Here is a 144,179-nt window from a genome sequence, read left to right on the forward strand (position 1 = left end):
GAGCCCTGATTGGTGCATTTACAATCCTTTAGCTAGACGGAAAAGTTCTCCAAGTCCCCACCTGACCCAGAAGCCCAGCGGGCTTCACCTCTCACTGCTAGAGAGGCTGAGGCAGGAGAATCACTTGAACCCAGGAGGCAGAGGTTGCAGTGAGCTGCGATCGCACCATTGCACTCTAGCCTGGGCTATAAGAGCAAAACTCCATCTCAAAAAAAAAAAAAAAAAAGAAGAAAGAAAAAGTAGATCATGTTTTAAATATTTGCCTCGTGTAATGCAGAATTACTATTTACCTTTTGAGATTTTATTTTATTTATAGACCTTTTCTTAAGCTCAAAGAAGATGGTGTGACCCTATAACCATAGGCCAGAGGAATGAGAATGCCAACAGTGAAAGGAGGCTAAGGTGGTAAATCAGACAGGAGCTCGATGCAGAATGCAGCAGGCTGAAGTGCCGCTGACATGGCTTTCTTATTTGCCATGCAAGCTCAAAAAAGGAGAAATAAGGGGCATGCTCTTCACGGGGCCAGCTCTTATCTGGTGGGATGAAGAGTTACACAGCTCCGTGTTATCCTAACTGGGCAGCCTTCCCTGGCACCTCTCAGGCTAGCTGAATGCCTTTTCTCCTTCTTTGTCATCCTAGTATGACACTGTATTATGATGGCCTGTTTGTGTGTCCAGCCCTCTAATAGGTGAGCTCTTTTAAGTCAGTGATTTTTATTAATAACTTTAATAATCCTGATGCCTGGCACGCTGCACAAAATTTAATAATGTAACTGTGGGACCAGAACAAACTGGGCCTACTCTCATGACAACAACATGTCAAGTTACCTTGTAGGTATAACAGAGCGAAATAACTGCATGTCATGTAGCCCAAGGATGCTCAAGGGAAAAAGCTTTGACCTCTGATAATGTCCGTAACCAGCCAATTTTCTCAGAACCAAGACTAGGATATGACCAGAACCTGAATACTGGAACTCTTTCAGAAGCAAAAGGTTCATTGGCCTGGAAGATCCTGTGCTAAGATCTGTCTCAGCATACTTCCAATCAGACCCTGTCAAGTCAGCATTCCTAAAATCTATCCCTAGCCTCTGATCCCTTAAAACTTTCCCCAGATCCCAAGTCAGGGAGCCAGATTTGAACCTACTTCCTGTCTTCCTGCTTGATGATTTTGCAATAAAGCCTTCCTTTTCTCAAAAGCTGGTGCCATGGTTCTTGGCTTCTGTCTACATCAGGCAGAGAGCCCATTTGCTCAAAAACAGTAAAAGCTCATTAATTGAGAACTGAGTAGAAGGAAAATAGGGAGGGAGAAGAAAGAGAAAAGAAGGGAGGAAAAAAGGAAGGAAGGAAAGAAAGAAGGGAGGAGGAAAAGGGAGAACAAAAGAAGAGAAAATAAGTAAACGGGAAAGAGTGGGAACTTCAGGGCATTGTGCCAAACCTCTGATCCCAAGGCATCATCCTGGCCTGACGTGAACTTGAAATTCTCTGGACACGGGAAGCCAGGACCTCTGTGCACTAACCTTGCTAAAATGCTCTCCTGCCTCTGCACTTTGCCAAAGTTGAATTGAATAGCATCCATTCTTTTCAGTTTCCACCCTAGAGCAACATTTTCAGTAGTAGAGTTATTCTGGGTTCTACAGGCAACAGAAATCAATGTCTGCCTCGTCTCTTTGACCTTGCATGTGAAGGGGAGCTTTTTTAGGTGATGCAAGTACAAAGGGAGAGTGAAGCCATAGGCAATTTGGACTGCTAAATATAGAGTGGCGCTTTTAAAAATGCTGTCTTGGCCGCTCTGAGTGTCTGGAAAGACCTGCCAGTCACTGGCAAGGACAAAGGATCAGCTTTGACTGGACTATCTGAGGATTCAAGGACCTATATGGAATTGAGAAAGATTATTTGTAGCATATCTTTGGAAATTGCCATGGCCAATTATGTGCATCTTGCCTCCTGGCATAATTTCCCTGCAGGTGACCAATATAACTGTTTTTATCCCTGTTTCACAGCAGCCCTGAAAGCAGCCTGGAGTGACTAATCTGGTTTTATAAAAAAGTGTTGGGGCTCAGGAAATGACTTCCCAAAATATGGAACTAAACAAAAAGTCTCAAGATCCCTCTGACCTTTCCCCGACCCCCATCTCTCACACCTTTGTCTCTCCCCAAGCAGATGACGAGGCTATTCTCTGAAGTTTCCTTATCTACCCAGAAACCGGACTTCCAAAGAGAAATCCAATTGCCTGCGATCCCTTCCTTGAAATTTCATTAAGCAGGGAAGATTAAAACTCATCACAGAGAAAAAGACTAAAAATTAAACACCAAACCTAGAGCTCAGACAAACTTTGAACTGTGTTTGTTCTCCAGTCCCATTCAATTCCCTAAGAGAATTATTTAGTTATCCCTATCTGAATATTGGGTGCATTCATTCTCCCTAAAATTTATTTACTCCTGCATTCCCCTCACCCCTTCTCCTATGAAGAAAGGTTTATAAGCACCTGGACCCCACTGGATTATTGAATAATCATTCTCCTGCAATTCTCCCATGCTATACATGTTAAAATAGATGTGTATGCCTTTTTCTCCTATTAATCTGCCTTTTTTTAGTTCATTTTCAATGAACCTTCAGAGGATGAAGGGGAAAGCTGTCCTTGCTCACCCCTGCACAAGGTAAACAACAACTGTGAGCTAGTGTCATTGCCCTGGGCATAGCTGCCATATAAGGGCATCCTGGGGAAGAGCACGTTGCTATGAGAAGAGAAAGTGTTACGAAATGATAGAGCATGACAAAAAAAGAGCAGATTGTTCATAATGGTAATAAATTGCCTAGAAGCCAGTAAAGTGAACTCTTCAGCTAAAGTCACTCTAGGCCACACACAGTGTCACTCAGTCAGGTCCCTTTTAGGTAATGGCAGAAACTGGAAATTGACAAGGAGTTATTTCTCTGTGATACAGCTTTTACCTCCTAGCCTGTCATGTGACTCCTACTCCAAAGTCAGGAAAACTGGTTGCTGAATCAAAGCCAATGAGCTGAGCTTCCTCGGAGGTCTCCACAGGTGAGTTGGTCATATGAATAAAGAGAACAGCCTGATTTGGAATTGCATCATATCCAAACGCCTTTAACAAGATAGACAAAGCTTGCTTTTCATCAAAATAAAAATCTGCCACATGCTTCTATCCTTGTGTCATTGTACTAAATTGTGTACAAAGAAATATGCACAGGCATATTCTTTCTTTCTTTCTTTCTTTCTTTTTTTTCTGTTTTTGAGACAGAGTCTTACTCTGTCGCCCATGTTGGAGTGCAGTGTCATGATCTTGGCTCACTGCAACCTCCGCCTCCCAGGTTCAGGTGATTCTCCTGCCTCAGCCTCCCAAGTAGCTGGGATTACAGGCGTCCGCCACCACGCCCAGCTAATTTTTGTATTTTTAGTAGAGATGGGGTTTCACCACATTGGCCAGGCTGGTCTCGAGCTCCTGACCTCAGGTGATCCGCCCACCTCGGCCTCCCAAAGTGCTGGGATTACAGGCATAAGCCACTGTGCCTGGCCCATATTTTTGCTTTCTAAGATAACTGAATCAGATACGAAATATGAGAGGCAAGATTTTATTATGGCACGAGTTCTGGTGCCTGAATAGGTTCAAATTCATTTCCATTTCTCATTTTCAAGGTGGCATTGGGCAAGTTGCTTAAGTTCTATGACTCATCTGAAAAAGGGAGGCAAAAAGAATGCTCATTCATATATAGGGTTGCGCTGAAGATTCAGTCAGTTAATAATGTGCAAAGTGTTCAGAAATGTATCTGGCATGTGGTAAATCATGGATAAACAGCTGATATTCTAAATGCACAGAGCATAGGGCAATTTGAAGACCTTAATTGTGCAGAGTTGTACAGACAGGGACAGGCACAGAAAGAATTCACCCATGATCTGCATTCACTCATGAATTCCAGCACTCACTCGTGACTGGAAGCCAGGGCCAGCTGTCCAGGAGAGCCTGTCATCCCTCAGGCAAGCACAACCAGATTCTGTGGGGTGCAGGTGTACTGCGTGTACTTGGCAAAATGTTGCTCTTATTTGTATGAATGGAACAGGCTGTCTCATATACTGAACCATAACTTGCTATTGTCTGGTTCCTCTCTCCTAGAGAACTTCAAGGAGATTGTGGTGGGCAAATCAGATGATGCCAAAACTCAGATATTTAGGGCCTAATGAATGCCCAGAAGGAATAGGGGTTGGCACTTGCCAGGTTTCTGTCTTTGAACCAAGTGCCAAATGTTTGAACAGTTTTCATGAGTATGTCCCAAGTCCTTCCCTTGATGTGTTAGACACTTTAGTGACAGCAGTGATGGGAGTCAGAGGAGCCCTCAGGAGGTGCAGTGTGGCTGTGCAGTTGAGTCCTTGGATTGAGCACAGTGTGGCTGACATGTGACTGTAGGCACTTCGGGGCAGACAGAATTAAAGGTATCCAAGTCTTATGCAGAGGGAGCTGTAGGTTTTGTCCTTAGCTCTGGGCCTTCCAGAACAAAGATCAGATCAAATAAGGTAGTTAATGATCCTTCCTGGCAGGAGGTTCCTTTAACTCATTGAAACAGTGTCTGGAAAGGTAGGATAAGGAACCTAGATACAGTATCCTGAATAGGATTACAATTGCATGAACCCATAGGACATCCATTCATTCGGCCAACAAATACTTATTCAGTGCTGACTATTCAAAAGGCACTGAGGTAGATACTCAGGTGGTTCAAATTTTCTTTGGCAAGATATTGGGCCTCTAAAAACAGTCACCAATAAAGGCACAGCCAGCAGCCAAGCAGTCCTGGAGTAGTGACTCCTATCCCCTAATGGAAGGGACCACCCACATTCTATGGTGATTGGTATCTCTGGAGCTGCTTGAAAGTGGTTCTTAGGGACACAAAATCTCCATTTAATAGTCTTATTTACTTGAAATAAATATATACACTGAAGCACAGCAGGCATCCCAGCCAGTATTGAGAGATCCACAGAAAGAACTCCAAAGTTTAAGCTGTTAATACTGTTGATCAGGTGATTTCTCTTGCCATACCTCTAAAGTTAGCTGAGATTCTCTTTGGAAGAGGATCACAAATAAGAGGATGGGATTGTTAACGTTGTTTAGGAGCTGAATTATCATCAATTATCATTAAGAAGCTTGACTCTTCAGAGGGCTCAAGGATTAAGGCAAATTAAAATGCTTTCTTCTTCATCCCACCAAGAAGTTGAGTGTTCTTTCTTTATTCCTTTAATTGGTAAGAGAGTTTTATTTTGGCTTTATTTTATTTTATTTAACCTCTAAAAAGCTGGAAATGTCATTTTAAAGCCTTGACATCAAAAGGTGACAGAGTCTCAGTGATGGGATGTGAGAAATAAACTCTGCTGAGATCTACACAGAACTTTGCTCAAATCTTTATGCATGTAAATCCTTCAGTGCTCCATACTTCATATTTTTTTAAAAGTACTAGAGGTAGAAATCTGTAAATTTAGTTCCTTGGAAATTGGAAAGAATTGTCTCTAAAAACTGATAATCAAGTTCTTAGTCCTCAAAAGTATATTTAAAGAAAACAGAATCATTCTAAAAAACCTAATCCCTATTTTTGAGATAATAATAGGGGAAGAGGCTGGGCGCAGTGGCTCACACCTGTAATCCCAACACTTTTGGAGGCCGAGGCAGGTGGATCACCTGAGGTTGGGAGTTCAAGACCAGCCTGACCAACATGGGGAAACCCCTCTACCAAAAATACAAAATTCGCCTGGCGTGGTGGCACATGCCTGTAATCACAGCTACTCAGGAGGCCGAGTCAGGAGAATAGCTTGAACCTGGGAAGCAGAGGTTGCAGTGAGCCAAGATTGCGCCATTGCTCTCCAGCCTGGACAACAAGAGTGAAACTCCATCTCAAAAAAATAAAATAAAATAAAATAAAAATAAATAAAAATAATGTAAAAATGTAGGGGAAGAGATCAATGGTTATCATGATAGAGAGCCTCTAAAAGGACTCCCAGTTATCCCTGGCTCTGGACATTTATGCCTTTAAGCAAGACCCTCTCCTTGAGTGTGGGCAGGAGCCTAGGGACTCACTTGTAATAAACAGAATATGACAAGAGTGCTGACTATTCAAAAGGCACAGGGGATGTCCTTTCTCACATTAGGTTACAAAAAGACTGTGTAACCTAATGTGTAAACTGCCACCTCCCCACTTGCCTCAGATATCCCTCTGATCCTCACTCTATGGAAACCAAGCTGCTATGTTGTGAGTAGTTCCACTGAGAGACCTGCATATCAAGGAATTGATGTCACCAGCCAATAGCCAGTGAGGAACTGAAGCCTACCTGCTGGCTATTTGGCTGGTGACATCAATTCCTTGATATGCAGGTCTCTCAGTAGAACTACTCACAATATAATGTGTGAGTTAGAAGCACATCTTTCCCCAGGCAAGCTTTCAGATGAGACCACAGCTTCAGCCAACAGCCTTGTGAGAAACCTGGACCAGAGGACCCAGCTAAGCTGCACTCAAATATCCAACCCACAAAAACTGTGAGATAATAAATGTTTTTGTTGTTTTAAGCCACTAAGTTTTCGGATAATTTGTGACACAGCAATAGATAATGAATGCAATTATCAAGCCCTTAGAAATGTTTTTAGCAGCATACTGGTGGTTTCTTGATACAGTATTTTGGTTAAGAATATAGTTTCTGAAGCCTATTTGTCTGGAATTAATTTTCACCCCTAAATCTTGTCATTTGTACAACCCTGGAAAACTTACTTAGCTTTTCAGTGTCTTAATTTTTAAAACTTTAATGAAGATAATAACTGATAGGGTTATTGTGAGAATGAAATGAGTCACTACATGTGAAATATTCTAAGAACTCAAACTCAGTAACTATGAGCTACAATTATTTTGATCCTCACAATAATTTTGTAAGGTAGTTAATGTTATTCTTCTTTAGTAGACAAGAAAATTGAGACCTAACCAGAAACTTGTATGCAAAATAGAACCTTCTCACTTACCTGAATATGCAAAAATCAACTTGAAATTGATCACAGACCAAAATGTAAGAGCTAAGACAATAAAACTTACAGAAAAAACTTAGGAGAAAATCTTTGTGACCTTGTATTAGGCAAAGATATCTAGGTGTTTTTCTGCCTACTGGCTATTCTGAATAAGGCTGCTATGAGGATGGATGTACAAGTATCTCTTTGAGATGCTGCTTTTAGTTCTCTGGGGTAACATATCCAGACCTGAGATTGCTGGACCATGAGGTAGTTCTGTGTTTAGTTTTTTGAGGAACCTCCATACTGTTTTCCACTGTTTTACATTCCCCAAGAGCACAAGGGTTCCGATTCCCCAAAAGTGCACAAGCTTTCTGATTTCTCTCCATCCTTGCCAACAAGGCAACATAGCAAGACCTTGTCTCTACAAACACTTTGTTTTTTAGTTAGCTTGGTGAAACAGTGTGCACCTGTAGTCCAAGCTGCTCAGGAGGCTTGAGCCCAGGAGATCAAGGCTGTAGTGAGCTATGATCATGCCACTGTACTCCAACCCAGGCAATAAACTCTGTCTCAAAAAAAAAAAAAAAGGGTACAGCAAAAATATGGTATTATAATCTTATGAGACCACCATTATATATGCTATCTGTCATTAGCCAAAAATCATTATGTCATTCATGACTGTAGTTGATAAAAAATATTTGTCCTATAAATGAGTGAAAGCAATGATCACCTATTAATATTCATTATTGTCAGCACATTTCTAACAATTTACTAGTGAGGGGGGCTTCTGGCTGATGAGATGGGGGGATATGGGGTTTGGGACAGAAGATCCAGACAGTCTGGGACTCACATAGACCCAGAGCCTAGGGGTTATTGCTAAGTCCTTGCATAGAGGAACCCATTATTTTACTTGTAGTGGATGTTGCTATTCCTTTGGGGGCCTTCTCTTGGGCTACACTTTGGTTAAGCTTCAGTTCATTTTCAGTGTGACTTTGTTGCTGCTCAGTTTGTGTGTGTCCTATTAAAATATAATAAAATAAGTGGCTCTGGAACATTGGAGTAGTGAGACTAGCTTTTCAGCTGCAAGTGGAAAGATGGAGCCCTTGGTAGAGAAACATTCTTTGATAGACACCCAGAGTAATTGCCAGCAGCAGAAGGTGGAGAAAAGCAAATATGTGTGATAAGCATACCCCACCTTTATTCTCCCCAGGTGATTTTGAAGAGTTTTTTTTTTGTACAAGCACAGGATATAAGGAATAAAGTGCATTTGTATTAAAAATAGGTGCAGAATCAAACTTTCTAGCAACTAACAATGGTGAAAGTGATAGTTATCGGCCATCTGCTGAATGTGAACACACATGGATAATGGAGAGCTGAAGTGATTAATTGGGGTGGGCAGAGGTATTCTTAGAATCTGAAGAGTACTTAAAGGAACTGTGTACAGTTATTATATGAAGTATTATTAAAGGGTATCCATTTAGTTGTTAAACTATTAAAATGTATCCATATAGAGTTGGTGAACGATATCAGACATTCAATACATAAATAAAATTATAATACTTGTGCAAATTCACAGAGCTTTCTCTCTCACCTCCAGTATCATTTCCCTACCTAATTATGTTGTGGCCATTCCCCAATAGTGCTCCTGTTACATTGTCAGTATGGTAACTTACTTTTAAAATTCTTTAGAATAAACATGTGATGTGTGTGCTAATTAGTTTTAATATGAACATGAAAGGTGCTTAGTTAGCATGCAAAGTTTCTTAACCATCCATTGACATGTACTTGTTCATTCATTCAACTGTCAAATATGTACAAACTGCTTAAAGTTGTTGAGGCACTATTCTAGGAGACAAAACAGGTTAAAGCACCTGCCTCAGTAAAGCTCATGGTCTGGTCACAACTGATCATGACTTGAGGTGCTTACTTAGGACCTCCCAATATGGCTATCATATCCAGGGATTTGATAATTTGAAGGGATTTTAGAAATAATTTTTATATTGATAAATAGGTGGTGCTGAAAATATTTGGTGGACCAAAAAGATTCTCCAGCCCCTGCTTATACATGAAGACCAAGGTCTAAACAAGGGACAGACCCAGCAGCCTTATATGTTCAAAGCAGGCTTGAAGTGTAAGTTCCTGGTGCTCCCATTGGTCACAGCCCTCCACTTCTTGGAGGACTCTGTCACCTGATCTGATTCTATGGCTGGCTGACCTTGCCCTCAGAGTATTATTGCCTCGACTTTGGAACAAACAATTTATGCCAGGTGCCTGTTTGAGTGCCTGAAAACAGAGTAGAGCTTTGCTGAGCTTCCAAGAAAGGTTGTCTGAGGTTTCTGCAACTGCTTGCTGAAAGTGTTTGTACACTTGGCATAATTTGATCAAATATTTGCTTTCATTGTAATCTACTGTCTGAAAACAACATTATCAGGGAAGGGATATTTAAACCCTACCTTCCTCTCATTGCTAGAGGATACCCACATTTACCAGAAACACATGCCAACTCAATTAGCCAAATGAACTGGATCAGTTCCCGAAAGCCCTGTGCTTTCTTCCTCACCAGACCTTTAGTCTTCAAAATGGTCATGCCTGTGATCTCAGTTCCTTTTTTCTGCTGGACTCTAAGGGGTTAGTTAGATCTGCCAATTATTATTAACTATGCAGAACACTCACACTTCAATAGTTTAGGTCAGTTAGAGCTGAGCTCAATAGGGTAGATTTCAGGCACTGAGAGTTGCTTAATCAGAGCTTGAAGTGATTAGGCAGCTGGGTCTTTTGATTTCTCCCAAAATATTCAACTCAGGAAGCTGTTCACTCTCCCAGGGTCATCCCAAAACATCGTCCAATGCAATGGCACTAACTTCATGGAAAATGACTCTTAATTCAGCCATTTTCCACAGAACTGCTTAATTTCCCATTAGTAGCATTTATAGAGTATTTTTTTTCTTGGGCATAGAATACCTTATTAAATGTTGCAATAAATCATCATTAATGATGACAACAAATAATTACTGAAAGTCACCTGTAGTCTCTTGAGAGTAGGGGTGAGAGTGGGCAACAGTGAGGTGCCTAAAGTACTTAGAAATAAACCCTTTGTATCACAGCAGGGATACATAAGCTCCTGTTAAGGAGACAGAGCTCTGAGATCTATGGCTGATGAACCTATTGAAAGTGAAATGCACATCCTGACATAATCACTGAGAAGTGGGAATGTGGTCCTGGAAATAGAAAACTTAATGACCCAGTGCTAAACAGACTCGTGATACACATTAATAAATCTTGTGAATCTACAATATTTACAGCATTTTATTATATGGTATATACAATATAAATGCCATTAAAGGTTTATTGGCTGATTTCTATATCTTCTCTGCATTCTTTAGAATTGTTTTAGTGATTCTCTTAATCTGGGCAGGGTGCTATAACAAAGCACCATAGACTGGGTGGCTCACAAATAAGGGAAATTTATATCTCACAGTTCTGGAGGTGGGGAAGTCCAAGATCTAGGTACCAGCAGATTCAGTGTCTGGTGATGGCCTTTTCCTGGTTCATAGATGACTATCTTCTCACTGTGTCATCACATGGTGGAAGGGATGAGGGAGTCTCCAGGGTCCATTTTATTAGGACACTAATCCCAGGGACTGAATCAACTACAAGAGGTTCCACCTCCTAATGCCATCACCTAGAGGGTTATAATTTCAACATATTAATTTTGAAGGACACAAGCATTCAGTCCATAGCTGTGATGGATCTACTTAATTCTAGAACATGACCCATATCCCCCTAACTACTTAATGTGAGCACAGTGTGTCGGGGGGGTCCTTGCCAAGGAGGAAGAGATGGGCATGGAACTAGTGCTTGCTTTAGAGTGATGCCGATGACCTCTATCCTTTATCAATGCTGCATGCAGCCTACTAAACATGGCAGGCCTGTGTTAACAAACACCAAAAAAAAAAAAAAAAAAAAAAAGACTGGGTCAGAAGGAGTTGGGTAGCAAGGATGCAGAGAAAAAGGAGAGTCTCAAAGTTGGCAGTATCCATCTGTATTAGTCCGTTTTCATGTTGCTGATAAAAGACATACCCAAGACTGGGTAATTGATAAAGAAAAAGAGGCATGGCAGCAGGGAAGACAGAATGAGAGCCAAATGAAAGGGGAAGCCCCTTATAAAAACATCAGATCTCGTGAGACTTATTCACTACCACGAGAACAGTATGGAGGGAACTGCCCCCATGATTCAGTTGTCTCCCACCGGGTCCCTCCCACAACATGTAGGAATTATGGGAGCTACAATTCCTAATGAGATTTGGGTGGGGACACAGCCAAACCATATCACCATCCAACTAATGTCTGCTTATTAGTCAGAGAAACAGAAACCAATAGGATATGTCTAGATACATAAGAGGAGATTATAAGAATTGGCTCACATGACTGTGGAGACTGAAAAGTCCCACAACATGCTGTCTGTAAGCTGGAGAACAAGGAAAGCCAGGAAGTCATTCGGTTTGAGTGCAGGAGAAGATGGATAGCCCAGATAAGAAAAGAGAGAATTTACCCTTTCTCCACCTTTTTGTTTATCTGGGCACTCAGTGGATTGTGCTCACTGACTCTGGGCAGTGAGGAGGATCTTCTTTATTCAGTCTATTGATTCAAATACTTATTTTGAAACACCTTCCAGAAATACCCTTGCAGACACACCCAGAAATAATGTTTCACTAGCTATCTGGGCATCCTTTAATTCCATCAAGTTGACACATAAAATTAACCATCACAGTCAGAAAGAAGATTCACTCTACCTTTATACATCCCTGCTGTGGAGGTGAACATAACAGGCTTTCAGAGCCTGATGACATTGAATATTCATATTACATAAATAACATCCCTTGTTTTCCTTCTTTTCTCCCTAAGCCATCCACTGATTATTCAAGTTCTATTGACATTAAGACAAATTTTAATATTCTTTAAAATACTATTGTGTTCTGTTGGATATGAAACACTCTACAGCCTTACATGAAAGTGGAGTCACAAAATTGAATGAGCCTAGATCTTGAATCACTATGTGAAAAGCCACCCACTCAACACACATTGGACCGCTGCATCTTAAACTTCTACTGTATAAACCTCTGAATTTTTAGATTTATTTGCACAGAAGCTTTCATTACCTTAACTAATACAGGGCCCTAGCAAATCCCTCATCTTCTTAAACTTAATGACTTTTTACTTCTCTTTTCTGCTTCTGATAATTGTGGTGGGAAGATTTATAATCCAAGAAGAATAGAAAAGAATTATATTATTTCAAATGACATTGTTACAATGCAAATACTATGAATGTGGATCTACTGAGTGTACCACAGCACCTCTCTCCAGCATACTGTATGCTCAGCCAGCATCTGGAAACTAATGCTCTCTCAAAATTGGCCTATTACGTTTGAAAGTGCATTGACATATACAAGCCAAAAAATGTTTATGATGGAAAATTTCATCCTATATAATTTCCTTCACAAATCAAGGGTAATTTCTAAGATCACATAGGTATAGGATTTATAGATTTTATTTTGCTGGTAGCATAGGAATTACTAAGTAAATGATAGACTTTCTGTTTAATACAGTCCATTCCATGAAAATAACAGAGCGTAGCCTCTGCAGAGGAATTTAGATATAATAGGAGATAATGAACTATTATGTAATCTGTGCAATGAATTAAAATGAGTGCAATCAAGTATAATTTTGATGCCTTGAGAAAAAAGGTATTTGGTAACCAAAACGGTTAATAATGCTTCTTAAGGAAAAGCTCCTTAAAAATAAGCTTCCAAGTGCTTCAACAAAGCAAAATGACAACATATTGTGAATAATAGATTATTGCTGGGACAAATATGAAAATGAAGAACATCAGGATAGCATGATTGGCAACCAGCTTGTTTTTCTCTGTCTTCCTTGAACATTTACAAGAGCAGAGATCTGGTGTGTTGGAACATCAGCTGGAAGGTGTAGAGGACTGTGTCCAAGGACAAGGGCTCTGGAGGCAGACAACCTTGGTTTCCATCACTCCCTGGTTACATATCATTGAGAAATTGACTTTTCTCTGTGCTAAACTTCGTTTTTTCTCTCTATAAAATGAGAACATAAGGGTGTCTATTTTTTAGATCTGTTGTGAAATGTAAGACAAAATTACAAAAGAAATTCCACAGCAAATTACCTACCCAAAACTAAGCACTCACTAACCTTAGCTAGATGTACATTCAGAAAAAGATTAATACAAATACAAATAATAGAGAGTTGTCATGTTCTGAGATCCATCACAATGAGCCAACACTAGGTTAATCTGAGTACTGAAGATGATGGAGACTTTTTAATATTTCAAAGCACTTTTCACACTCTTTCATTTTGTTCCTCAGTTTTCACTGTACAACCCCCCCTTTATTATGAATGACAAAACTAAGGCATAGGCAAATTAAGTAAATTATATAGATTACATGCCTTGTTAATAGCAAAAGACTAGAATCTAGGTCTACTAGTTCCCATTATACTTTTTAACACTAACAGGAAGCATAATTTTGTGTAGTTAGCCTCACAGAGATTGTGTTATTGCAGAAATGTAATAAAGCACCCATAGTAAATACCCCAGAAATAAGAGAGTTTACATACACAGGATTTGGGGTCTGTGCTGGAGATGGAATGTAGGTAAATGGCCCCAATGTCCAGAGTTTTTACTGGGGTTTCATTACTGAGGTAGGAATGATTAAATCAATCAAGCTGGTCCAAAGTGTCAATCTTCTAATAACGTGGCTGATCTTCCTGGGGACCAGCCCCCATCCTGAAGCAATGTAGGGGGCCCATCAGGAGTTTCTTCCATAGCATAGTAAGAGCACTCCTGTCAGTCGGGAAAGCTCAAGGGTTTTTGAAGCTCAAGTTGATAACCAGCCACAAAGACCAGATATATTTTTTGTTATACCACATGGTATTTCTTTGAAAAACCCAAGCCACCACCTCAAGTACTTGGGAGGGAATTTATTACTGATTAAACCAAAGAAATACCCAATCCCCTGATATGGCTTTTAACAATTTCTTTTGACATTTGTCACTCATACAGTTTGTACTGATTTCAGAGGTGGAATGGTATTTTAGAGGCCCATCTGAGCCCCTGAGATAAGCTCTCATCAACAACTCTCTCTCTCGAGGGCTGGACAATGGGTCTTCTTAGAGACAGCTTTCCACTGGGCAGCCTTATCAAGTAGTCCCAAAGTGTAATACACCATCATGGACACATTTTACTCTATAATTCTTGCCTATGTTTACCAGGTTTTCAATGATGAACATAAGTGATTTGTTAACAGGAAATTTTTTTTTAAAAAAAGGAATAGCAGCCTAATTATGGTATATCCATACAATGACACTATGCAGCAATTATGAAGAATGGAAAGAAGTCCAAAATATAGCTTTAGATAAAAACATCAATGCTATATAGAATCATTATTAAATTTAAAATATGTATCTACCCTTACATATACATACACATATATATCTAACCATAATATAGCTTTAGATAAAAACATCAGTGCTATATAATAATCATTAACTTTAAAATATATATCTACCCTTATATGTACACACACATACATAAACGTATCCTTACATATACATATAAACACACAAATATGTATCTCTATCCTTACATTATACATATATGTACATATACATACATACATATTTAACATATACATATTAAAAGTATGTATATGTATACATATATTCTTATGTATACATATACACATATGTATATATATGTAATAGGTATATATACACACATATATGTATAATATGTTAGGATATATATATATTTTAAAGTTAATAATGATTATCTCTGGTAAGTGATATTGGGAGAGTCAGGAAACATGGAGGAAAAATGGCTTCTTCCCACTGGATACTCTTCTATAGGTTTAGTTTTTAATATATAGGTTAATGCAAATATGCCTTATTGTCATATTTTCTTCTTTATCTTTTTTTTGAGATAGGGTCTTATTCTGTCACCCACACTAGTGTGCAGTGGCTCGATCATGGCTCACTGCATCCTTGAACTCCTGGCCTCAAGCAATCCTCCCACCTCAGCCTCCCAAAGAACTGGGATTACAGATGTGAGCCACTGTGAACAGCCTGTGCCAAGTTTTCCCTTTGTCAATGGCAGGGGGTAGCCACAATTATGAAGTGGAAAAAAGGTATCTTCCCTACTTAGAGGAACTTACAAGCACTTAGTAAAGTCATATTTTGTAATAAAAAGTAAGATAGAAAAAAGAAGCAAGGAAGAGAGGACAGGAAAAGGAGAGGAATGGAGGGAAGGAGAAAGAGAAGGGGCAGGCATGAGTTCCATGACTGTGTACCGCATGTTGTGTAGAATGTGACAAATAACAACTATAACTAGTTCCTTTATAGAAACATAGCAAACTCAGTCATCATCCCTGATGTTATCATTATGTAGGTATCTAAGGTAAGTTTTTGCAAAAACTGTTCTTTTCTCTCTCTCTCTCTCTCTTTTTTTTAAATACAGGATCTTCCTTTGTTGCCCAGGCTGGAATGCAGTGGCATGAACTCAGTTAGTGGAAGCTTCTACCTCCCAGGCTTAAGTGATCCTCCTTCCACAGCCTCCCAAATAGCTGAGACTACAGGCGTATGCCACCATGCCTGATTAATTTTGTTTATTTTTTGTAGAGACAGGGTCTCCCCATGTTGTCCAGGCTGATCTGAAACTGCTGGGCTCAAGTGATCCTCCTGACTCAGCCTCCCAAAATACTGGGATTACAGGCATGAGCCAACATGCCCGGCCAGCCACTGTTTTTGTAGTCAGGAGATTACCACCATAAATTGTGTAGCCAAGGTGACAAAGAAGTTATTAATAATTTTATGACACATTTCCCTTTTTTTCTATGCCCCTTCTAAGATGTTTAAATTTATTAGCATAGTAATATGGATTTAATGACAACACAATGGAGAAATCTGGAATTGCAGAATGAATGGTGATGTTACACTGCTTTCTGTACAGATAATTTTATCTTCATTAAAAGCTAGTGATTTAGTGGTACTCTTAAGATTATAAGCCTCCTTTTATAGAGCTTTGGAACAAACAAATGTTCTTAATAAAGAGCAGGAAGTGAGGAGGGGCTGGACTCAGAGGGGTGACCTGTTAGGAGGCATTGTCTAGTCTTGGGACAGCAGGCAGAGTAATTGCTAACTGAAGGAAGCTTCCAAGGACAACTCTGGGAGTCCTCATCTGGGCTGAAGACAGGACTACTACCAGAGGGGCAGTGGGATCAATGGGACTCCAAGTGAGTGCATGTCACAGAAGCCCTGGCCCTGGTCTCCCAAGGCAGGGATGCCTGAGTTCTACTTGTCATGTGTCTCTCTGGCTGACCACAGCTGGCTGTCAGGCCCAGCAAACATCTCTGCAGCTCTTTCCGGGGCAAAACGTCTCCCCTTCCAGACATCCAACTTCTTAATTCTCCTGACCTTAGAGCCCATCTTAAAACAAAATGAAAAACAAACCAGGGGATCAAGTTGCTGGATGACTCATTGCAGAGTTTCTCCTTCTTTCCCAATTACACAGGGTATCTAAGATTAGATTAGCCAAGGCCAACAGTGCAGACTATTGTGCACCTGGCTAGCAGAGTCTTCCTTAGGCATTAAAGTAAAAACACTTGATCACATAACACCACCTGCCAACATTCAGCCTCCTCTGCCCATCAGCCTTGCTGACACAGGGAGTGGAGATTTGTGTAGAGAAATGACTCATTCAAATATGACTTAATCTAAACCGTAAGTGTATGATTTATTAATGTGCCACCAGGCCTTACACCACGAGAGCCATTCCAGAGAAAAGTCCTTTTTCTCCTGAGAACAGTGCCAGCAGCTGGCTTCGTGACATTCTGGAAGCCCCGTGCAATGCTGTCAGGAGCATAGGGATTTTACTTTATCTCCCTTGCTTATGCTCCACATAACTGAAATATCTCACTGGAAGCTGCAGCAGTGCTGGCCCCTTGCACAGCAATATGTGACCACTGCAGAACAATCAGTTGGAGAGACAGTTTAGACTACATGGAGGGTGGAGATAAGGACAAAGTGAAGAATACACAGGAACCAGTGCCTCCTCCTGGAACTATGCAACTCCAAGCTGCTTCCATCAGCTGCTAGGTCCACTAGGGAGGGACCTACTGAGAGGTGATTGGATTATGGGGGCGGTTTCCCCCATGCTGTTCTCATGATCGTGAGTGAGTTCTCATTTGATCTGATGGTTTCATGAAAGGCTCTTTCTCCTTTGCTTTCTCTTCTCTCTCCTGCTGCTATGTGAAGAAGGTGCCTGCTTCCCTTTCTGCTGTGATTGTAAGTTTCCTGAGGCCTCCTCAGCCATGTGGAACTGTGAGTCAATGAAACCTGTTTCCTTTATAAATTACTCAGTCTCTGGTATTCCTTTATAGCAGTATGAAAATGGACTAATATACTTGCCCTTCATCCCAACGATGGATTTAAGACTAGAGACATTTCAAATAGTAGGTTTTTTGCCAAATGCCTTTCGCTGTAGAAATTCTATACATGGCCTTTGTCTGTTACACTGGAAGTCCTGCCACTTCTCAGATGGTGGAGATTAAAACAGCGATTGCTTGTGGTGGTGGCGGGGCTGGGGTTGGGAACATTGAGGATAAGGTGGGAGCTGCCCATCTCAGACACTACCGAGATAGTGGGATGGGCCACATAAATGTCTATGGAAGAGATGCCTTTGCCATACAATTCCTTCAACAAATACTCATTGATCACGCACCATATCTGGGGGTGTAGCTGAGAACAAAACAAAGCTCCTGTTTTGAGGAGCTTTAGGCTGTAGAGAAAATAGAAAATAAACAAGCAAGCAAATGGATGTTTTTAAGTGGCAAAAGTGCTATAAAGGAAACAAGTAGTGGGATGAGATGAGGGGAGGAGAACTTCAGGTAAGGTGGCATCAGAGCAGGAAGCTGAACTGAGGGTGAGTGAGCTGAGCTCAACAGAAAGGACTGTTGGACTGAGCCAGCCACACGGAGATCTGGAGAGGGGAAGAGGGCACTACCATTTTGTTTTTGTTTTTTATTGGATTTAAGACACCACTATTGTACCTCTAAAAGAAAAAAAAACTGTAATTATAATTGTAAATTACAAAATTGATTGTAAAACACATTTTGATAACAATGATATTAAAATATGTTAAAATACATGCCTTAGCATCAATATATTAGTTCAAAAGCCCAGAAGTGTTAAACAAGCTTAGTGCTTATCTAAGCAACTGAAAAGAATCTGATATGTTTATAGTTGGTGAATGACAGAGAAAAAGATATGAGGTTTCAGGGGGGCAAAAGGATAAATCTTGAGGTCTTAGTTTAATTAAAAACGGGTGATGATACCATTTACTGAGATAGGAGAGATTTCAGGTTGCCAAGATGTCAATTTCAGACATATTTTATATACGTTAAGTGACAATTAAGAGAAGGAGGGTTAAAAGGAGACTTAAGATTCAGTGAAAACTCAAGGTTTATGAAGACTTTTGCTCCATATCCATGAGGAAACCAGAAATCCCTGAAATTAATAGCTGAATAAATAGAATAAGGTCAACATTATTTTTAACACATATTTTTATGTCATACGCATACTATGTCACCATAATCAGTAAACTGTTAAAGTGCCAGAAAATGCTTCTACATCATTTTCATTCTGACAGGAAGTAGATAGAAATGGCATGTATCTACGAAGCCAAGTTCTTTCAAAATTTACAGCTTAATTTCTCCAATTGTTTAGAGTGATAAATTTTTCACTGAGGCCATTGACCAGCACAATAATTGTGTCTACACAGCATGTTTATATCAAATACCATTGCATCTGTTATGTCCTGTTCATGCTGTGACCTTCCCAGAAGACAGTTAGGGATTGAAACTAGTACCCACAATAGTGTAGATCAGAAAACTGATGTCAGGCTCTAGTGGCATGTGTAGGTAGTGGCAGAACTGGCATTAGAACCAGATTTCTACAGTTGCACCCCTGGTTCTTTGCTCCAAATGCTAAAGCCCTTGGTTATTTGATTTTCCTGTTGTCTTTATCCTATCCCCAGGCTCTATTTGGGTTTCTGTAGTGAAATTAAGGATAACCTCATCTGCATGCTGTACTTTCTTAAATAGATTTTTCTAATCTCCCATACTCCCACAACCATAAATGACAAAATACAAGCATGCTTAGGATCATCGTGCCCCACAATAAAAAAAGCTGTTGCTATGTTTTGGAAACAGATCGATCTTGGTATTTAAGTGTTGTTTGAACAAAGATTAACTGAGCCTGTTCTCCTCCCCCAGGTACTCAGACCCAGAACATACTGTTTTCACTCCAAGAGTCTGAATGTCTCTTTTCTGAGAAAGATGAAGAAAAAGTACTTTTTTCATGAATTTAATGCTCATTAAAGTCAATAGTCGGAAAGCCTGGCTAATTAGCAGACTTCTTCAGAGGACTTTAAATAATATAGTTACTGTATTTTTATTATACTGAAATCTCCAAGTATATAAAGTTAGAATCTTCAAGGTGCGAGGAAGAGGAGAAATTGGATTTCTCTAAGCTCCCTAGTGATTCTGATGATGACTCATTTGGGGAAGTGCAGCACTGAATGGCCCTTCTAAAATGAGGACAGCTATTTTTTGGACTAAGCACCCCTCCCGACTCTCCCCATTCCTCATCCTCTCAGAGACTTCTCTCTCTCAGATTGCCCCATCTGTCTCATGTATTATAATCACTTCCCCTCTACTGGTTTCTTCTCATACGTTTAACTTGTTCAAGTGCCTTCCATCTTTAAAGACAGTCAAGGCACAGCCCTTGATTTAACCATAGGAAGCCCGCTCCCCACCACCCTGCCCTCAGCTCTTTTCTTCCTGTGTAGTGAGCACTGCTTCTTTGAGCTTCTGAAAGCTGTAGTCACTGCCTCTTGCTGGTAACTGAAAGCACATTTCTAAGTTTGCATATTCCCTGACTTCTCGACAGCACTCATGACTCGCCATCTCCTTTTCTGGAACACTGTTTGCTTGGCTTTCACAATATCATGCTTTTCTTGTTCTTTTTCCTGTTTTGGACACTGCTTTACAGAGAATTAACATTCCTCTTTTTCCCGCTGACCCTGAATCAAGAAAGAATTATGTTTCTTTCTTTATTTTTTATATCTTAACTTTTGAGGGGTAGATTTTCAAGCATACATAAAAGTGAAGAGAACAGTGTAATGAACTAGGTGTACACATGACTGCATCTTATCAGTGCAATACACACTCATATTACTTTTTCTATACTTCATCCCTGTATCCCTGACTTGGATCAAATCCCAGACATTACATTATTTAACCTGCAAATATTTCATCATATATATGTGGGAATATATAGATCTCTATCACTATATATAGTGAGAATTTCTTTCAAAGAAAAGATAACCACAATATTATAATCTCATCAAATGTAGTTGTTATAATTCCTTAATGTCAGTCTAATAACAATCCTGTTTTCACAATTTCTTCTCTTGTAGATTTTTAAAAATTAATTTTGTTGAATTGAAATCTAAATAAGATACAGAGATAAAGATTCAATGACATGTCCCTTAAGTATTTTAGTTTATAGGCTGTCCTACTATACTCCCTGCCTCTTCTTGCATTTTTATCTTGATTCAGTTGAAAACTCTGGGTCATTTGTCTTATAAAGTTCATGGGGTCTGCAATTTGGTGAAGGTGTCCTTTTGGCATTATTTAACATGCATCTCTGTTCCCTGTATTTTCTAGAAATTATTGGTTATATCTAGAGGTTTGATCAGATTTAGGTGGAATTATAAAAAGATTCCTTCATAGGTGATTTTGTGAAGTTCCATCAGAAGGTACCTATCTGGTTTTCTCTCCTTTTGTGATGCTAGCAGCCACTGAATATGGTAATCTACTCCAATCATTAACTAAATTTCTTTTCTGGAATTATTCCAAAAGAGAAACTTTTTTCATCATGTATTTGGTTGTCCTGAGTTATGATTGTATAGGAAAAACAGGATAACCTACTGATACTTTCTGTTTAAACTAGTATTCAAAATAATAAAAGTAGTCCCCTAGTATTATCTAAAGATTTCAAAAGACTTTTAAAAAAATTATTGATGATTTTATGAGCTCAGGGATTAAACATAGTCAATCTGTTTCAATCCCTTGCAGTTATTCCAATTAATAATCAAATTTTCCTGCCTTTGGCTTGCGGCAGCGTATTCATGTTGAATTCTGGGTCACTTTGACATGACTCCAGTTGTCTTTGATGGTATCCTTTTTGTGACAAAATGTTCCAGGATTATAATTTCCTGTCCCATACTGGGAAACAGCCAGTTCTCCAAAGAGCTCTGGAACCATTCAGTGAGAAATGTATTTAGATGCAACATTCTGGGTGCTAAGCATGCCCATTAACCTGATCAATCTCACGTCTTTCCTTTCTTTCAGCATTGCCAGAAAACTCATTTCTCAGTGACACCATTGTAATTACTCATTTGATTATCCCGCAATACACATATAAGAGTCTCAGGAAAACAGTACCATCAGCATTATATGGTAATATCTACAAGCACTTTAATATTTTCTTATTGGGGGTACACTTTTTTCCATAGAGAATATTTTACTAGGTAAGAACAATAATATTGATATGTTTTAAATTTTCTTGAAGTGCTTCTTCTGTATGAGGTTATATCACCAAGTAGATATACAGTTATAATGTTTGATTATTACACATTGCTTTTCTTAAAATTTAATTTTGTTTTAAAGCTATTAAAATCAGGTTTCTTAAAGAAAGATCCTCATTCTATCTGGATCAAAATCACTTTCAGGGCTAATTAAAAATGTGGTGTCCTGGACTCACGAAGCCAGAATTGCTGAGGAGATAGCCCGAGAATCTGAATTTTTAGCAGACATTTTTTTAGGTAAGAACTTCCCAATGATTTTGCCGCAAATGAATTAAAGAAGAATAGACACCCTCAGCTTTCTAGTGGCTTGTGGCAAAGAAAGGCACAAGCCCTGGGCTGATTGTCTTCCTGCATGAACGGCCTCATTCATTTCTCTCAGGTACCTTACCCGCAGGATCATTTCTGTGAATATCCATGAGGTGAAAAAGTCTGGGAAACACCATCCTAGGTAACTTTTTTAAAAAATTTATTTCATTTTAATTTTTTTTTTTTAGAAATGTAATCTCGCTCTGTCACCCAGGCTGGAGTGCACTGACACGATCACAGCACACTGCAGCCTCAAACTCCTGGGCCTCAAGCAATCCTTCTGTCTCAGCCTCTTGAGTTGCTGGGACTACAGGCATGAGCCACTGTGCCAGGCTCTAGGCAACTGCTATGCACAGTGAAATTTGAGGACCACTGCCTTAAATATTGGTGTCCTTGGGTTCTTCTGTCTGGGCTAGATTCCTTACTCACTATTCTGCAACCCCGTCTGGGACAATTCCATCACTCCATAGCTTCATTTCCGATAACCACAGATTTGCTGGGTCTCATACCTGGAATCTACAGCCATGCCCCTCATTGTCTTTTGGCCATCAACTTTTAAATGTGTCCCAAAGGCTCCAAACCAATATGCATCAGCCCCAAGGTGGAAGACAAATCTCCATGTGTCCTAAATCAACTCACCTGGACTGTATCCCACCTTTCTGCAGTCTAGCAAATCATTTTAATTATAAATGAAACATTTCACCCCCACAAGACTATATTGTTATTAATGGCAAGAACTTTATCTTCTTCAGTGTAAATATTTCTCAGTAGTGTTATATTACATTTTACATGAAGGATACTCAACAAACAATAACTTCCACCTGAACTCATTTCTGAGCTAGCAGCAGAATTGGAAAGGAGTGAGTTTAAATTCACCCCTGCTGCTTAGTAGCTATGTGACTTTAAACAAGTTATTCTACTATTCTGATAATTAGGGTTTTCACCTGAAAACTGAGAGAAGCCAATTCATTTCATAGGGCTGATGAGGAAAAGCTTAAAAAACACCTGGAAAAAACCGCCAGGCTATGGTAGGTGCTCAACAATTATCAATGTCTTCCCCTGACATTTATCTTATGAGGGAGGCATTGGCCGCCAGTCACAGATGACAAAGTGAAGACTCAAACAGGCAACAAAAGAGGTTCTCAGTGTTATTTGGGGGTGGCACCCACCTTATAGGGTTCATGTGAGGATTTAATTAGATAACTCATGTACATTATCTAAGCTGAGCCTAGCTTGTAGTATGTATCCCCTTAAATGTAAGCTTCCTAAGAACAAGAATTTTGTCTCTTCTCTTCATTACTGGGTCCCAAGCACCTAAAACTGTGTATGCTGCATTGTAGGAACTCAATACATATTTGTTGATAACACGAATACTAATTCCCAATCCCCATTTTCAATATTTCATTCATTGTGAACCTAACATTGAGACGCTTCTGCTCACCATGTATCCTGCCTGTGTTGGTGTATATTCAGCTCACCTTTGCTGGACACAAGAAATAAGGAGAAAGGGCTCCTGTTTAGTGGCTTGACAAATCAGCTAATAGAAAAATATTAAAATCCACCTGGGCAAAACAAAAAAGAAAGACATAGTGTGAGATGCAGCCAATCCCTGTGGGAGAAGGGGTTAAGAGAGAATATTGGAGTTGAACAGCACGACTCAAGGGAGCAGCTTTGAAACAATGAAAGAATCTAGAAATGATTATGATGTGGGTGCATAGCAGGTGGTGGGGTAGAAAGGAGGCGGGAGGAAGAGAAAATTAGAAACAGCAGGGACAGGGCTGGCACTAGCACAGACAGCGAGGTGAAAGCTGGCACTGGAATAGGATTAGGCTATTAGAACAGCAGCTGATTGCAGTCAGGACAAATGGGCACTGAGCTGGTGCCAATAATGGCAGAAAATAAAGAAGAAAGCAGATAGAACCTGAAGTGGCAGTAAATTTAAAATTAGACAGATGAACATGTAGTCTAAGACCCATTTATTAATCCCTGCATTCACTCTTCCGTAGTAATATATACAGTCTTTACAGGGCAGGTTTCTTTCCCCTCCAATAACATGCTTGTATTTCCCCCAAATACCTTGAAGGAATAAACAAAAGAATATAAATTATGGCTTTTTTGAGCACTAAGCAATTTCTAAAGGAGTGCAAGGATCCCCTAATCAAGTAGCTGTGTATCAATAATTGGACTTTTTGAAGGAGCAGATCTGTTGTGTGGGATAAGTCAGAGATTAGTGTGCCAGTGCTCCAGAGAAATGAGAGGAAGGTAGAAGAAGGTCTGCAGTAAGTAGATTTCAGTTTGTGCGTAATCAATGAGAACCTGCAACCTGGTAGAGAAGTTTAACATGCACTCTCAACCTTTGAAATGTTAAAAAATAGGATTGCTGTCAGAAAGTAAGACTCGTCTTACAAGATAAGTTTTTATCTCTATCTTTATTCAGACAGGAAACACGAAGTGTCTGGATCAAAGAACAGACTATTGCTCACAGAGCACCTTCATAGCATTGTTCCTCATGCCCCAGTTGCCCAAGGGGATGGCAGGTTGAGGACCAGATGTACTTGCATGTTCAGGGGATGCAGCACAGAAGAGGAACTCCAAAATTATTATTATTATTGTTATTATTATTATTATTATTTTTGAGATGGAGTCTCGCTCTGTCGCCCAGCCTGGAGTGCAGTGGCGTGATCTCGGCTCACTGCAAGCTCCGCCTCCCGGGTTCACGCCATTCTCCTGCCTCAGCCTCCCGAGTAGCTGGGACTACAGGCGCCCGCCACCATGCCCGGCTAATTTTTTTTGTATTTTTTTTAGTAGAGACAGGGTTTCACCGTGTTAGCCAGGATGGTCTTGATCTCCTGACCTCGTGATCCACCCGCCTCGGCCTCCCAAAGTGCTGGGATTACAGGTGTGAGCCACCGCGCCCGGCCGAACTCCAAAATTATTAAACTCTGAGCGTCTGCAGGTGACTGACACATCTGCCCTTCCTTTCCTCCAGGGTGTGGGGAAGAGCGAGAAAAAGATTTCCGCTCTGGAAGGTAAACAAATACTCTCTGGAGAGAGAAGAGGAATGTCCCTAGCAGATGTCTCCAGAGAAGACAAGACTTTAAATTCCGCCAGGGAAATATACAATGTCTAACTTCTAAGGCACATTTGCCATTCAATCATGCTTTAACCCACGTTGCCAGAAATTTTTGCTCACTAGGTTTTGACTGTACAGGAATGTGAAAATATTCATGAAGAGTTGTTTTCCAATGCTAAAGAATTGATGTGTTTTAACAGTTGAATTAATTGTATTGATTATGATCACACCTACTTTTTATATATCTTCATTTCTAATGTTTCTGTACAATCCTGCCTTTCCACCTGATATGGTTAGGCCTTGTGTCACCATCCAAATCTCATCTTGAATTGTAATCGCCATAATCCCCACGTATTTAGGAAGAGACCTGGAGGGAGGTGTTTGGATCATGGGGGCGGTTTCCCGCATGCTGTTCTCATGACCATGAGAGTAAGTTCTCAAGAGATCTGATGGTTTTATAAGCGTCTGTCATTTCCACTGCTTGCACTTCTGTGTCCTGCCACCTTGTGAAGAAGGACGTGGTTGCTTCCCCTTCCACCATGATTGTGTTTCCTGAGGCCTCCCCAGCCATGCAGAGCTGTGAGTCAATTAAACCTCTTTCCTTTATTAATTACTCAGTCTCTGTATTCTTCTGCAGCAGTGTGAGAACAGACTAATACATCACCACTTTATTTACTTTACTCTCTCCCCATACCGAGGTTTTCTACATTTTCTTTCTAGGGCTCTAGAGTTTCTGCAAAGATCCTTTATGGAAGTCTTAGGGAAGCTGGGATGTATAATAAACAAAGGGCTCTTTTCTTTGAGTCCCACACCCATTTTCTGTGTATAAAAATCTTCAACTCCACTTTTGTCTGTTCTATTTAAATGTGTGCACATTTCCTTCTAATGTTGTATATGAAAAAGAGACACCTCTTAGCAGTCTTTCATAGAGCAAAATTTTTTACTTTGATAAAATCTAATTTATCAGTATTTTTAAATTTTATGGATCAATCATGCTTTTGAGGTTGAATTTAAGAATGCTTTGCCTAGCCCTAGATCCCAAGTATCTTTTAAAAATTATTTTTCTAAATGCATAATTTATGTTTTACACTTAAGTCTATAATCCATTTTGAGTCCATGTGTAAGATTTAGGTTAAGGTCAAGATTTATCTGTTTTTGTTGTTTTCTCTATAAATGTCAATTGCTCCAGCACTATTTGTTTAAAAGCCAATCTTTCCTCCGCTGAGTTCTTCCTATAAGTTTGTCAAAAGTCAATTTGGCATCTTTGTATGCGTTTATTTCTGGATTCTCTATTCTGTTTTATTGATCACTGCATCTATCCCTCTTGATTAGCTAGATAATAAATCCTACAATAAGGTAGAATTCTTCCCACTTTATTCATATTCAAAATATTTTAAAGCTATTCTAGTTTCTTTTTATTTCCATATATATTTTAGGATAATCTTATCTATATTTACAAAATATGTTGCTAGGATTTTGATAGAATTTGTTTTAAATTTGTGTATCAATGTAGGGAAGACCTGACATCTTTACTATTATGTTGATCTTCCAATCAATGAATATGGTATATCTCTCAGTTTATAGCTATTGTCTTTATTTCATCATGGTTTTTAGTTTTCAGCAGAGAAGCCTTATACATGTTTTGTTATACATGTATAACAAAAGAAGCCTTATACACTTACATTTTATATTTTGAACAATTGTAAATGGTATTGTTTAAAAATTTTGTTGTCTATGTGTTCACTCCTAATGTATAGAAATAAAATTGATTTTTGTATGTTTATCTTGTAACCTATGACTTTGCTGAGCTCGCTCATTAGTTTTTTCATTGTGATAAAATATACATGAGATAAATTTCATCATTATAATCATTAAGTTTACACATCAGTTGCATTAAGTACATAAATACCTTATGCAACCATCATCTCTATCCATCTCCAGACCCTTTGCATCACCCTAAAATGAAACCGTGTGCCCATTAAACAATAACTCCCCATTCTGCCCTCACCCCAGCCCTTGGTAATTACCATCCTACCTTTTATCTCTATAAATTTAACCATCCCAGGTAACTCATATAAGTGGAATCATGCCATGTTTGTCCTTTTGTAACTGGTTTATTTCACTTAGCATGATGTCTTCAAGGTTTGCCTATGTCATAGCATGTGTCAGAATTTCATCCCTTTTTAAACTTAAATAATATTCCACTGTAGGCATATGCCACATTTTGTTTATTTGTTCATCTGTTGATGGGCATTTGGGTTGTTTCCACCTTTTGGCTACTGTGAATAATGCTGCTATGATCATGGGTATGCAACTGTCTCCTGGAGTCCCTGCTATCAATTCTTGTGGGTATATACCCAGAAGTGGAATTGTTGCAACATATAGTAATTCTATGTTTAATTTTTTGAGGACCTGCCATAATGTTTTCCACTGTAGCTACATTGTCTTATATTCCCATTAAGAGTTCCAATTTCCTCACATCTTCACCAATACTTATTGTTTTCTGTTTTTTTAAATAATAGCCATCATAATAAAAGTAACATGGTATCTCATTGTGGTTTTAACTGCATTTCCCTTTTTACTGGATTGTTTGTAATATTGCTGTAATTGAGTTGTAGGAGTTTTTAAATATGTTCTGAATAATTAATTTCTTATCAGATATGTCATTTGCAAATATTTTCTGCCATTCTCTGGGTTGTCATTTCACTCTCTTGATAGTGTCCTTTGATGCACAGAAGTTTTGAAATTTGATAAAGTTTAATTTGCGTATGTATTTATTTTATTGCTTATGCGTTTGGTGTCATATCCAAGAAATTATTGCCAAATTCAGTGTCATAAAGATTTTCCCCTGTGTTTTCCTCTAAGAGTATTATAGTTTTAACTCTTGCACTTAGATTGACCCGCTTTGAGTTAATTTTAGTATATGGGGTAAGACAAGGGCTCAAATTTGTTCTTTTGTTTGAAGATTCTAGGTCATTTGTGATCTTTAGGATTTTCTATGTAGACATTCATGTCATCTTCAAATATGAACAGTTTATTTCTTCCTTTTATATATGTATGAATTTACTTTCCTTTTCTTGCCTTATTGCACTGGCTAGAGTTTTCAGTACTATGATGAATAAAATCAGTGAGAGCAGGCACCCTTGCTTTGTTTCTAATCTTAGGAGGAAAGCTTTCAGTCTTTCATCATTAGGTATACTGTTAGTTGTAGGCTTATTATAGATGCTCTTTATCAGGTTGAGGCAGTTTCCTCCTTGGTTAAGACTTTCTGTTTTTCATTTTCAGTTATGACCAGGCATGTTCATAACTGCTCATCAAAACTTTGAATTAGTGGCTGCTTTAACATCCTTCTCAGACAATTCTAACATCTGTTTTGTTGGTGTTGGCATCTATCAATTGTCTTTTTCATTCTGTTTGAGATCTTCCTTGCGTTTTGTATGATTTTTAAAAATATTATGTCATGAAACTGCATCTTATTTAAATCTTCTGTTTTAGTTGGCTATGTCTGACATCACTTCCCCAGGGGAAGGTGTTGTTACTGCTAGTGGAGGGTGAGAATTATGGCTCTCCACTGACATTGCGGTGCGATTGGTCCCATTACCACTGGGCAGGGTTGAAAGTCCTGACTTTCTGCTAGGCCTTCTCTGACTTCATCGCAGCAGGAGGAAAAGATGCCTCTGGAGTTGAAGTCAGGTTGCACTGACACTGTGTGTGTATGGAGGTAGGCTGGGGTGAAAGTGGAGACTCATTACCACATGGTGAGTAGTTTCCAGCTCTCTATTTGGCCTTCTCTGATACCACCCAGACAGGGACATTGGGGATACCTCATTACAGCCTAGTGAGGGTCAAACTCTAGGCTCCCCACTCAGTCTTTGCTATCATGGACACTGTAGGACCATAGTTTTTTCTGTGCTGTTTGCTTGATGTGTCATCCTTGGACCCTGAGTTCCATAGCTGGTCTGCATTCCTCTCTCCACCTTTAAGACGTCTTCTTATGTTTATTTCATATTTAACATCCAGGGTGGTAATTAGAGGGAAGAATAGAGGGAAAAGTACAGTTGCACTTTGTTGTTCAAAGAGCAGTTTTGAACTGCACAGACCCATTTCTCTGAGCACACCCAGGGATGATTGTACTTGTATAAAATTTTTTTCCTGGATGCAGAATTCTCAATTGACTGTGAAAGTTCATAACAAAGAAAACAGTGGGGAAGACAAATCTGGAAATGAGGAAAATAAAAATTAAATAGTGAGACCACCCATGGAGCTTGTGGCAAAGCCTGAATTGAATCCGCTGTATCTTAAGATTGTGCCTCATTCTAAATTTAAGTCACCCTTCTCATTATGAAAGTGTCACAACTTCTCAGTAGGTGAGGAGACAGTCTAAATTTGAGAAAAGAAAGTTACAACAAAGGTTTTGAGGAAGCAAGCTGCTAAGTGGATTTATTCATGTTTGAGAAATCAAATATATGGTTAATGAGCTCTTTAACTAGAAGCCAACACTAGGGAGGAGTAGACAGAAGTCACGGGGAGGGAGCCCCCGGACATTTCAAAAGACTTTGCCCTGCAACATCTCCTCCACATTTAAGCTTTTAGGTTATTGTAGCCACATCACAAGCATGTTCCCTACCCAGATATTGTCTGCGCATCATTCCCAAAAGCTTCCCTGGGTCTTCACAATATTAATGAGATTCTCCCCCAGGTTAGACCCCTTTGGCTTGAGTCAGAAACAGAATTAATCCGGGGGACAATCCAGCAGCACCCATCTCTGGGTTGCAGAAATATCTGAGGTGACCAGGCAGTGTTTGGAGTCCCCTCAGTTAGCTAACAAAGAGAGTTCACAGCTTCCAAGACCCCAGGCTTTCCAGGCTAATAAAGAGCTGAGGTTATAGGCTCTCCTTATCAAACGCTCTTTGGCAGCTGCCATAACCATTCCAAGTCTAGTCCTAGAATAGAAATGACGCGGTTTCAGGAGCTGACAGATGGAACTTTAAGCCTTCCTTCCTGCCACATCTGAAGTTCTTTTTTAAAAAAATAGAAAACCATGACAATAAACACTCCTTGAATGCCCTGTGGAAAAGTGTACTCCTCAGAATTCACTAAAGTGGGGTGAAGCAGTGGGTTGTGGTGCTGAGAAAACATCTCTTCCCCTCGGCAGTATATTGGAATCTCATAGAAACTTCTGTGGCTGGGAAGCAAACATGCTCTCTGCCCCATTGCTCTTATTCATCTTTAGACCTGATAATACAGTTTGAACTTCAAGTTGCACTTTAAATGGCATGCATTTTTAGCCAGGCGCAGTGGCTCATGCCTATAATCCCAGCACTTTGGGAGGCCGAGGCAGGCAGATCACTAGGTCAGGAGATCGAGACCATCTTGGCCAACATGGTAAAACCCCGTCTCTACTAAAATACAAAAAATTAGCTGGGCTTGGTGGCACATGCCTGTAATCCCAGCTACTTGGGAGGCTGAGGCAGGGGAATTGCTTGAACTCGGGAGGCAGAGTTTGCAGTGAGCTGAGATCACACCACTGCACTCCAGCCTGGTGACAAAGCAAGACTCCGTCTCAAAAAAAAAAAAAATTAATTAATAAAAGGCACGCATTTTTTAATTTTACCTAAGGAAAGCATCCATTTAAAGAGGCTGAGAGACCTAGTGTAGGAGCACTCAAATGATGTTTTAATTGTATTTTATTGCAATGTATATTGTTGTAAAGAAGTATGAAAGGTAACGAGGTGAGAGAGCTGCTCAGAGAAATAAAATAATGCCTCACTTGAAGAGAACAAAAGGAGACAGCTTTTTCATGCAGTTGGTTGGAAGTAGCCGAATGGAGGATCTAAAAAGTCAGATTCTGTTTCTTCAGCCTGGAGACGGCCACATGGTCAAGGATGCCGAAGGAAAGCAGCTCTCAAGAAAAATGTTGCTTACTCTAAACACGTCGGAACAAGCCAGTATCACACAAGCATTTATCTCTATGGATAAAACTAAATACATATTATGTTTTTTGGAACATTTTTGCCTTTACCCCTGAGATAATGACAATGACTTAGCTCATGGGAAGATTGTGGGCATTAATTAATTAATCTTGAGGCAGAGTCTCACTCTGTCACCCAGGCGGGAGTGCAGTGGCAAGATCTCGGCTCACTGTAACCTCTGCCTCCCGGGTTCCAGCGATTCTTCTACCTCAGCCTCCTGAGTAGCTGGGATTACAGGCATGTGCCACTATGCCCAGCTAATTTTTGTATTTTTAGTAGAGACAGGGTTTCACCATGTTGGCCAGGCTGATCTCAAACTCCTGACCTCAGGTGATCCGCCTGTCTCGGCCTCCCAAAGTGCTAGGATTACAGGAGTGAACCACCGCGCCCAGCCTGTGGGCATTAATTTAAATAAAGTGTATGTGAAGTACTTACTTACCATCCACAAGGAGACCTAGACCTGAGGTTGTTTTTCTTATTCTCATGTAATAAAAGTTGCATTCTGTGATGTAATATGGCTTCAATTTTAATTGTGATTTAGGCAACAAATAATTCTTCATCTGCACATGATTTTTATCAGCCAGGTGACAAGTCAAGTGCTATATAGAGGACGACCAGATGTCAGTCAGAAAACTTGGTTCTGCTTATTGATGTCACTAATTGTATTTTGGACAACATATTTTCTTGCTTTATTGTTTGTTTCTTTTTGTCTTGGTTTCCTAAGTTACAATTGTTTCATACCTGAAAATCGAATACTCGTGAGTTGCTTTGAGATCTCCTGGTGATGGCTAGAAAAAAAATCACAGAAACAAATGCAATATCAGGATGAGAACAATTAAATACTGACAGGGTTGGTCCAGAAAAACATTCCTACTTATTTTTTAACCACACCATCCTTTGCTCCTGCATTTCTTTCTACAATTTTGTCTCTCTGACATCTACATGCCCCAATCTGACAATACCTCTCTTCTCTCAGGAGGACTAAGATCTTTCCAGACCCAAAAGGGTAAAAGTTCCCAGCTCTTTCCCTTCAGAAACAGAAAGTCAGATTCACTCATCTCTGTGGAAAGTACTCTTAGCAAAACGTTCAATGACAAACTCACTTTACCTTTCTTCTCACTTAATAGCCCTCTCGACCAGGCGCGGTGGCTCACGCCTATAATCCCAGCACTTTAGGAGGCTGAGAGGGGTGGACCACCTGAGGTCAGGAGTTTGAGACCAGCCTGGCCAACATGGTGAAACCCCCTCTCTATTAAAAATACAAAAATTAGCCAGGCGTGGGGGCAGAAGCCTGTAATTCCAGCTACTTGGGAGGGTGAGGCACGAGAATTGTTTGAACCTGGGAGGCGGAGGTTGCAGTGAGCAGAGATTGTGCTACTGCGCTCCGGCCCGGGAGACAGAGCAAGACTGTGTCACACACACACACACACAATAGCCCTCTCTTGACAGCAAGGCTTTCTGCTTTCCTGGATAAGGGATCTCAGCACGGTTTTTTGACACAGAGAGGGTTTGGAAAAGGTCCCAAACATCTATGTGCCTGCAAAGTGATGGGCTCTAGAGGCAATGTCTCAGGGATCACATTATGAGTTTTCAAGCTCAAGATGATTTAACAGGCCTTGTACCCACCCTCAGTGCACTCGGCTCCCTTTCTCATTCAACATTTACTGGAACCAGTAGTGATGTCCACTCAGACTGCACGTGCCTGGGCACCATCCAGAAGAGGAAAATGTTTTGTGAGGCTCCCAGCCCTGAGGCTGCAGAGAAACCATGGAAGACCTGCTCATGAGCTCTGCAGTGGCCCTACATGGGGGTGTCAGGGGAATAGGCAAAGCAGCTTCACGCCACGAAGGGTAGGACCTCAGAGGCTCATCACCCCATAATTGGCATATAACATTCAGAAAATAAATATTAATTGAAGAAATGGAGGGTGAGAGGGAATAGCAAAGCAAAAGAGACAGGTGACAAGAGAAGGGCTATTGGAGGTGTCAATTGATGTCAAAGAATAGAGAATTCCCCTACCCCCATCTCTTTTCTTTACCTTAAAAACAAAACACATTCTTTGGATATGACTGTATAAAATGTAAAATCCTGTTTTCCTGTAATTATCATGCTGACTCTTTCCTTCCAGGCTTTAATTGATTTGGCAGAAGCTCTTTGACACCCTGCTTATAGGCTTAGCCATGTTCCAAACTAGGCTGATACTGGCCCTAGGTGTTGGGGGAGTGGCCAGGGGAGGGGGTTGGTGCATAAGACCTGGGCCAGTGTCCAGCCTTCTATTATCCTTGCTTGCTACTGGCTGTAAGGTAACTGTGGCATCTTGCAAATTTCATCCCCTACACTTGGGGATCTGTAGGGTCCTGTTACTCCCCTGCCTAAAACCCTTCACTGGCCTCTCATTGCTCTTAGGATATAGACAATCCTCCATCCCTTGACCTGGCGGGCTGCCTCTGTGGCCTTAGCTTTTAGCCTGCCTGCTCCTATTACTGTCAATGCTTGGGTCACATTCGGTCCCTCCTCATCACCATAATGGTCTTCTCCACTACAGGGCCATTGTTCATGCCATTGGCTGTGCCTAGAACACGTTGCCTTTCTTGTTTGCCTAGTTAATTCCTGTTCACTCATGATGTGCTGATTAGGTCAGATCTCTTTCTCTCTCAGGTTCCCACAGTGCTAGGCACCTTTCCCTCTGAGCACCTGGCACAATTGCAATTTTAGATGTTGGTCACAGGTTGGCTTCCCTGGGGACTGACTCTGGGACTCTGAAGTTTGTTTAAAAGAGGTATGTTGGTGAGGAATCCTAGGAACAATCAACGTGTGTGAGAGAGGCACAAGGAGGAGTTGAACTGTGATGCAGTTGAAGCAGGCATCTCATGAGCCAATAGGGTGCACTGGAGCTAGAATGGCCCTTGAAGTTGCCTGGAATGGAACAGGAGGGCTGGACCTTTGTAACTCACATTGGCCATCACTGCATCAAGACTCTCCAGGTAGGAGATACAACCTTGAGCAGGAAAGCTTTCTTCAGTAGAGGGTGATTACTAGAACAGACTCAGCAGTGAGCCATTAGTAGGCAACACTCCCACCAGCTAGGGAAGGAAGGGCCTCATTCCTGAAGGGGTCCACTGCAGGGTGCGCTACAGCATTTGTGTTATTTAGTCAATGCCTTACTCAATCACCATATTGCAAGCTTCTCGAGGAACTTTTTGTTTTATAAAGGCTTAGTGTAGTACTTGGCACAGTGCAGGATCTCAGTAAGTGTTCGTCCAAAAAAAAAAAAAAAAAAAAATGAATCCAGTCTTGCTGTGACCCCTAATTAGGGCAACCGACTATTCAGGTTTGCCCAGAACTATCCTGGTTTTAGCACTGAAAGTCCTACATTTCAGGAAACCTTCAGTTCAGGGAAAACTGGGGCAGTTGGTCGGTCACTCTACCTTTAATATTCTTAAGTACTGTTTACTGACCCAGAACAGAACTCACCAAAACTGTTGGCATGCTCTGCTAATAATCCGTTTTCCAGGGATTGGCTGGAATTACTTCACTACTCTGCTTACCCTTAAATGGGCCAGTATCAACCCAGTTTGGAACATGGCTAAGCCTATGAAGAAGGAGTCAGATACTGACTTTAGTTTGGCTTTTCTACTTTCTATAAATAGGTCCTATCTTCCCTTTCTTTCAACATCAAGCCTCTGGTTTCTGACCTACTTAGCCCTTTCTGCTAACCCTGCAAGTCTGTTCAGATTCCTGATCTCAGGGCTCTCTATTGGGCCTATCCTGTTATCGCCAGCATACCTCTTATTCTCTTCCCACTCTTTTCCCATTCACTTGAAAACATGGACATGGTGTGATTTGTGGACTCCTGTTAGGTGTTGGAATGACTGTCTATCTTTTCAAGACTGTAGACTCAGTGGGAATTGCAGGCTTTCTGGATCAGAAGCAAGGTCAACAGTATAGAGTGGACACTGTGATCTGTGTCTCCATTGTGAGTCTGATCCATTCAGAGACAGGAAGATAGAAAACCTTGGGAATTCTGATACTGATGGCAAATCAGTCTTCCTAATTTGCTTTTGATGAAGTGCTGGGAGATCACTTACTCATTCAACAAATATTTCTGATCTTGGTAATTGTCAGGCCTTTGAGCCCAAGCCAAGCCATTGCATCCCCTGTGACTTGCACATATACGCCCAGATGGCCTGAAGTAACTGAAGAATCACAAAAGAAGTGAAAAGGCCCTGCCCGCCTTAACTGATGACATTCCACCATTGTGATTTGTTTCTGCCCCACCTTAACTGAGTGATTAACCCTGTGAATTTCCTTCTCCCGGCTCAAAAGCTCCCCCACTGAGCACCTTGTGACCCCCGCCCCTGCCCACCAGAGAACAACCTCCTTTGACTGTAATTTTCCATTACCTTCCCAAATCCTATAAAACGGCCCCACCCCTATCTCCCTTCGCTGACTCTCTTTTCAGACTCAGCCCAACTGCATCCAGGTGAAATAAACAGCTTTATTGTTCACACAAAGCCTGTTTGGTGGTCTCTTCACACGGACGTACATGAAATTTGGTGCCGTGACTTGGATTTGAAATTGGTGAGATGTTTCTTGGGCTGGTCGGTCTGAGGACCTGAGGTCATAGGTGGATCTTTCTCATGGAGCAAAGAGCAGGAGGACAGGGGATTGATCTCGCAAGGGAGAGTACCCCAACCCCTTCTCTCCATGTCTCTACCCCTTCTCTGCTTTCTGGGGGAGGGGCAAGTACCCCAACCCCTTCTCTGTGTGTCTCTACCCCTTCTCTGCTTTTCTGGGGCAGGGGCAAGAACCCCTCAACCCCTTCTCCTTCACCCTTAGTGGCAAGTCCCGCTTTTCTGGGGGAGGGGCAAGTACCCCTCAACCCCTTCTCCTTCACCCTTAGTGGCAAGTCCCGCTTTTCTGGGGGAGGGGCAAGTACCCTAACCCCTTCTCTCCATGTCTCTATCCCTTCTCCTTCACCCTTAGCGGCAAGTCCTGTTTTTCTGGGGGAGGGGCAAGTACCCCAACCCCTTCTCTCATTGTCTCTACCCTTTCTCCTTCACCGTTAGCAGCAAATCCCGCTTTTCTAGGAGTGGGGCAAGTGCCCCAACCTCTTATATCTCTGTGCCCTGATCCCTTATTTCCGCACCCCGACCTCTTATATCTCTGTGCCCCGATCCCTTATTTCCGTGCCCCAACCTCTTATATCTCTGTGCTCCGATCCCTTATTTCCGTGCCACGACCTCGTATCTCTGTGCCCCGACCCCTTCTCTGCTTTTCTGGAGGGCAAGAACCCCCCACCCCTTCTCCGTGTCTCTACTCTTTTCTCTGGGCTTGCCTCCTTCACTATGGGCAAGCTTCCATCTTCTATTTCTCCTTCTCCCTTAGCCTGTGTTCTTAAGAACTTAAAACCTCTTCAACTCTCACCTGACCTAAAACCTAAATGCCTTATTTTCTTCTGCAATGCCGCTTGACCCCAATACAAACTCGACAGTAGTTCCAAATAGCCAGAAAATGGCACTTTGAATTTTTCCATTCTGCAAGATCTAAATAATTCTTGTCGTAAAATAGGCAAACGGTCTGAGGTGCCTGACGTCCAGGCATTCTTTTACACATCAGTCCCTTCCTAGTCTCTGTGCCCAGTGCAACTCCTCCCAAATCTTCCTTCTTTCCCTCCCGCCTGTCCCCTCAGTCCCAACCCCAAGCGTTGCTGAGTCTTTCTAATCTTCCTTTTCTACAGACCTATCTGACCTCTCTCCTCCTCGCCAGGCCAAGCTAGGTCCCAATTCTTCCTCAGCCTCTGCTCCTCCACCCTATGATCCTTTTATCACCTCCCCTCCTCACACCCGGTCTGGCTTACAGTTCATTCCGTGACTAGCCCTTCCGCACCTGCCCAGCAATTGATTCTTAAAAATGTGGCTGGAGCTAAAGGCATAGTCAAGGTTAATGCTCCTTTTTCTTTATCCCAAATTAGATAGCATTTAGGCTCTTTTTCATCAAATATAAAAATCCAGCCCAGTTCATGGCTCATTTGGCAGCAACCCTGAGATGCTTTACAGCCCTAGACCCTAAAAGGTCAAAAGGCCGTCTTATTCTCAATATACATTTTATTACCCAATCTGCTCCCAACATTAAATAAAACTCCAAAAATTAGAATCTGGCCCTCAAACCCCACAACAGGACTTAATTAACCTCACCTTCAAGGTGTACAATAATAGAAAATGTTGCAATTCCTTGCCTCCACTGTGAGACAAACCCCAGCCACATCTCCAGCACACAAGAACTTCCAAACTCCTGAACCGCAGCTGCCAGGCGTTCCTCCAGAACCTCCTCCCACAGGAGCTTGCTACAAGTGCCAGAAATCTGGCCACCAGGCCAAGGAATGCCCGCAGCCTGGGATTCCTCCTAAGCCGCGTCCCATCTTTGTGGGACCCCACTGAAAATCGGACTGTTCAACTCACCTGGCAGCCACTCCCAGAGCCCCTGGAACTCTGGCCCAAGGCTCTCTGACTGATTCCTTCCCAGATCTTCTCGGCTTAGCAGCTGAAGACTGACACTGCCCGATCGCCTCGGAAGCCCCCTAAACCATCACGGATGCCGAGCTTCAGGTAACTCTCACAGTGGAAGGTAAGCCCGTCCCCTTCTTAATCAATATGGAGGCTACCCACTCCACATTACCTTCTTTTCAAGGGCCTGTTTCCCTTGCCTCCATAACTGTTGTAGATATTGACGGCCAGGCTTCTAAACCTCTTGAAACTCCCCAACTCTGGTGCCAACTTAGACAATACTCTTTTAAGCACTCCTTTTTAGTTATCCCCACCTGCCCAGTTCCCTTATTAGGCTGAGACACTTTAACTAAATTATCTGCTTCCCTGACTATTCCTGGACTACAGCTGCATCTCATTGCCGCCCTTCTTCCCAATCCAAAGCCTCCTTTGCATCCTCCTCTTGTATACCCCTACCTTAACCCACAAGTATAAGATACCTCTACTCCCTCCTTGGCGACCGATCATGCACCCCTTACCATCTCATTAAAACCTAATCACCCTTACCCCACTCAATGCCAAGATCCCATCCCACAGCATGCTTTAAAAGGATTAAAGCCTGTTATCACTGGCCTGCTATAGCATGGCCTTTTAAAGCCTATAAACTCTCCTTACCATTCCCCCATTTTACCTGTCCTAAAACCAGACAAGGTTTACAAGTTAGTTCAGAATCTGCGCCTTATCAACCAAATTGTTTTGCCTATCCACCCCGTGGTGCCAAGCCCATATACTCTCCTATCCTCAGTACCTCCCTCTACTACCCATTATTCTGTTCTGGATCTCAAACATGCTTTCTTTACTATTCCTTTGCACCCTTCCTCCCAGCCTCTCTTTGCTTTCACTTAGACTGACCCTGACACCCATTAGGCTCAGCAAATTACCTGGGCTGTATTGCGGCAAGGCTTCACAGACAGCCCCCATTACTTCAGTCAAGTCCAAATTTCATCCTCATCTGTTACCTATCCTGGCATAATTCTCATAAAAACACACGTGCTCTCCCTGCTGATCATGTCCGATTAATCTCCCAAACCTCAATCCCTTACAAAACAACAACTCTTTTCCTTCCTAGGCATAGTTAGTGCGCTCAGAATTCTTACACAAGAGCCAGGACCGCACCCTGTAGCCTTTCTGTCCAAACAACTTGACCTTACTGTTTTAGCCTAGCCCTCATGTCTGCGTGCAGCAGCTGCCACTGCTTTAATACTTTCGGAGGCCCTAAAAATCACAATCTATGCTCAACTCATGCTCTACATTTCGCATAACTTCCAAAATCTATTTTCTTCCTCATATCTGACGCATATACTTTCTGCTCCCCGGCTTCTTCAGCTGTGCTCACTCTTTGTTAAGTCCCACAATTACCATTGTTCCTGGCCCAGACTTCAATCTGGCCTCCCACATTATTCCTGATATCACACCTGACCCTCATGACTGTATCTCTCTGATCCACCTGATATTCACCCCATTTCCCCATATTTCCTTCTTTCCTGTTCCTCACCCTGATCACGCTTGATTTATTGATGGCAGTTCCATCCGGCCTAATCACCACACACCAGCAAAGGCAGGTTATGCTATAGTACAAGCCACTAGCCCGCCTCTTAGAACCTCTCATTTCCTTTCCATCGTGGAAATCTATCTTCAAGGAAATAACTTCTCAGTGTTCCATCCGCTATTCTACTACTCCTCAGGGATTATTCAGGCCCCCTCCCTTCCCTACACATCAAGCTCGAGGATTTGCCCCCACCCAGGACTGACAAATTAGCTTTACTCAACATGCCCCGAGTCAGGAAACTAAAATACCTCTTAGTCTAAATAGACACTTTCACTGAATAAGTAAAGGCCTTTCCTGCAGGGTCTGAGAAGGCCACCGCAGTCATTTCTTCCCTTCTGTCAGACATAATTCCTCAGTTTAGCCTTCCCACCTCTATACAGTCTGATAACAGACCAGCCTTTATTAGTCAAATCGGCCAAGCAGTTTTTCAGGCTCTTGGTATTCATTGAAACCTTTATATCCCTTACAGTCTTCCGTCTTCAAGAAAAGTAGAATGGACTAAAGGTCTTTTAAAAACACACCTCACCAAGCTCAGCCACCAACTTAAAAAGGACTGGACAATACTTTTACCACTTTCCCTTCTCAGAATTCAGGCCTGTCCTCGGAATGCTACAGGGTACAGCCCATTTGAGCTCCTTTTTATTAGGCCCCAGTCTCATTCCAGACACCAGACGAACTTAAACTGTGCCCCCAAATAACTTGTCATCCCTACTATCTTCTGTCTAGTCATACTCCTATTCACCATTCTCAACTACTCATACAAGCCCTGCTCTTGTTTACACTGCCGGTTTACACTGTTTCTCCAAGCCATCACAGCTGATATCTCCTCGTGCTATCCCCAAACTGCCACTCTTAACTCTTGAAGTAAATAAATAATCTTTGCTGGCAGGACTATGCTGAACCTCCTTAGGCACTCTCTAATTAGATGTCCTAGGTCCTCCCAATTCTTAGTCCTTTTATATCTGTTTTTCTCCTTCTCTTATTCCATTTAGTTTTTCAATTCATACAAAACCGTATCCAGGCCATCATCAATCATTCTATACGACAAATGTTTCTTCTAACATCCCCACAATATCACCCCTTACCACAAGATCTCCCTGCAGCTTAATCTCTCCCACTCTAGGTTCCCACACCACCCCTAATCCCGCTTGAAGCAGCCCTGAGAAACATCGCCCATTCTCTCTCCATACCACGCCCCAAAAATTTTCGCCGCCCCAACACTTCAACACTATTTTGTTTTATTTTTCTTATTAATATAAGAAGGCAGGAATGTCAGGCCTCTGAGCCCAAGCCAAGCCATCGCATCCCCTGTGACTTGCACATATATGCCCAGATGGCCTGAAGTAACTGAAGAATCACAAAAGAAGTGAAAAGGCCCTGCCCCGCCTTAACTGATGACATTCCACCATTGTGATTTGTTCCTGCCCCACCTTAACTGAGTGATTAACCCTGTGAATTTCCTTCTCCTGGCTCAAAAGCTCCCCCACTGAGCACCTTGTGACCCCCCGCCCCTGCCCACCAGAGAACAACCCCCTTTGACTGTAATTTTCCATTACCTTCCCAAATCCTATAAAACGGCCCCACCTCTATCTCCCTTCGCTGACTCTCTTTTCAGACTCAGCCCACCTGCACCCAGGTGAAATAAACAGCTTTATTGCTCACACAAAGCCTGTTTGGTGGTCGCTTCACACGGACGCACATGAAAGTAATCACTCCCAATATAAGATTCTAAGACAAAATATGAAACACAGAGAACTTGGTTTTCCTGGCAACTATGATTTTTTACTTCATTGGCACATTTCATTCTTACACTAAAAATCAAAACAATGAAAATAAAAATAGCCCCTTTTTCCCTCCACGTAGCTGATTGCATGCTGTACTTCTGTACTTCCTAAATGCAGTAGCCCTTCAATAATCTCCTTCATCTCTCCTTCACCAAAAAAAATTGTTTTTCTATCCCTTCTCAATCTTTATGAATATGTCTAAAATGGTTACTTAATTAATTTTGTTCAATGTTGTCCCGATGAATTCAGAGATTATTGGTATTTGTTCCATTCTAAGGAAGAATAAATTAAACTAATGAAGACATAGGCAGCCAATCTGGCATCACTGAGCACACAGACCTAGTATTATTGAGACAGCAGGTGGAAATCTCCTGAGTTCTGGGCATATCTGCAGATGAAAACACACTGCCTTCATTTTAGAGAGGTGCAAGACAGAAGGGCTATTGGAGACGTAAATTTATGTTAAAGAACAGAGAATGTCCCCTCTCTTTTTTCCTTACCTTAAAAACAAAACAAATTCTTTGGATATGATAGTATAAAAATACAAAACCCTCTGCTTTCCTGTAATTATAATGCTGGCTCTTTCCTCCCAGGCTCTCATAGCAATGTTCCCACAGATAACCAATAAAAGAAAGAAAAATCAGAGACATTGCAGTTCTTAAGTGCTATTAGGCAACTTTAAGGAATGTTCACGAGTACATATTTGTACATTATTTTATGTAGACGTGGCTAAGGAATAGTGTATGCAATTAGCAGAGTAACCCAAACTATTCATTATCAAAGAATCAGTGTGCACTGAGGTCCCTGCAAGACTATAACTCCACTGGATATCTTTCTTTGATGCTTCGGAAGGTACTGCCATCTTCTGCGTGGTCCCAGGATCACTTGTGAGCACTAATTATCAGTATGCAGCAAGAGCCAGTTCAAATAAATTCCGAGTTGGCGGCTTGTTTGTTATTACCTGGAAATACAGCTCATAAACTACAGCATTTAAATCCTGATGGGGCATAAAGAAATGTTTTAGAATTATGTGGGGAAATCTTTCCCTTGGGATAACTGATTTTTAAAGTGATCTTCACTCTGATCAGGTTTCACCTCAAGGACTGAAGAGCTAGCTCTCACTGCAGGCCCTGGGGGTGACTTCTATAGTCTGAACTCATATCAAGGGCATCTCGTGTCAAATGCTCAGTCTGCAGGGTGTCTTGGATAGACAAATAATTTTGGAAATGGATACATTTGACAAATCACCTTCACTGGTTAAATGAGGTGAAATAAAAATAAAATATGTTGCATAATGCATTGTTATAAAATATCTGTAGATGCAATTGGTTCTGTAAGTAGCTGAGAACATTTTACCAAATAAGCCTTCTGAAATTAACACCATAACCACATAAGAATAAAATAGAATGGTATTAGATGTTACATTTGTGTGTGTGTGTGTGTGTGTGTTGGGTAAACCGGAATTTTATGCAGGACAAAAACACAATGTTTGAATTATTGCTAAAAATTTCAGAAAGTACAGGTAAGCATTAAATTATACTATTTGAAATGTTTATCAGAACTATTATCTTGTAGGCAATTATTACGGTCACTATCCCTTCAATTTGGGTATCTACACAGACTCTCCTAGTCTTTTCATTCAAATTCTGCTATCAGAAGTCACCAAGTCCACCTTGTAGTTAAATCCAATGTCCTTTGCATCAACCTATTTGGACATTTTTCAGCAGTTGACACTTTGACCATTTTCTGAGTCTTAATATCTTCCTTCCAAATGTCAGACATTGTAGCCAGGCCTAGCGGTGCATGCCTGTGCTTCCACTACTTGGGAGGCTGAAGCAGGAGGATCCCTTGAGCCCAGGAGTTCAAAGCCAGCCTGGGCAACATAGCAAGATCCCATCACTAAAAAAAAGAAAAAAGTCAGGTCAGGCATTGTGATAGGTATTCAGCCCAGGTAATCTAATTTAATCTGTGTGAAAGTTTCCATTATACCAAACCCAACATTACCATGAAACAAACTTCCCTTCCCTTCCCTACATTTTTTGTTAAAGCACCATTATCTTAGTTTCAGGTTGGAAACTTCAGTATGTTTCTGCATCATAATCATTACGGGTTAGGAAGACATGTTAATTATGTGTTAAAACTGCCCTCAGCATTATTTCCCCCTTCTATCCGCTCTTCTTTGCTTCCCTTTCGGACTTTCATTACTAAAACTGGGTCCCAGCTGTATTTGCCAGCTCCAGTACCCTGCTCAATGATCCAGCCTGTGCATCACTGGGTGGGCCAGCCTTCCTAACACCATGCCTTCCATATTCATTTTCTACACACTAATGACAGTCTCACTTGACTGCACTCCGGACTCAGGTCAATCCTCAGGTCAAAGTACTCAGGAACTTCCATCAAGTCTTCAAAAGCCCCCATCTCTCACTCTCCTGAACTGATGCGATCTGTCACTACTCCTCAACATACTTTAGTTGCCAATATTATTATTTAATAAACAGGCTGAATGAAAAAATTCAGAATGTTCATTCGATAACACTGGCAATTAAATGGTATTATGATACATAATGGACCAGGCACTGTGCTAAGCGCTTTCCAAGAAGTCACTATGATCTTTATATCCCCCAAGGGGGTGGCTTGTAGATGAGGAAGCTGAGGTTGAGAAGCTTGCCCAGGGTGCCACATCTGGAGACTGGCACAGGTGTGCCTGGTGGTGGCATCTCCACCTTGAGCCACTATGCTGTATCCCAAGTGACCATTCTACTGCTGCCTGGCTGGGGCCTTCACTTTGGCTTGTACTGGCTTCCTCAAATGCCCTCACTCTCAATCTCCAAGGACCAGGTGTCCCACAAAACCTTTCCTAATGTTGGAATCAGAAAACAATACCCCAAATGAAGGCCTCAGAAGCAAAAGTTATTCTCTGACCTTCTTCTACCCTCCTGTCTCTCAATCCCAACTCCCCCAAGGCTAGCCATAGAAACGAGAATCCCTCTTCTCCAAGGCAGGTCATAGAAACCAGAACTCCTTTTCCCCACAGCCAGCCATAAAACTGAAAAATATGACTTAGTGTCCCCCTCCAGTCTTTCTGTGTAAAAATTGGACATAAATAAATTTCCTGACCTATCTTATTTAATTGTAGGTCATAAGACCCCCATTCCAGGGAGGGCGCTGCCTCACACCCACAAGGAAGGAATGCGTGCTCAGAGAGGCTGAGAAGAATCTAAACAGACAGGTCTTGCTGGGTTTCCCCTCTTAGTCTACTAGCATTCGATCATTCCCTTTTGGTCCAATTATATTTCTATACAGCCATCCATACTTCGTTGAACTAAAGCATAAAAGCTGACAATTTTACCTGTCTCTTTGGGTCCCCGTTCTGAAGGCTCCTGTGTCACATAAAACTATGATCAAATAATTGTGTATGCTTTTCTCCTATTAAGCTGCTTTTATCAGCTGATTTTCCACAAACCTTCGGAAAGAGAAGAAGTTTTCCTTTGGCCTTGACATTATCCACCGGAACCCCCAGGGGCCTCCCCCCCCTTGAGTTTATTGTTTCGCTGACTCCTTGCAGGACACCAACTAGCACTGGAATTTCATGACCCTATGTTGCTAATTGGTGTGTGTTTATACTCCAAATAAAAAACGGGCAATTTCCTTGAAGATCTGTGCCACATTTCACTTCCACAGCGGCGGGTATCATTTTGTGTTTTAGAAAAATGACTAAAATTGGTTTTAATAGTAGCAGCTAACAATTGTGAAAAGTGTTTGCTAAGCACCAGTTAGCAAACTGATTGCTTCGCATTCATTATTACAATCTGCCCCTAGAAAAGCTCCCTTCTTTTAACACTTGAGCTCTAACACATTTAGACAACGCTTGGATTTACCTGTTTCCAGAAGAACTAAGCTCCCTTTAGAAACCATTTAATTCCATTGTCGTAGAACAGATGGGGGTATAGCTCTTAACGCGGACCCCTTCACGGCCTCCACCAGCTGACTAGGGGCTCCATGGCTGATCTGAGGGGTCTGGAAATATATAGCCACATGCAAAGGAACTGGGAGCGACAGCCCATAACTTAAGCGTGCAAATGGTGTAATATTACATTGAATTGTTTGCACAGAGATTCTATTTACCCATAAAGATAATGATTCACTGTTATTTATAGTTGTCTCAGAATACTGATTTTTAGTCATTGCTTAGAATTAAAAAAATTTAATAAGCCCAGGCTTTTAAATGAATGTAGTAGCTTAAATTGAATTTTTTAGAATGTTCCTTAAAAAGTGTTCACTTATTCAATGAACTCTACATTCTTTCTCTAGCCTCATTGATTGCATCTTTTTCTTTTTCCTTGGTTCACAGGTATAATTGTCAGGAAAATCATATTCACATCCATCTCTTCTCAGTGGGTTGTTTGTTTTAATTATTTTTTTTTCAGAGACGGGGTCTTGCTTTGTTGTCCAGGCTGGAGTGCAATGGCATGATCATAGCTCATTTCCACCTTGAATTCCTGGGCTTACGCGATCTTCCTGCCTCAGCCTCCCAATTAGTTGGGACTACCTGTACATGTAACTATGCTGGGTCAATTTTTTTTAATTTATGGGGTTATTTTATTGTTGTTTGAGACAAAGTCTTGCCCTGTTGCTCAGGCTAGAGTGCAGGAGCACCATTACGGCTCACTGTAGACTTGACCTTCTGGGTTCAAGTGGTCCTCCCACCTCAGCCTCCTGAGTGTGCACCACCACAGCCAGCTATTTTTAATATTGTTCGTAAAGATGGGGTCTTGCCATTCTCAGTGGATTTCACTGGGTCTGAGTGGCATCTTGCAACTGGACTTTTTACATATTATGTATGAAGGGAAATAAATACACAGGATGCTCTCATTTTACAACTTGGTGAAAAGCTATTTCATAATCACTCGGCCAGATATTCTGCGTAACACTCATAAAATACTTCTCCTCTTTTTACCTTAGATATAGCCATGGAACCTTGAAATCTACAGACGTAAGTAACACAGATGATCAGCTGGAAAGAAAACAAATGTGAGTGCAGTGATTAGGCTCTTTAAGACCCTCCATAGTGACCCGAGAAGTGTTCCAGGTGGCACAGCTAGGTTTCCACATTGACCCACTGTGCTTGTCGTCCTTCTCCAGCCAGTGCCCCTTTTGGAGGGAGTCACCAACAGAAATGTGTGCTGTCAATGTCTGGCTGTGCCCATGCCCTGGGCTCTGCTTCACTCTCCCAAGACAGGGGTCCCTGGGGCAGCCTGATCTCCTTTTCAGTTCCCCAAAATCTGAGGGAAAAATGATAGACTGTGACAAAAAGGCAATCTATTATTTTACTTTTTAATAGAGTTCTGCCAGCTATAGCATGTGCCATAAATTACAGTGACCTTTAAAATCTCGCTTGGTCACTGCTGAATGGGTGAGAATAGGCTTGGTTCCAGTTTTTAAGGTCACACTGTCCTAATTTGCAATGCATCACACCATGTACTAAGTTGGTAACAACCGCTTAGAGGAAAGCTTTCGTTATGCAAGGGAGAACATAAAAAGGGGCACTTATCCCAAATGAATGCAGCAATTTAAACCAAAGATGTTTACGCAGGGCAAGAACAAAGTAAGGCAGGAGTTTGGGGTCAACTAGGCTGATGTCTTTGAACACCCATGAGCTCACTGGAAGGTCTGAACATCTGGTGGCCGATGGGCTCGGGGTGTCTCGTTGTTGCTTAGAAGCGAAAATTAAATGCTGAGTTATGTGGGTGAAAATATGTATGTTTGCATTTACACATGGAATGTAAACCAAAGATACAATTCTAAGCCCCTCAACCACTAAATGGATCCCTCCTCTCAGCCAAGGGCCTTCCAAAGTTAACCTGAAACACTAGTTCAGGCTGTGATGGAAATGAGTGGGTGGACATGCCTCCATGGAAGGAATTCAGACACAACTGACCAGCATGAACATTCAAACAGAGACCTTAAGTCTAACAAAACAGACTCTTTGTAGCAATAAGATGCTGATATGACAGCAGGCCCTGAAAGCAATAGAAATACTTTACCCCAAAATATATTTCTTTGATATATTTTGAAATGGCCCTGCAAAGCTGTCTCTTGTGGGAAAAATCTACATTTTATAGAGAATCCTCTTCTCTTTCTGGGTATTTTTTCTGATCTAGGAGAGAATTAACTAAGTCTGGCACCTTTTTAAGTCTAATAGGAAACCATTTACAAGCTATTCTCTCGGAAGCCTGCTACCTGGAGACTTTATCTGCAAAATAAGAACCTTGGTCTCCTTCACCCCTTATTTTAAACCAAACACACCCTCCTATTGACTCTGGGTCTTTAGATAAACTCTTTCAACTCATTACCAATCAGAAAATCTTTGAATTCACCTATGACCTGGGAGCCCGCCCATCTTGAGTTGTCCTCCCTTTCCAGACCAAACGAATGTATATCTTACATGTATTGGTTGATGTCTTATGTCTCCCTAAAACATATAAAAGCAAGCTGCAGCCCAACCACCTTGGACACATGTCATCAGGACCTCCTGAGGCTGTGTCACAGGCATGTCCTTAACCTTGACAAAATAAACTTCTGCATTGATTGAACCTGTGTCAGATACTTTTTGGCTTACAGTCATTTATATAAATAATAAAACCAAGAGGATGAAAAAGACTCTCAAAACTAAGCTAAATTCTTCACCTAAAATAAATAATATAGACATTTATTTATGCAAGATTTTAGCAGTAGTGTCATCTTCATATGTAGACAGCAAGTTACTTCATGGTGGAAGATAAGATGTTTAGCCTGAGGGAATTTTCTAAGCAAAGAGAATTACCACTTAAAAAGGAAACATCTTAAAGCAAATTTTAACCATTTTGCGTGGAAATACTATTCACTTACTTTATGTCTGTAAACATCGTTTAATGTTGTCATGAAAATTGTGTTAATAACATTTCATTATGAAAATAATGAAAATCTTATCGCAGTAGTGAAATCATTATGAAAATAATGAAAATCCATTTTTTTCCCGCAAGTTAAGTATTCATACTTTGTAATCATATTGACCCGAGTACGTTCTGTCATTGGCTTAAAATGTGGGTTTTCCACATTGGTAAAAATTTGCTAGGCCACCTGTGTGTGGTTTGTGGCTCTGAGTACACTGTGGCGCCCCCTTTGAGAGCAGCATGTTAGCTGCCATGAGGCTCCAGACTTAGTCAAAAGTTGCTTTCAGTAAGACAGGTGGTCATGTCTCTAGAGGGTGTGACCATTTCTCCTTCTCAGTATAAAATAGAGTGGTCAGACTGTTCTACGCAGATGCTGAGTGCCACAGGATGCTAAGGGAATGGTGCAAGTACTGTGGATGCTTTTACAGAAACTGAGAGACTGCTTACTATTTTAAGGCCGCCGAAGTGATTGCACGGTACTTATTGCCAAGTTGCATATGGAGACTTTTAAATTCTTTAATTGTGTCACCAAAAATTGTAACATCATTTATGTTGACACAAAATTTGGGTAGCAATTGTTAAAATCTGGGGCCATTAGGCTGAGATGGCCCCAGAGCCCTTTGTTTCCTAGGTGAACAAATCCAGCCAAGCCCAATTCAACATAAACAGTTAAACAAACAAACAAACAAAAAAAACCTTTACCAGTCAGAAACCACCAACAAGCCCAGGGATTTTCCAGTAGATCATATTCAATTAAGACAAATACGTAGCTGTAGCCAATCAAGCAATTGCTTTGCTTTGCTTGCATGTTCAGCCTATAAAACCCCACACCTCTTGCTGCTACAGTGAAATTCTCTGAACCTCTTCAGGCTTTGAATGCTGTCCAATTCATGAATCCTTTAATTTCAAATAAACTCTGTTGAATTAATTTGTCTTAAATTTGCCTTTTAATACAACTCTCTCCTTTATTTTCTGTGGGTTGGAAAAACAGAGTAATAATTTTGTTAGAACTGTGTGCAAAGTAAGTATGTGTATGCCATTAGTGAAGCAAAGAGAGGGCTTACTTCTTTTTAAATGTGCTTTCCTACCAGGGCATGAGAAATCCTTTAAAAGCATTTTTATTTACTTCTGGGTCCTTTACTGCACTCCAAAAAGCTGAGTTTGCCTGACAGTACATATTAGATAAGAGAGATGTTAGGAAAATTGACTTCAGCAATTTTACATCTTGCCTCAAACAAAAGGCTTGGATGCACCAAATTTCCACAATGTAAGACCCTTGCAAAATAAAAAAAAAAGTCACAATAGGAAAATCTTAAACATGCTACAGAGACAGATTTAAAAAGTTACTTGGCATAGTCAAACAAAGTAAATGGTATACTGTCTCATTTCAATTTCAACTATAAGTTGCTAAGAAACTTTTGTTTCTAAATTTGCCATATCTACATTGCTGAAACTACATCCTAAAGGGACTGCCTTCCTAAATTGAGGATATCAGTATTTATCACAGCTCTTCCCAGCATGGAGGCTTTAACAACAACAAATACCAAAATAAATGTATTATGCCAGACAATCAGGAGGCTCTGCTCTCACTGAATTCTGAATAAGAGACAGATAATACTGTTCTAATTCTCCAACATGTGCTTCTGCCAATTTAAAACTTTTCTTCTTTGAAACAAATAGCTGTTTTTAGTAAGAGGTCAGTGTACTTTAAACAGTTAAGAAGGTTTTGCATTGCCTATTTCCGTTATCTTGAGGTCTCCAGATTTGTAAATATCTCCTCATTCATTTTCCAAAAGGCCCATAAAGCTGGTTTGGAGAAAGTATGAGTGTGATTTTTTCCTCAGGTAAAAAAAAAAGTGACCCCATGTCAGTAATCTAAACATTACTCGATTTTTTTTGAAGTCAGACCAAATTTCTATCTTCAGAAAATGTTTCTTTTTTCTCCCACTTATCTTCTTCAACTTTTGAACAAATACTTTCAAAATATCTTGGTGGCATGATTACTATAGAAAGAAACCAGTGTCATAAATGGAGTGATCTGGGCTAAACTTTATCTGTCCTGGGAATCTTTTACATGATTCATTTAGAGACTACTCCCACCCCTTGCTCTCTCTTCCCTTGGATTTCTGAGAGCTTAGGAACTCCCACTCAGAGATACTCTGTGTTCTCTCCTCACATGGAGTGTATCTGCTACTTTGAAATCAACATCCCTACCAGACACGTGTCACATTTAAGTTCACACACAGGACCATGTCCTGGAATGATAAGGCTTTCTGCTGCTGTTCTACCCTGAGGGCATTCCGCAGGCATCTTAGGAACTCAACCTTGAAGGCTCAAGCTAAGCAAGTGAGTTCAGCCTGTACTCATCACCCAGAATTCTCTAGCAGTCACTTTTACCTCCAACTTCCCACTCTCTCGCCTCCAACTAAAGGGTTCCCAAGGTCAGTTCTGGCTTAGCTACACTGTTCATCTTCCACCTCCTTGTCATGCCTGCAGCAAGCCGAATTTCTGTTCTCTGAGAGGCTGACGCAGAGCTCCTCCTGGGTGACCAAGCTCGCTTCTCCCTGGGGACCAAAGGGCAGCATCATCGGCCAGAGACAAAAAGAAACCCTGGGGAAGACATTCTCCCTTACTTTCCTGCCTGCTAGGGTGGCGGCCGAGGCAAAACTTGCTCCCACTTTTCTACTTTGCCCTTCACATTAACAACAACAATTTGAAGGGTATTAAGGTTTAATGTGTTCTCTGCGGATTCAAACGAGTTCCTAAAATTAAGTACTACACTCTATTACTTATTAATCACATCTGATTCAGAAGTTTTTCTTCATGTACTTCCCTCATTTTCTGGACTTTGAACTTCCCTCTCATGTTAGAGCCAAGCCGCTGTAGCAAACTAGCCATTATTTTTTCCTGCATTGCATAAAATAGAATAACACTCTCCAAGTGTAATCCAGCTTCTGTGATTTATATTGATCAGCATCTCAGGACTCTGCTCCACACCAAGCCTTGTGACCATCGGAAATGTTGCAGATCCAGTTATGGCAGGATGCATGCCTCTATTCTCCAAGGATTCTCTATTCTACCCTTAACCAATGATCTGGCCTCATGACAGCAGTCTTCTATTGCAGGGACATGGTCAGCAGGAAGGAAATATGCTTACAGGGCAGCACACTTGGATTCCCCTAAAAATCATATACTATCCCTCTAAAATCACCTATATTTTTCCATCTCCCTGTCCTCTAATCAGTAAGATATTTAAGCATGTGAACCCCCATTGAGATATTGGCCAATCCCTCTGTAATTCTTTCTGTGTGCATGGTAGTTGATAAATGTGTATGCCTTTTCTCATTAATCTGCCTTTTTGTGAGTTGATTTTTCAGCAAATCTTCCGAAGGGTAAGGGGACGCTTTCCCTTTGCCCTGCAGCTGGTAATAATTTGCTCATGGCAGCACATGGTACAGAAGATAGAAGGTTACTGAGCGAGTGACCCACTGTCAGGAGACTGGCCCATGATCAAAGTGCTTGGCTGGCTCATCAGAGGGCGCTGATTTTGCACTGATTTTTACCAGCCCCTCAACCACCAACTCCTGGGCAGCCACCCATGGGAGGTAAGGCTCCATTGCGGGGGTCAATGGACATTCATTATCACACAGGGGCTTTCTCATTTTCTTTCCTAAAATCCTTAATATAATAGTATCCTGTGTACGTCATCTAAATGTGACCTTTATGTTTTCTATGAAGGAGTATATATATATATATATATATAATATATATATATGTATATACACACACACATGTATATATATTCTACATAGAGGCACACTTCTGATATATGAAAGCATAGGATTACAACCAGCTGTGATTTTTATTTATTTTAGCTTCTAAATTTAAAATTCTCAGATTAATGTAACATAATCTGTTCATTTAGGGATTTGTGTTTAAGTTCTGTGCTTTAGTGCTAGGTGGCTGCAAATCACAATGTACTTTCAAAACAAAGTATCTTAACCTTTTAATAAATCCTTTTCATAACTTGTTCAATTCAAAAAAATGTTTATAAACATGTTAGACATCTGACACCATTCTATCCCAAGAGGGTAGAAACATTTATTGCAGCAGAATACTATGGTTATTCACTCTCAAGTTTATTATTCCCCTTATTTTATTGTAGCAACTCTGGATTCTTTAGTATAAAGAGAAATCAAAAGAAACAAAATATCTATAGACTTGGTTTAAGAACTGCACTGGGATCTGGTGACCTAAACCATATGTACAGAATATAAACATATTTATACTTTATATGTACATAGTTAATGGTTACCTATGCATTATAAATAGTAAGTTTAACTTAGATTCTACAAAAATAATCATTTTGGGTGGGTACATGCAAACCAGTACACATAAACCTATTTATAAAACACATCTCTATGTTTTTTTTTTTTTGCTTCTAAATATAAATGTTGCTATTTAGCCATCAGCTAAATGATTTAAATGCAAACCCCAAAGTTTCCAGTTAAAAGTATAAAATCTGCTTCTAACCACAGCAGGATACTGCTTCAAGTATTCTCCTCCTATGTAAGGTCTAGATAATTTTGTCACATATGAATTTTAGGTGGACATCTCATTTCCTCACATATTAGACATCCTGCTGGGGTCACAGCTTCTTTGTTCCATTTGTCTTTTTTTGTTGTTTTTTAATAAGACATTGCAAACAGTAGCTATTTCTTAAAGTGACATAATTTTCGCTTTTGCATTCTGATAAAAATGAACATACTTAAGCCTCTTCCTTGCACCCTGACCCTGGTGCTCTAGGATAATGCAACAAATCCTACGCTCAATGGTTTGCAGGGCCATCCACGCAGGCAGATGACTGGGTGGCCACAAAGGGCTCATTTTGCTTCTGGTCCTCTTTCATGCCAGCTGCCTGGTCTGTGATCGAGGAGAAGGACAGCTGGTCATGCTCTATGATGTGCACTTGATCCTCGTCCTTGTCCTTCTTCACATAGAACATTTTTCTGAATTTTTTCAGCTCATGGAGTTCACAGAAGGTTTCCAGAACAACCAACATGGCAATAAGGCCAAGTAGCAGGTAACCTGTGTGAGAAACAGGACACTGTCTTAGTGTGATCTCAACATGGATAAATCAAGTAGTGAGTGATTTATCTCCCCACCTCATGCCAACACAGTGTTTGTTAAGGAATAAACTCATTGCCAGTTTCTTAATTTTTAGAAATGTTTTTAAGTTCATGGTTCAAAGAGGAACTACCCATTATTAAACAGTGAAAGACAATGAAGAATGATTTAACCTCCTATGAACTTGGATTAGTTAGAATCACAGGCTGCAATTTTTGAGAAAAAAAAAATACTTGGGGCTGATGTGGCATTATTAAAGACACATAACATACTGCACTTACCCAAGTGTGATATTTTATGCAAGGAGGGTTTGCCACCTCTGCTTTATAATCAGTGGCTCACAAAAAGCCAGTGATGTTTTAGAAAAGTTTTTGTTTTATCATGGGGTGCTCGGAAGAAAGCTTCATATCTTTATAAGCACTCAATACTCTTACAATTTCTATTACAGAATAAGAGTTTATAATAGAAATTGCAGTCTAAATGCTATGGTTTGGCTGTGTCCCCATCCAAATCTCATCTTGAATTCCCATGTGTTGTTGGAGGGACCTGGTGGGAGGTAGTTGAATCATGGGAGTAAGTCTTTCCCCTGCTGTTCTCATGATAGTGAATAAGTCTCACGAGATCTGATGGTTTTAAAAAGAGGACTTCCTCTGAACACATTCTCTCTCTCTTTGCCTGCTGCCATCCATGTAAGACATGACTTTCTGCTCCTTGCCTTCCACCATGATTGTGAGGCTTCCCTAGCCACATGGAACTGTAAGTCCAATTAAACCTCTTTCTTTTGTAAATTGTCCAGTCTCGGGTATGTCTTTATCAGCAGTGTGAAAACAGACTAATACACTAAACTAAATCAAAAATTTAAGAATGTATGTTGATATTAAATAGGTCCTTGTGCATGGCTATCTACACTTGCACCTAAATCCAGCAACAAAGCCAAGCTCTTCATTATCTCTCAGTTGTTTTTGGACATGTGGACTACTCACTGGCCAACATTACCAGTTTCTTACTGGGAAAATAAAGGATAACTGTTGACTCAAGTAAAATGTATTGCTTGGAATCTGTGATGGGAAATGGTGATTTAAAATTCCTTCCATCATTTTAAAAATGAGTTTTCAGAAAAAAAAATCATAAAAAGGAACAGAAATGTGAAGATGAAAACTCCAAGATAACAAAAATTCTGATTTTATGTCCCAGTGGTAAAACATTTGAGAAGGATTTTCGAAAATGTATGAAGTAGGGAAGCTAAAATTGGCAGCATAACAGGAATAAGGAAACTAATTAACCCAAGAATACAAAGTTTTAGTATCTTCAGAATCTGACTATAGGTTTTGAAAACAATATCGTGCATTCAATGTGCTCTCCTGTACTTTAAAAATAGTAATGACATTGTTAGACTAATTGATGGATCTCTGTCTTTTCCTTTATTATTCTTATTACTATTTTTTGAGACAGAGCCTCATTCTGTCACCTAAGCTGAAGTACAGTGGCATGATCTTGGCTTACTGCAACCTCCGCCTCCCAGGTTCAAGTGATTTCTGGCTAATTTTTGTATTTTTAGTAGAGATGGTGTTTCACCATATTGGCCAGGTTGGTCTCGAACTCCTGGCCTCAAGTGATCTGCCTGCCTTCATCTCCCAAAGTACTATGATTACAGGCATGAGCCACCGTGCCCAGCTTCCTTTATAATTATTTTGCCAAACTCTTGAATGCTCACAAAAATATCCATGGGGTTTCAGACAAAAACAGGGGTATTTTATCCTGCCCACATCTAATATATCTTTGGAACATTCATTTGTTAGATACTCAGGTTCTTGACGCTCAAAACATAAACTAATTCTATGTAGATTGCTTTTTAAAAAATGATTCACATTGTAAGAAGTGATAAAATGTTATGTAAGGATTTAGTATTATATGAAACACTGAAGAAGTTAAGTGGTTGGGCAAAATTTATGAGAAGACAATTTATATAAGAGAAAATTATTGTAGCTAGCAAACATAATTACAGAAACATTCTACTTTCCAAGTCACAGAATAAAATAAAATAAAACAAAACAATCACCTATTATATGAAAAGAAAGTTAAGATAATGTTTATTTGGCTATTAAACTCACATACACAAAAAACATCTCTAATGCTACTGGCCATCACCACCCCAGGAGTGCTGAAACTGTCACACTCAGATAATGCTGGTGACGTGTCAACTCATAACAACATTTGGAAAGCACCAGGTCATTATGTTCTATGAGTCACAAAAAGGCGTATTCATTTTGCACCAGCAATCTCATTTCTTGGAAGAATATCAGGGGAGGAAATGTGTATATATACAAAAATATTCTTGGCCAGGTGGGGTGGTTCACGCCTGTAATCCCAGCACTTTGGTAGGCTGAGGCGGGCAGATCACGAAGTCAGGAGTTCGTGACTGGCCTGGCCAACATGGTGAAACCCTGTCTCTACTAAAAATACAAAAAAATTAGCCAGGTGTGGTGGCAGGTGCCTATAATCCCAGCTATTTGGGAGGCTGAGGCAGGAGAATGGCTTGAACCTGGGAGGCGGAGGTTGCAGTGAGCTGTGATCGTGCCATTGCACTCCAGCCTAGGCAACAAGAATGAAACTCCATCTCAAAAAAAAAAAAAAAAAAAAGGAAGTTCTCTACAGTGTCATTTATAATACCCCTGAATTAGAAGAAAGCTAAATAATGAGCAATAGAGGCATGATTGGATTATGGTTTTGCCACCTGGTGAATACCATATGGGCTCTAAAAATAATACCTATGGTAGCTACAGGAAATATAAAATTATCCTAAGTAACCATTTGGCAAAAAAATAGTCTATTTAACTTGTATGGTAGCCAGGCACTGTTCAAAGCATTAGGGATTTATGAGTAAAGTCTGTTTTGGCTGAGCCCATGGTTTAAAGGAAATGTCAAAATACATACAATTCAACTAAGCATTTTGTAGGGTTAAGAATTACAAGACAGGGCCAAGACAGAGCATCTGGCTGTTTGAGTATCTATTATGATTTCCTAGAAAACGTGACCTGAGCCAAGTCATAAATTGAAAAATTCTTAAGAAGGCAAGACAGAAATGAAAACAGTAGGTACATTATAACTGCAACTGTGTGCATGCTGAAAAGGACAGGAGGGCTCACACAGAAATGAACAGTTTCTTGAAAATGGATGGTTAAGTTTTCTATGATATTGCATTGAATTTAAAATGAAAACTGTTAAAAAATTATAAATCCCTGAGCATCTGAATTTGAATGCCCATTTTATTTTCCACACACAAAATTCTGGAAACAGTTAATAGAGGCGAACTTCTAAAAAGAACCAGATGGACAAGTGAGGTAAGCAGCTCTTTTAAGACTTTTCTGGTAAATTAAAGAGAGTGATTGATAACACGCTCTATCCGAGGCCTAGTTTTCTTGGCCTTAAATATTTAATAAAGTAGAGCAATCTTTTTTTTTAATTAACAGTTGGTTATCAAGTACATTCTGTATGATGTATTTTTACACTGTCATTTATAACGCCTACATTATTAGTAAGAAATTCATCTGTAATTTTAAGGTGTTGTGAAAAATATCTCAGTAATAAGATTTTTGCATAAAGAGTTTTGAAGGAAATCATAAAATGAAATGGTTGAGAAGGTGGTAAATTCGGAAAACTTCTCAATGAGAAGAAAGCAATCAGTGCTTTTATGAATGACCCCTCATTGGGAGGTGAAGTGGAGCTTGCAATGGCAAAATAGAGACAGAAGCCTGTAAGCCCAGCTACTTGGAAGGCTGATGCAGAGAATCCCCTGAACCCGGAAGGCGGAGGTTGCAGTGAGCCAAGATCGCGCCACTGCACTCCAGCCTGGGCAACAGAGTGAGAGCTGGGCTCAAAATAAATAAATAAATAAATAAAATAAAGGAGACAGAAGGAGCAGCCAGGGAGCTGTAATACTCACACGTGATCCCAATCTTATAGAGCTCTCTGAATTTTTGATTGTAGCCTTCCCCAGGCACATAATCCCCCAGGCCAATGGTGCTCAGGGAAATAAAACAAAAATAAAAGGATTCCAGGAAGTTCCAGTCATCCTCCAGGACTGAGAAGACAGCGGCCGGGATGAAGAAGAAGCAGGACACAGTGACAAACCCAAGGAGCACAGCGTGGACGATGGCCACCACCTGCTTGGAGAAGCCCCAGCGGATGTGGAAGTAGAGGACCGGCCTGCGGGTGACGTGCACGGTGATGCGCTGGACCACAGCCGTCAGGAACAGGAGGGTGAAGGGAATGCCAATGACGGAGTAGATGATGCAGAAGGCCTTACCCCCATCTGACAAGGGCACGGTGTGGCCATAACCTGCAAGGAGAACAAGGTCACTGAGGCGAAGAGGAAGAGACAAAGTGGCAAACACGTTTTTAAACAATATATGCCTATCATCTGCCCTTATTCCCCTCAAACCAAAGAGAACAGCGAGACTTCAGGTCTGCCACTTTAGGGGCTCTAGTATAATTGTCATGTCCCAGTAAAATTCAACAGTGGTCACCGTAAGTTTGAAAGTCCACCATTCTTTGTAAAATCCAACGAGCAATTCCAACACATCAGGGTCTCTGGTCTTGAATTCACTATCAGGCTCAAACACAAGTTCTGTGTGCTAAGAAGCTAAGGCCCACACCCATCTTAGACCATCAGGAAAAACTCATCCGAGGCTACCCACTTCACCAGGGCCAGTCTATCCCCTCCACCCCTTCAGTTCACTTTCCCCAAGGATCCTCATTAGTGTGTAAACCTCAGTCTACACTCACCTCCCAAACTACTCAGAATGTTCTAACAGGAATGACTGACAAATAAAGGTGTGTGAATAGAACCAAGATAATATGAGTCCAGTAAGAGGGTGGAGTAGAATCAATGAAGATAGAGATATCAAAAAGCGGAAGAAAAATGAAGATTAAACCATGCCATGTCACAGGATCAAGCACTTGTATACAGCACCCATGACATGAGTAACTCCATCTTAGGAAAAGACTCCATCTTACATTTCATAGGGCACTTTGCCAACATGGACAAGATGTTATGCTTAATAAATAAAGTCTGCATCCTACCAGATAAGGGCAAAAACAAGCACATTCTGTCACTATCAGTCCTCGCCAGAGGACTCTGTGGCCATAAAAAGAGCAGGACATCGGTAGCTCAAAACGGCCATCTCAACTGACACTGCCTTGCTGTCAATTGTGATTAGCACTTGGCATTTGCTGGGAAGGCTCTGCCCCCACTGAAGACTCTTCGTTGCAAAACCTGTGGACCACTTGCCTGGCCCCGACCAGGGGATTCTTTGGGTCTTTGTTGCTCTCCCAGTCTCCCTTGACTGGTTTGTTAACCCTTCTTCTTGTCCCTTTTCTCTTGATGTTATATGTTACTTTGTTTGTTGTGAAATGTTTGATCTGTAACACTTATCTATTGATTAAGTATACTATTATGTATGGTTTGCAATACAATTGACTTGTGAAGTGGCTTGTGTGACTGCAGCTCTGACTACCGAGTGAACAGAAGGTACTAGGGAGAATTCCCTCCTTGGAATTCCATGCAGCTCCTGGCTTTTGTGACTGAAATAGCATCAGTAAAAGTGTGACACTATGGAAAGGCACAAATGTGCATGGACGTGGTTATCTCTTACTCTGTACTGCTCATGAGAATACTTCTTGTAAAATATTTTGCCCAGTTATCTGGTTAAATGGCACATTCATAAACTGACACATTTCCCCCACCCCCCCGGTCATTTCTGTATTTTCAAAGATGTCATAAATTCCACAAACATTGAAAAAATTACATTAGGACCAGTGGTTGAAACACATGTCTGTTTTACTTTCTACCTGGTTGAAGTTTTTCCCAAATCTAGCTAATGAGGGGACACTTCATCCAACCAACGCCAACAGAGAACCCAGCTGGGCATGGGGCCTGGTGGCTATTTTTAAAATCTCATGAGCACTTCATCTTAAAGAACTAACATGTCTGAACAAGTCAATTCAGGAAAAAGCCAGCTAAATACATTTTTTTTTAAATGAAATTGGATTCTGAGAAAAATCCACATAGGTGATTATAATTGAAAAGTAGTTTCAAAATCTGATCTCTAAAATACACTCAGCTTAAAAATAAACAAACTCCTTAGTTGCAAATCCCCCAAATTCTCTGCCTTATACTTAAGGCTTATACAAGAGTATGTGGTTATTAAAAAGCTTCCTTGATTATTCCCATGTACGGCCTCACCACGGCAGAGGCAGGGTTCTTGACCCACTGTCCCAGAAGGTACACAGTTTATGAATGAACTACAGCAAGGCCCAGGAATCCTCTGAGATTGTACATCCACTTTCCCATGGAGAGATTCCAGGGCTTTGATTCTCACAAGGGGTACGTGTCCTCAAATGGTTAAGAACTACTCTTGTTCTGAGTGTTGGCTCCTGAATCCATCTGGTCCCTGCACACCCAACTGCTCCTGGAATGCAGTGACTAATTTTGGGCATCATATTGAAAGAGGGAAATGGGCAAGTTGGAGAGTGCCTTGAGAATAACATGAAGGATGGTGCCAAATAATGTTCATGCTACATATGGAAGCAGGAGCCTTTGAATGTTTCATTTTGAGAAAAAAAAAATATGTGAAGGAAGAATGAGACTCGTTCTGAGGAAAGCAGCTGATATCACAGAACCACCTGAACTAATGGGAGCTACAACTTCAGCGAGGCACCAAGGAGGGATGATCCGATGATTGCAGAGATCTGGAAATAGAATCTGAAAAATGGAACTTTATTTAACCATAAAAAAGCCAACTGAAGGCCGGGCACGGTGGCTCACCCCTGTAATCCCAGGACTTTGGGAGGGCGAGGCGGGCGGATCACGAGGTCAGGAGTTTGAGACTAGCCTGGCCAACATGGTGAAACCCCATCTGTACTAAAAATACAAAAATTAGCCGGGCATGGTAGCGGGCACCTGTAATCCCAGCTACTTGGGAGGCTGAGACAGGAGAATTGTTTGAACCCATGAGGCGGAGCTTGCAGTGAGCTGAGATCGCGCCATTGCACTCCAGCCTGGGTGACACAGTGAGACTCTGTCCCCACCCCCCCCCACCCAAAAAAAGCCAACTGGAAAGCGATTCGCAAATGTAGTTACCAGCTTGTGACTGAAAGTGTTAGGAGATATTAATAATAGTGCTCACATGACCAGAAGGTCAAACAGAAACTGCAAGAGATGAATTTAGCTTTGGCACTGATTTTGTCGAGAAAACATAAGATCAGCTGAGTCAGTTGGACTCCACGAAGGCCTTTAAGTCTATGATTTTATTACTTTTTTTGGTAGCCTTTTTATAAATTTTTGTAAATCAGCTTTACTAAAACTGTAACACACAATCCAAATTTTCCATACCATCTGTTGCAATAAATTACATAATTTAGGTTCTAGTAGAGAAAAAAAAGTAAACAAACTTCTAGTTTAAAAATATTTTAGCTTAGGAATTTTCTCTCAAATTATGATAGCTCTTTTCATTAGAATGTTAACTAAATCTCATTTACTAAAATGTTATCTCCAAGCAATAAAGATAATCATTATAAGACTCTAAGACCTCTCTCTGCAGTAATGGCATTTTTATGCTAGTACTGTAAAAATATTATATATTCCCACTAAGAGATTAAAAATCACCACCACGCAGATCCTTACTGAAAGTAATTTTCCTCTCCTGATGTGTACATAAATAATTTTTTGGTAATGGAAAGTAAAATATAAAATTTACATCTCATTTGCATTCCATACACTTAGCACAGGCCACATTGAGTAAACCACCCTCTGCACCAACTACAACACAGCGCTTCGTTTGCAGTAGACGGCTTAATGCATCTGACGGAAACTTTCAGTCCTATTGAATTTTAATGAAGTCGTGAATAATTTACTCAAGTCCAGTCAATTGAACCTTCAGATAGATCATGAAGCAAAATTCATATTTTTAAATCTTATAATCATATTTAACTCCATTACAAACCACGAAGAATTTAGCAAAATGTTAATAGACCAGGCTTACTTGGGTTACATTTTTCTAAGGCCAGTCATCACATAATTTTTGGAACCAAAAGATTGAACATAACAAAGACTGCTGAAAAAACTGACCTCAAAATTAGTTATAATCCTGAGGCAAAGCTCTCACTCACTAATGTTCTTGTATTCTAGCCTTCTACTCCACAACTGCTGGGTTTCCTGTTATGAGCTTGCATCTGTGAGGCATGTATGAGTATACGTATAATGGGTGGTTGCAATGATGACAGTCCCCTACTAAATTTGCCTTCCCATCTGGCTACTCTAATTACAACAGCCCTGACACTATGCTGGCTAATATCCAATCAGGGGCTATGCTTCGCTAGATTTTTCTGGTATTTAAATGCTCCTTAATGAGGGCCAAGACAGAGAACCTTTGTGGGCTCCTATTGAGAACATCAGAGCAAGTCACTGATATGCAACTTCTTCACATACACCAGATGCTTTTGAGAAAGGTGTAGCTTACAATGGCCCCACGTTGTGACCCTGAGTCTGTAACAGTATCACTTATTTGCATTATTTAGTATGATATGGAACAATGTATACATTCTCCATTAAGTTAGCTTGATACATGCAAAAAGAAGAGGAAGAGGAGGAGGAGGAGAAGAAGAAGAAGAAGAAGAAGAAGGAGAAGGAGAAGGAGAAGAAGAAGAAGCAGCAGCAGCAGCAGCAGCAGCTACGAAAGAAGAACCTCAGCCTCTCCACCTCAGCAGAGATACTGAAATCAGTCGCAATGTTTCCCCTTCTGTAAAACAGAATTTACTTTGCAGTCCTCGACTTCAGCTTATTAATTATCTCTTTGCCGCTGGACTGTGTGGCCCTGGAGGTAGACCACATCCTCTCCTACTTTAAATTTCTCCAGGATCCCCAAACACAGTGCTGTCCAATCTGCAGTGAACCGTAACACTGGTGCTGTTAGTGACTTCAGTGTCACATGGGTCAGAAACTCACTGTATGGGGAAACTCATTGCACGGTGATGAATAAGCTTCAGGTCAGGTTGACTTTTTCTGTGATTTTCATTTTGCACTTTGCTGGAAATAAGTTGTTTCATATTTTTTAAGAGTTAATTTCAAGATATCTTGCATACAACAGGTCTTCATAATTCCCTTTTTTGATAGCCATACTTTTCATGGATAAACTCTGTTCATCCTTCCCATCCATGCCATGCACACAACAAGGAATGTACATCTTCCGTTATTTTGCTTATGTTATAAAAAGAAATTTGCCAGAGAGAGAAGGCTCAAGGGAGCTCTAAATAGACTGAAGAGAAATGCTGACAGAATGAAAGTGGGCTACAGTCAATACACGTGACCAAGGAGGCACAGATGGTAAGAGGTCACAGAGGTAACAAGTCATGGCAGGTGCAAGTGGTCTAGGATTTTCTTGGGATCACTTTTTACTGCCTCATTCATTTAATACTTTTCTAAACACTTATTGTTGTTTCTACTCATTCATGAATGGTTTCTTGCTAACAAGCAAAGACAGAGAGGCAATGGCATTCCTAGTTGGGACATGGCATCAATTCTTTACCTTACAGTGGACATCTGAGAGAGGGACTAAATTAATACACCACACTTAAAAGCTAGGGGAGCCAGCAAACAACTCAAGTGCCACAGATGAGAACCTTGCACTTTTTGCAATGAAGTTTCCACTAAAAATGGCAGCGCAGTGAAAGAACAATTAGAAATAATAACTTAGTCAAGGGGAACTCATCATACATCCCTCAGTCTGAGGAGGTAGGTTCTGGAAAGGAGGAAAATGGGCTCAAAACACTCAATAAAAACAGCCACACCTTGCCATATGTGTATAAGCTGTAGTGTATGCCATATGTGTATACTTGCCATATGTGTATAAGCTGTAGTGTATGCAGAATAATTGTGAATCTTCATAACAATTTCCAAATCCTAGAGTTGTTATTTCTACTCTATAAATTAAAAGACTGAGTATTTGAGCGTTTAGACAATTTGCTCAAAGTCATACAAATAACAAGTTGAGACCATAATCTTTGCACTCTACCACTCTAGATATATTATATGATACAAAGAACATGGATGCATCAAAAGTCAACTCAAGTCCTAACATTATTTCTTAGGTGCGCTCAGTGAGAGGGTGGTGTTACTCGCTACCTGCAAAAGAAGAACAATGATGTCTTTCCTGTGGTTCCATGAAGCTGATTCTAAGATAGTGAGACTGAAATGAGAGGACAGGAGAGCGCAAAAACAACGTTTAGTAATGAACAAAGGACCGTGCAACTCACACACAGAACTGGTTGGTGGAAGGTGGAGCCTAGGGTAACTCTACAGATATCAGGAGGTGGGTCAGCAAAACATCTATCAAGGGTCCGAGAACGTAGGCATAACCTACATGCCTTTCATATTCTTGAAATAGAGTTCGGAGCCACATAGATGAACTTCTGTGGTAAATAGTAAGGTCATCAATGAAGACTGTCCCTAAATTGTGACAAACAAACATGAAACATAACAAATTAGTGGTGATCTTCAAAAGTAGAGTTTCTGTGGCAATAATTAATATCAGTGATATAAGCATAAACTAAATTCCAATAAAATACTTATCTTCCTATTTAACTATTTAATGTAAACGATAACTCTCAAGGAATCCCTGTTTATAAATAAATATCTAATTGCAGAGATACCAGCTAAGTAAGATAGGATGTTCAACAGCCCAAAGAATGAGTTATATTCTAAAGACATTAACGTAAATATCAGGTAAAAGTAGAAATCAAAATTGTACATTATGATTATAAATTACTCAATACATAAGTATATTTTCATTGTAAAATATTCAAACAACACTGATGCAGCAAATGTCCCCTTGACTACTCATGTCCTCTTCAATTCTAGTTCTCTCCAGAAGTTACTGTTAGGAGTTTTCTTTTAACAGTATATCCTGGAGATGGCTCCATTCTGAAACATGAAAATGGCACTCCTCTGGCTGCAGTGTGCAGTACTGTGTCTTCCAGGTGAGAACTGGCCCCTTGCCCTGATGTAGCTTCCTTTTCCTAAGAAGGTTCTCTTATCATCCTTGGCCTTTCTTCTGGACTTCTCATGTTTGTTTGTGTTTCTTGTGTTTGTTTACTTAAATAGGAGCTTGCCGGCAGTAGAGTCAATGTACCACATAACGACGTTTCAGTCAATAATGGGCCACATATATGACAGCGGTCCCATCAGACTATACCAGACCTGAAAAACTCCCATCCCCTAGCAATGTCGTAGCCATGGTAACATCATAAGGCAATGCATTACCCAAGTGTCTGTGGTGATGCTCGTGTAAACAAACCTCCTGCGCTGCTATTTGCATAAAAGTATAGCACATACGATTATAGTGTATGTATATATATTGACAATGATAATAAATGACTGTTACTGGTTTATATAGTTACAATTTTTTACTAATTTTTATCATTATTTTAGATTGTATTCCTTCTACAGGACTTGCCTGAAGCTGGTTTACATTTGACATTTTTTTAATAAAAAATATTTAAAATAAAAAAAATGTCAAATGTAAACCAGCTTCAGGAAAGTCCTTCAGGAGGAATTCAGAAGAAAGCATTGTTATCATAGGAAATGACAGCTCCATGCGTGTTACTGCCCCTGAAGACCTTCCAGTGGGACAGATGTGCGGGTGGAAGATCCTGACCCTGTGTAGGCCTAGGCTAGTGTGTGTGTTCGTGTCTTAGTTTTTAACAAAAAAATCTAAAAAGTAAAAAAAACTGAAAATTTTATAAATAAAGCTTACCAAATAAGAATATAAAGGAAATATTTTTTCAGCAGTATAACATGTTCGTGTTTTAAGTTAAACGTTATCACGAAAGAATCAAAATTAAAAACATTAAAAAGTTTATAAAGTAAACAAGTGACAAAAGCTAAGATTAATATAATAAATTAAAGAAAGAAAATAAATTGAAGAAAGAAAACAATTTTAAATAACTGAACTTAGCCTAAATGTCCAGTGTCTAGAAAGTCTACAGCAGTGAACAGTAATCTCCGAGGCCATCACATTCATTCACCACTTACTCACCCAGAGCAACTTCAATTCCTGCAAGCCCCATTCATGCTAAGTGTCTCATACAGGTGTCCCATTTTAAAAAATCTTTTATACTGTATTTTTACTGTATCATTTCTAGGTTTGGATATATTTAGATCCCCAAATACCATGTGTTACACTTGCCTACAGTCTTCAGTACAGTAACATGATATACAAGTTTGTAACCTAGAGCAATATGCTATAGCATTCAGGTTTGTGCACTCTGTGTTGTTCACACAATGACAAAAACACCTAAGGATGCATTTCTCAGAACGTATCCCTGTCGTTAGGTGACGCTTGACTGTAGTCTCATGTAGTCTCATTTTCTCTCTTGGCATCTAGGAGTTAGCATACAGTCTTTTATATAAGGAACTGTTTTTGTTAGATGATTCTTGCTTAATATGTAGTTTTTCCTTTTAATCTACCTGCTTATTAATTATGTGTCCAAAATTATGCAATCAAAAAAATCGAATTTTCTAATTTTAAAGTAAGCAATTGGGCCAAATTAAAATTTCTATTATACATGCTTTCTTTTCTAAGCATTAAACATTTTCAGGGTTTATTCTCTATGATTTAAAAACACATATAATTATTTATTTTGCCCCTCAAACTAGTAAATGAATGATATCCAACTCTAATGGATCCCTGTTGTCCCATTTCTATATGGTTTCTTTTCCCTAACACTGTTTACAATTTAACTTTGAAATGTGTTGAACCTTTCTTAGCTTGAGAATTTAAATTATGATTATTTGTCCTTATTTTTTCATATTTTTAGAACTGTTTTTCCATCCATTTTAAAAATATGGATCCCTGCCATGTCTTTTCACACCACCCTCTGCATACTCTCACAAATGAAGATCATCTCATCAGGCCTTGCTTCCTAAAACTGAAATTTCAAAAGAAACATGTATGTTACATACAATTATTCAAATTCTTTATACTCCTTTTCTCCATTCTCTCTAAGCTGGTGAGTACCTGGTTGACAGTCCAGCTTTTGATCAGTCACCTTCTGCTGTAGGAGGCTAAGTTTGTCAAAGGGATAAAAAAAAAAAAAATTTAACACTTTTAAGTTATAACTTAGTAAAATTTGCAGTAAGATATTAAATGTTATAGTAGGACAGCATAGGTAACAGACCAGGCTGTCTTTCTCTCTCTCTCTTTCTTTCTCTCTCTCTCTTTCTTTCTCTTTCTTTTCTTTCTCTTTCTTTTTCTTTCTTCTTTCCTTTTTCTTTCTTTTCTTTTCTTTCTTTTTCTCCCTTCCTTCCTTCCTTCCTTCCTTTCTTTCTGTCTTTCTTTCTTTCTTTGGCTAATCATCGTCATTACACAGTTCCTTATGAAAATAAATTCTGTAACAATCTCTTTATCATCTCAGATCCCTGCAGACAATACGGCTTGGCTTGTTCAACAGTACCATCTACTGCACACTGCTGTTTGATGTCTTGCTAGGTTACTGCGGGCAGATCATGGTAGCACAGGAACATGACCCACTACTGGATATGGGTAATAACCACATTGCTTCACAGTTTTAATACAGCTTTCCCCCAATTCCAAGCAGTCACATTTCAAAAACATAAGAATCCTACCTAAGGCTTTTCCATCCCAAAATTTACTGACACTGCCTTGGTTGCGGGGGTTGTGGATGAAGGGGGACAAAAAGCGATGAGAAAGCAGCTCTCGTGAAAAGGTGGATTTGTCCCCCTCTCACCAAAGCTAAATTAAACTCATCCTCACTCATCCTCACTGCCCATCCTCCCAGGCACAAACCAAATGGGCTTCTTACTCAGTACTGGCCATCTCTCGGGCAAGATTCCCCTTTAATATTTTCTTACTAAATTACATGAACAGATTAATTAGAAAAGACTTAAAAAACAACATGCTATCTAATTCTCTAACAGCATATACTTACAATGTATTATGACTAGGACCAAAAAAAGTAAATAAAAGAGACTTAAAACAAAGCTTTGGGCTGGGCATGGTGACTCACACCTGTAATCCCAGCACTTTGGGAGACTGAGGTGAGAAGATTGCTTGAGGCCAGGAGCTCAAGATCACCCTAGTCAACATAGTGAGCTCTGTCTATACAAAAACTAAATAAATTAGCTGGGCATGGTGGCATGTGCCAGTAGTCCCAGCTATTCGGGAGGCTGAGGTGGGAGGATCACTTGAGGCTGGGAGATTGAGGCTGCAGTGAACCATGATCATGCACCACTGCACTCCAGCCTAGACGACAAGAGAGACTCTGTCCCAAATTAAATAAATAAATAATAAAGAAATAAATAATTGAAGCTTTGTCACCCTTGTGTGAAAGCTGATCACATGAAATGAGTCATTCTTGTCATACCCAACAAAGACAGAATCAATAAGCCAAGGGGAAAAAGCACTCAGGGTAAAGAACATTGCTCCAAAAAACATAATTTTCTGCAGGCCTGGCAGCTGACACTGCCTGCAGTAACCTGAAACCAGTTTTGTCTAACGACTACTGAGACGACCTGCTGCAACTCTCAGACTGGGTTTACGCACCACCCTCACTTATCAGTTGAAGCCTGCCAGCTCCTCAAAACCTTACTGGTGCCAATGAAACTTCTCAAAGAGCAATATGCAACATTTCTCCTTTTTATAAAACCTCTAACCTTCTCTTTGTTCTTCAGAGAGAGCATTTTCAGTTCACACCGGAGACTCTCTCTTCCAGGTTTGTAAACCAGTATTGCCAGTGAAACTCTCTTTTCTGTTATCTAGCCATCCTGATGGTCCTTTGGATGACACTTGTTTAATCCTGTAACCCATTTGAATGCAGAGATGTCAATATTACAATTACTGATGGTCTCACAAAACTGTTGTTTCCTTCAGCATCCTTTCCTAGGGACTTGAAATCCACAAAAGTAGAATGCTTTACGATTAACTGAAAATGATGAGAAGCAACCACCAAGCATAAGTTAAAGAGCTGTCTAGTATGCCCTTGGCATTGGAGCAGTTTTTTTTTTTCCCCACGTTACCTCAGTTGCTCCTCATCCAAGGGTATCTTAGTCTGTTCAAGCTGCTACAAAAGAATACCACAGGCTTATAAACAACAGAAATGTATTTCTCACAGTTTTAGTGGCTGGGAAGTCTCTGATCAAGGCACCAGCAGATTCAGTGTCTGGTGAGGGCTGCTTCCTCATAGACTTCTCACTCTAATCTCACAAGGCAGAAGGAGGAAGGAGTCCCTCTTATGTCTCTTTTATAAAGGCACGAGTCTCATTCACGAGGCCTCCACCCTCATAACCTAATCACCTCCCAAAGGCTCTACCTCCTGATACCATCACCTTGAGAGGGTGGGGGTTAGGATTTCAACATATAAATTTGGGAGAGACACAAACACTCAGACCATAACATTCTACCCCTGGCATCCCAAAATTTCATGTCCTTCTCACACGCAAAATGCATTCAGTCCATTCCAATGGTTCCAAAAATCTTAACTCATTCCAGTATCTACTTGAAGGTCTGTAGTCCAAAGTCTCATTTAAACAGCACCTACATCATATACGGGTGAGACGCAAGGTATGATTCATTCTGAGGCAATTTCCCCTCCAGCTGTGAGCCTGTGAAATTAAACAAGTCAAGGGGCTTTCAAAATACAATGGTGGGACAGGCATAGAATAGACATTTCCATTTCAAAAGAAAGAAAAGAATAGAAAGAAAGAAAAGAAGAAAGGATAGGTCCCAAGCAAAGTCCAAAATTTTGTCTGGAGAATAATCTTCTTTGGCTCAATGCTCTCTCCCCCAGGCCCACTAGGGCTGTGGTCCTGCTTTCCCAACCCACGGGGGTGGTGGCCCTCCCCAAAGGTTGCTCTGTGCCCCTGTGGCTCCAAGAGCTAGAATCGTGTCTATGACTCTACAGGTCTGGGGCTGCTGGGGTGGTCCTACCACTCGGCTATCCTGGATGTTGCTCTATTAAGGGCTCTCTGTGGAGGTCCCATGCTTGCCTGCTCAAGCTTTTGCACATTGGAGCTGTGATGGAGGTGGCAGCCCCAATTACTTCTGAATCACCTTGAGCAACAGGTTCCACTTGGTTGACTAATCTCCTTATCAGATGGTCATTTGGCCGCACCCTTGGTGTTCTTTCCCAATGTGCCTTCTCATTTATTTATTTATTCTTTTTTAAGAGATGGACTCTCACTATGTTACTCAGACAAGTCTCAAACTCCTGGGTTTAAGGGATCCTCCTGCCTCCACTTCTCTAACAGTTAGGACTACAGGCATGAACCACTGTACCCGTTATCTCATTCTTCATAATATGGCTAGGGTGAGAATTTTCCAAATCTTTAAGTGCTGCTTCTCTTTGATTAACAATTCTGTCTTTAAATCTTTTCTCTCTTTTCACATTTTAATGTAGGCTGTCAAGAGAAGCCAAGCCACAACTTTCACACTTTGCTTAGAAATTTCCTTATCCAAATATGTAATTTCAGTGTTCACCACTCTACCTTCTGCAAAACACTAGAATACAGGCACAATTCAGCCAAGTTCTCTGACACTTTTTAAAAAAATTTTTTTTCTTTTACTTTAAGTTCTGGGATATATGTGCTGAACGTGCAGGTTTGTTACACAGGTATACATGTGGTTTACTGCATCTATCAACCCGTCATCTAGGTTTTAAGCCCTGCAATGCATTAGGTATTTGTCCTGATGCTCTCCCTTCCCTTTCCCCCCCACCCCGATGGCCTTTTCTCCATTGTCCAATAACATGGTCCTCATTTCCCTCTGAGACCTTATCAGACTGGCCTTTATTACCCATATTTCTGCCAACGTTCTGTTCATGATCACTTAGGTATTTTCTAGGAGGATTAAGGCTTTCTTTATAGCTCTCCCCTTTTCTTTCTGAGCCTTCACCAGAATCACCTTTAAAGGTCAATTCACAGCAATGTAGGCTTTTTCTAGTGTGCACCTCAGAACTCTTTCCAGTTTCTACCAATTACCCATTTCCAAAGCCACTTCCACATTTTTTGGTATTCATTAGAAGCACTCCCACTTCTTGGTATCAATCTTTATATTTGTCAGGACTCTCTGAAGAAACAGAAGCAATAGGATATATATAGATATATAAGAAGAGATTTATTATGGGAATTGGCTTATCCAATTACGGAAGCCAGCAAGTCCCTTGGCATGCCACCTGCAAGCAGAAAAACCAGCAAAGCCAGTGGTGCAATTCTGCCCAAGTTTGAAGGCCTGAGAACCATGGAGGCCAATGGCATAACTCCCAGTCCAAGGTCAGGAGAAGAGAGAAGTCTCAACTCAACAAAAGACAAATAGCCCTTTCTCTCCCTTTTTGTTCTATTCAGGCCCTTCATGAATTAGATAACGCCTACCCACCTTGGTGAGGATGGATCTTCTCTACTCAGTCTACTGATTCAAATGCTAATCTCTTCCAGAAACACCCTCACAGATGCACCCAGATGTAATGTTTTACCAGCTACCTGGGCATCCTCTAGCCCAGTCAAGTTGACACAACAATTAACCATCAGTCAGGGAAGAGGTTTCGAAATGTAAGTTTTATTATTATTCGGGTATAGTGAGGCCAACAGACCAGGGGATATCTGCAATTGAAAAGACAGCTTGTTCAGGTTTCAAAAGTGGGGCATGCCATGCCATGCTGTGGGGGCACCTAGGGAAACATCAGTTGGTCAGGACACAAAGGAATCAAGGGGGGAGCTTTACTGTGGTTTCTGCAGGAATAAATGGGTGAAGCAGCATAAGCAGGTTTAGGGTTAGCTAGTTTGAATCATTTCAGCAAGCTTTGGAATAGGAGTTGTCCCAGTTGTCTGGTACCAGGCTCTGGGGTGACTGAGGCAGAGCATTAGTGGCTCAGAAGGTGAAAGCCTGATAAAGAAGGTGGCTGGGGGATGGGGCTCCAGAGTGTTCAGTTTGCATAGGAAAGGCATGCTCACAGGTGAGTCCTTTACTATCCTTAGGAATTGGCCAGCCCTGGGAAGGGCAGTTCCTTCAGGGTCAGCAAAGCCCAAGATGTCAAAACATCAGAATAAAAAGATAATACGGAAGGAGCTTGTGACCAGAGCCAAGCTCTGCAAAGGCATGTCCACCAGCATGGCCTAGAAACAGTCCCAACCCAACCCTGAGGAGCTTGTTCTAGTAACCAAACCAGGAAGCATCCAGTGTACTGGATAGCTATAGGGTAGACATGCTTGAAAGCATTCAGGAAAAAGTCAGGGAATGTGGTCTATGGATAGTTATGGCATGAACAGCATGAGCTCCTGAAACCTTTAAATCACCCCCATGTTTGTTACTTGTTAACTCTTGTTCCCCCTCACTCCAGACCTGTGAAGAGCATTCCAATGAGAAAATGAAAGTAAAGCATTTGGTATGTTATGCTTTAAAGGCATGACCTCCTTTAATCTTCACATCAACTCTTTCAGATAAGCATGCATATCCCTATTTTACAAATAAAGAGACTAGGGGGTTAAATAGTTTTCCAAAGATCTGAAAGCAGATGCATGATGGGGGCAGGATTTGAACCATGGGTTTATCAATCTATTATGTCTGGCCTCAGGGGTAGCGGTAAGGAAGAACAAGGAAAAATCAAAGAGGGGTGATGGCCAATGTAGAAAATAAAAGCTGGAGAAAGAAATCCCTGGATGTTTCCAGAATAAAGGGTTACTCTGAGATAGAATGGACCTAAGACAACAACCAAAGATCTAACCCACCCAAGCAGGAGCTCCCAGGAAAAACAGGTCTCAGCCCCCATGATCCCATGGCCTTCAGTAAGAATTAGGCTACAGCTTCAGAACACTTGTCCAGTCCTTCCTGGATCTGAGCCTGATTGTTGCTTGGCCCTGTTTGCTTTTAACTCATGGTGGCCTCTGCCTTGGGGTTACTCTCAGGTAAAGGCTACCTTTGTTGCCTCATCACCTTTGTTCACCTTTGGTCTAATCTAGATGAAATGTCCAGGTCATCCCTTGTCTTTCTGTTCCCAATTCCATGAGAATAGGAATAAGAGGGATTATACAACCTCATGTGAATGTAATCCACATAAACGTCTTGTAGGAGACAGCAGCCTGCCAGAGATGAGGCAATGCCATCAACGTGCCCTGGCGTTCTCACACCAGCTCCTGCTGCCATCCATTTGACAGCACCTACCTCCACTTCTGTGTAGGAGTCAGCACACTGCACACGTCCTGCTCCCATCTGCCTGTCTATCAAACACAGACCCACCTTTCTATCTGGGACATTTGAAGAGAGAGTTAGAAACCTGACCCTGATTATTGCATAAAACAGAATAGCAAAGGGAGAATCATATACTATGTTCTAGTATGCCCCTTTTTCTTTCTTTTTGATATTTTCCCCTCTCACTTTCTTTACCATTTCTTAGAAATTTTAACAACAGGACAACAGAGTGAAGATAAGATAAAGAAGCTAACAGAGAGGATAAATCTAGTTTTTCCTAAAGCCTCAATATTTTAAACGAGGTTGCAAATCTATTAACCAAAGTGGTATTTCTTCCACATGCCACCTCCTCTGGGTTTGCTTTCAGGTTTGACATAATTATCCTGCAGCCATCACTACCCTTAGGTTTAAAAGTTATTATACTGTAAAGCCTTTTCAGTAATGCACTTTTAGAATGAGGTTTTTAAATTCGTGCTGTAGGCATTTTTCCCTGGGGCGTAGATGCTGTGCAGGCAACTCAGGATTTAGATTTCTTTTCCTTCAAGAACAGTTGGGCACTTTGCCCAATGGAAGACAGATTGCAAAGGTAATGGGGGCAAATGCTGGATGACAAGAAGACACACCATTTACTTGATGCTGAATTTCCACACTCCAAACCTGCAGGTAATCAATATAGCTCTTGCTTGGTCCCAAAGCTTAACTGAGACTAGAAAGCAAAGTAGTTCTAAATTCTCATATTATGTAAAGGGATGCGGGAACCCTAGATGCTCTGTAGAATCAAACCAAACCTCTGCGCCTGCATTCACAGGAACTCAGAACAGCCACTTGCTAAGGCTTCTGGTGCCCCCGGGAGGAAAACATGGTGTCCATTTTGCCTTGGTGGGAATCTCTATATCTTTTGGAGGAAGACATTCTTGAAATGAAGTCAACAGTTTTTGTTTTTTTTTTTCTATTGTTCGAAAGACTTTATTTAGGGGAACAGGCTGAGGAATCACATTTGCTAAATTTGAATCCTGGTTCTGCTTCTTATTAGCTATGTCTCCCTGAAAAATTTGATGCCTTAGTTTCCTCATCTGTCAAATGTGAAGACTATTTCCTATCTCATGCAGGTGTTATGAGGATTAAATGAAACAATCCATGTAAAACATTTAGTACAGATGCTGCACATAGGAAGTACCATGAAGGTAAACTCTTCTATGGCTGTGGAAAGAAAAAACTAATTGAATTATCTCCACAATAGGCACACCCTTTCATATTGGCCACACTCTTCCTAGCTATACTAGTTACAAATGAACTATATGCTCCCCTCTGTTCTCTGCACACATTTTAATATTCCCCAAGTCCTTCAAGAGACCTTCTTCCACACTAACAGATGTTATTAAAGTGGTCCCTGACAGTAATTAAAGACTTAACAACAGTGCTTGGGAACCAATCTGATATAGAGGAACTGTGTGGCCACTCTGTAGTTTAGAATGACTACAATGACTCCCCAACAGAAAAATCCAAATGCGCTCTCTCAAATTCTTACTCCCCTCATTGCAAACTGACCCACTATGATAGCTGCTCACCAAGATCACATTCTTATCAGTAGATGCTGGTAAATTCTAATGATTAAAGGTTGGTGAGAACTGTAGGTCTCCTCTCCTAAAAGTTCTCTTCTAGGAGGCATATTACAAGGACAAGAAAGTGTCACATCACCTGGTGTACACTCAGGGAAGTTCAAGCTCTCTCCTTTAGGCACTTGAAAGGCTCTCACAGACAGATTCAACAATCTTCTAACCAAATCAGGAGATAAAACCCTCAGGACCCATCATTTAGTGGCAGAACACAGAAGAGGATGGTGTTCTAGACCTAGAATCCTGTTCTTAAAGATATCCATTTGCTGGGTGCCCAAAGATTTCATTCCCTGCTACAGTCTGAATGTTTGTGTTCCCCCAACTTCCAAATTCATATGTTAAAGCCTAATCCCCAACGCAATAGTATTAAAAGGTAGGGCCTTTTGGAGGTGATTAGGTCATAAGGATTCTGCCCTCATGAATGAGATTAGTGCCCTTATATCAGAGGGCAGAGGGAGCCTATTTGCCCCTTCCACCACATGAGGATGCAACAAGGCACCAGCAGAGAGCAAGCCCTTATCAGACACCAAAGCTTCTAGTACCTTGATCTTGGACTTCCCAGCCTCCAGAACCAGAAGAAACAAATGTATTCTTTATAAATTACTCAGTCTAAGATAATTTGTTATAGCAATCCAAAGGGATTAAGACATATTTCTTCATGCAAGAGTAGAGGAAAAATATCTCCAGTCTATCTACATTAAGACATATTTCTTCATGCAAGAGTAGAGGAAAAATATCTCCAGTCCATCTACATAACTTGAAAACCACCCATTTCACCAATGAAAAATCACTTCCAGCACTCCTCATGCTTATGAAGGGAATTTCTAGTCTAGATACTTAAGCACTTGCTGAGACAGCCTCTGGAAAGTGGATTTCTAGTTAGAGTCTTTCAAATGCTAACTTTCCCTGAGGAGTAGATTCTTACTTAGAAAAATTCAAATGTTAACTCTTTGTCCCTAGGGTGCAGATTAATTGATAAAAATGTGATCACACCATCTATGCAGAAAAATACACCTTTTTACTCCTCCTAAGTGTCTGACTATGCTGACAGGACTTTCTCCTAGCAAATCTGGCTTCTCTTGGCTCTAGGTTATGGCTCAATCCATGTGAGATCCCTTTCAGAACAACCCTGAGTGGGGTCTTCCAAGGTCTTCCACAGATAGAGACTCATCTCTCCAGCTTGGTCCCAGAATAAAGAAGGTACGGAGCAAGGGCCCCTGTACCCACAAAGGACATGTGACTTGAGCAAGAAATAGACCTTTGTTGGCCAGGCATGGTGGTTCACGCCTGTAATCCCAGCACTTTGGGGGGCCAAGGCAGGTGGATCACCTGAGGTTAGGAGTTTGAGACCCGCCTGGCCAACATGGTGAAACCCCATCTCTACTAAAAATACAAAAATCAGCCGGGTGTGGTGGTGCGCATCTGTAATCCCAGCTACTCAAGAGGCTGAGGCAGGAGAATGGCTTGAAACTAGGAGGTGGAGGTTGCCCAGTGAACCAAGATCACACCACTGCACTCCAGCCTGGGTGACAGAGTGAGACTCTGTCTCAAGGGAAAAAAAAAAGCAAGCAAGCAAGCAAGCAAGAAAGAGACCTTTGTTATTATAACCCACGGAGAGTTTGGGACCATGTTACTACAGCATCTCATGGTTAAAAAAAAAATGTACTGACATGCCAGAAAAAAATAAAAAGAAAGTGGGTGAGGTATGTGGGATGGATGAAACAAGGATGGCAGGATTCAGACAGTTGACAGCTGGCTTGTGTATGCACTGTGTATTTGTTATCTAATTCTCTCTTATTTTGCATATGTTTGAAAGTAACCATAATAAAAAGTTAAAAAGTTGAGGCTTGGAAATATGGACATAGGAACACAGTTTTTCATTTGGACAACCTCAGTAGGAAGTTCTAGATTTTCTTTACTCCTTAAAATTCTGCTTTTATAGAGACAGTACTACAAGTATACCTTACCACATAAACAGAAAATGAATTCGAATACAGAGGTATGGCACTTACAAAACATTAAAGTATAGTCAAATGTGATTTGTTAATTTGAAACCCTCCAAATCTGTGATGATTCCATAATATCTTCAGATGGAAGAATTAAATTTTTGGAATGTTCTTTGAGAGCACAGACTCCCAGGCTATAAGCAATTCAAAAGCACAGGGGCCAAAAGGATGGAGGAGAATATACTTGGGGTTTTTTCCTCAGTACAGTTTGCAGAGATTTAAAGTAAATCAGCTGTCAGCTCTTGTGCACCATGGAACAGAATTCTTGGAAGAGCCCAGGCTCATCTGCCAGGCTGGAGGGGTGCAGACCAGGGAGCACCTCCTGGTCTTACCAACATGTTCCTGGTGTGCAGTGCTCCAGAAAACGCAATTTCACTAAGGCTACAGGAGCTCACCCACACATGTGAATCCGACTTCCAACATCCTGTTAACTACCATGGATGCACCAGGATCCTTCCAGAGCAGACGGCCAGAGTGGAGCAGAGAATTCATAGCCAAAACTTAAATGACAAGGCAGCCCTCCCTCCCTGTTGAGCATCGTGAGGCCCTAAGGAGAGCACCGAGGACTGAACAGACGATGAGCAGGTAACAAGGACAGGAGTTGGTAAAGGGCGGAAACTCTCCAATCCACAGCCATGGCTCCTGTGCCCTCCTCTGAAGGAACCTCAAAACGTTCACCTCACCCTCCCCAAGGCAGCTGCAGTGTCCACCACAGGGTTACTTTCACCCTAAGTTTCTTCAACTCATGTTTCCTGAGCCCCAACTACATACTAGGCAATGAGGTTTGACAGCACCACTGACATTCATGTCTGAAGCAGCTGTGATTCATTAAACCAGAACAGCCTCTCTCAAGATGAATGGCTAGCAACGCTAAACCATCACACATACCCAGGAAAATACCAAGAGGATTTCATCTGGAACAAAGTCAAAAGAAAACGATTTAGAGGAAAGAAACAGAAGCACAGATGACATGCCGTTTATAAAACTGACACATTAATAAGTGGATCCATGTACTACATTCCAGAAGATTAAATATCTGGTTCAATAAAGTCACTTTGAATAAAATTTTCTAACTCTCAGAAATGCCAGATTTTAAGGGGAAATAGCAGAAGCAATGGGCCAATAAAAGGCGTCACTCACTGCCTCGAGTTTGGTGGGAAGATCTATGGGCTCAAAATGCACTCGCTTCCCCTCAGCTGGTTCAATGTGAGCTTCCATCCAAGCCACTCTTCTCAAACAGGTCTGTCGTCTCAAGGCCACCAGTGGCTTCTATCTTCACAAATCCCTGAATTAATTCTATCTTCATCTTTCTCAACTTCTAAGGACCACTTGACTAAACTGAGTCCCCTGTTCTGCCTGAAACACTTTCTTCCTCTGGCTTCACACATGCCACATTCTCACTGCTACCTCCCAGTTCAAGAATTTCTGTCTGTTTCCCATGTTGGTTCTTTCTTCTTGGTGACCCCACCACATTAGAACCCTCCAGGACTCGGCCTTCAGACCTTCCATCTGCTCTCACTCCCTGCACTCGGCTTTTCCTATCTCTTTCACCTCATGGCCTACCAAAATAATAATAATAATAATAATAATGGTGCCAACACCAAAACTGCGGCCACCTTGAGAGCTGAGGAGGATCAGTCTGGTCTACCTGTGACATATTAGCAGCATCTTATCCTCTAGGCAGCTCTCCCTGCGTGATTCCGTCCAGACCCATGCCTTTAAATACTGTGCTTACATCTGTGGTTTTTCCACCCTGGCTGCCCCTAGCCTCACCTGGAGAGTTCTTAAATAATTTAGAGATTTCATCTTAATCAGTCCAGGATGGAGCACAAGTATGGGTATCTTTTTTTGGAAAGCTCTTCAAGAGACTCCATTATAGAGCTAAGGTTGAGATTCATGGATCGACACACAAATGACTCCTAACTTACTGACCGTCATCTCTTTTCTGAGCTCCAAATTCATACCTGACATCCTATTCAAACTTCCACCTTGAATGTGACGTAGGCATCTGAAAATCAATACGTCCATGAAAGAAGTCTTCACCATGTTACACCCTAGGCAACCTCCATCCCCACCATCACCTCTCACCTCTCACCCTGAAAACCTCAGCCCAAATTGTCCCTCCCCTAGTCTTCCTCATTTCAGGTAACAGTATTAGGCAATCTGTTTAGTTCTTCAGACCAAATACCAAGAAGCTTTTTTTTCTTTCCCTTGTCTCCAACATCTAATCTATCAGCACATCCTGTTGGTTCTACTTTCAGAATGTTCTAAATAGAGCACTTCTCGCTATTCCCACTGCTGTTGATGCAAGCCACGTGATTTTTCTCTTGGATTAATTTATCAGCTTCTGTTATTTCCCCCATGATTCCAATCCTCCACCCCCTAATGTACGCCAAGCCTATGAGACACTGGTATTCGTTTCCTGTGGCTGCTGTACAAATTACCATAAACTTAGTGGCTTAAAGCAACAGAAATGTATTGTCTCAAAATTTCTGCAGGGCAAAAATCTGAAATCAAGGTATTAGCAGTGCCTCGAAGCAGTCCCTCCGAAGGCTGTAGGGGAAAAGGCTTTCTTGCCTCTTCCAGTTTCTAGGGGCTCCAGGCTTCCTTAGCTTGTGACTGCATAACTCCAATCTCTGCCTCTGTCTCCACATGCCTTCCCCCTCTGTCTCTTCCCCTTTTCTGTCTTTTATAAGAATACTTCCCATTGGATTTAGGGCCCATCTGGATAATCCAGGGTGACCCTATCTGGAGATCCTTAACTTAATTATTTCCACAAGGACGCTTTTTCCAAAGAAGGCCACATTCACAGTTTCCAGAGGTTAGGGTATGCACCCATCTTTTTAGAGTCACCATTAAACCCATTACAACACTATAGGCTTATCTTTTAACAATAAAAATGATGTCATATCTCTTTTTTTTTTTTTTGAGACAAAGTCTCACTCTGTCACCCAGGCTGGAGTGCAGTGGCATGATCTCCGCTCACTGCAACCTCTGCCTCCTGAGTTCAAGCAATTCTCCTGCCTCAGCCTTCCAAGTAGCTGGGACTACAGGCGCCCGCCACCACACCCAGCTAATTTTTTTGTATTTTTAGTAGAGATGGGGTTTCACCATGTTGGCCAGGATGGTCTTAATCTCCTGACCTCGTGATCCACCCGCCTTGGCCTCCCAAAGTGCTAGGATTACAGATGTGAGCCACCTCACCCAGTCTACTTTTGAAATTAAAATCCTCCAATGATTTCCCATTGCAAATACTGGAAATAGAATGTAATCTTAAATTTCTTGAAATGATTTACAGAACTCTACAAGATCTGGCCCCTGACGACCTCTTTGACCAAATATCTTACCATTGTTCTTACCACATCCCTCTGGATAGAAGGGCCTTCTGTCTACTCTTCAAAAAGCTTGAGATCCTAGCTCAGGGCCTTTGCATTCACTGTTCCCCTGGTTTGATGCCTTCTGCACTCAGTCTCACATGACTGGCACCTTCTCCTCACTCAGACCTCAGACTAATATCACTGTCCCAAGAGAAGGCTTTCTGGTCACCCTTCCTATAATAGCCTCACTCCCTCCCCAGTCATGCTCAAGCTCAGTATCCTGTTTTAATTTGTTGTAGCCCCCACTACTATCTAATTGAATTGTGTACTGATTGCCTTCCCAACTAAAATGGGGACAGGGAACTTGTTTGTCTTGTTTATCATTGTATGCCTAAGTGCTAAGAGCTGTTTAGTCAGAAGTATATGCTTAACGAATATTTGTTGAATATATGCATTAGTAGGTACTATGGTCTGACCGTGTCCCCCACAATTCATGTCCTGGAAACTGAATCCCCAGTGCAACAGTGTTGGGAGTTGGGGCCTTCTGGGTGGTGTGTAAGCCATGAGGGCTCTTTCCTCATTAATAGGTTAAAGCTGCTATAAAAAGGGCTTGTGGGAGTGGGTTTATTCTAGCGCTCTTCTGCTCTTCTGCCATGTGAGGATGTAGGAAGAAGGCCTTCATCAGAGGTTGGTACCTCGATCTTGGACTTCCCAGCCTCCAGAACATTGAGAAATAAATTTCTGTTCTTTATAAATCACCCAGTGGTATTCTCTTACAGCAACCTCAAACGGACCAGGACAGTAAGCGGTCTGTTTAAGAAGCACCATGAACCCTCCTGAAATGGGTGGCAGTTTTATTGCAAAGAAATGTGAACTGCAACAGTTGTCTGAGAATTGTGGGACCCCGGGTAATGTTTGTCTTGTTATACCATTTTTGTTTTTGTTTCTGTTTTCATATTCTAAATATTATTTGTTGACTATGACCAGGAGGCTGGGTTTGGCGTCGGGTAGAGGGGTGGACAGGAATTAGGTGAATTTAAATGCTGCCGTGTCTGGAGATGCTGCCAGCGGTGGTATAAGTGAAGCCAGCCCTACCACATTCATGCACTAAGTGAGAAGTGAAGCAGTTTTGGCTCCTCCTGCCAATCTGGTCTAAGACCTGGTGGGCAGCCCACACCCATTTATGAGGTCCAAGTCTCCATCTCTCTTCTTCTAACTTCTGTAAACAGGAAACAACAGGAAACACAGCCTGAGGATAAGATAAAGAGAAGCACTGCCTGGGAGGAGGTACAGTATTTAAAGAGAACTGACCATAGGGAAAGTGCTGCACTCACAATAGAAGCTCACCACAGAAAATGTTTTACTTTGAAAGAAAATGCAAAACCGTGAGCTCATACATAGACATGGATACCAATTAGAGTGTAGTGAGTAGACCAGCTCACCCTAAACATGCCCATGGCCATTTTATTTCAACTAGTACCCACAGCCTCCCCACTCTCTGCTCAAAGTCCCTTAGCTATACTCTAAGTCCCCACTTCTCTCACCAAATCCAGTCCTCTACTCCTAACCACTGTGGATGTGCCATAGCCACCTATAACCCCACATATGCATGACTGAACTAGCAAGCTCCCCTCAAACCTGCTGTGGCTCAGAGATCAGCTCTACTTCCCTGACTCCTCCTTCCTCACCACTGACATTAAAATGGCACCAAGAGGCTGGGCGTGGCAGCTCACGCCTGTAATACCAGCACTTTGGGAGGCCAAGGCAGGTGGATCACCTGAGGTCAAAAGTTCGAGACCAGCCTGGCCACCATGGTGAAACCCCATCTCTACTAAAAATGCAAAAAAAAAAAAAAAAAAAAAAAAAATTAGCCGGGTGCGGTGGCACATGCCTGTAGTCCCAGCTACTCAGGAGGCTGAGGCAGAAGAATCGTTCAAGCCCAGGAGGCAGTGGTTGCAGTGAGCCGAGATCATGCCACTGCACTCCAGCCTGGGTGACAGAGTGAGACTCTGTCTCAAAAGAAAAAAAAAATGGCACCAAGAGCCACTGACTTTGGAATGATTTCCCGAATTCATTGCTTTTACTCTATCACCGCTGCTGTGTCTTAGTTTGGGTTGTTCTACCCGTCCATCCCCCACAGCATCACTTCCCATGGCCACAGGCTAAAGGGCAGATCCTGCAGGTCCTCTCAGTGTCCCTCACAAACAAGCCCTGCCCATCTGTCCAGCCTCAATGCTTGCCTGCGCCTGCATCAGAGAACCAGGACATGGTCTCAGAACACCCCCTGCCCTTTCACACTTGCATGATTTTGTACATGCTGCTCCCTTTCATCTTTCTGACCTGTCTTCAAGCCCCTCAGGGCCAGTATCTGCTCACCTGCCCTTGTCCGCTGTCTGTCCCTACCATGGAGCAGAGGAAAGCTACACAGTTCCTTTTCTCACCTCCCGGGAAGGTTGCAGTGATCACATGACAGAGCTCTGGCTGATGAGATAGAAGTGGAAACCTGGAGGGAAGTTGGTTTAGGGGAATCTTTGTTTCTTCTTGCCTTTAACACAAACAACACATCTGCAGCTGAGCAGGCATCTCATGAGGTAGAGTGACTAGCATGAGGTCAAACCTAGAGTGAGAGACCAGAACATGACTCCCCAAAAGCAGGAAAAATTGCTGAGCTGAAGACAATGAAGAAGAAGACGCAGGGGAGCTCTCTGCCCTCCCTCTGTTTGCCTAAAAACAGGAGACAGATGATTGACAAACACATAAGGTATCCTGCCCACCTCTCCACCAAAAGCTAACCACTGAAGACAGCTTTGACCCTCATCAAACTTGAGATGACACCAGAGGAACTGATATCAACAAATTTTATTCACTAATTTTTATCTGCCCTGCCATTTGTTCATCTTCTGCCCAAGCTGCTCCCTGCAGACACTCAAAATCCTTTTCCTTTGTCTTGTCACTTGCCTTGAATTTGTTCTTTGTTGAAGATGCTATCTAAGCCACTGCTTTGAGTTACCATTCATGAGGTTTCTCTCATGGGACATGCACTGCTTGTGTTAATAAACTTGCTTGTTTTTCTCTTGTTAATCTATCTTTTGTTACAGGGATCTGTCTCATCAACTTATGAACTTATGAGGGTTGAGGAGAAATTCCATTTCCTCCCTGACCCCAGCACAGGAAGAAGGAATGGCAAGCCAGGAAGTGCCAACAGGACCCTGCCGTGTTAAGTGGGGATATAACACCCCATCTGCTTACCGCCAGACCTTACAGCGTGAGGACATTTACGTGTCCCTCCTATAAATTTAAGCCATTATAAATTGGGATTTTTGTTTACTGCAGCTGCAAGCAATCTTAATTGTACATCACTTGTATTACAATAATCAGTTTAGATGTTTCTCTAAGATACGAGCTGCTTGATTACTGAGTCTATTTGTATCTCTAACCCTGAAACCCTGGCATAGGGCTCTGCATGGAGCAAGCTTGTAGAAGCCTATGAAATTTGAGAGGACTCAAAATATAGAGGAAAGCAGCACTTTAATCAGAAGGTGGTGTGCTCTGGCTGAAGATTCTTCATTGTGACTCAGCCCTCCGACAGGCAGAAAGTAGAGTGAAAACACCTGGTGAGAGCCATACTCTAAGGACCTACAGAGTGTCCTACATAGAAAGTCTTCCGGCTTGTTTGTGCTTCCATTTATTTGCTGAAGAAACTTACCATCTCAGGATAAACTCACTAGATTTTAAGAGAGATGCCAATTTAGACTGACACCCTCGGGCGTCGCCTATGAGAAAAGTAGAGCCTGTTGGCCAGGGACAGTGTGGCTCACACCTATAATCCCAGCACTCTGGGAGGCCAAGGCGGGTGGATCACCTGAGGTCAGGAGTTCAAGACCAGCCTGGCCAACATGGCAAAACCCCGTTTCTACTAAAAACACAACAATTAGTCGGGTGTGGTGGCACAAGGCTTTAATCTTAGCTACATGGGAGGCCGAGGCCTGAGAATCACTTGAACCTGGGAGGTGGAGGCTGTAGTGAGCCGAGATTGAGCTACTGCACTCCAGCCTGGCGACACAACGAGACCCTGTCTAAAAAAGAAAAAAAGAGAGAGAGAGAGAAAAGCAGAACCATAGCACAAAGAGCCAGACTTGACCTTCATTCTCTATGTTATCCCAGAAAACCACTTCTTTTGGAACAATTTACAGGAGTACTTACTTAAGAGATTAAAAATACAAATGTAAAATGTTACCAAAGTTCCATCACAGGGAAATCAGTTCACATGAAAATGACTTTTGAAGTCAATTCACTTGATCATTAATATCTAACTATAATTAATTACTTCTAAGTCTGTTTTATCTTTCAGTGGAGATGAAATTAGAATATAATGAGTCTGCTGAATTCAAGCTAATCAGTAGGTCAAAAGCAAGGTTAGGTTTCCTGAGAGTCCTTTAGAGTTCAGCAATAAGAATTCCAATTATTTCTTTATTACTTCACCTGCCCACCTGGCAATAAGTCAGTCTCAGCAGTTAAGTCCACACTGACACCAACACTGCATAATTGGTATTTCTTATAAATGCTTCCACGCCTTTTAGAAACTATCTATGGTGAAAAAAAAAATTCTCAGAGGAATATGTTTCCAATTTATCCAAATGTTACCAAGAATATTTAACTCTTCAAACCAGGATTATTTGGTTTTCTCACTGCAGCTTCCCACACATGGTGGGATTCCAGTCTTTCTCATTTGGAGAAAAGAATTCTTACCTCAGATCTCTCTTCGGATGGAACGCTTACAGTCCCCTTTGTAAATCCTCACTTGAAAAATGAGAATATTGAAGTAATAGCAACAACGCCTTTCCTCCTCAGCTTCTTTTCTATATGTCCCAATGCCCCAGACCACCAACTGCCCAGAGGAGGAAACAGGCATGGGAAGAGCCCCACAGAGGAGTCCCACCAGGTGTGTTCTGACGTGGCTCATGTGTAAGAAGGAACCAGCATTCAGGCACTCTGCAGGAAGGAGCTCTCCGGATAAATGCCAGGAGTACAAAAGCAAAAATAAGCAAACATGCAAACCACAATGCCACGTTCACGAGATGACCAATTGCCTCACAGTTGTGTGGTTTTCTTTGTTGTTTTTTTTGTAATTGAACAGCTTAAGAAGCATCAACTCTCTCCCTTATGATATTAACAAGAAAGAGAATCAAGTATTTGATACAAATATAGAAAGAATGTTCAATGCTTTGTCAGACGTTAGGATTCTTCTAGTTTAAATACTCTTGCCAGATAAATGAGAAGGACGCTTAGAAGTGAAAAAGAAGGTGCTGCTTATGGGAAAAATGGATTCAATTAGGCAACATAAAAGTCAGAAAATCAACCCTTCTCATATCTAATCAAAATACACAGGAATACACTTTGGTTCTGATATTCACATCCCTATGACATATCTACTATTTATCCAACAATTTGAAATGCTGCAGATTCTTCAAAGAAACACAGGACTAGATCCATGTTCTTGTCTTATGAAAAATATACTTGTAGAGTCAAAAAGCAAAGAACATTTAAAAATGCAAAACAGGATATTAGGGGCCAAATGAGTGGTTAAAAATATGCTATATAAGAAAGAAAAAGGAGAGCAAGCACTGTGTGAGGTCAGTTAGCCCCTTCTTTGGACTTTGTCCTAATTCAGGATCATATGAGTGAAAAACTCAAGCCCTATATGTTCATCTGTTTTTTGGGTGCGTTAGGACTGGAGCCCATCAGCCAGGACAAACCCACACATGGGTGCACAAATGTGGAGAGAAGACTTCCAAAGACTTGGATCAGAGGAACCTAATCATCCCTAGGCTTATTTTTTAATTTTCCCAAACAGTGAGTGTTATTTTTTTGTGGACATTTACCCCGAGGTAGTGGGAAACATGTATCTGCCACTTCCAGACATACACACTACCCCATAGAGCCAAATGTAGGAAGAACAAGCTGCTCAGTAGAATCATATGAGTTCCTCCCTTTCCAAAAATATTACTCTCTGGCATAAAACATTTTCCTGCACATGGATGGCCTCACTTAGTCATCGAGCTCATGGATGCAGAGCTGGAGTGTTCATCACATGCTGTGTGTCCTCGGTTGGCTCCCCACAGCCCTGCACCTGTGCAATATGGCCACTCAGCCCCAAAAGGATGGCCCAGGGAGCCTCCTCAAGGGGAGGCCCTGAGGCTGGCGTCACCGTGGCCATCACTGCTCTGCAGCCTCCACAATCGGTCAACAATTTGCTTCACAAAGCTGCTGCAGAGCACAGTTTACCCTGCAGTGCTCCAGTCCAATCAGGCCTGGGGAAGAAAAACATTCTCCCTTCTGCAAAACCCTCATTTCTTGAGTTGACAATTTCATTCTTTTTTTCTCTCTCTCTTTTTTAGGTATTGGTCATCAAAAAACAAGAGAAACAAGGAAAAGAGCCATTTTTAATTTTTAATTAATTTAAATTTTTCCATTTAAAATTTTAAAAAATTAATTTTTTTTTCCTGATAAAACCATCAGACCCTTCTTTGTGGGACCTCAGGAAAGAGCTTCAGGTGGGTTCACTGTCCAGGGCAGGAATACTGGAGTCAGGGGAAGAAAGAGCGCCCAGGCCTCCCGGTTTTAAGGATCTCACATCAGACACTTACTTGGCTTTGTTTTTACCACTTAAGACATATAAGCTAACAAAGGTGAATATCCACACCAGTATTTTACTAACTGTTATAATCAACGCCCCCTTTGGATAAACAACATAACAAAAATAAATATAACAGAAGCAGGAGAGGACAACTCTGTGTTTTTTTTTTTTTTTCATTTTTCCACAGCCCAGGACATTGTCAAGAATTCATCTCTGTAAATTGCATGATAAATAGTAAATATTAAATATAGTACTGAGTCTTCAAATTGCCTATCCCTCTCCCTCCACAACCCATTGAGAATCACTGGTCTTAAGGGTTTTAAATATTGAGTCTATTCAGCCCAGTGAATAGAACCATTTAAAACGTAAAATGAGTTTCTTGCTCCTCCAATGATTGAATTGGGTTTGCTCTCAATCCTGAGGTTCCCAAAACGACATTACATTCTAACACTCCATTGCACCAGAAAGCAGAATTCCAATCTGTAGGTTTTACACAGATGCAAACCTCATCACTGGTCACGTCATTGGAAGACACCAGAGTCATAAAAGCTTCCATCAAAAGGCTGGTCATTCTGTCTTTAAGAAAAGATAAACTTGCACTGCCAAATGGAAAATTTTAATTTGAAGGAGCTGAGAGTCTAGCTTGAAAGAAAGGATGGTGAAAATTGAGAGATAGGCAGAAAAATTGGTATGTATATTGGTGAGTTTTTAAAAGTCCTTTGTTTCTAATTTTCCTTACCTTCTCACCTTACTGAAGAAATGGATGCCAACTGACATGAGCTCTTCTAAAAACCCACCAGCACATCTCCCATCCATAAAAATGACCTCAGTCTTCTGTTTCTGATGCCAGCTCTCTTCCTGGGTATGGGGTCTTAGCCCCATTCACCTGCTTAAAAACACAGCCCAGTGAACCTGCCTTGTTTCCATAACCATTACTGCTCTTCCATGTCACCATCTTTTTTTTTTTTTTTTTGAGACAGAGTCTCACTCTGTCGCCCAGGCTGGAGTGCAGTGGCACGATCTTGGCTCACTGCAACCTCCGCCTCCTGGGTTCACGCCATTCTCCTGCCTCAGCCTCCCAAGTAGCTGGGACTACAGGCGCCCGCCACCACTCCCTGCTAATTTTTTGAATTTTTAGTAGAGATGGGGTTTCACCATGTTAGCCAGGATGGTCTCGATCTCCTGATCTCATGATCCTCCCGCCTTGGCCTCCCAAAGTGCTGGGATTACAGGCGTGAGCCACCACACCTGGCCCCATCTCACCATCTTAAACACCATCTCTTGATTCTCCACTTCCCTGCCACCTACTGCCCATTCTCCTGTGCCCCTTTGCAGGACAACATGTAGAAACCATGATCCCCCTGCTGCCTTCAATTCCTCTCCACCTCTCTCGTGATCCCTTGACCTCCAGGACACTGCAATCACCTGCTTTTCCTATGACATCACTAACCACCCCCCAGTCTTCTGATCCGATTCCTCCCTGTTCAGATATCTAATGTGAGGGAGACCAGACCACCCACCCAACTTCTTCCTCTGCATCTCCACTTGGCCATCACACAGGCATCTAAACTTAACACATCCACAGCTGAGCGCCTGGATTTTTTTCACCACCTCCCAACTTGGCTCTACTGGGGTTTAGCTCTTCTCAGTCAGTGGCACCTTCTTCTCACTGTTGCTCAAACCAAAATCCTGCAGCCTCACTTAACTCTTGTTGTCTCTTTCACTCATTTCCAATCCACCAGCAAATCTTACTAGCTCTACCATTGAGTGACATTCAGAATCCACCAACTCTCACTCTCCTGCTGTAGCCCAAGCCACCGAGATCTCTCTGAGGATTATAGTAATAGCTTCCCAGCTGGTCTCCCTGATCGGCCCCAGCCTCCCATAAACAGGAGCCACAGCAACCCTAAGAAAACAAGGATATCGTGTTACTCCTCAACTTCACTCAACTAGGATATCATGTTACTCCTCAACTTCACTTGCTTACAACAAAACCTAACATCCTTATCAGGGCCCATAAGGTCCTACATGATCTGACTCCACTACTTCCCTAATCTCATCTGCTACGACTCCCCACTGTTTATTCAGCTCCAGCCACACTGGCCTCTTAGCTCGATACTAGGTATACTCCTGGCTCAGGGCCTTTGCACGTGGCTGCCCCCATGGCCTGAATGGTCTTTCCCCTATTATGCACAGAGCTGGCTTACTCACCAACTTCAGGTCGCCTACTCAGAGAAGCCTACCCAAGTCACTGTATATAAAATATCAACGTTCTCTTCAATGCAAACCTTATATCACCTTTCAATGCTTTATTGTATTTTTTCTTAACACTTATTTTATGTAAAATATTTTATGCTTTATTTATTTATATTATTGTCATTCTTGCCTTCTGAAATAGATATTACATAGCAGGAATTTTAGTCTGTTGTTCCCTGATGTTCCTCAGCATCTAAAAACATGCCTGGCACACAGTAGGTGCCCCCAAAATATTTTGCCCAAGTATGAATAAATGGATCAGCAAATGATTGAATAAATTTCATTAGGCAAAAGCAAATTCATAGCTTAGTTTTTAACAAAAAAAAATTATTGGCTTATGGCTTATTAACATGTTATTAACCAAATCATAGTAAAGAAGTATTATAATTTCCAATAAAAAATATATATAGTCATGATGTCCTACTGGCTTAAAGCTTCCATTTTTACTCAACAGTTCAAAAGCATGAAAAGCAACAAAAATGTTATGGTCTTGGAGGCAGATTCCAGGTTGCCTTTAGACAAAGACTATCTGTTGTTTATTACCATATTTCAAGCCTAGCAGAGACAGGCTCACAGTGGAACTCAAAATATATGTGTGACCTGAATAAACACTAAATATGACTTTTATTTTCTAGTTAAATATCATTATTTATTGTGCTTTTCTGTGGTGACTATACCCTCAGGGATATTCCCCATCCAACCAAGTACATACATAAAACATTTATATAAAAAAGATGATAATTTTTCCTTTCACAAATTGATAACTGCTGTTAACACAATCTTAAAGTAGTTTCTAAAAGAAAAAAAGCCACTTGGATATTTACCTGTTTTGGCTATTAGGAGAATTCTGTTTTAAAGAATTGGCCTAAGCGGTCCATAGGTTGGACTAGAGAATTATTTATAAGTAAACACTCTTCTTTCTTTTGGAGCTGGGCCAAGGAGTAGAAGCCTTGAGTACGAGTGAGGGTTATAATATATATCAATTTAACTTGGAAAAGAAACACTTGTTTCTTTGATGAAGTGTTCTGTCTGGACATAATGACCACTTCATACTCGTATGCCTCAGCAGGACATACTGGCAAATTGAAAAACTTAATCAGGCTTCTGTCTGCTCCCAACAGATGATCTTGCTTTTCCTTCAGCTTTTCATTAAGTGATTCTAAGGAAGTGTAAGTGCATGAGCATTAGCAACAGAAGTTTCCCTAGTGACCCTTATTACTAAAGAATAACCAGGGCACTTAATAAAGCTAAAGTCACTGTTGCAGAGCATCTGGTGGGCATAACAATCCCATGAGCTCTGCTTTGCTAAAAACTCTGCCTTCAACCTCGTTGACTCTCTCCAACAGCCTCCATCCGGGACTGTCTGAGCACCTGGGTTTGAGTACCTGTACTGCCACTTCCAACTGCTACACATTAAGCAGCCATTTATTGATACATTTTCTGGCCTCAGATTTCACATCTGTGAAACAGGAGTCATTAGTGTCTGCCCTGTTGTCCGCACATAAACATTTTAACTACCAAGAGAAGTGAAGTTTGTGAGAGCAGTTTAAGAACCTGAAAAGCTATCACAAAATGTATTTTCTTTTTCTTTTTCTTTTTCTTTTTTGTTGTTGTTGTTGAGACAGAGTAGCTCTGTTACTCAGGCTGGAGTGCAGTGGCGAGATCTCAGTTCACTTCAACCTCCGTCTCCTGGGTTCAAGCAATTCTCCTGCCTCAGCCTCCCAAGTAGCTGGGATTACAGGCACCCTCCACCACACCCAGCTAATTTTTGTATTTTTAGTAGAGACGGGGTTTCACTGTGTTGGCCAGGCTGGTCTCAAACTCCTGACCTTGTGATCCACCCGCCTCAGCCTCCCAAAGTGCTGGGATTATAAGCGTAAGCCACTGCGCCCGGCCCAAAATGTAAATATTCTTATTGTGTGTGTCTATTTCTCATAGTCCCCTTCTCACCGTAGTCATTGCCAAGCACATGTCTTCACAATTTTTTTGTACCCAGCTATTAATAAATGAATAAACTACTGCTGTGTTGCGGATTGTGACTATGTTAATTTCACTCCCTCCTTATACTAAAGGCTAATGTTAGGGTTTTCCCCTAACACCTACCATTAACGAGGCTTAATGTTTTCTTCTTAAATCATGGGCTGTTTGTATCTCTTCCTTTAAAATCTTCTCTTCCAACCCCAAACAACCACCAAAAACTATCCCTCCTAAAATGAAAAAAACATGGAATTTTAGACACTGGAAACTGCAATACTAAAGCTTGTGTCCTTTTCAGAGTTTTCCTAAACACTAAATAAATTTAGTATTTTACAGGGCATTAATCAAGATTTTAGACAAATTAGCACCATGACTTTATTTTTCTAGAGAGATAGGCCTATTTGATAATAGAACTTCAAATTTCACCTTACAGAATTGGTGGTTTAGGAGTGTAATGAAATCACATATTCTCAGATTCAAGAATATTCCTTGAATCCTTCAGAAAAACAAACATTAAGTTCATTGGGCTATCATCATTTCCCAAGGACATTATGTTAATCCAGCTTATTTTAACATGATAACCTACATGAAAATGCTCTGCAGAAGAATCCTATAATACATACTCCAATGGAGCTTTCTTCTAAAAATGTGGTGTGGTTTTTTTTGTTTGTTTGTTTTTTTACATACTTTGACAATTTCATACCTGTCAGAAGAAGGCAAATGGCAAATCCATCTAGTATGGGATAGATTTCTCAGGGTCACAAAAGAAACCAGTATTGCTTGTAACCTCCTCTTCTCTACCCCATGTTTCTCCAGGCTCTCGTTGCTATTTTCATACGATTCACTCACTAAAAATCAACACAGTTATCATTGAAATGGCAGACAGAAGCAAACCCAAGTCAACAAAAATGAACCTCGTCTTTGTAAAGGCCAAGGAGGAAGATCTGGTTGGGAGCTGCAGGCAGACACAAGACACTGAGAAAATAGGTTTCAAAACATTTCTGAGAATAGAGAGGATGCTCTCCTTCCGAATGTCTTTACATGAAAAGACTGCCTAAGAGATGGGATGCCCCAAAAAACGAAGTCCTGAGAGCTGAACTGCTAATGAACCTGATGAGGGAGAACAGCAGGAGGACAAAGAAAGCAGAGTTGCCAGTCAGGAAGTTGCACACTGGGCTCCTTCTGAAAAGAGGCACAAACCCACGATCCTCAGGAAGACTAGCCAGGACCTCTAAGACCAGTGAGTGGACAGCAGAAGCACCAATGAAGGGAAGGACAAAGAAGTCACATCCAGTGTGCAGCACACACTATGTGGTCACCGGGTGGTAGCCATTACTGGAATCACTGAACCAGAGCCCCTTGTGAAGCCCACACAACAGAGATCAAACCACCACCAGGACAGCCAGCAGCAGCATCTACATTGAATCCTGACAAGTGTTGGCAGCTAAGAAAAAAAGAAAGAAAGAAATCCAGTCCCGGTAGGGTTATGAAAAAATGAACCGTGAGGTTCATTAGTTCATTAATTGACCTTACCACCCTATCTGGTCAAAATTACTAATAAAATATTCTCCTTGCTCTATCCAGTAATTTGGTTGCTTGCATGTCAAAACTTATTAGCTTCAAATTAGAGCTCACATTTTTAGGGAGAAAAAAAGAGTAGAAAACAGAGCAACGATGTTAAAGTGAATTCATGCAGAACCTGTCATCAAAGAAATCATTAACTTAAGCAGCAGCCTGTGGGAATAAAATGAGAGAGTTCCCTGAGCTGAGTGGACAGAGCACATATTAGCCCATGCTAAGAAGCTTTTCAGCCAAATATCCTGTTCCCACTTAGCAGAAGACAACGCAATGTTTTCCTGTTCCAGTAAGCACAGCAGCACGCACGTGGAAGAGGGAACAGGATGGGTAAATTTTGTCATGGCATCTTGGGCAACTGCTGTCCAACTGACTTTCAGGGCTATAGCCAGGTTGAACCTGAGACCTCTGTCAAGCCTAATGCAGTGGTTCCCTCTGTTTGAGCCAAAGGGGACCAACCTAGAAGACAGTCTCAATCAGGGACATTTCCGGATGAAACTCCTCCCTCTACCTCTGCATTTAATGGGAAAAGGAGAATTACTTGCTTAGAAAAAAAGCAGAATCTATCAGCATGTAATCAGACCCAGCATAGGAACAAGGCTAATGTGTGAAAACAGTGAGCACATTTCTTTAGGAACACACAGCTAAATTCTAGCTCAGCCTCACTGCACAGATGAGGAAATGAGTGGAGAATGGAAACACTTTAAAATAAATGAATTGTCTTACTGTGTACCCTGACACACGCCACATTTTTAGACTTGCAGAGTAGAGATGATGAGTGAGGGTAACTTTAGTGCATTCTTAGAAGGCTGCTTTCAAAACCATAATGTCTACAAGCAGGGAGAAATTCAGTTAGATTAATGGCGAGCTCACCTACTGCACATTCTTCAAGATACCAGGGCACAAACGGGAATGAACATTTTCTGCTTTTGAGCTGATAACCGTTGAGCTTAAAATCCTATCATTAAAGAGAAACATAAAGAAGCAGGCCTAATTAAATTCTGTGTCTCAGGGCAGTGATTCCCATTCTTCCCCAACAGTTAAACACGCATTAGGGGTTCAGTGAGTGACAACCTTTCATATCCTGATGTTGTCAGAATCCTGCACCTGGTGGCAAAGGGAAACACAATGATAATCGGTCACCATCACGCCTATTTGAGTTAGCAGTTACCACGTAGGTATAAATAAAATAGACTGTGGATGATGGACAATTCTGAGAGCCAGAGATGAGGCACAGTCTTTTCCTTGTCAGAACATGTAAGAACAGAAGTAAGGGCGACATTATTATAGGGCTCATATTCAACCTACTATAATTGTTTTAAGTAGCTCTTTTGGAAATGCTAATATCTACCTCTCTCTTTTGCTGCAAACAAGCTATGTATCAAGTTTCTATGGTGCTCTCACTGCTCTGAGAGTGCACTTGACCAAGGTGACCTGGAGAGGTAGCATGTCTGACATTGACATTTACCTGAGTGGACCCTCAGAGGTTAGATGACAGGTTATCAAGAGATTGAAAGTCTCATCAACCTGGCTTTGCTTTTCAAACATTTCCACATACCTGTGTATCTCCAGACTTGGGCATGAGTGTGGAAATGACTTGGCTAAAAGAATCACCTGCGCACATGTAGATTCAACATGGGACCTACTTCTTGAGTTCACAGCTTCTAAATAAAGTAACAAGAAGGAAAAGAAGACTTTGCAAGTGTGATTCTGTGCGTAGTTAAAAAAAAATTCCTATCTGATGAGGAAGAAAACAGAACCAAAGGTCTGCACTTCTGAGCATTTCTGAGTTTTCATACAGTAGTTCTGTCATCCCAACTTCCTTGTCAAGAACAGACTTGTAATATTGGGAGCCCTAGAGCAAAAATGAAAATAGTAAGAGATTAAAGAGAAGCCAGATATCCTTAATCTGAGGCCAATGTACCAAGAAGTTATCTTGAACAATTACAAAATGCAAAGCATTGTACAAAATGCAAAGAATGCCTGTTTCTTTTAAAGATGAGAGTAAACTAAAGCTTAGTTAAGTTACAACTCAGTGACGTAGGAACTGAACTGAAGTTGGGGTTTTGCTCTGACAAAAAATAATTTATTTAAAGCCAATTAACAGTATAAACACGATTGCAGCAACTACTCAAACGCTTCCAAAACTACTTAGAAGTACCCATTTGTAACTAACTGACACAGGAATTACAAGCAGCATCCAACAGGTACACCCTTGAGAGGTTACTCATCATTTTACGGCTGAATCCATGAGAATTCGGATGGTGGAACCAGCTCCCATTGCCCACCTCTCAGAAGAACACCTGATGTCTGGGGTCGGGCCGGCCCACACAGGTATCAGGAGGTGAAGAGACACAGAACTGGGGTTGTTCCCTTCTATATCCCCTGCCACATACACATCCAGAAAAAACTTATATTCCTACATACAGCAACAACTTCGCTACTCACCCAGGCTTTCTAGTCGGGTTTGGGTTGTGAAATTCTTGGTGCGGCCGTCCAGGGCCATCTCCCTCTTCCCGCCGTGCCCCAGAACCAATGAGTTTCTATTTATGTCCACCTAGGAGCTGTCCATGACAAGCTCTGCCCATGGCTTTCCTTCATCCCTGCGACTACGGAGCGTCACACCCTGGCGGTCCTCTGGTCAGTGCAATCTCTTCTTCCGTGCTTGTGTTTGAATGACTGAGAAAGCTAGGCACTCTGTTGCCTAACTCCAGCTTTCCCTGTTTTAAGCCAGGCTGCAGGACAGGCTATTTATCATGGTGCAGGACCAGGAGCCTACAGAGGCTCCCATTTTCTACTGACTCAAGTGCCAGATCTGCTTCCCACGTCTCACCTCCACCTTCAGTGCCTGTCGCCTGCTGCTGTGTGCCAGCAGGGAGCTTTGGCTCTGAAAGGCTGGCACCCTCATGGTCTCTCTAAGGCGAGGCCGCCTTCCACTTCTGGATGTGTGTGCTGAGTATATGTCCCTTTCCTTAACAGCCCTCTTCCCCGGCCCACTCTACCTAACCTTACCATACTGCCTGTTTAACTCAATGCACCTACTCCATAAAGCTTCCCTGACCACGTCAGCCATCTCCCTGTCAAAGTCCTACAGATGTTACCCACTTACCCAATTACCCAATTACCCAATTACCATGGGGTCCCATACAATTCAACAGTTAGGTCTCTACACCCTATGCAGCTTTCTGGGACTTTGATGTTTCAGTCGAGTCTCCCCAGCTGGCTGTGGGCTTTTTTATTTCAGTGATTATCCCTTTACATTATTTTTTAATGCATCCCCACATGTTGGGATGTACTCAGTAAATATTCCAAAGACCTAGGATTATAAAATGTTAGAGCTAGAAGGGGGTCTTACTTAGCCTTTTCATTGTATAGCTGAAGCAACCGAAATCTAGAGAAATCCACAGTGAATTCTTGTCTGAAGAGAACCCAGGCCACCAATCCCCAGTTCAATGCTTTCACACTTCCAATCCACACATTCACTTCAGTCTATGTAAGGTCATTCAGTATCTCTGAACATAAACATTTTCCCTAAAAATAATTCATGATTCTCACTTTTCACTACATTAGGTTGGGCTTTTAAAATTTATTATTATTATTATTATTATTATTATTTGAGACAGAGTCTTGCTCTGTTGCCCAGGCTTGGAGTGCAGTGGTACAATCTCAGTTCACTGCAAACTCTGCCTCCCAAGTTCAAGCGATTCTCCACCTCAGCCTCCCAAGTAGCTGGGATTACAGGCACCCACCACCACGCCTGGCTAATTTTTGAATTTTAGTAGAGATGAGGGTTTCACCATGTTGGCCAGACTGGTCTCGAACTCCTGAGCTCAGGTGATCTGCCCACCTCGGCCTCCCAAAGTACTGGGATTCCAGGCGTGAGCCATCACATCCGGCCGACTTTTTAAATTGTTACTATTCTTTTGTACTTTAGGTTCGGGGGTACGTATGCAGGTGTGTTACTTGGGTATGTTGCATAATGGTGAGGCTTGGGCTTCTCATGAACTCATCACTCAAATAGTGAACATAGTATCCAATGGGTAGTTTCTGGACCCTGGCCCTCCTTCCATCCTTCCCTCTTCTGGATTCTCCAATACCTACTGTTTCCATCTTCGAGGTTGGACTTTTCAATAGTATTCATTCAGTCTGATATCACCGATGACAATTTGATTTGCCAGCTCCATTCCCCAAGCCAGTGATGGTTATGAGGGAATGCTCCTGTGAGATGGCACCGCCCTTAGCTGAGCTTGTGTAGAGACTGGGACACTGAAGACAGGCAGAAGAAATTCTGAGGGCACACATACTCCACTGCCACTGGGTCAATGCGACACAGCCCAGACATCTGGGTAGAGATGACTAACACAAGTCAACGCACAAAACATAGTTCTGAGTGAAGCGAAACAGAAAATCTAGACAGGCAAGTTCAGGTGCCAAACATGTCCTTTTAGCCTCATTCAGATTACAAATAACTCTGGTGTTCCACCAGAGTTGCTGAAAGAGCAAATATTGCTTTAGGTCACGTCCCATCAACTACTAACAGAAATTTGCTTTTTTGTGCTCCCCAGCTTTCTTAAAATTTTAGGTTTTTTTCTTTATTCCATCTTGGTTGGTTGGATTTTCAAACATCAGCTGCTCTGCAGTGGAGGGGAGGGTGAGATGGGAGTAGCAGTGGATGACAGATTGTGGATCCACACAACAGTGCTCTTCCCTGCTGTTTGGGGGTGCGAAACGGCTCAGCTCATCCGCACCCGCCCACCCTCCCACTGCGAGGTGCATCTGCTGGAGCTGGCCCGTGGGCGACAGACTGTTTTTCTGAGATGGCTCGTGTCAGAGCACTGGGTGGCAGGTAGGTAGCGATGTGGGTGCTTTGCTACTCAGAATTTCTGAGTCAGAATTTCTGAGTCAGTCTGACACGTAGGCAGATGCGGAACAGTCTCTCCAGGTTCTTTAATTAACTTAATCCATCTAACCATGGTTTTTAAATAATTAAGTGCCTTGGTAACCCGTGTTCAAACATTTGAAGAATGTTAGTTACAACCATATTTTAACCTTTTAATTCTAGTTTAAAACACTTTATTTCCCTTCCTGTTATTTACAAGCTGTGGCTTCATAAAAAATACAGTATTTGAGGGAAATAAAGAAGATGTTTAGATGATCAATAATGAGCAAGGAGCCAGCCCTGTTATACTCATGGGATCATTTCAAACAGTAAAGCAACAATGCAGTAAAAATGAAAATCACTCAGGTGTTTTTCTGAGAGTCACATGAAAATCCTCCCATCATTACAAACTGTAAAAATCGTCAATGTGTTTATTTGAACCTGACACACTCCTAAAATGTTTAGATTGTTTGTGAAAAAAAAATCATGTTTTACTTACTCACTTCCTAAAAACAGAAACCACCTAGATTCATTCCTTGGTGGCTTTATTTAATATTAGCTACTCCTTAAAAGAGTACTGGAGATATTTATTTATTCTTTGAATTATATAAAATATAATTTTTATTAAACGATTATATCAAATACTAAATATCCTACTGTTAATTTTAAGAAAATATGAAGCAAATACTTCTTTTGGGGGCTTTCTCTACAGTTTCCCAAACAACCTTTTGTAATATTAAATTAGAAAACAATATTACAGTTTAGGTACTCTTTCTTAGCCTGGAAGTATTTAACGCTGTTGTTAAATGTATTCATTAAATGGCAGATCAGCCCAGGGAACTCACATTCTCAGTCTGAATGACCTCTTCTTTCTTTTCTACTTATTGACATTCTAGTTTTCCTTCAAGGTCAAAATCAGATATCACCCCCAAAAGCCTTCTTCAGCCTCTGCAGTGAGTTAATCGATGTGTGTGATACAACATGACATCACGGCATGCTGTACCAACAGAAGGCACTGTCACCTACACTCCGAGTGTGGCCCTCATCACGCCCCTTTAGGGTTTACTGTGTGCCTTGTGTAGACAGATCCTCCTGGACACCCGAAAGGGATCTCAAGTTCAGCAGGTTCTGGAACCTGCTTGAGATTCTTTATCCAACACCTTCTCCTTCCATGGCCTTCCTTTGGTCTGTAAAGAAGAACCACATTGCCAGGGGCTCAGGTCAGAAACCCGGGGGTCATTCTTCACTCTTCTTTCTTTTACCCCTCACATCCAATCCATCAGCAAAGCCAGATGGTTTGGCCAACAATATGAATCCAGAATCTGACCACTTCTCATCACCACTTTTCTGAGTCACCGAGAGGCATCGGTGGTCCGATGACCCCCTGGGTCATCAGAAGAGCCTCCTTTTAGTCTCAGCCTCAGCCTTGCCCTCCTACACCAGCCAGAGTGAACGCGTTGGAACAGTCAGTCAGATTGTGTCAACCCTTTGCTCAAAATCTCCTGGTGCTTTTCCCCTAGCTCAGATAAAAGCCAGATGTTTTGCAGTGGCCTAGGACATCCTACAGCATCTGCTCCCTCCCCTTCTTCCTGACCTCATCACTCCCCTCTTACTCAGCTCCAGCCACAGTCACTTTCTAGCTGCACCTCCAATAGGTGCCTTTGTTCTGGAACACAGCTCCCCAGAAAACTGCATAAGGCACTCCCCACCTCCTCTCACTCTTTACGTAAGTGCCATCTTCTCAGTAAGGCTTTCACGGGCAACTTTATGGAAGACTACGATCCTGGACTCTGCCCCCTTCACCATAGACTAATCACACACTCCCCATCTCCTTTGCTCTGCATTGTTGTTCCTGAGCACCTATCACCACCTAACATCCTGTGCATTTCCCTTAGTTATCTCTTTGTTCATGCTGGAGCTCAGAAAATGATAACCCAAAATCAAGGTCCCAGAAGCAAAAGTTTTTCTCCGACCTTCTCCTGCCCTCCTATCTCTCACCCCTCATCCTCCCCCAGGCTAGCCATAAAATCTGGAATACCTCTTCCCCAAGGTGGATCCTAGAGACCAGAACCCCATTTTCCCCAAAGCCAGCCATAAAACCATAAAACTTTTCCTCCACCTTTCTATGTAAAACTGGCCAATGAAATTATATGACCCATCTTGTTTGACTGTAGGTCATAAGAATCCCCATTCCAGAGAGGGTGCTGCCCCACACCCAGAAGGAAGGAATACATGCTCAGAGAGGCCGAGAAGATTCCAGACAGGCCTTGCTGGGCTTCCCCGCTTGGTCTTATAAGATTTAGATCATTCCCTTTTGGTCCAATCCTATTTTTTACACACCTGTTTATACTTTGTTGAACCTAAGCATAAAAGTGAATGGTTTCCCCTGTGTTTTTGGGTCTTCATTCTGAAGGCTCCCATGTCACATAAACTATGATCAAGCAACTGTATATGCCTTTTCTCCTATTAATCTGCCTTTTATCAGGTGATTTTCAGTGAAACTTCAGAGGGTGAAGGAGAAGTTTTCTCTTGGCCCCTACAATTGTATCTCCGATCCCAACCCAGACTGACACATCCAGGAGGGCAAAAGTGATTTTTGTGGTTTTGTTCCCTGACATATCCCTAAGTGCCTGGAGTAGTACCTAGTAACCAAAGTGCTCCACAAATACTCAGAGAGGAATGAATGCCTCTCTTCTCTTTATATCACTTAGGGCCTTTTGTGGTCCACCGAGTACACATGAGGCCCCCCAGATATCATTGTTTTTATATGAATAGCTTCAAAACCCATTTTGGCAATGCAGGCCTCTGTTTCTTCATCAAGAGAATAAAGTTATATCTAAAGTCTCTTGAATAGAAGTAACATCTTTAGAACCTTCTTCATTTTTCAGAAAAGGACAGAGATTCAGACATGTGATGAAATGTGCCTTAAGTTGCTCCTTTTGAGCACCTGTTGAGTGCTAGGGATGCCAAGTGAGGCCAAGAGAGGTGCTATGGGAACCAGGTGCCAGGTGAGGCCAGGTGAAGACAGGTGAGGCCAGGTGAAGACAGGTGAGGCCAGGTGAAGACAGGTGAGGCCAGGTGAAGACAGATGTTACGGGAACCAGCAGGTAGAAAGCTAAGTGCTGTGGAGAAAGAGCGGGAAGAAATGGAGGAGGTGCCTGGGACAACAGAACCTGAAAAGAACCTGCTTCTCAGTAGCCCCAAGTCCTGTGTGTGCCTGGCTCAGCGCGCCCTGGGGAGCACACTTTCCTGGGATAGGGCACTTCTGCCGCCTCCCTCCTCAGTGCATACTTCCACCAAAGACTCTTCAGACTCTATTCAGACGAAATGATGAAACCATTGTCTGAATAAGCCCCAAGAGGCTTCAGTGAAGCAGAGTGAATAGGGAACTGGGGCATCAACTTGAGTAAATAGCTTAACTCAGGTCACAGAGCCCCCCACATAACAAGGGATGACCGTAAACAACTGGAGCCTCCAACTCCAACTCTATTGATCATACTCAGAGAAATGAAACCTAACATGTTTTACTCTCTCTAAATCCCTTAGAAACATTCTACCTGCTTTTGTTTTGTTTTTTGACTTGAATAGTTTCAGGTTTACTTTCTTTTTTTTAAAGAAAGCTTTTTTGGCAAGGTGCGGTGGCTCACGCTACCTGTAATCCCAGCACTTTGGGAGGCTGAGGTGGATCACCTGAGGCCAGGAGTTCAAGACCAGCATGGCCACCAACATGGCAAAACCCTGTCCCTACTAAAAATACAAAAGTTAGCCGGGCATGGTGGCATGCGCCTGTGGTCCCAGTTACTCAGGAGGCTGAGGCAGGAGAATCACTCGAACCTGGGAGGTGGAGGCTGCAGCGAGCTGAGATCACGCCACTGCACTCCAGCCTGGGTGACAGAGCGAGACTCCGTCTCAATAACAAAAAACAAAAGGTTTCTTTCTTCTTTTTAAAACTGACACGTAATAATTTTACATATTTATGAGGTACACAGTGATACCTCAATACACATAATGTACAGTGATCACATCAGGGTAATTACCATATCCATCATCTCAAATGTTTATCATTTCTTTGTGTTGGGAACATTTAATACCTTTCTTTTAGCGACTTGAAACTATATATTACTGTTAACTATAGTCATTCTACAGTGGTATAGACAACCAGAACTTATTCCTCCTATCTAGCTGTAATTTTGTATCCTGTAACAAATCTCTCCCCATCCCCCCTCCCCGTACCCTTCCCAGACGCTAGTATGCTCCATTTACTTTTCACTTCTATAAAGCCAACCCTTTTTTTTCCTTGCTAACCATTTCCATTTGTTTTCATTATCTTCCATTGTTTCTTTTTGAAAAGATAATCCCAGAAGTTAGTGCATTAGAAAAACTGTTTAACTTTTTTTAGCTTCCACATATGGGTGAGAAAATGTTGTATTTAACACTCTGTGCCTGGCTTTCTGTCCTCTGAATGCATCAGCCATGATTTCACCGACTCTCTCTGAGTTCCCTGAGAGCTTTCTGCCTAAAGCCCTTCCATGGGTACTAATAACTGAGTCTCAGAGGCAGCAGCGGGCAGGCTTTTATTTCACAAAGTTGGTCAATCCCAGTCAGAGGAGCTAATGCAAAAAGTTAGACCCTGATCTGGGATCGAGCAGACGGTAGCAAATTAAAAACACTCCCATGTCTAACCTAAGCAAATTAATCTCATCAATATAACAATCAGCTGTTTTCCAAATTAAAGAAGGCAAACATGAAAACCAGTAGAAAGTCACAGATAAGCCCTTCTGATCTGACTCAAGTTCAAGGAGACAATCCCACAGTCCTTTCAGGTGCACAAATTCTACATCTCCAACTCCCTATTCTCTTTCTTCCTCCATTCAGCCTCGGATCGGGGGCATCACCTTGCAATATGCTGCTGACAGAGAGTGGGCCACCAACTTTGGGGATTGAACAAAAAATAAGGGATCCATGCAAAAGAAACAAAGAAAGTCAGAGTACAGACTGAGTCTAGGAGATAGAAGTATCACAGGAGTCAATAAAACACCCCAAAAGTTGCTTGCTTTCCAATAAAGTGACAAACTTTATCTCCTGCCTTGAATAAGCCACCTGGGCATGACACAGTCAATGGAGAACTTCAGCACCTTAGTATTTCACAGATTTGTCAATAATACAATTGGAAGATGTCTTTGGAGAATAAAACCCAGCATGGTGCAACTCTGAGTATGTCAGAGTATATGAGGCAGATGAGATTTCTGTCCCTGAAACCAACCTTGTAGTAAACTGAACCTTGTGGAATTGCCATTTTTATGGGTCAAAACAATTGAGTGTCGGCAATTCACATGCTCCAAAGACAATAGACACTCACACACAGCAACAGTCCAATGAGCAATGTCATAAAACAACTTGTTCTCAAAGCACTGGAGTTCCCATTAGGTTACTGCTTCAATCAAAGATTCCGTTCTTGATAGGACTTACAGTTATGTCATAAAAGAAGAGACATCATTTCTTCCAAGTTATTGATAATAGTAGCAGTATCTTCCGGGGGCTATAAAATGACAGTCACACACAGTAACACTCCAATGAGCAATGTCATAAAATAGCTTGTTCTGAGAGCACCAGAGTTCCCTTAGGATACTGGTTCAATCAAAGATTCTGTCCTTGATAGGACTCACAGTTATGTCATAAAAGGAAAGACATCATTTCTTCCACATTATTGATAATAGTAGCAGTATCTTCCAGGGGCTATAAAATAGGCATAGATAATAACAAATTTATAGTTAAAAAAAACCCCAAACCTTCAAAATACTAAAAACTGGTATGTTTTATAGACAGGTATGAGTTCACAGATTTAAACACTAAGAATCTCTTCTCTTTGACCATTATTGGGTGGAAATGTTTCTAGAATTTATTATACACTTCCCTGCCTTCTTAAGTAGAAACGTTGAGATATTTTTCTTGATGATTCAAGGACGTGGATTACTATATTGCGCTCTAAAACAATGATGTCCCATTCAGGTACATAAAATTGTTCGTTGCAAGACTAAAGACTTAAAAGATTCTGTCTCTTGTCCTCCACTATTTGTATGGGTTTTGTGCAACTAAATAAAAACTATCATGTACCTCTATATTAGTTTGCTAGGGCTGCCTTAACAAAATATCACAAGTGGGTGGCTTAAACAACAGAAATGTATTTTCTCAAAGTTCTGGAGGCTTCAAGTTCAAGATCAATGTGTCTGCAAGCTTCATTTCTTCTGAGGCCTCTCTTGGCTTGCAGATGGCCACCTTCTCACTGTGGCCTCATTTTATCTTAATCACCTCCTTAAAGATGTTATCTATAAATACAGTCACATTTTGAAATACTGAGGGTAGAACTTCGACATAAGAACTTGAGGGAGACGATTTGGCCCATAACAAGCTCCGATGCCCAGATGCTATTAAAGCTCAGGTTCTTAGACATAACTGCGTTCAAATTAAGACCATGTCACTTCCGGCTTTGGGACCTAAGTAGAGAAGTTGTTCAACCTATTAATTTCCGTTTCATCCTCTGCGAAGTGAAGACAATGATACCTATATCTCATCAGTTTATTGCAATGCATGGAAACGAATATGTGTAAACATTGCCTGGCACATACAAAGGGTTCAATAAAGATGTTATTTTAAAATAAAATTTTAGTTTGGAATTTTTTAACTATTTATCTTTTTATAACCTGCCATGTCTATTTCCCCATAGCTGTGCCTTTCCCTCTGTAATTTCTTATATTATAGGCTTGAAAACCAGATAATTAAAACTTCTAGAATTAAATGTAAAGGCTCAAAATCAAGACCTGTGAATACAGAGCACAAACATCAGAATATGGGATTTTGGATCTCTCTTCCGGCTAATACAGAGTTTGCTTGTTTAATTTTATGTAAATTCTATAGTAGATATAATTTAGTATTTATTGCACATTTTAGATAAGATAATCACAATGTGAAGTGTAGACTGTCATCATTAAAGGAAAAAAAAAGCAGTGACACAAATTGGACCACAAGTAAGTGGCATCTGAAATAAACATTTGTTTTGAAAGTGGTTGGTGGTGATACATAATTTATTCAATGTTGCATACCACTTAGAACAACAGCACAAAGAAGTCTGAGAAGCTGAACTTTCTTACACAAAGTTTCCCAGAAGAAAGTGAAATACTCAGAATACTCTTAGTGTACCTTTCAAGTATCATTCTGAAGCAGATGTCAGCAGACTTTTTTTGTCAGACAGTAAATATTTTAGGTTTTGTGGCCACATGGTTTCTGTTCAACTATTCAACTCTGCCACCTTAGCTGCTAAGCAGTCATAAATGATACAGAAGCAAACAGGTGTGGCTGCACACCAATAAAACTGTGTTTATGGACAATGAAATTTGATTTTCATAAAACTTGACTGTGTCAGAAAACATTATTTTTCTTTTTCTTTTTTTTTTTTTTTTTGTCCCAACCATTTGAAAATATAAAGCCATTCTTAGCTCTGGCAGTACAAAAACAGGTGGTGGGCTAGATTAGGTCCAGGGGCCCTAGTTCGCCCACTTCGTTCTATTCTTCACCCCCCTGCCCCCCCGCCCCCCCGCCCCCCTCGCTTAGACGGAGGAGTCTCGCTCTGCTGCCCAGGTTGGTGTGCAGTGGCATGATCTTGGCTCACTGCAATCTCCACCTCCCAGGTTCAAGCAATTCTCCTGCCTTAGCCTCCCGAGTAGCTGGGATTACAGGTGTGCACCACCACGCCTGGCTAATTTTGGTATTTTTAGTACAGATGGGGTTTCACCATGTTGGCCAGGCTGGTCTTGAACTCCTGACCGCGTGATCCACCTGCCTCGGCTTCCCAAAGTGCTGGGATTACAGGCATAAGCCACCGTGTCTGGCCCACTTCACTCTATTCTAAAAGCGCAACAAGTATTTGTTGATGGTAACAACACATTTGTACTACTGAAAATAATTTGACAACTAAGGATCAGTCCAGCATCCCCCACTGCCTCTTCCCATCTTCTTTATTTGAAAACTACCTATGTTGTAGCAGCTCCCTACCTGCCTTAATCAAAAGCCACTGTACACCAAGCCCAATTAAGTTCACTTACTGAACACTTTAACTAGAGTTTCAATGCATCTCTTCATAAATAGGGATAAAGCAGCACCCTGGCTAAAGGCACCAGGGCTACCAATGGCAGGAACAGGGGCCAGGCATGGTGGCTCATGCCTGTAATCCCAGCACTTTGAGAGGCTGAGGTGGGAGATAGCTTAAGGCAACAAGTTTGAGACCAACCCAGGCAACAAAGCAAGACCACCCTCTCTAAAGAAAAATAAAAAGATTGGCCAGGTGCAGTGGTGTGCCCCTGTAGTCCCAGCTCCTCAGGAGGCTGAAGTGGGAGGATCAACTAAGCCCAGGAGTTAGAGGCTGAAGTGACCCACGATGGTGTCACTGCACTCCAGACTGAGTGAGAGAGCGAGACCCTATCTCTAAAAAATAAAAATAAACAAAAAGGAACAGGAACTGAGCTGTCACATGGATCCCACATTTACAAAGCAGCAAAAGGTACTAAAAGTTTGTATACTGCATGAATACAAAAATTATTTTTTGTTTTGTTTTGTTTTTATGTTTCTTTGTTTTTTTGAGATGGAGTCTTGCTCTGTCACCAGGCTGGAGTACAGTGGTGCGATCTCGGCTCATTGCAACCTCCGCCTCCCGGGTTCAAGCCATTCTCCTGCCTCAGCCTCCTGAGTAGCTGGGACTACAGGTGCATGCCAACACATCAAGCTAATTTTTGCATTTTTAGTAGAGATGGGGTTTCACCATGTTGGCCAGGATGGTCTTGATCTCTTGACCTCGTGATCTGCCTGCCTCGGCCTCCCAAAGTGCTGGGATTACAGGCGTGAGCCACCGCGCCTGGGCAAAAACTGTATTTTTACCCAACAGTTGTCATCATAACATGGCCTTGCTTTGGGGAATGAATAAAGAAGTAAACTTTAGTAAATCAACATCACAAATTGTTCTTAAGAATGAATGACACTGTCCAAAGTTTTAGATGGCTACCAAAGTTTAATACTTATTTCTTACTCCCCAGATATCACCTGGACATTATTTCCTCAATCCTTGGGGGGGGGAAAAAAAAACACACAGTATAAAAGTTCTGTGGGAAATTCTGCAGTCTATAATACTTCCTTTTTTTTTGTATACAACTCTTCTTTCTGAAAAGCTCAAAACTGTATTGCAGTGTTTCACTCGTTCTCATATGATTCCTACGCAGATGTTGCTGTATCTTTTAGAATGAAGGGTGATGGAGTTCAGGGCATGCGACCCCCAAACAGGGCACCTTAGCATTTGAGAAAACAGCAGAAGCAGGAAGATCATTCTCGCCTTCCTCTTAACCTTCTTCCCTGAAGCTCTGCCCTTCCTTTGAAGAAGACCCTCATTACATGGGAGCCCATCCTATATCCTGAGAAAAGGAATGCTCTATCTTTGAAGACACAGAGATTCCAAGAAAAATCTGAACAAATAGGCCTTGCTAAATTCCTCCAGTTTATTAGCTTTTTAGATCATATCCTCTTTGTTCTTTTTTTTCCCCCTCCAAGACAGAGTCTTGCTCTGTTGTCCAGGCTGGAACACAGTGGCTCAATCACAGCTCACTGCAGCCTCAAACTCCTAGACTCAATGCCTCAGCCTTCTAGGTAGCTGGGACTACAGGCACATGCCATCACTCCGGGCTAATTTTGTTAACTTTTAGTAGAGATGAGGTCTCACTCGGCTGCCCAGGCTAGAGTGCAATGGTGCAATCATAGCTCACTGCAGTCTTGAACTCCTGAGCTCCAGCAATCCTTCCACCCTGGCCTCCCAAAACGCTGGGAGTACCTGTGTGAGCCACCGCGCTCAGTCAGATCATATCCTTTTGTTCTCCAATCATTCGTCTACACAACTGTCCCTAAAAATACATAAACTTCCCTGTTTCATGGGGTCTTTATTTCTAAAGGCGTCTATGTCATCTAAAACTTATATTAACTAAATGTGTGTGCTTTTATCTTGTTAATTTGCATTTTATTATAAGTTCCCCGGCCATGAACCTTATGATGGGTGAGAAATCTTTTCTTTCCTACAAAGGGAAATAAAGAGATGTTAAATTGTTTGCTGGAAATAATTCAGAGTCTTTGGCAAAGCACAGAATGAGAAGACTATTGCTGAATTACCAACCTAAGCCTTCTTCCAAGTAGACCATGAAGACTTTACTCAGTTCCTTCCAGAAACGGAAGTTTGTACATTCCGGGGTGAGAAGATTCTGACATAAAAGCACTCATGGGCCTGTGTTACAACAATGACTACCAATAACAGCATCTTTGTAATGCTCATTGTCAGCATTCTGAATAAGTCAAGGATTGACTGTACTGATTAATTAGGTAACAATTATCTCAGTGATTTGCCTTCAAAAGGACTAGAAGTGTTAAGAAAAGAAAAAAAAAAAAGCACAACATGTCTAATATCCACCCAAAAAACGAAAAGCGATTGCAATTCATTTTATTTGGTTGGCACTTTTCCAGAAAATATTTTCCTAGTAATGAAGCACATCAGCTTTACTCTAAAAAATTGTCTGCTTCCAGCAAGTGATTTAAAATATTGTTTGTTTCCAGCACACAATTTAACATCTCTTTATTTCCCCTTGTAGGGAAGAAAAGATTTCTCACCCATTATAAGATTCATGGCCAGGGCACCTATGATAATTTGAAGACTTTAAAAAACATCAAATGAATCAAATAATGGGTAATTATAATTTTGAAACCTTAAGAAATATCAAATGTGTCAAATAATGGGGCAGTACAAAGCCAACAGAAGAGTACTTTTCATTTAGAATAGTTGTATTCATATAACAAGAATTCATTGATGTGCTAACTTTACAAACCAAGAGGCACCTTTTTCATTTAGTTTATCCTTAAGTGCCCCTTGCACTGATTTCTTAAATGAACACTTGTTTTGCATGAATACAGACTTTCTTAGGAACTACAAAGCAATCTGAATACCAATAATAAGACGCCTATTCCCACCCCACCCCTTTCTTAAACAGAAACTATCCCTTTTTCTAATTCTCCTCTGGGAAGAATATTTCATCTATTCAAGATTATAAACTAATTTTTAACATTTAATTAGACAATATGATGTTAAGACTATACATGAGTCACGAAAAATCCCACCCAGATAAAAGCAAACCTTTTTCCTCGAAACTGTTCTTATTCTTGTTCTATCCTCACAATATCATTAGTAAGAAAACACCACATGCTATAAGCATCCTTCGAAATGTTTACCCAACATTGTGACCCAGTTGTAAACTTTCTGTAGCCCCATGGAAACACTTACTTCTGGGAAGAATGAATGACTCTCAATATAGCACAAATATACTCCAAAGGAAAGGCATGGTGACTCCTAAATGATCTGAGGAACAAAGAACTAGGTAAAGACAATGGAGGCAGAGTTATGGAAAGAAAAATTAAATTGTATTGGCAAGGGAACAGGCATTCTTTGGAAAGTGAGATAACAGGTCTGTCTTGTCTAGCGCTACATTTAACAGTTTTTTAGATCTCACAATACAAGCTAGAATTCCACTTCTGTTTATTTCAGGGTAGATTTACATCAGTTTAGTAATTCACCCCAGACCTCCGAATAATTGTTTCATGTGATCTACATGAATAGTGTATTATTACTCATTACCAAGTAATTACCAAGATAGTCAACAAGATATAGCCCAAAGGGAATTATACACAATAATTTGGGTGGTGGAGGGGGGTGGGGAGGAAGGAAGAGTTAGGAGTCACACAAAGGGATGTGATTCACCTGTAAAGGTTGAGGGTGGGCGGTTACAAAGTGGTCCTGGCAGAGAAATCACAAGGCCCAGGTTCCAGGACGACACTGGTAACTAGGAAGTGTGTGACCTTGTGCATGACGAGATGGATTATTTCAAAGATTGGATCTCATAGATCAAAAGAAGGGACTGTGCTGAACGCTCTTTCAGATTCCTCCCACTGTCCAAATACCAACTGATATCTCCACTCTGGGTATGTGCCTTACTAGGTCCGGCTGGGGAAATTCGGCCTTCATTCATCTGATCTGGCACAGTGACCGAGCCCTGGGGCATGCGCCCGGCCTCATCTTTCACCTGAGGAGGCTCCTCCATGGCCGGGCGCCCCGCGGGTGAGTCGTACGGGGACGTGGCGCTTCGAAGTTTATGGGGAGCCTCGCACACCTCAAGTTGAAGGAACTGCTGAATCAGGGTGCCCCAATTAAGTCAGATCTTAGGCAATCCTATGGTTCCTTTACTCTCCCTCACCCTTCCTCCTACTCTGAAAAGAAACCGGATCGGCCTGTCCGCCCAGAGGTCACCTGGGAAGAGCAGAGTGATGTCACTCGGCTACCCCCAAAACTGCCTCCAAGGTACAAAAGAGCTGGAATATCTGTGCATGGTCCAAAGGGACGGCACACTCCGGAAGGTGACCCTTTAGAAGGTACCAGACTGCAGCCTCGGCCTCTGGGATGGGGTCGGGAGGAAGGTGGTGAGTTTCCATCATCCCGCTGCCTTGCCGCACGGCGGCCAGGTGCTGCTACACATTCAAACCCGACAGTTTGGCTTAGTGGGTTGCGAAAAAAGAACTCAAGGGGAGGAAGCACCTGCAGCCACCCAGGCCGAAGTTAGGGACCACTTCCCCAGAGTTACGGACGGCAACAACCAAGTCACGTCTGGAGCCACCTCTCTGGCTTCCGGCTCCGCAGGGCTTGCCCTCCCGAGTCACCCAGGCAGAGGCCGGGGACGCCAGTAAGGGGAAGGTCGGAGGGTCGGGAGGACAGTGAGGGGAGGCGGGCTGGAGGAGCCAGGATGGCGAAAGGTGGGGGGTGGGGTGGGAGGGTTAGAGGGGCCCGGGACGCCGGGGCCGGGGTGTGTGGGTTGTGGGCGAGGTGGCCGGGGCGGCCAGGGGGCGCGCAGGATACCCTACCTGTGGTGGAGAGCACGGTGCTGGCGAAGAAGAGCGCGGAGGTGAAGTCCCAGTTCCAGTTGCCCGAGGCGTTGCTGAGCACCGACACGCCGTAGTTGCTGGCCTCCAGCACCCGGCCCAGGAACTGCTCCAGCTGCTGCTCAGACAGGCACTCGTGCTCCTCCAAGAAGCGTCGCTTCAGCTTGCGCAGCTCCTGGCGCAGCAGGTCCTCATAGGGCAGCTCCACCGAGGAGAAGACCACTGCGCCGAAGACCAGGTAGAGCAAGTAGCCTAGCACCAGGAAGCCGAAGCACCAGGCCGAGCGGTGCCGCTCCACCAGGCGCACGCACGAGCTGCCGGCCAGGGACTGCAGCATCTTCTCCACCGCCGCCGCCAAAGCCAAAGCCAAGGCCAACGCCGCAGACCGGCCGGAGCGCGGCCCGCCGCCTCCTCTGGCCCCGCCGCCCCCGCCCCCGCCCGGGCCTGGCTCCCGCCCGCCGCCCGCTCCCCCGCGCGCCCGCCCGCCCCGCTCCTCCGGGCAGCGCCGTCTTCCTGCGATTGGCTCTCTCGGGCGATGTTTTTCTTCCTTCTTTTCCTGTTTCCTTGCAATATAAAAAGCCCAGATGATGTGGCGCTGACGTGGTTGCCGGCTCAGGTAACCCGAGAGTCAGCGGAGACCGCGCGCAAACTTGGCCAGAGCGCCTGGGCTGGGCTGCCGGGGACCGGGACGCACCGCCTTCTGCGCACTCCAGAGGTGGGGCGGGCGCTCGGTGGCGCCTAGACCCCGACCCGACAGCCACCAGCTCCTCCCGCTCCCTCCCTTCCTGGGTCCAGTAGCCAAACTCTAGCTGACCGCGCGCGGCGTGTGCGTGTGCGTGTGTGTGTGTGTGTGATCGCGCGCGTGTAGTGTGGGCCGCTTCTGGTCAATGCGCTGGCCGTCCAAGCCCCCTGTCCAAGCTACTCTTGTTTCCCACTTATTTTCTCCCAATCAAAGCCAGTATTACAAAACAGCAAGCGCTGAAGTACTTTCCTTCTTTGTCTTATTGGTCGAAGGATTGAGCAATCTGGTGCCGGTAATGACGGTGAAAATACCAGAACATCAGAGTTGGAAGGCACCTTGAATCAGTCTCCTCTCTCCCACCCATCCCCCTCACAAAAAGGACTTGAGGGAAAAGGAGAGTCTCAGAGAAGTCCTATTTCTGAGTTCGAATTTTCTAAAACATGACCTTAGGTTTTTTGGTGAAAAAACATCCCAAATGTGTCAACTGCCAGAAGAAACTGAGCTTTCCCAACTGTCACTTCTTTTTAAAGTGACAAAAATGTGGGCGAGGGTCAGCGAGCCGCCTGCTTGTGGATGAAAATAAAAATTGGTACACCCTTTCTGGAAAGGCAATTTAGCGATACGTCTCAAGAACCTTGAAAGGGTTTATTTGTTCTGATTCAGTGATATGTCCTAAGAAAAAACAATCAGAGAGGCACTTACTTACAAAGACTGGTCATAGACGGTATCTATATATACATACATGTAGTTGTATAATATAGTGCATACACATGTGGGACACACACACACACACACACGGTATAGATGAAATAATGAAGACTCAGAACAATCTAAATATTCCAGAATAGAGAATGGTTAAATAAGTTATGGCATCTCTACAGCATGGACACCATATAGACATTAAACACATTAAAGTTGTGTCTAAAGACTATTGAAGCAAAACTGTGTAGAATCTCAAATATGTAAAATATTTGTATTTTGTTACAAAATAAAATGACATCTGCATTATTAATCAACTGCATAGGAATAAAACTAGCTCCTTGCAGTTGTCTTTGGGTAATAGTAGAGTATATAGATGACTTTCCTTTCTTGTACCTTTTAATATTTTTCAAATTTTCTACAGTGGATATATATTATTTTTGTAATCAGGAAAAACATTTAAAATAAACAAAACTGAATTGTACAATTAATCATTCCAACACCTAGCTGAACATTTGCCTACTTTACTGAAGTTCTCTAAACAAGTCATATTTTGTATTTTCATAGAAACTTGTGCAAATGTCTAACATATATATCAGTGATTTTTCACTTTTAGTCAATAGCCTTACCTCCTACGTTACTCAAAAGATTGAAGCCAGCCCTCCACTTTACTTCTCTGTACTTCAAAATTTGCTCATCGGTAATCCATTTCTTCCCTTTGCTCTTACCCCTAAGGAAAAAATGTACCTCCTTATTTTCAAGGTGAAAGGAAGCACTTACCACTCTCAGTCCTTCCGCCTCTGGGAACCCTTCCCCATCAGCAAGTGCCCTACTCTTTTAGAACTTGAATTCCTCCTTCTCCCTCAAGTCTCCATCCTACAATGTCCTTCCCTGTCCTGCTCTGTAACCCTTGCTTGCCCTATCCTATCCTTGATCTTTGCCTATTTGCCCTGTTCAGAGACCTCTTCATTCATGAGGCTACCCCCGGCCGTAGCAGACCCTCAGAATTCTCCTCCTGCCTGTCATGATCATTTTTCTCCCTATGTCTCTGCTCACCTGATTCCTTCTGCTTGGACAGTTCCTCCTCCATCTCCATCTGTAACACAGTTTATATCCTTCAGGACCTGGCTCACTCATGAAACCTCTGATTCCCCAACAGGATGTGAGTTCCTCTTCCCAAGACATACAACCCTTTGAATGCCAGATTGTGTGGGGTACTTGTGATGAACTGCAGGTGCAGGTGTGGTTATATCATCACACTCAAATATACATACATGTATTGTGGGAAAAAGAGTTTCTGGAGTGCCAGTTGAGTTGGTCTCCCCTGTGTGAGACACCCATGGGGAGCCATGGGTGACCTCTGAGGAGAAAAGTCTCCTTATTGCCTTCATGTCTTTATGCCCTGAGAGCACAACTGCTCAGGGGCATTCCACAGGCTGCTCAGGGAGATAACACGCCCTTGAAGCAGTGGAGTATAATCAAACATCTTGGCTCCTCCTGAAACCCGCTCCCACCCGTTTCAGTCCCAATAAGTTAAAGATCTTAAGTAGTTTAGACACACGCCTTTGCTCAAGGAAATTCACAGAGACCGCCACTGCTGTACATCTTATTGAATGACTCACAAGTTCTCCTTCACTTGTGATTAATCCTTTTCCTCATCCCTTCCTCCCCCTCCCATCTGCCCTAAGAACAAAGAGCTTGTAAAACAATAAATTAGTTGGAGCCCAAGAGCTCTGGGCCATGAGCAAGCCTCCTACACAAAGGTCCCCTGGACCCACCTTTTAAATGCTTATTCTGTCTCTTTCTAACTCCTGTGTCTCCGCTGGACTCGGGGTACCCGCTGGTTGGTGTGGGGCTGGTTCCCCCAACATGTATATGGCAGCTTTGAAATATGGTTGCAAATTCTTTGACAGTCCCTCACCAAAGGGTAGGGTTTCTGTCCCCTATCCTTGAAACTTGTGACTACTTCAACCGACAGAGTACATAAGAGATGATACTAGGTAATTTCCAAGGCTAGATGATAAAAGACCAGCAGCCTCCAACTTTGTTCACTGGAACAATCCTCTCTTGGAGCCCTGAGCCATCACGTAAGATGTCTGATTAACTTGAGGCTGCCATGCTGGAGAGGCCACATGTAGGTGTTTCAAGGGACAGCCCAGTGAGCCCAGCTTCCTTATCATTCTCGCCAAGACACCAGATAGATGAGTGTAGCCATCTTCAACTCTCAAACCAGGGCATCCACCTGCTGAATACCCCTGGGTGTCTTACCTCTGTCTATCTACCCAGGAACAGAACTCCCAGCTGAGTTCTGCCTGAATCCTGAGATATCATCAGATGGCTGTCTTCAGCCATTGAGTTTTTGGCTAGCTTGTTATACAATAATAGATAACTGGAACAACATGCATCTTGACTACATTGAATTTTAAAAATTATTATTAGAAGTTTTCTTCAGACAAATTTGCCATTTTCTCCATAGTTCACTTCTCTGGCTGAGACTCTGCCCCAGCTCTACATCACAACTAGGCCAAGGATACCAAATATTTTTAAATCATATTATCCTCAGACTACAAGTAGAAACTGGAAATATCATGGAAGTGGTCTGATGGGGGCATAGATCTCATCCTGCAGGACGAGGTACGTTGAGTGGAGCCTGGATGTGGGGCTGGGAAATGCAAAGACTTCTGTGGTTCTGGCTGTCTGAGTTGATGGGAATCCTGATAACACAGGTTGGCTGCCTTCCTTCCTCGTCCTGGGCCACTGCTCTAGACAGATGCTCCTGTCTTCAAAGAAGTTAGCAATCTCGGAAATGTTAGAATTTTTTTTTCTAAAGTTTGAAATCTTTACCCCACATGATCTGTGTGTAACTCACTGCTGACTAGCTACTTTTCTCTGTGGACCTCCCAACACGGATTAAAGGGACCATACAAGCTGACATTTCTGCTGACTCACCCCCACCTAGCATGCCACACGCTATCCCCAAGCATGTTTTAGAAGAGAATGGGAATATGGAAGAAAACTCAGAGAAGAGTGCAGAGATACAAAAGAGGAGATCAAGGGGAGTAGGAGTGGGGGAGTAAAGAGAGTGGGGGAAGAGGCCATGGCTTCTTTCTGCTTCCTGCATCAGTGTCCCCTCTAACTGACATAATTTGTGGACTGGTGACCATGCTTTCTGAGAAACAAACTCTGGGCTTGGCACAGAGCCTTGCAAGTTAATCTGATGTAGAGCTAATGATGTAAGTGATCACTACTGTGTTGTATGATACTTGGGCATCAATGGGCTTCATGACCTCAACAGGTTGAGATGATGAGAATAATTTGTAGAGACAGTGGTTCTATAGGAACTTGGGATCAAAAAGTGAAATTTACAAATACAGGGTTGGGAAAATCCAGTCAATCAGCAACAAGTACAAAAAGTTAGCATTTGCAATTCCACCTCTGGGTATGTACCCAAAATAATTGGAAGCAGGGACTTGAACAGATATTTGTATACTCATGTTCATAGCAGTATGATTCACCGTAACTAAAAGGTGGAAGCAACCCAAGTGTCCATCCGCAGATAAACGGATAAAAATTATGATACATACATACAGCTATATAGTATTCAGTCTTAAGAAGGAGAGAAACTCTGACACCTGCTCTACATTTGATGAACCTTGAGGACATTATGCTAAGTGAAATAAGTCATTCACAAAAAGACAAATACTATATGATTCCACTGGTATGTGTACCTAGAGTAGTGAAATTCACAGAAACAGAAAGCGAAATGGTGGTTGCCAGGGGCTGGAAGAAGAGAGAAGGGGGATTGATTGTTTAATGGGTATGGAATTTCAATTGTTCAAAATGAAAAAATTCTGAAGATAAATGGTGATTGTGATTGCATAACAATGTGGATGTCCTTAATGCCACTGAATTGTACACTTAAAAATGGTTAAAATGCTAAATTTTATGTTACGTGTATTTTATGGCAATCCTAAAAAAAGAAAAAAGTTAGCATTTGGATGGACAGAGGGGCCACATGCATTAATAGCAAGCTGAAGCTCTCCCACCAGCTGATGAGCTCCCAGGCTCTATCTGTGACATGGGGCCCTTGAAGAAGCAGACAGCCACCATTTCCAGAGAGTGCTGGGTGGTTCAGGTGGGGCACAGTACAAAGAACCTGAAAGACCTGGCACAGACGCAGATGCGAGGCACATGGCTGGTGATGGGTCTGGAAATTCTGCTTAGAGAAGTGGCTGAAGGATTCCAGGTGCTTTCCCTGAGAAGAGAAAACTTAGGAGGATCTGGTAGCTACACATGGAAAAAAATGTGAGTTTATTTTGTATGTCTTCAAAGGGCAGTGCTAAGATTAATGGGTGGAAGATACAGAGTGTAACATTTAAAATTTACTGTACGAGAGAACATTCTATTCATTTGAGTTGACTGTCAATGGAATGAGCTGCTTCTAGAAACAGTGAGCTCCCTTTCATGAGTGTTCAAGCCGAAGGCAAACAATGACAAATTAGAGAGGTAGAATGAAGAGCATTCAGCCGATGTCATTTAAGGTTCTTTCCAAGTCTGAGATGTAATGGTTCCAGCATCTATAAGGTCAAGGGGAGGGGGAGGGAAAGAATGAACCAAGTGAAGCAAAAAGTCACCCTGAGATGCCTCTGAAAATTTTTGGATTCACAAGCAGGGATGCCCAGAATGTTCTAGCCCTGAATCTCTAACTCCCCAGTGGTGCCACGTCCAGTTGTCAGGGAATACAGACGAAGCAGGCGCTCAGGTTCTCTGTTACCTTTGGCTGAGGGTGTTGCCAACTCCTCTTATTGTGGTAAGGTGGCTGTACTCTGAGGTGTGCAGATCAGGGCTCATCCTCCAGACAGGGCCTGCCAGGAGGCAGCAGTGACAGATGATGCCCCTTCATAACCTCTTCCTGCCCACACAGGCCCATGGTGGCCTGACCACTGGTGGCCTGAGTGATGCTTATCATTTTCCTGCCTTCATCACTGTCTCTTACCCATGCCTTCCAATCACACTTTGCCTGTGAATGTTAAATCATAATTGGTCCCTGCTCATCTCTCATTCAACACATACTCCATGGGTATGAGAGGTAAGGAGAAGAAGGAAAAGAAGAAAGGGCTGTCCTAGAAGCAAGTGAAGAAAGATGGATGAGAAACAGATCAAATGACAGGGGGAGGAGCTGAGGGTATTCCAGTGCCATCCACTGCTCTGTCCTGTCATGCATATTTGGAAGGTGTCCCCAGCCCAGCCATGTACTCCCCCACCCTCCCTGTCCTCAGAGTACTCCCGTGCTGAAGTAAGATGGTCATCTCAATATTCACTCAGCTGCCTCATTGCTTTCTCCCAGACAGGCCCTATGTGTCAGCGCTTGGAATGGGCTCACCCACACTTGTTTGCTCCCACGATTTCAGACCATGACTATATCGGGGGCGGTGGCCTTGACGCTGAAAAAGAGAAAGAACACAAAAGGTGGATGATCTTTTTTGCCTCCTGGAGCAGTCTAGCCCTGGCTGCCAGTTATTATCTGTACACTGAGTCTTATGGGCACTGGGCTGACACCTGGATGAACAGCACCTGAGCTGTAAGCTCTTTGACAACACTGGACAATACACTTCATAAACCACCGTATTTGCATGTGACACATGTCAGCAGCACAAACACAGGGCACTGTGTGGCATCAGGAAGCTTGCCAGCAGAGAGTAGTTTGATGCTGAAGGCCAGCTTTTTATCTTTTCAGGAACCTGCATATTCAGAAAAAAATTTTTCAGATCTGGGGACACTGGGATTCACCACTTCCTCCTGCTGAATTCTAGTGCCTGAATGAGATCCGCAAACATTCACTCCATACAGTTTTGAGTTTGCTACATTAGCAACTCCCTTAGATCCTAGAACAGTTCTGTTCCTTCCCTCTTCAGTGCCGCTTTCACTGGAACTTTCCGTTACTTCAAGATCCCATTCGAATTGGCCCTTCAGGTAACCTCCTTTAACTATGTAAACATGCAAAAACCCATCTCTCCTCCATCTGAATTCATGCTACACATGCTCTCTGTTTGAGTCACTGGGTCCCTAACATGCACCTCCTAGTGTTGTTAGTCACTAGGTCCCTAACGTGTACCTCCTAGTGTTATTATTATTATTATTATTATTATTATTATTATTTGAGATGGAGTCTCACTCTGTAGCCCAGGCTGGAGTGCAGTGGCATGATCTCGGCTCACTGCAACCTCTGCCTCCTGGGTTCAAGTGATTCTTCTGCCTCAGCCTCCCGAGTAGCTGGGACTACAGGCACGTACCACCACACCCGGCTAATTTTGGTATATTTAGGAGAGACAGGGTTTCACCATATTGGCCAGGCTGGTCTCGAACTCCTGACCTCATGATCTGCCCCCACCCCCCACCTCAGCCTCAGCCACCGCACCCAGCCTGTTATTTTTATGAGCAAATATATTGTCTCTCCACTAGATTGTACACTCTTAGGAGGAAAAACATTAAAGATATGTCTAAAGACTACTGAAGCAAAATTGTGTAGAATCTCAAATATGTAAAATATTTGTATTTTGTTATAAAATTAAATGATATCCACATTATTAATCAACTGCATAGGAATAAAACTAGCTCCTAGCAGTTGTCTTTGGGTAACAGTAGAGTATATAGATGACTCTCCTTTCTTGTACCTTTTAATATTTTTCAAATTTTCTATGGTGGATATATATTGTTTTTATAATCAGGAAAAACATTAAAAATAAACAAAGCTGAATTGTACAATTAATTACTGCATCTCTTAGTTCTTTTTATTTTCTATAATATTCTTTCCTGTGATATGTATACAGTAAATATTTTTCATTTTTTAATTAATAAATATTCACAACAATTACATTTCCCTCAGGCAGCAGTGTATTGTTCTGTGGGAAATATTTGTAGAACCATGGTTAACCACCCAGTGTTTATGCCTAAATATTTGTTATTGTATTTAATGTGAGGAAATTTGCTTTTAGCACAGGACATGCCCAAGGAGTTCTAGACAGGGAATGATTTATTTGCGGAGTGATTCTGCTCTATTGGATTTTAGGATTCTCCATATACGATTGACCCTTGAACAACATGAGTTTGAGCTGTGCAGGTCCACTTATACATAGATATTTTTCAATAAGTATATTGGAAAAATTTTCAGAGAACTACAGCAATTTGAAAAATCTCACAGATGAGGTGCGTAGTCTAGAAATATTTTTCAATTAAGAAAAATTTAGGTATGTTATTAATGCATAACATACATGTAGATACTAGTCTATTTTATCACTTACTACCTTAAAATATATACAAACGATTATATTAAGAGTTAAAAATTATGAAAAGTTGCACACACAAATACTTAGACCATATATGGCATCATTTGCAATTGAAAGAAATGTAAACAAATGTAAAAATGCAGTATTAAATCATAATTTCATACAATTCACTGTAGTACTCACTACAGTGAATTTTATGCAATTAAAAATTTTGTAGTTTAAATCTTAAATTTATGCAGTTAAAAATTGTGTAGCCACCTCCTGTTGCTATTGCAGTGAGCTCAAGGGTTGGGAGTATCAAACACTGAAAATGCCATACGATGCTAATCATCTCTGAGTGAGCAGTTCGTCTCTCCAGTAAACGGCATATTGCAGTAAAAAGTGATCTCACAGTCTCACATATTTTTCATCATATGTAGTGCAATATAATAAACCTTGATTAGCACCATGGGGCCCATAAAAAGTGCCACTAGTGATGCTTGGAGTGCTCACAAGAAGCAGAGAAAACTCATGATATTACCAGAAAAAGCTGAGTTGCTTAATATGTACCATAGAATGAGATCTGCAGCTGTGTTTGCCCACCATTTCAAGATAAAAGAATCAAGCATTGAGAACCATTGTAAAAGAAAGAAAAAAAAAATTTGTAAAGCCACTTCTGCAGTTAAACTGCCACGTGTGAAAATCTTGCATTTTATGCAAACTATGTTTTTATCTTATATTGAAAATGCAGCAGCTGGGTGCAGTGGCTGATGCTTGTAATCCCGGCACTTTGGGAGGCCAAGGCAGGTGGATCCCTTGAGTCCAGGAGTTCAAGACCAGCCTAGGCAACATGGTGAAACTCAGTCTTTCTACAGAAAAACCCACAAAAATTAGCCGAGCATGGTGCCAAGCCTGTAGTCCCAGCTACTCCAGAGGCTGAGGTGAAAGAATCGCTTGAGCCTGGGAGGCAGAGGTTGCAGGGAGCTGAGATCATGCCACTGCACTCCAGCCTGGGTGACAGAGTGAGACCCTGTTTCAAAAAAGAAAGAAAGAGAGAAAGGAAGGAAGGAAGGAAGGAAGGAAGATGCAGCTTTTTTGTGGGTGCAGGATTGCTATAAGAAAGGCATACCTGTAGAGTCTAATATGACTTAATAAAAAGTAAAGTTATTATATGACAACTTAAATAAAAAGGAAGGTGAAGGATCTAAAGCTGGAGAATTTAATGCCAGCAAAGGACGGTTTGATAATTTTAGAAAGAGTTTCGGTTTAAAAAAGGTCAGGATAATAGGAGAAGCAGCTTCTACCAGCCAAGAGACAGCAGACAAGTTCCCAGACACCAGTAAGGAAATCACGGAGGAGAAAGGATATCTGCCTAAACAGGATCTTCATGCAAATAAAAGTGCCTTATTCTGGGGAAAAATAATGCCGCAAAGGATGAATATTTATTAGTACAGAAGAGAAGCAGGCACCAGGATTTAAGTCAGGAAGGGATAAGATAACTCTACTGTTTTGTGCAAATACAATTGTGTTTATGATCAGGACTGCCTTTATCTATAAAGGCACTAGCCCCTGAGCCTTGAAGGGAAAAGATAAACACCAGTCACCGGTCTTTTGGTTATATAACAAGAAGGCCTGAAAAGTGGGAATGCTTTTTCTGGATTGGTTTTATCAGTTCTGTCCCTGAACTCAGGAAGTACCTTGCCAGTAAAGGACTGCATTTTAAAGTTCTTTTGATATTGGACAATGTTCCTGGGCACCCAGAATCCCCTGAATTCAACATGGCAGCCATTGAAATGGTCTGATTGCCCCCAAACACAATGTCTCTAATTCAGTCCCTAGATTGGGGATCATAAGGACCTTTAAGGCTCATTATACACAGTACTCTATGGAAGGATTGTCAATGCTATGGAAGAGAGCCCTGATAGACAGAACATCATCTATTCTGTCCGGAAGGATTACACCATCAGAGATGCCATTGTTATTACAGAAAAAGCCACAAAAGCCATCAAGTCTGAAATAATACATTTATGCTGGGGAAAACTGTCCAGATATTGAGCATGACTTCCCAGGATTTATGATAGAGCCGATCAAAAAAATCATAAAAGAGACTGTAGAGATGGCAAAAAGGTGGGGGGCAGGGGTGAAGGGTTTCCAGATGTGGATCTTGGAGGAATTCAAGAGCTAATAGACACTACACCGGAGGAATTAACAGACGATGACTTGATGCAGATGAATGCTTGCAAACCAGTGCCAGATGATGAGAAAGAAGGCATAGAAAAAACAGTGCAGTGCCAGAAAACAAATTGACATTAGATAATCTGGCAGGCGCGTTCTGATTATTCAAGACCATTTTTGGCTTCTTGTATGATGTGAACCATCTATGATATGGGCACTGAAACTAAAGCAAATGGCAGAAGAAGGATTGATACCATATAGACTTTTTTTTTTTAGACGGAGTCTCGCTCTGTCACCCAGGCTGAAGTGCAGTGGCACAATCTCGGCTCACTGCAACCTCACCCTCCCAGGTTCAAGTGATAGAATCACTTTTTGAGAAATAAAAAAGCAAAAGACAGAGAGAAATTATGAGACGTTTCCATAAAGTTACATCAAGTGTTCCTACCTCTCCTGCCTCCCCTTCCACCTTCATGTCTTCCACCTCTGCCACCCGTAAGACAACAAGACCAACTCTTCCTTTTCCTCCTCAGCCTACTAAACATGAAAATGATCCACTCCCACTTAATGAATAGTAAATATATGTTCTCTGCCTTATGATTTTCATAATAACATTTTTTCTGTGTCTTATTTTGTTGTAAAAATACTGTATATAATACATGTAACACACCAAATATGTGTTAATTGACTTTGTGTTATTTGTAAGGCTTCTGGTCAACAGCAGGATATTAATAGTTAAGTTCTGGGGGAGTCAAAAGTTATACGTAGATTTTTGACTACATAAAGGGTCAGTACCCCAACTCTTATGTTGTTCAAGGGTCAGCTGTATAAAAAAGATCTTTTGCGTTCTATTTAACCCAGTGGAAGGCAAAATTCCTCCATTAGACATTTAATTATCAATGTCTGCTGTGTCCTTAACAAATAATAGAGGTTGAAGAATATAAACAGACAATTGATAATGGCAAAACTTTAGACAATTAACAGGCTGATATGAAAACTGAGAACTTGGCATTCTAAGCCAGATCATTTAGGCTCAACTACCGCTTGCAGCCACCTACTCTTAGTGCAGCCTTTGTAGAATGAAACAACCTTTCTAAGCCTCAGTTTCTCTTTCTGTAAAAACGCCAGTAATAACCATACCAACCATTTAGGATTGGGAAGATAAACGAGGTATGCTTGTAAAGTACTTAGCACAATGTTGGACACAGAATAAGTGCTCTATAAATTTTTTCCCTTGTAAAGTTACAAAACAGGAAGGGCTGCCTTGTTTTGCCAGTGTGGAATCTCAGCACTGTATGTGGTGCCTGTCACAGAGTAGGCAAGAAATAACTATTTGTGCAACAAATACATGGAGGGATCAGGAGGAGGCAAAGAGTAGGAAGAGGGAATTGGGGTGGGGGGACTGTTTAGTGTGAATTCAGTGGGAGCCGCCGGGCGTGGTGGCTCATGCCTGTAATCCCAGCACTTTGGGAGGCTGAGGCGGGCAGATCACTTGAGTTCAGGAGTTCGAGAGCAGCCTGGCCAACATGGGAAAACCCTGTCTCTACTAAAAACACAAAAATTAGCTGGGCGTGGTGGCAGGGTAGTCCCAGTTACTCGGGCTCAGGAGGCTGAGGCAGAAGAATCGCTTGAACCCAAGAGGCAGAGGTTGCAGTGAGCCAAGATCATGCCATTGCACTCCAGCCTGGGCAACAGAGCGAGACTTCATCTGAAAAAAAAATTTTTTTTTAAAGAATTCAGTGGGAGCAAAGCTGACTTTACTTTGTTTTCCCCTCTGCCTTTGCTGTCTTTCATCCTCTGGCCAAGCACTTCTTAGCAATGGCCTCTTTGTCTTCAAGAGCTTCATGTACATTCCCACTCTCCCTCCTGCTGAGGCATCTCTCTGCCTGAAATGACTGTCCTTCTCGTCTCTGGTAATCCCCAGTCCAAGTCTCCTGACTCCTCCGGGAAAGTTTCCCTATATGTCTTCCACTTCTGACCTCAACTCCTGCAGTGCTTAGGGCGGTCATTCATTTGGCATCATGACTCTTGCTTGTGAGGCACCTTTTTATCTCTCCATCTCTTCTCCTTGGTTGAAAATCTCTTACAAGATGCTCTCATAAAAAGAATAGGAAAGAAATTTGGGCAATATAAACAAGCCAAGTCTACCACAGAGAACAAGTGGGAAGTGGAACCTGGAATTTGCCCAGTAGCTTCCATTTTATCTATGAAACAGGAGGGGAGATAATTGCTAAGAGTGATTAAAAAGAGGTTGAGTAGTGGGCTTGAGGAAAGATAAATGGGAGAGAAAACTGACAAGAAACAAAAGAGAATGTTGAGATGTGTTGAGAACACCACTGAGTCGGAGACTGCACACGTGCGGTGGTAATCACCTCTTCAGTTTTGCCATTTTCTTGTTGTTGTTTTTCTTTTTTGGCACGAAGTATCACTCTGTTGCCCAGGCTGGAGTGCAGTGGCATGATCTCTGCTCACTGCAACCTCCGCCTCCCAGGTTCAAGTGATTCTCCTGCCTCAGCCTCCCAAGTAGCTGGGACTACAGGCACCCACGACCACGCCTGGCTAATTTTTGTATTTTTTTTTTTTAGTAGATACGAGGTTTCACTATATTGGCCAGGCTGGTCTCAAACTTGTGACCTCGTGATCTGCCTGCCTCAGCCTCCCAAAGTGCTGGGATTACAGGCGTGAGCCACCGTGCTCAGCCCAGTTTTGCCATTTTCTGCAGCAGTTGTCAGTTCTTTGAGTGACATGAAGATAGAGATTTGCTAGGTGAGGGGAAGAGTAAAGGAACTAGTGAATTGAAAGGCCTCTTTAAAAGGAGATTAGTTAAAATAATGGACCACAGTGTCTACACTGCATAGAGAAGGAAATAAAGGCAGTGAAGAGCTAATAAATCAGAAGGAAATGGGAGAATTACACAGCTGCTGGATTCCATGTGGTGGGAGACTGGTTATAGTTGGCAGATGGGAATGAAAGATGAAAAGAGAGGAAGCTGTAGTCGTAGGGGAGAAGACTTAGTTCAGAAGAGAGGGGTGAGTCCTGGGTTATGGCCATCTCTAGCAGTTAGCTATTGCCAAAGTGGAGGGAAGAAAGTCACTAGAGGGGCTGCAAGTCTAGTGTTCTGTTTATCCACGTTGAAGATGCATGATGATGCCTGGACCGGGAGAGAGGAAGCCAACATGGCAAGAGCAGAAATCTTCAGGGTCTCAAGAATGAGTGGGAGGTTAGTGGATGATAGAGACAGTGGCTGAAAGAAGAAATACTGTGGTCAGGAGTGCCTGGCCAATTGAGGGTCCTTTTACTGAAGAAAGGAAGGGCAATTGTTTGAAAATTCATTCAGGGACTTTAGAAGGATGCAAATCCCATCTGCAGCCCCGAGGGGTAGTCAAATAAGCATCCTCCTCCAAGGGATGCCAGGGCTATTCCAGGACAACCGAGCTTCAGGAAGGCAAAGAGGTAGAAGGTATTCTGTGTAGGCGTAGGTGCAGAAGTAGGTGAAATGGATTTGGCTAAAGGGTCCCAGAGGGTACATGGAAAACTTTTCATAGGAGAGGAGCCATGGGAACTCTAGTTACAGGAAGCCCAGAAGAAACTGCAGGTGGGAGCAGAGGAGAGGAAGGATACATGGAGAGTTTACGTTTTGCAAGATGAGCAAGACAGAGAAATGCTGCCGCACAGAATGAACTGGTCTCGAGGTTTCAAAGTCAACTGTGGTAGCTTGAATGAAGTGCAGCTGAGGCTCAAGGTTGAGTGGCCCTGGCCACGGTCCACCTGGCTAGCAGGCATTGTCTTCTGCTAACCCATCCAGTGTCCTCTACCCCCTCACCTAGTCTTCCCCCAGGCCCCACTGGATGCAAGAACAGGGTCACTTTCAACTTCAGAAATAATGTCACCATAAACCAAACACCAACCTTGGCTGGTCTTTGTTACTATCCCCTTAATGCGGGCTGCACACTAGAAATTTTCATTCTAGATGTCCCAGTCACTTAATTTCAGAGCACTTATTTTTCTTTTAAATACTTTCACTTTTCTCTTTGCCTTTTTTCTTAAATGACTTCACTTTTATTTCATGCTTTAAAGTTTGTAGATCATTTCCATGAAATAATTCATTAGACAAATTCATTATTGTAATTTCATTACAATAACTAAGCAGGCCAGGCAGCATTATTCAATTTCCACAGATGAGTAAACTCAGACATTGGGAAATCGTTTTTCAAGGGCATCTTTAGTTCAATGCTCTTTGGTTGTCACGAAGGGCCTGTCCTTTGAACTGCAAAGTCACAGCACATACTGACAGAGTTACTCTGAAACATGCAAAACGATTATGATGCCGTTGTGTGATATATTTAAAAACGAAACCTAAGAGTTTAGTAATAATAGCTTCCTGTCACTATTACTTTGTCATCTTTCAAGGACTTTTAAATCACTGAGAAATATATTTGTTCTTTTCTGAAAACCACATGAATGCAGATGACAGCGACAGATAATCAATCACGAGAATGATAAAGTGTGGTGGCTGCGCTGGAAACAATGAGCACGTTTAAAATCTGTTTAAGGTGACAGTTGTCTCTGAAAAATAGGAGTTGATGGGCCTCAGCCAGTGCTTCTAAGATTTTTATCATTCTGAGAGAGTAACTGCCTTTTCAATCCAGATTTTAAAAAGTCAGAAACTTCCTGAATGAGCAACTCTTAGAATGAACTTGGCACTTAACATGTTTGGAGATCTGGGAAGAAGGAAGGTTTTCATGGTTGTTTTCAATCTTATCTAAACATACTTGGCCAGAATTATAAGAAGTAAAAATACCCAAAGTGTTCATCCCTTAAAGCAAAACAGATGTCGATTAGGGATTCAGCATATACATTGTGATCAACTTGTAATGACCCCAAATCTTTACTGGGCTTTTTAGTAAGTATTTTGTATTTTACAATATTCACCTGATATTGTTGTTTTTGTAGGTAGGATGATGGTCTACCTGCAATTACATGGTTCAAAGTAATGTTTATCTAAAATATAAGACAGTTAAAGCTCATTCTTTGATACACACTCCTCTATGCTACCTGAAAAATATCTTCAGTTCTCCTTCTCAATTTTTTATTCTTTTTTCAAGATAGGTAATCTGTAAGGCTCATACAAACACACATCAAAGATCTGCACCTGGACTCTTTTTTTTTTTTTTTTTTTTTTTTTTTTTTGAGATGGAGTTTCTCTCTTGTCTCCCAGGCTGGAGTGCAATGGCATGATCTAGGCTCACTGCAACCTCAGCCTCCTAGGTTCCAGCAATTCTCCTGCCTAAGCCTCCTCAGGAGCTAGTATTACAGGTGCATCACAATGCCCGGCTAATTTTTGTATTTTTAGTAGAGACAGGGGTTTCACCATGTTGGCCAGGCTGGTCTCAAACTCCTGACCTCAGGTGATATGCCTGCCTCGGCCTTCCAAAGTGCTGGGATTACAGGTGTGAGCCAACGTGCCCAGCCTGCACCTGGACTCTTGATCCTTTGGCTGACATTCCTCTCCACATCTAGATCACGCTCCACAGCTCATTTCCTAGAGGAAACCTGTCATCCAGAGAGAAGGGAGAAAACAATTAAGAGACCTAAAAACCTGCCCAAGAAATTCTTAAATCCAGCTATAATCAACTAACACAGTATTGCTTTATATTTATTCATCAGCCATAGTCATTTAAGTGTTAAATAAACAATGCAAACTCTGTCCTCTCCTTTAGTTGCTTTTTCTAGAGTTAAGGGAAACAAGAATAAAATACTCCTCTCCTCCCACCAGCACCACCCCAGCATCATATCATACCCAGCTTGAGGGATTTCTTTACATAATCTGAAATGCTATAAATATATACTGTGGTTAGCTGGTTCACATAACAAAAAAAATGATTAAACATGTGTTATGCATCAGGAGACTGATGAAATATCACCATGGAAACTTTGATGCTGAGTTTATACGTGTAAAATTTTCACTTGCAAGATTACAGTTGCGAGTATCTTTGTCCAGATAATTGGGTGTCTTCATCAGAAGCAAGGAATCACCTTCCCATTTTACTAACCACCTACGTTGAACATTAGTCTAAATTGTCAGTATGATTTGTCATTTTTTTCACAGCTGAAGTGACAATAACAATCGTCCTCACATCTGTATTTTTCTATAAAGTTAACAGAGATAATTCACATGAAAGCATGATTATTTGGCCAATATGCATCACCTCAATGCGTGTTATAGTGTTCCTAATAGTGGTTTTATATCTATCTATCTGTGTATATATATATATATATAATATATATATATCCATTCTTCTATCTGTATATATATAAAATATATATATCTATCTGTATATATATGTATATAATTATACATATATACATATATATTATATATGTATATAATATATATATAATATATATCTGTATATATATATAATATATATATATATATATCCATTCTTCACCCCAGAATAGTGTACATTCAAGATTTCCAGCATATTTTGGTATTCCACCTTTGACAATCGATTGACGATTTTCTTTTAAAGAATTTAAATGATGATATGAGGAAAGGAAGACAGGGGACCTGAAGTCAAAATCTCATCAGCCCATGATCAACAAACTCATCTAGTACAGATATTTACATGGGTTGTGCTTTATAATCAACCAACTGACAGAGATTACAACATCTCTGTCATGAGAAGCTTACAAAGAATGCATTATAAGAGTAATATCATTTTCTCCAAATGTTTTAGAAACATTAACAATAAACAGAAATACAACCAATAGGATTTGTAGTTTTTCATATAAGATAATAGCATATTTATGTATGTACAAATATCCTGTATTAAGGGTTAATAAAGTCCTTTATATAACTTAGATATGTATATATATGCATACCTACCTACATCAGTGCCCTTTAATTACACTAATATTAAGCAGAATTCTTCTACTAAATATTTAATTCCAACCAACCACAATCTATTGCATTAAAGTGCATTTGTCCTAAACATGATTTTAATTCATTCTGCAATAATAGTCATATCACTATTATCTATAAACTCCTGTCTGAATTTGTCAAGTCCACAGAAATTTTTAAATAAATGTTATATAGGAACTGGATTTAGACAACCCATGGTTATTATGTGTAAACGTCCTGTTGTGGAAATCTGACAGAAATATAAACAGTGAAAAAGAATGAAATGACAGCTAGGTCACTACCAAACTGAGTTGAAATTCAGCCAGGCAATTTACTAAATTCAATCTGATTTTTATTGTTGTCGTCTTGCTGTCCATTTCAAATTGATTAAATATTTCTTTGAATCCTATACAAATTTTCATTAAAGATATAGTCATAAATAAGAAGCTTACTAATATCTGCTCAGTTTCCAAGTTTTAGCCTGCATTCCACCCTCCCCACAAAAGTTCATTATAGAAAGCTTCTAAAACACAAGACAAGCCAGGCATGTGGGTTGCACCTGTCACCCCAGCACTTTGGGAGGCTTAGGAGGGAGGTTCACTTGAGGCCCCGAGTTCAAGACCAGCCTGGGAAACAAAGCAAGACCTTGTCTCTGAAATAAATAAATTTTGAAAACGCAAAATAAAACACAAGACACATGAATACAGAACTGATTAAGGAGCACAAATATATTTCAGCTACATTAAAGATTGTATATAAGTGTATATAGTTATTAGCTTTTTGACAAAGGAGCCAAAGCAATCCAATGGAAAAAGAAAGTACTATTAAAGAAATGGTACTGAAGTATCTAGATATCCTTTTTTTTTTTTTTTTTTTGAGGCAGAGTCTTGCTCTGTCACCCAGGCTGGAGTGCAGAGGCACGATCTCAGCTCATTGCAACCTCCGCCTCCCCTCCCAGGTTCAAGCGACTCTCCTGACTCAGCCTCCTGGGTAGCTGGGATTACAGATGCGTGCCACCATGCCTGACTAATTTTTTGTATTTTTAGTAGAGGTGAGGTTTCAACATGTTGGCCAGGCTGGTTTCAAACTCCTGACCTCGTGATCCCCCCCACCACGGCCTCCCAAAGTGCTGGGATTACAGGTGTGAACCACAGCGCCCGGCCAATATCCATATTTTTAAAAATGAAGCTCAGTCCGGGGGCGGTGGCTCATGCCTGTAATCCCAACACTTTGGGAGGCTGAGGTGGGTGGATCGCGAGGTCAGCAGATCAATACCCTCCTGGCTAACACGGTGAAACCCCGCTTCTACTAAAAATACAAAAAAATTAGCTGGGCATGGTGGCAGGCACCTGTCATCCCAGCTACTTGGGAGGCTGAGGCAGGAGACTGGTGAGATCACGCCACTGCACTCCATGCACTCCAGCCTGGGCGACAGAGCAAGACTCTGTTTCAAAAAAAAAAAGAAGCTCAACCTCTATCTCTCACCATATACAAAAATAGATTTGAGGTAGATGATATGCCTAAATATAAAAGCTAAAATCATAATGCTTTCAAAGGAAAAGAGGAGAGTCTCTTCATTACTTGCTGTGATCTTTAATTGTATGGATCCACTTGGCTAGGCCACAGTATCTTACCCAGATATTTGGTCAAACACTAGTCTAGATGTTGTTGTGAAAGTATTTTGAGATGAGGTTAAGATTTAAAGCAGTAGACTTTGAGTAAAGCAGATACCCTCCATAATGTGGTAGATCAGTTAAAGGCCTTTAGAATAAAAGATTGAGGTCCGCTGAAGAAGAAATAATTCTGCCATTGGACTTGAGCTGCATCAACCCTTCCCTGGGTCTCCAGCCTGCTGGTCTACCCTGCAGATTTTTGTACTTGCCAACCTCTACAATCTTGAAAGCCAATCCCTTAAAATCTCTCTCTTTCTCCCCCTATATGTGTGTGTGTATATATATATACACACATTATATATATGTATAGGTATTTGTGTATATATACACATAATATATGTATGTATTTATGTATATATACATAATATATGTGTATGTATTTATGTATATATACATAATATATGTATATGTATTTATGTACATATACACATAATATATGTATATGTATTTATGTACATATACACATAATATATGTATATGTATTTATGTACATATACACATAATATATGTATATGTATTTATGTACATATACACATAATATATGTATATGTATTTATGTACATATACACATAATATATGTATATGTATTTATGTACATATACACATAATATATGTATATGTATTTATGTATATACACATAATATATGTATATGTATTTATGTATATATACATAATATATGTATATGTATTTATGTATATATACATAATATATGTATATGTATTTATGTATATATACATAATATATGTATATGTATTTGTGCATATATACACATAATATATGTATATGTATTTGTGCATATATACACATAATATATGTATATGTATTTATGTATATATACATAATATATGTATATGTATTTATGTATATATACACAATATATGTATATGTATTTATGTATATATACACACAATATATGTATATGTATTTATGTGTATATATACATAATATATGTTTATGTAATTATGTATATATATACACAATATATGTATATGTATTTATGTATATATACACAATATATGTATATGTATTTATGTATATATACACAATATATGTATATGTATTTATGTATGTATACACAATATATGTATATGTATTTATGTATATATATACAATATATGTATATGTATTTATGTATATATACACACAATATATGTATATGTATTTATGTATATATACACACAATATATGTATATGTATTTATGTATCTACACACAATATATGTATATGTATTTATGTATATATACACAATATATGTATATGTATTTATGTATCTACACACAATATATGTATATGTATTTATGTATATGTACATAATATATGTATATGTATTTATGTACATATGTATTATGTATATATACATATATGTATATATACATGTATATTATATATTATATATATTATATATATAATATGTATATATGTATATATATTATATATACATGTATACATGTATATTATATACATATATGTATTATGTACATATACATATATAATATATGTATTATGTACATATACATATATAATATATGTATATGTACATGTATATATACATACACATAATATATGTATATGTATTATGTATATAATATAATTTATGTATATAATATATGTATATGTATTTATGTATATACACAGAATATATACATAATATATGTATATGTGTTTATGTATATATATACATAATATATGTATGTATTTATGTACATATATACATAATATATGTATATGTATTTATGTATATATACACATAATATATGTATATGTATTTATGTATATATATACATAATGTATATGTATATGTATTTATGTATATATACATAATATATATGTATATGTATTTATGTATATATATACATAATATATGTATATGTATTTATGTATATATATACATAATATATGTATATGTATTTATGTATATATATATACATAACATATGTATATGTATTTATGTATATATACACACAATATATATATACACACACATAAAATGTGTCCCACCAAAGCATAGAAAGAGAGGTAAGAAGTCGTAACATGTGTCTGTTGCATTTCATGAATGAATGAATGAATGAAAGAGTAAATGAATTCTGACTAAGAGAGATGTATTTATAAACACAGTACCATTTACATTAGAACCAACAAGAATGAAGTACTTAGAAACAAATTAAACAACATATATATATATACACACACGCACGCATACACACACATGCACATATACGCACACACACACCCTATTTGTTCTGTTTCTCTGGAGAATCTAGATAATACATTCAGGGATAGACAAAAGTTTCCTAGGTCATAGAAAGCAATAACCATAAAATAAAAGTAAAAACTAAAAAAATTTAAAATTATACTTCATAAAAATTAAAACTTTTGTTCATCAAAAGCCACTGTGTAAGAAACTATGAAAGCTACCACTGTTAAGAAGCTAGGCAAGCTATCGATAAGGGTAAAATGTTCACAAGATGTAATATCTGGCAAAGAACTGACATCTAAATACGTAAAGAAATCCCACGAATCAATAATAAAACAACAACCCAATAAAAACATCCAAATGATTGTAGCAGACATTTCACAAAAGAAGATGGACAGATAGCCAATAAGCACAGAAAAAATGCTCAATATCATTAGTCATCAAGAAAATGCAAATTACAACTATAATGAGCTATCACTTGACACCCACCAGAATAGCTAAAATTAAGAAGACCCACATGTTGGCAAGAACCTAAAGCAAACATTGTTGGTGGAACTTTAAAATGGCACAACCACTTTGGAAAAAGGTCTGGAAGTCTCCTATAAAACTAAACTCACAGTTAATCTATAGGCATAAGCCATTTCATTCCAGGAGAAATGAAAATATATGCCCCCCCACCAAAGACTTTGGTAAGATTCTTCATAGCAGGCTTATTTATATAACAGCTAAAATTGGGAACCACACAGGTATCCGTTAATAAGAGAATGAATAAATAAACTCAATTGCCCACACACTGGAATACTACTTGGCAATATAAAGGAAAAGAGAGATGGCTGATACACAGGACAGCATGGGAAGACGAAAGGAAAATTGACAGGGAAGGGGAATGAGAGAACTTTCTGGGGTGATGATAATCTTCTATATCGTGACAGGGGTTTAGATTACACACATGTATAAGGTTGTCAAAACTCAGCAAAGCAGGCTGGGCATGGTGGGTCACGAAAAAAGAACAAATAAACTCCCCATTACACTTTATTGGAAAATATTATCTGTTTTTCCTAATTCTCTCTTAATCCTCACTAGCCCTTTAATTAAACATTGCTTTTAGTTTTTAAATGTGAATTTGAGAATGTTGACAATTTTCCTAATTTACCTTAAATTGGAGAAAACACAGAGTTTTGCTTTAGAACTAGTGAATACACTATTTTGTGTTTTCTAATGTGTCCCACCAGGGCATAGAAAGAGAGGTAAGAAATCATAACATGTGTTTGTTGCATTTCATGAATGAATGAATGAAAGAGTAAATGAATTCTGACTAAAAGAGATTTATTTATAAACACAGTACCATTTACATTAGAACCAACAAGAATGAATTACGTAGAAACAAATTAAACAAAATATGTATACACTGTGTATGAGGAAAACTATAAAACTGTTAAAAGGAATCAAATTTCTAAGAAATGGAATAAATGGTATTCTATGTTCATGGCTAGGAAGACTCAGTATTGTTAAGATCAGTTTTTCTCAACTTGATCTATAGATTCAGTGCAACCCCAATCAAATCCCCAGCAAGTTATTTTCTGGACATCAACAAACTAATTTTAAAGTTTATATGGATAAGCAAAAGACCTGGAGTAGCCAACGTAATACTAAAGAATAAAGAGAAAAGTTGGAGAAGTTACACTACCCAACTTTAACACTTGCTATAAAGCTACGATGATCAGGATAATGTGGGTATTGGTGAAAGAATAGACAAATAGATCAATGGAACAGAACAGAGTCCAGAAATAAAACCACAAAATTATAAGTCAATTGATCTTTGACAAAGGAGAAAAGGCAAGGCACCAGAGAAGGAATAATCTTCTAGTTCTGTACAAGAACAACTGGACATCCACATGTAGAAAAAAATTAATCTAGATACTGACCTTATACCTGTCACAAAATTCTCTCAAAATGGATCATAGATCTATAATGATAATTTATGTAAATGTTTTAATACTGTTGAGATCATTATAAAGCAAAATATAAACCTTCAAGACAACACAGGAGAAAAACCTATAGGACCTTGGGTTTGGTGATAGTTCTTACTATAACAGCAAAAGCAGGGTCTATGAAAGAAAAAATTGCTCATTTGCACTTTGCTGAAATCAAAACCTTCTGCTATGTGAAAGACACTATTGAGAAAATGAAAAGACAGACCTGGCATGGTGGTTCACACCTGCAATCTCAACACTCCGGGAGGCCAGGGCAGGAGGATTGTTTGAGCCCATGATTTTGAGACCAGCCTGGGCAATAGAGTGGGACCCAATTTCTACAAAGAAAATGAAAAGGCAAATCACAAGTTAGAATGAATTATTGCAGAATATATTTATCTTTCTATTTTTCTATCTCTCCTGGGGATCAAGGGGTTTTCTGATGTAAGGCTGATGGTGCCTTCTGTGGGAAGAAAAATGTCCTGTGTCCAATTCATGTCTTAAGAGAGACAGTCCATGAGTTTTGCTGGGACAGAGGTTTTAATGTCTGAGGTAAAACAGTCTCTGACACAGGGGGCAAAGTCACCTTCAGTGGCGAGATCTTGTGTTGGGATGATGTTTTCTGAGGTGATCTCCATCATCTCCAGTGGTGAGATTTTGGGCCAGGATGTCGCTGTCTGAGATGTGGGACTGGCGTATCCTTTTCAAGTGGGTACCCACTAGAGTTGACACGGGCCTCACCAATGGCCATGTTTGGTTGAAACAATGGGGTACAGGAGGGTTGGGATCTCTGGATTGTAACCAATAAAAGCACCCAAACCAGTATTAATAAGACCAACAGTTAATAAAATAGTGGGTAACTGCACCCAAAAAGGTATTTTTGTTTGTTTGTTTGTTTGTTTTTGGTGGAAGTTTCGGTTCAAATGGGTCTCATACTAGATGAGCAGCTGTCTGACCTGTGAGACAATCTGTGGTTATTGAGTCCCTCTATCTGGCCTCCAGGCCTTATGGGATGGGAATAAAATATAAATTCATTTTAAATAATAGGTTAAGGCCTGGGGCAAGATAGATAACTTTGGGAGTTTATCTGTTGTATTGGAATTTGAAAAAGTTGTTTGAGGAGATTATTATGTCCCTCTGTTAAACCAGTTACCTGGGACCAATTAGGGATATGGAAGTTCTATTGAACACCTTTTGTAAGAGCCCAGTATTGATTCATTGAGTATTCCAAGAAGTAAAATGTGATCTTGGTTACCACCAGTATTTTCTGTAACTTTGAATGGAATAAGGCTTGCACTAGGAAGGCCTTAATATATGTGGAGATGTGATTTTGCTTTCTATTTTTAGTGTCTGTGAAGCAAGAGATTCCCAGAGTTTTTTTTTTTTACCTTAAAGGGGATAGTTTTCAAGTAACAGCTCAACAGATTATAATAAATGGGAAGATAGGCCATTTGTTGACCAGGGCATCCAGTGCTAAGATGACTGCCTGAAGTTTGATCAAATGTGTTGTTTCTTGGGTCCCATCCTTTATCAGGGACATCCTGGTTAAGCAATGGAAAGCAGCCACATTCCACTAAGCTCCATGTGTATGATGGTTAACAGTGACATTTGCATTGTCTACCAATTCCCATTACTGTTCACTCAGTTAATCTCAAGGGGCTTTGCAGGTGATCAAGGGCTCTGGGGGAAGGGTGACTCCCTCCAATACCCTGGCATCTGGTAAGAGACTAAATTAAAGGAAGCCACACCCTTCTGCAGGTAGAATATGTCCTGGAGCCTAGGTTTGGCTGCATCCCGTCTTAAGAAGGTTTTGGTGGCCAAGCCTAGCTTGTGGGGTGCTGTTTCCATGACCCAACGCATAATGGACAGTGAGGCATGGATGGCCTTAGGCTCAGGGTCTGTGAAAAAGCTCTATTTCCAGGAAAGCTCCTAAGTGGCCAGCCATTTATTTTAATGGTGCATAGCATGAGGCTGAGAGGGACAATTTTGTTTTCTTTTCTTTTCGTTTTCTTTTTTTTCTTTTTTTTTTTTGCATCAGGAGCCTTGGGGCCACTAATGGCCATAATGCAGGGTTTAGAGACTCCAGGAGGCCCAGAAGAGATTACCAATGCCTCTACAGTGAAGGAGTGTTTTTTGTGAAGGCACTAAGAGGAGTGCCTGTTGATCTTAATTTATAAGTAAAGTTTGTAAATAAAGAAGATGTTACCACCAGAACCCAAAAGTACTAAGAGATATTGGGCTTATGTTTTTAGTGAGTGCATCAAATATACCTCCTTGCAACAGGATGTCATCGACGACTTAGTGTCCTGCCTGTGCTCTTGGAGAAGGTGAATGTCACTGAGCTCTTGTTTGTAAAGATTGTGTGGAATGACAAGGCTGCTGCAGTACTCCATGGATGGCCTGGAAAAGCTGTATTATGTCCCTTAGGAGGTGGAGACAAACTGCAGCTGAAAGGCTGTTGAACTGAATAGAACATGTTAGCCAATCTATAGAGCAAAATATTTACTGGTAGTTGATTGAATAGAATCAATAATTTTAATAATACTGGACATTGGGTATAGGGCCCTAATGGATAGGACCACAGCATTAACGTTGTAGTAATCTATCTTAAGGCACTTATTATTTTTCCCAGTTCGAGAACAGGCAAAATTCAAATGGACAAGCAGTGGAGATAATTACCTCTTCATTAATTAAGTTTTATATGTATACTGTTTTAATCCTTGGAGGTCTTGTTTTAACTTACATTGGGCCATATTAACTATTTTAATTGGGAGTGCACAGGGTCCTGTTTTATGAAGCCAATTTGTAAATGCCGAAAAGTTAATTTTAATTTATTAGTCATTATGTCAGAACATCTCTGCCCAATGTGGCATATCTTAGAGCAATGGGTACTATGACTATGAGAAATTTAGGCAAGGCTACGGGTAAAGTGAGGCATATCCACTTTTGTCTATATTACGGTTAGTTACCCTGTTAAAATTAAGCACTGTGTTTAAACATTTAGTGGGATCCGCAGGTATAATTATAACTCAAGTTCCAACACTGATTAAGTCCACGAACTTTTGTCAATCAGTGCATTTTGGCAAATGTTGAAGTTAAGTTAGAAACTATGTTGTATAGATACATAAGTCAATCAGAGCTTCTTAAAATCATTTTTGTTACATAAATTATTGAGTGTATAAATTTACTATATAAATTTTGGATTTCTCATTTAATAATTAGAGAACTTTGTTTCAATTTACCTATATATTATATATACATATACAGAATTTATCATATATTTATACTAAAATATTTTGTATATGTATATATGATTGATTTAATTACCTTTTATCCTCCCCCCCCCCCCCCATATCTAAGGGTTTGCTTACAAACCAGTAAATAATCTAGGGTTAGCATTGCATTATATGTGCTAGACCTCGCATTTGCTTGGTAGAAAATGTTTTAAGTTTCCTTTTTTTTTTTTTTTTAATCCTTGGACTTGTAGCTTTGTTGTTGTTTGGGAGATTGCTGTTGTTTTAGGCTTTTAAATCTGGAAGCAGCAATTTTGGTTTCTGTCTCTGGTTGATGAGAGGAAAAGAGTGGTAAGCAGCCGGGTGCCTCTAGGCAGTAGCCTCTTCTTGGAATGCCAGTAAACACCAGATTATCACTCCCTTTCTCTTCCTTTTTCTTTTAAATAAAACCTTAATGGCCTGTGTTTAGAAGCGGCTGAAATGTTTTTCCTGTCTCTTCTGATGTTTACCTGACAAGCCCCTGGTGGTCCAGAGTGGCCCCTGTTGCGAGTTAATTAGGGTCGTAATTAAGGTCCCTTAGAGTCAGGGAGAAAGCAAATGAAGCAAAGGAAGGCGGCACAGAGAGATTGTTATCGGCAACGTGCCAGGACCTCTCTCGGTACTGCCTCACTAACGCAGTGGGCAGTCAGACTGTGATGTCCCTCTTCCGATCTGCTCAGCCTCTGCACTGATCCAGTGCACCCCCAGGCACAGGTTACCCCTCTCCAGGCACAGGTTACCCCTCTCCGCCTCTCAGTGACAAGCCATTCACCTGAGTGAGACCTTCAAAATACAGTCAATTTCACTGTGATTGGTACTTCTCATTAAGGGGAGTGATAGCAATCATTGTGTCCCCTCTTGCGGTGCTAAGGCTGTCAAGTGGTAGGTCCCAGGAAGGACTCGGACTTTCTAGGACCCACCCAGCTGAGGGAGGGGAGTTTTGGCAGCGCTCAAAAACAACAGGCTGTCAAAGCTGCTAACATACCTAAGCTTTATGAACTTAGGGATTTTCCTCCTCCTCCTCCTCTCTCCCTTCCATCTTTATTCATTGCTGTATCCTCAAAGCCTGGGATGGTACATGGCAAACAGTAACCACTTGTTCCTTCATCCTGCAGTGGAAGAATTCCATTCTGAAACTATGACCAAATCTTCAGTGCTGTCCATAACTTGGTTCTAGAAGTTCAATTCTAGTAAATAATATTTATATTATTATGATTTTGTAAATACTGTTCACGGCAGGACCAAGGAGTATGCTAGCATAATGTTTCATTCTCTAAGAGACCAATGTTAGGATCCCAGAACCACTTAAAGAAAAATGTTTATTATATCAGTGGATTTTATTTTATTATACTCCATCAGTTTCATACAACTAGGCCACATTTCAGTTTGCTATTTGGACAAGTGGGTTTTTTTCACTATAGTTTTTGTTATCCTGAAGTTTTTCATTATTCTTCCACCTTGCATTAAGTACCTTTATTATAAAAAGTTTTTCTATCCTTTCAATCACACTACGTGTTGTTCTGGGGAGTGACATTTTCCCTGGCAATCCCTCTGGTGCTCCGGTCTTCCTACTCCAAACAGCGCTGGTGAATCTTTAGCTCTGCAGCACAGTGTTCACTCTGAGACTTTGCTGCTTTCCTGGCAGAAACCCCTGTTTCTGGTACCCCATACCTTCCACTTTCCGGGGTGATTTTCTAGTGCTCTAGAGTACATCTTCAGGTAGCTCCCAAAGAAAAGAGAAAGAATGAGAGGTTAACTCAAATGTGTGAAAATATCTTTAGTTCAGTCTTCGAGTTGCTAGTGTGGCCGAAACATACGATGCTGCATAAAATCATTTTCTATTACAGCTTTGAAGGCATTGTTCCATTTCTCCAACACACAGTGAAATTGATCAGAAATATGATGTCAGGGCTCACTCCTCCTCTGTTTTGAGTGACTTGTTTTCCTCTTGGAGAAATTTTAAGATTTTTCTCTTTATTCTCAGTGTCTATAGCTTTTCGAATATCCATCTTGCTTGGCACTTAATAAGTCCTTTCTATTTGAAGACAGGTCTTTTTTCAGCTCTAATGAAAGTCACCTGTTTATTTGATAATTTCTGCCTCCATTCTATCTACTGTTTTTGGAAATCCATTATAATTATGATTATGATTTTAGATTCAGGGGTACATGTGCAGGTTTATTACATGGATATATTTTTTAACAATGTGGTTTGGGCTTCTAGCATACTCATCACTCAAACTGTGAACATGATACCAAATAGGTAAATTTTCAACCCTCACTCTCCCTGCTCTGTCCCTTTTGAAGTCTTCAGGGTCTATAATTTTCATCATTATGTCTATGTATACCCCATTGTCTAGTTCCCATTTATAAGTGAGAACATGTGGTATTTGATTTCCTGTTTCTGAGTTATTTTACTTAGGATGATGGCCTCTGGCTCCACCCTTAATGTTGCAAAGGACATGATTTTATTCTTTTTTATGGCTGCATAGTATTCCATGCTGTAAACATGCCACATTTTCTTTATCCAGTTGACTTATCCAATCAACTGTTGATGGACCCATAGGTTAATTCCATGACTTTGCTTTTGTGAATAGTGCTGTGATAAACATACAAGTTCAGGTTTCTTTTTTATATAATGATTTAATTTCCTCTGGGTAGATGACCAAAGTGGGGATTTCTGGGTCAAATGATAGTCCTATTTTTAGTTGAGAAATCTCCATATTGTTTCCCATAGAGGTTATGCTAATTTATGTTCCCACCAACAGTGTGTGTTTCCTTTTCTCTGCATTCACATCAACATCTGTTGTTTTTTGACTTTTTAGTAATTGCCTTTCTGATTGGTGTGATATGACATCTCATTGTGATTTTAATTTGCATTTCTCTGATGATTAGTGATGTTGAGCATTGTTTTTATGTTTATGGGCCACTTGTATGCCTTTTTTTGAGAAATGTCCGTTCCTATCATTTGTCCAGTTTTTAATGGAATTGTTTGTTTTTATCTTGTTGCTTTGTCCAAGTTTCTTACAGATTCTGGTTATTACTTCTTTGTCAGAGACATAGATTGCAAATATTTTCTCCCATTCTGTAGGTTGTGTGTTTACTCAGTTGATTATTTATTTTGCTGTGCAAAAGACACATAGATCAATGAAATAGAATAGAGAATCCAAAAATAAAACCACACACCTACAACCAACTTATCTTTGACAAAGTCAACAAAAATAAACAATGGGGAAAGAACACCCTATTCAATAAATGGTGCTGGGAAAATTAGCTAGCCGTATGCAGAAGAATGAAACTCCAGCCCTCTTACCATATATAAAAATTAAGATGAATTAGAAACATAAATGCTTGACCTGAAACTATAGAAATCCTGGAAGAAAACCTCAGAAAAACTCTTCTGGACATTGGCCTAGTCAAAAAAGTTTTGACTAAGACCCCAAAAGTAAATGCAACAAAAACAAAAATAGTAAATCCCATTATTATTCAAATCCAGAATTTCCTAGGCCTATTTTTTACTCAATTTTTTTCATCACTTTCTTTGTGGCTCTGTGTTTTGTGAGATTTCTTTTACTTTGCTTTCTATTTTACTCATTTTTTAACTTAAAAGCATAAACTTGATGTCTAAAAACATAAACTTTATGTTCTCTCATTGTTCTGTTTTCATAGACTTGCTATTGTTTAATGGCTGAAATATCCTTTTGATTCTTGCTAAGTATCAGAGCAAAAGGTTTTATTCAGTTACATTATGTGCTCTGCACTATCTGTTTCCTCCAGGGCCCATTTTAATCTTTATTTTAATCTTTCTCCTTCATGCTGTGGTCTCTTTATATACACCTATCTACTTAAGTTGAAGAAAGAAAGCCTGAGATAATGGGTATGAATTGTGTATGCAGCATTCCCCAGCCTAAGCTTCTCCCTTGATAGGAAACACTGATTGGGAACTTAATGTGAACATGAGGACTGTTTGCTTGGCTTCCTCTGATGGCAAGAAGACAGGTAGCAAGCTATTGAGTTATAGTCCCTGAAGATTCCAAAAACTAAGAGGAATTTACTTTCAGAACCAACATTATCTACATTGGAAGCCTCAGCTTTCACTTATTTTGTTCAGTCTCTCAATTTGACTTGCTAATGGGGGCTATTTTTTATTAATTAATTAATTTATTTATTTTGAGACAGCTTCACTCTGTTGCCCAGGCTGAAGTGCAGTGGCATGATCTCGGCTCACTGCAACCTTCACCTTCAGAGTTCAAGTGATTCTTGTGCCTCAGTCTCCAGAGTAGCTGGGGACTATTGAGGATGGAAGGCAAACCACTTGTGCTCAGTGAAGCTAATCTGCTATTGACACAGGAAAATTTCCTTGACCCCTTTGCAGGCCTCGCGACAGGGGTGCCTCGCTTACTCAGCCCGCCACAGGTGAGTGGGTGCAGGAGCCACAATGAGTGCTTTTGGGTGCTGGCAGGAGCAAAACTTTGTGCAGCTCTGTGGCAGCGCCTAGAGGGGTACCTGCAATCCCTGAAGCCCCAGAAGGTGTGTGTTACAGTGCTCTTTTAGCTTTGCCATCCACAGATGGGTTAAGTGTTAAACAGCTCAGTGAGCCTTCTGCCTTTTCACAAGGGCAGAGGGTCAGTGTGACAGCCTTCAGTGTCTGCACCTGTGGCACCTGAGCTCTTGTTTAGCGTCCAGGAAAATTCAGGTCACACAAACAAATTAAAGGGTGATGAATACAAAGTATTTTATTGCCAATGAACGTGGCTCTCAGCAGGAAGAGGAGCTGGAAGGGAGATGGAGCGGGAAGGTGATCTTCCCCCAAAGTCTGGCTGTCCCAGCCAGACTCCTCTCTGAAGCAACGTCATCAAGCCATCTCTCTGCAGTCAAGCTGCTTCTCTCTGATGTCAAACCACAGTCTCCAATGTCCAGCTGCTTCTCCTCTTCTCCCCTTCTCTGCCCTTTGGCAGTCGAGTCAGGAGTTTTATGGGTATAGGACGGGGAGCAGGGCAGGCCATGGTGGTTTTGGAAAAGGCAACATTTGAATGGGAAAAACAGAAATGCATGTTCTCACTTTGGGCCATGGTTCCAGGTTGGGGGGTGGGGCTTGCCAGGGAGCCTGCCCTTTTCTGCCTAGAATTTCTCTGCCTCCTGTTCCTATCATTATTGCAAAGTCTCCCATTGATACAGTGCCTTAGACATCAAGAATTTCATTTCTCTTACATAACAGTCCAGTTCTGCTCCATGAAGTCATTCAGGGACTTGAGGTCCTCTTATCTTGTTTCTACACCATCTCCTAGAGCAGCACTTCTCAAATGTTAATGTGCATAGGAATCACCTGGAGGTCTTATTAAACTGCAGATTCTAATTCAGTTGGCCTATGGAGGTGCCAGGTATTCTGCATCTTTAATGAGCAGGAGCTGCTGCTGATGCAGATGCTGCCAACTGGAGAAGAATTTAAAAGCCAGGCACTAGCATTGTTCTCATCCATACCATTGAATTTCCATTAAATTCTGTATTCCAACCAGGTGCAGTGGCTCACACCTGTAATCCCAGCAACTCAGGAGACTGAGGCAGGAGAATCACTTGAGCCTAGGAGATCTAGACCAGCCTGGGCAACATAGTGAGACCCCATCTCTAAAAAGATTTTTTTTTTAATTAGGCAGGGGTGGTGGTGTGTGCCTGTAGTCCTAGTCACTTGGTGGGAGGAGGAGGGAGGATCACTTGAGCCCAGGAGTTCATAGTTACAGCGAGCTATGATTGCACTTCTGCATTCCAGCCTGGGCAGCAGAACAAGACCCCATGTCTATAAAATAATAGTAATAATGAACAAAATTCTGTATTCCAGCACAAGAGATGGTGAAGGAGTGAGAAGGCCCAAGTCTGAAAGCAACATCTTCATTTTCACTCCCCTGCCACTGGCGAACTTATAGTAACAGGCACACTAACCCAGCTATCAGTCTACCACTATGGAGAAAAGAAAGACTGAATGTTGACAAACAACTGGCAGTCTCCACTATGTAGTGAGACTGAACTGGAAGTTTTAAATTTTTTTGATTTTTTAAAAATAAGTTGTCTTCATTAAATATTAAGTAAGAAAGCATTTATGTGTGTAAGATATAAAGAAAAATAGTAGAATGAAAACTGATATATTTATCATTTGAGTTTAACAAAAAGGATTACTCCCACTTTCTTTGAAGTGCCTTCTGAAGCTATCTTCACTTCTCTTCACTTTGATTTCTGTTCCTCCCACATGCAAAATACATTCACACTCTCCCAAGATTCCCCAGGGTCTCATCCCATTATAGCATTATCTCAAAGTCCACAGATTCATTCAAATCATCTAACCCAGCTGTGAATGAGTCCCCTGGGTAAAATCCATCCACTGACCTGTGAACTAAAGAGACAAGTTGTCTGGCTCCAACACACTGAAAATAATATGATGGGACTCGTGCAGGATAATTATAGACAATTATAGCACAAATAGTGAAAAAAATGGGAGGTAAAAAGCAATCACTAGCTTACAAAAATTCTGAAATAGAGCAAAGCAAATGTCGATTTTTTTTTCAAGGCCTGTGATGTGGTTTGGATGTGTATCCACTCCAAATCTCATGTCGAAATGCAATCCCCCATGTTGGAGGTGGGACCTGGTGGGAGGTGTTGGATCCTGGGGGTGGTTCCCTTCAGCACCCCCTTGGTGATGAGTGAGTTCTCACTCTATTCGTTCACATGAAAGCTGGTTGTTTAAAAAAGCCTGGCATGGCTCTTGCTCCCTCTTTTGCCGTATTATACCCCCCTGCTCACCCTTTGCTCTCCTCCATGATTGTAAGCATCCTGAGGCCCTCACTAAAAGCAGATGCCAGCACCACATTTCCTGTAAAGCTTGCGGAACTGTGAGCCAAAAAAGCCTCTTTTCTTTATAAATTACCCAGTCTCAGGTATTCTTTTATAGCCACACAAATGGACAAATATCACCTGAGAACAATCATTTGTAGTATTTGGCCGCACGCCCCAGTTTCTTGGCTCTGCCTTCTTGGTGATTGACTCCACCCTCTAGGCTCTTAACCCTGCCCTCTAAGCACTTGGCTTTACCCTTTAGGCTCTGTGCACACCGTCTCACTCCTTCTCCATCACTTGTGCTGGAATACAAATTTTATTTTTATTTTTATTTTTATAGAGATGGGGTCTCATTCTGTCACCCAGGCTGGAATGCAGTGGCGCAATCATAGCTCCACCCTCTGAATCATCCTTAGTTATTCATAAAATGTAGCAGGTGTTTGCAGTTGAATTATTTATCAGCCTGCTTCCTGTTAGCAGAATTTGGGGGGATCCCACATTCCCTCTCATTTTATATTTTCTTTTTTCCTTTTTGTCTAGGATGGTAGTGTTTCTGCTGAAGCAATTTTCTCAAGAACATTGTGGATCCTGAATTTATTTCACAGGGATTCATTCCGTTAGACAAAACCCGCACTCCTAATATTTTTTTTATGTGAGCCCTTCTTTACCTTTGGCTTCTGCTGAGATAGCTGAGGGGCAGCCCTGTAAGTTTGCTAGAGGCCCTCTGTGTTGATTAAGAGGATCTGAGGGGCACACCCTTCATCTCTTGATGGGGCCTCTTGTGTGATCTCTTGATATTTCTGTGGTTTTAGAAAAAGTTGTGTTGTCAATCACACACCCAGGCTTTTCTCTACACCACACTTTTAGCAGTCTTTTCTGACACTTAGCACCTAATGCCATCTGGAAAGGCTGAACATTTTCAAAATCTCCTAGT

At 41.1% G+C, this 144,179-nt stretch overlaps 1 protein-coding gene and 1 long non-coding RNA gene across 2 annotated transcripts; both read right to left on the reverse strand.

Annotated features, from left to right (window-relative positions):
* Positions 1-51,959: 51,959 nt before the first annotated feature.
* KCNK1 (potassium two pore domain channel subfamily K member 1) lies at positions 51,960-110,156 on the reverse strand. The gene is made up of 3 exons (XM_016941092.4): positions 109,511-110,156; positions 56,951-57,346; positions 51,960-52,968 (listed from the first exon to the last, which is right to left on the reverse strand). The coding sequence occupies exons 1-3, from the start codon at positions 109,863-109,865 to the stop codon at positions 52,709-52,711; spliced, it is 1,011 nt and encodes a 336-aa protein (XP_016796581.1). The 5' UTR covers positions 109,866-110,156; the 3' UTR covers positions 51,960-52,708.
* Positions 105,459-108,453, reverse strand: LOC134807978 (uncharacterized). Its single transcript, XR_010149741.1, has 3 exons — positions 108,357-108,453; positions 107,883-107,957; positions 105,459-105,480 (listed from the first exon to the last, which is right to left on the reverse strand). It is a non-coding gene; the product is annotated as an uncharacterized LOC134807978 (long non-coding RNA).
* Positions 110,157-144,179: the final 34,023 nt, after the last annotated feature.

This window comes from Pan troglodytes, chromosome 1 (assembly GCF_028858775.2).
Source record: "Pan troglodytes isolate AG18354 chromosome 1, NHGRI_mPanTro3-v2.0_pri, whole genome shotgun sequence".
Taxonomy (NCBI): Eukaryota; Metazoa; Chordata; class Mammalia; order Primates; family Hominidae; genus Pan; species Pan troglodytes.

Coding starts and splice junctions, on each gene's coding strand:
- KCNK1 (XM_016941092.4), bottom strand. CDS start 109,865: ATGCTGCAGTCCCTGGCCGGCAGCTCGTGCGTGCGCCTGGTGGAGCGG. Junction 57,347..109,510: donor CACCGTGCTCTCCACCACAG/GTAGGGTATCCT, acceptor TTCTCCTTGCAG/GTTATGGCCACACCGTGCCC. Junction 52,969..56,950: donor CTATAAGATTGGGATCACGT/GTGAGTATTACA, acceptor TTTCTCACACAG/GTTACCTGCTACTTGGCCTT.